We start from the raw sequence: 144179 nt of genomic DNA, 5'->3' as shown, positions 1-144179 counted from the left end.
TATCCTTTATCACTCAGTCCTACTCCAACCAATATTCAACTTAAATCAGAGTTTCTGACCATATTCTTGATGATTCACTGGGTGAATGTGCAAGTCAGCAGATATGCATTTGATTAAACAAAAGACTTTTATAGGCATTACACTAGAGAAATATTGGCTTATGAGGCAACGCATCTGTGAAATCCACAAGTTAATGATGACATTTCTCTAGATCACATAAACGCAGAACTAATCTGAAATAGCTTAGAAACAGCAGGACGGTATTACTGGCGTTTGACTGAGGAGACATTACAGATTAAACTAAATGAAAATTACACTTTTATGGTTTTCTCCGAATAATACTTTTCGTTATGGCAGCTGATCAACTCTTCGGGGGATAGTTAGGGACATAGAAACATGCTTTATTAATATTATTGCAAGAAAGGAAAAAAGAAAACAATTTGGTATAAATGCAATGTAGAATAATATGTAACAAACCAGGTGCTTTTCTTTTATAAATAAAAACTATTAAAATAATACCTCCCGAACCTTTGCTAATGAACTATTAATTGTTTATGTACATCTATCTCTTGTATGAACGAATTTATAATGCTCTTTTTAATATGGCAATGATAAGATTTACCACTGTTAAAATACATTTTTAAATGCTATGTGATTTATATTATTCTTTTCTTTTTATGTGTGTAATTTACATTATTCTTCCCTCCCTTCTTTTCTGTGCCCTCTTATTATTTCTGTTTTGAAATATGAAAAATAAAAGAAACATTGATTTGAGAAAAAAAAATAATACCTCCGGACATTTGAAACTGAAAAACAGCCCAGTTGGTGTCCTTTCCTGCATTTGAATGACTTGTTTGCCCTATTTATTTAGAGTAAAGGTGGCCATACACGGATAGATCCGCTCGTTTGGCGATGTCGCCAAACGAGCGGATCTCCCTCCGATATGCCCACCTTGAGGTGGGCAATATCGGGCTGATCCGATCGTGGGCCCTAGGGCCCAACGATCGGATCCTAGCGTTCGCCAAACGGGCGGTCGGATCGCGGGACCGCATCAACGAACAGATGTGGCCGCGATCCGACGGGATTTTTAATCCCATCCGATCGAGATCTGGCCGACTTTCGGCCAGATCTCGATCGGGGAAGCCCGTCGGGGGCCCCCATACACGGGCCAATAAGCTGCCGACACGGTCTGTCGGCAGCTTTTATCGGCCCGTGTATGGCCACCTTTAGTGTACTGGGGAGACCTACACAGGCTAGAGTCCTGCACAGAACCAATTTTTGAAATCCAACCTGGACTCATGACCCACAACCCACACTGGGATCTACAACCCACATTTTTACCCACTTGTACCCTTTACCCGACCAGACCTGCAACTGCCTTATCTGCAATCCAATCCGCTATCTGCAGATCACCATTAAACAGGAAGTTCTGTTGCTGCGGGCCAGAAGTGACATCATCAGAAGTGGGTGGGCAGAAAACATTTTAAAAATGTATAAAGCAGTAAAACTTACTATAGATAACACCTGTGACCTACAAACCTTTTAGACACGCTAACCCACATCTATACCCGCATCTCAAACTCCTACTCACAACCTACACGTTACCTTCTTTTTTACCCACGCAGTGTCGGACTGGCCCATCGGGATACATTTGTCCTATTTCATGGCCATTCCCTATTTTTATGAGAACAAATAGGCTAAATATAGAAAAATAGAGTATAGTATGTAAGGAAAAGAGACTAGGAGAATAGAAGTTGAGTGAAGAGAGGAAGAAAAATAGAGGGCCCCTGGTCTAAGATTAATTGGTGGGCCCCTGGTCAAAGGTTTTTTGGTGGGCCCCTGGTGTCCCAGTCCGACACTGTACCCATGGGTACTCGACCCACTGCAGGACTCTAACACGGCCATTGTGGGAACGCTGGAGATACCTCCCAGTTTGAAGGTGGCTGTAGCTCCAGGCTTCTCCTGGGTCAACAGGCACAAGCTGTGATCAATTCGGAACAAGAGCCAGAAAGGACTGAGAAAGGGATTTTTTGCACAGCAGACTGCGGGGAAATTTTTACCACTGCAACTGCACTAGTGGTTATAATTTAGACCTTTATTTTTACCTTTAAAGATACACATACGAAGGGCTGCCAAAACCTCCTGCCCAGTTTTCCAAATAAGGAAAATTGGGCAGGATTCCCCATGACTGACATGGTGATTGGCCAATCGCAGATCGCTGCATCATAACCCCACCCCCTGATGACATGCTCCACCCCTCCATGTCATGGCCCCACCCCCTGCCCAGTCTACACCGGTTAGAAAGGTGGCAACCCTAGATACACACCAGGGCCAGGATTATTATAAATAAGCCCTTGTTTAGCACTGGAGGTACTCAACCAACATTTTTTTCCCCTATTATTTGGCCATCATGGAGGTGAGCTGATTAAATTGCTGGTTTGCATTACTGGCGTCCTGGGTTTGATTCTAACCACTGTTTGTACAAACTTCTGGCATCTATGTGGGTTCTCACTAGGGATGCACCGAAACCACTATTTTGGATTCGGCCGAACCCCCGAAAAGATTAGACCGAATCTGAAATCCTAATTTGCATATGAAAATATTCTTGCCCGGCGATTGGGTTGGGAAGGGGAAAACATTTTTTACTTCCTTATTTTGTGACAAAAAGTCACGAGATTTCCCTTCCCACTCCTAATTTGCATATGCAAATTAGAATTTGGATTCAGTTCGGCCGGGCAGAAGGATTCTGTTGAATCTGAATCCTGCTGAAAAAGGTCGAATCCTGGCCAAATCCTGAATTCGGTGCATCCCTAGTTCTCACTGGGTCTGCTGGTTTTACCCCAAATGCTAAAAACTTACAGGCAGGTTATTTGGCTCCCGATGAATAGTCTGGGAGGGATATGAACAATAAACCAATTACTGTGTACTGTACTATATAAAACATGTGTCTGAGTCACAGAGTCACTGCTGGGCTAGGGGTGGATCATGGCATGTTTTGGTGTAAGTGGGCATCAAATCCAAATGGGAATTTGTAATTTATAGTGAATTGGTTACAGGGATCCTGTCATCGGAAAACATGTTTTTTTCAAAACACATCAGTTAATAGTGCTACTCCAGCAGAATTCTGCACTGAAATCCATTTCTCAAAAGAGCAAACAGATTTTTTTACATTCAATTTTGAAATCTAACATGGGGCTAGACATTTTGTCAATTTCCCAGCTGCCCCTGGTCATTTGACTTGTGCCTGCAAGTGGCTGCTGTTTTTCCTTCTCAATGTAACTGAAGGAGTCTCAGTGGGACATGGGTTTTTACTATTGAGTGTTGTTGTTAGATCAACCGGGCAGCTGTTATCTTGTGTTAGGGAGCTGTTATCTGGTTACCTTCCCATTGTTCTTTTGTTTGGCTGCTGGGGGGGGGGAAGGGAGGGGGCTGATATCACTCTAACTTGCAGTACAGCAGTAAAGAGTGATTGAAGTTTATCAGAGCACAAGTCACATGACTTGGGGCAGCTGGGACAATATGGCTAGCCCCATGTCAGATTTCAAAATAAAATATAAAAAAATCTGTTTGCTCTTTTGAGAAATGAAATCAGTGCAGAATTCTGCAGGAGCAGCACTATTAACTGATTCATTTTGAATTTTTTTTTTTTCCATGACAGTATCCCTTTAAAATAGCAATAACTCACCAAAAGTATAACGTGGTCCAGGTGCTCCAGCCCATTATATATGTGTGTATATATTTATCTGAAGTACCTTATGGCTACTAAAAATATCTAATGATGAGATAATTTGACTGTTAGATAATGCTGACTATACTTTGTGCAGATCATTGTTTTGCTATGTTTAGCTGGCTATCTTTGCATAATAGATTCCACTATACAATTCACTTTCCGCACATCAATAGTTCATTGTGCCTGGGAGCTGTGACCACAGTAAGTTAGAATATGAGCGCACATCCCTTTAAGATATTTTCAAAGCTACATAAATGCCTGCACTAGATGAATCAAATACGATTTGTACTCATACCATGAGACCATAGAGTATTTCATATTACCAATCCTGGCAATTCTTTTCGGAAAGTCATAAGCACTTGTTTGGTATCACATGGAATTATGCAACTCTCTTCATCCTTATCTGAGGACAAAACAATCCTGTTTATTTAATGTTTACAAGATGTTTTAGGAAACTTGAAAGATGGTGATACAAATTATAGAAAGCACCACTCCATATAATTGTGCATTTAAATATCTGTGTGCAGCATCTGAATGGGACACCAGGGGCCCACCAAAAAACCTTAGACCAGGGGCCAACCAAAATTTTTTAGACTAGGGGCCCACCCTCAGTACGATTTTCTTCCTCTCCTCACTCAACCTCTATTCTCCTAGTCTCTTTTCTTTACATACTAAAATCCATTATTCCACTTATTTAGCCTCTTTGTTCTCATAGAAATAGGGAATGGCCATGAAATTGGCCAAAAGTTTAGCAGCATGAGGGTCCAATGACACCTGAGCCCACCGGGAGTTTTCCTGGTATCCCTGTGGGCCAGTCCAACACTGTCTGTGCGAGTTTGCTTGGGTGTGCTGGTCACTTTTGGGGATAGACTGTGAGTGGCACCCGTGAGGTGTGTTGAGTTTTTCCAGATGGAGCCGTTTAGGGCTAGATATACTAAACCATGCACAAATTTGGTTGTGAAATCAGCAGGATGACTCAGTAGTGTATTTTTGTGTAATGGAACGTGCAGTGGTATAATTGTATATGGCAGACCCTACAACTGAGGGGTGCTGGGGAAAGGCAACCTGAACCCACATTCCAACCCAGCTGCACCTGCCCACCTACCTGCACAGTTCATTCTGACTGCATTCTCCCTTCATGCCCAAGGATGGTCAAATGCATGGGCACAGGTGGGGCAGTTCAGGGATGGGTGGCAGGATAAAGTAATGGCATCATGTATACATAGATACAAGCACCTTTGTGAATAGGATTTAACCTTGAGCAAAATAATTCACAAATTTTTTATTTTTTTTTATTTTTATCCTTGTGTTTGTAAATATGCCCTCCATATCTTTTAATAATTGTATTATACACAAGAGCCATGAATATCCTGTAATTGATATCATAATCGTGCTCATCAAGTTATAATAGTGATGTCATTTCTGTCACATGACTTACTTAAAGGAAAACTATACCCCCCAAACAATGTAGGTCTCTATTAAAAGATACTGAGTAAAACAGCTCATGTGTAAAACCCTGCTTCATGTAAATGAACCATTATCATAATAATATACTTTTTTAGTAGTATGTGCCATTGGGTAATCATAAATAGAAAATTGCCATTTTAAAAAATAAGGGCCGCCCCCTGAGATCGTAGGATTCACTGTGTACACATACAAACCACATGTAAGGTCACATGAGCCAATTAACAGACAGAGTTCTGCCTTTTGCTTCCTCACTTCTTCCTGTTACAGTTAGTGTTGTAGTATTTCTGGTCAGGTGATCTCTGAGGCAGCACAGATAGAGTCACAAAATGGTGGTTCAAGGCAAGAGATATAAAAGGGCAATATTTATGTAAATATATATTCCAGTTTGGTAAGATTCTTTAATATGTCATTCAATTTGATATAAACTATCTGTTGCTTAAGTATTCATTTTGGGGGTATAGTTTTCCTTTAAACTTGTGTATTAAAATAAATAAAGTACCCCCTATTGTGAAATATAAGGATATTAGAAGTCACTGTGGAGTTCCATGACCTTCATTAAAGCACTCGGCCTTCAGCCTTGTGCTTTTATATAGTCATGGAACTCCTCTGTGACTTCTAATATCCTTATATTTTACAGTAGGGGGTTCACCATACCATCTAACTGGATGCCAGAGTCGTCTTGGATTTACATTTTTGCAAAACATTAAAGTCTCGTGCAATAAAATACCACCATAAAGCAGGGCATTACATACCTCACAACATTTTGGAAATAGAAATAGGGCTAAAAAGATTTTTTGACCATGCCTGTTTTTGTGTGGCCACACCCCCTAATTACCATGTTCGTGTTACAAAATTTGTCAGGTTATGAAATTTTGAACACATTTCTGTGCTTTTTATGTGTTATTACAGTTTTGCTAATGAAGGTGAATTGCCCTTTAAGCTGTGAGTCACAGTTTCCCCAAGAGACCTGCTTATCTTAAATTGTTACAATTGTTTCTTTGCTTATCTTAAATTGTTTTAAAAAAGTATCTAAGTGCACCTGCCACATATTCTGGACTCTCTGCCAAAAGCCAGTAAACTTTGTATCTTTTTCTGGCTGTTCAAGGCAAGAGATCAAAGAGAAAGTTGGGACATTTCAGTAACAAACCCAGGACGGCGGGTTGAGCTGTCAAAAACAGGACAGTTGGGAGTTATGGCATTACATGTCTCCAAGGTATGGCACATAGATGCAGAGCTTCATATGTATTGCTGGACTGTCACTCACGAATGAACAACATGGAACCCTGATGCACAGCTACTATGTACAATACATTAGTGTTTAATGTATAACACATTAGCGTTAACAACCTAATGCAAAATTAACATTTACCAGTTTAACCTACACTCTTTTATATGGTTCTATATCCCAATTGTTAACCGTCTGCCATCCCCTTTCCCTTTTATTTGCCATTGTATAAAGTGTCATCTTAATGTTGATCATTAAGAAATGGAATTAGACAAATCATATAAGGGCAAAGACACACGCTCAGATCCGGGGAGATTAGTAGCCCAGCGACAAATCTCCTCTTCTTCAGGCGGGACTAATTGCTGGCGAGACGGCAATCAGTGCACATCGTTTTCCGAAGTCTCACGAGGAAACTTCGGGTGACTTCGTAAAACCAAGTGCCATCCTGCCGGCGACTTATATTCTAGCGGGCGGGAGGCAGCTCAGGGAGATTAGTTGCCCCGAAGAAAAGGCGATTTATCGCCAGGTGACTAAATCTCCCCAAATCTGAACGTGTGTCTTTGCCCTAAAGGGCAATAAGGATATGAAGTCAAGCTGGAAAAAGCAGAGTGGATGTTAAAAAGTGCAATGTAAATATAATAGCAATGAAGATTTTCATTCATCCAGGTCATAGTATATCTAGTATAGGTCAATCTAAAAACAACTGGACTTGCTGAGTAATCAATGAAGACGTTTCACTCCTCATCAGTCAGTTGAACTGAAGAAGCTGCTCGGATGAGTAGTGAAACGTCTTCATTGATTACTCAGCAAGTCCAGTTGTTTTTTTTTTTTGTTTTTTTTTAGATTGACCTACACTAGATATAAATATAATAGCGTTGCCTTTCTTTTAGCTAGAGCTTACAAATATATTACACAACAAAATATACTTATTTAAAGGGCACCAATCATGACCAAAATCATTTACTAAGTAAATACACTATGTGAAAGTTCAAGAAATCCGATTTTTAAAACAGTTAGAATTGTTTGTATAATGTAAATGATCAGCTCACTATACCTTCTGCAAGATCTCCCCTATCTCCCCTGCAGTTCTAGCTGAGGCAGGCATCTTGGATTTCACTGGCTCCTCCTACCTATATCTTCCCAGCCAACTGTAGCTCTGAAATCTCGCACATGCTCAGTTCAAATTCCTTGCTTGCTTATCAACCCTTCTAAGCTATTTTCAAATCAGCCAAACCTGTGTGTTAGCTGCTGTTCAGTAGTGCTGCCACCTGCTGGAAGTTAGCAGGTGGCAGCACTTCTAGTGGATACTTCTATTGGAGGAGTTTACTAAAACAAGGCATTCTGGGTAGAATACTCAAAGCAGTGTTACAATCTGAGCATGCTCCTGAAATTTGCATATTAGAGTCTCTGTTAGAGTCTCAATATGGCCTCCCTCAGTGAAAGAACCCATTTGACAAAGTAAGGGATTTTTTTAAAACCTGCAGTTTTTTCAAAAAACTATATATGTAGTTTGATTAAACGTGTTTAGCTTGTACTGGTCAGATTGTCAATTTGTGTTTGATTTTGGCTGTGATAGGTGCCCTTTAAGAAACTCAATTTGGAAAACCTAAATATTAACTTATTCTTGTATCCCCTCTGGTCTCAGTGCCCTTTGTGGGTTAGTTCAGAGCATCGATTTTTTTAGCAATGCTTATGGCCAGCCACAATGGCAGTTTAATCAGATTATTGATTCCTGCCAAGTTGCAGCATGAATGTACAGTACATAGTGTTTGTCCGGTTACACGTGGGGAAGAAGTGATCACAAATAAATCTAGTTACACCACTATACAACAAGGGGCCTATTTATCAAGCCTCGATTATTTCTGTTCAAGTTTTTAAAGAGGAAAACTTGAATTTTTAGAGAAAAAAACCCTAAAATTTTTAAATATATATGATACCCCGATGCTGCTAAAATTCCGAATCTGAAAATACTCCAGCTAAAACCTGCGAGGTCATAGAGAGAAAAAAAAATTGAGGATTTTCGTCCGATAATCCACAAAAGCGGAGTTTTCACAATGAAAAAATGTCAAAATCGAGTTTTCGGAGCGTCAATACAAATTGGCGCTTGATTTTGTTGTTATTGTTAAATGAGTTAAAATCGCGGAAGGGAGTTTGGTCAAATTTGTTTTCTTAAAAAAAATTGATTAATTGGAGTTTTAGTAAATAAGCCCGTTAAAGTGTGGTGATCCAAATGACCAAAAAAGCCCAGGTTCCGGGTATTCTGGATAACAGGTCCCACACCTGTACCAGATATTTCTAGAGAGGCCAATCTTGGCCACCATAGGAGCAGCTTCAGTCTGTATTGAGTAGCATTTAGAAAGATCTAGCTGTGCCATAATGACAATGCAAGTAGTAGCAGACACCAGGGATGATGGATCCCCTAAAGCTTCATTTTGCTCCCAGAAGTCAAGAGATATTAGATGTATTTATATGATAACAAGAGAAAAACCAATAAAGTGAGACAAGTATCAGTATACCTTAGGAGAACTCATTCCAACACAGATTTCTCAGCTATGACTCTGGAGAGATCTAAAGCCCCTACAAAAGCACTGACAAAGCTGAAAATCAAATACAGAGGGAAGTTTTGCATTGAAATTGGTATTCTCCCACAATGGACACACATTTGGTTAAACACCTACAGCTTTGCATAGTACATCCAATAAATTCTAAAGGAATCAGCCATCACAACATCAGTCGGCAGGACATTCCACAACCTCACTCCCTCATGATGGAATCTTTCTATTTAAAATCTAGGCATCCAAGTGCCACCAGGAAAGCATCTTATAAACACTCCACCACTACACATGATGGGATGTACAGTAAGACCCCACTAGCAATAGGTCTTTCATGGAGGTAAAGGTAATGTGGTCTTCAGTGTGGGATGTGTAAACAACAGTAAGTGACCAATAAATCCCAGTATTGTGGGATATATTTTCATTGTTCCCTTCCACAATGATTTATTCTCAAAAGTCCATACAAGGCTAAAGATTCCTTCAGCATCTGCTATTGTAAAAACTTCACTGTATGACACCCCCGATGCCTTTAAAGTGACCCACTTCCAATCCAATAGCTATTGAAACTCACAAAAAAAGAACAAGTAGTGTCACCTATGCTCCTATCCCCATCACTATTTGTTAATGGAGCTGGTGACTCAGATAATAAAATGGAAAATTGATATTTTTTTTGAGTTTTTGAGGTTTTTGAGGTTATTTTTGAGACAAAAATAGATTTTTTTGTTTCAGGTAAAAAAAAAAAATTCTAAATTTATTACACCCCAACTCTGGAAATAGCTTGAATCCAAAAATACATCAGCTAAAACCTGTCGAAGTCAAGTAGAAGTCAATGGCATCAGTCCCTTGAACATTTGAAGATTTTAATAGCCTTCGACCTTTGATAAATAGCCCCCATACAGTCTGTCTATTTATCTTATTCTATCCTTGACCAGACAACTAATTGCCTTGCCCAGTCTGTTTTGGAGGTTGTCCGAAGAAGAGACATTTGTCCAGAAGTCCCTCTTTGCTTTTTAAGTTGTGGCTCAAAAAGGTTTCTGTTGTCTCATATAGTGGCCATTCCATGGGGTTTTGGGAGGTTCTGGGTAAAAAACTTTAAAACTATATTATACCTAGAAACTTTAGATGTACACCCTATATCTGCAGATATCACTTTTAGGATGCTAGCATCAATTCGACAATTTACTAATGGGCACAGGCGCCAATTCGCTAGCGAAAAAGACAGGCGCATCTTCGCTTTGAAATGCTCGCATTACCAAAGAACCGCTACCGAAAAGTCACAAGCATTCAGTGCCCAGGGTGAAACTCTGCATATTCATGAATTAGCGTTGTCTGATCGCATTTTCGTCTGATGAAGTGTTGCGCTGGGTGCGAAGTGGACGCTGGCGAATTTTCGCCAGTTAGTAAATCTGCTCCTTAGGGAGTAAGAGAGAGATTTTACTAAAAGAAGCAGATTTAGACATATTATTTCCCAGATACCTACCACATCTACGAGACATTGAAATAACTAAATGAACTATGTCTGAATAGGGATCACATAAGATTAAAGCTTGACAAACATTTTGCATAAAACTCATGAAACCAGGTTTAAGGAATGCAAGAAAACAAACTAAAAACACTGCTCAGTAAAATAATATTCTCCACATCTGTCTCCAATATGAAGGTCAAATGGCTAACTTCAAGTAGTTGTCCATGGATTATTATCCCATTCATGATTCCTTATGACATCAATATTCTAACCCCATATTTGTCAAAAAAGCAATATATATATGACACATTTTGAAAGGAATGTCAATGAAAATTACAGCCATTTGAACTGGATTTAAAAAAATCCCATTTGTTGCCAATACAGTATGCTAAGAGCAAGAATAAATTGGGTTAGAGTTCTGCAGCAGGTTGCGAACCCACGGGTTACCCGCAAAAAAAGCGGACACCCTGCGGAATGAGGGGAGGATTTTCAGGTACAGGTCTAGATGCGGGTCGTGAGTCGGGTTGCGGGTCTCATCTAAATTTCTTATGTTATGTACTATTGTCTATATTTTACTCCTTTTAAAGTTTTATAAAACTGTTTGATGTTGGTCGGCGGGTTGCGGGTCGGGTTGCGGATAAGGCAGTTGCAGGTCTGTGTCAAAAGTGGGTAAATATGTGAGTTGCGGGTTCGGGTCAGGTCTAGGTCTTAGAAATTGGTTCTGTGTAGGAATCTAACTTGCAGGTATAGATGCGGGTTGCGGGTCTGCTGGTTGCGGGTCGGGTTGAGGGTTTCATCTAAATTTCTTATATTATGTGTAGGGATGTGTAAAATAGCCACCCCTAGTTAAAATTGGCAGGCAATTCCCCAGTATTCTAGATGCCTAAATGGGTCCTAATGGGGACTTGTGTTAATGCTCTGCCTTAAAGGGGAAGGAAACCTAGTTGGCGTAAAAACCCTCCCCCCTCCCGTGTGTTGCCCACCCTCCCTCCTCCCCCCTGGCCTACCCGTCCCGCTGGGCAAATGCCCCTAACTTGTTACTTACCCTTCTGCGCAGGTCCAGTCCAGGGAGTTCACAGACGACATCTTCTTCCACGCGATCTTCTTCCTGCTTTGAACGGCGCATGCGCAGTAGGAGCATTTTGCCGGTACGATCTACTGCGCATGCGCCAAAAGTACTTTGTAACTTTTGGCGCATGCGCAATAGATGCGTATCGGCGAAATGCTCCTACTGCGCATGCGCCAAAACGCAGTTCAAAGCAGGAAGAAGATCGCGTGGAAGTAGATGTCGTCTGTGAACTCCCTGGACTGGACCTGCGCAGAAGGGTAAGTAGCAAGTTAGGGGCATTTGCCCAGCGGGACGGGTAGGCCAGGGGGGAGGAGGGAGGGTGGGCAACTAGGTTTCCTTCCCCTTTAAGCTATGTCCTGGTATTCACAATAGTGACCAGTAGATGGCTAAAGTATAAAACCCTTTGAAGTAGGGATGCACCGAATCCAGGATTCGGTTTGAGATTCGGCCAGGATTCTGCCTTTTTCAGCAGTTTTTGGATTAGCCAGAACCCTTCTGCCCGGCCTAACCGAATCCGAATCCTAATTTGCATATGCAAATTATGGTCATGGAGGGAAATCTTGTGACTTTTTGTCATAAAACAAGGAAGTAAAACATGTTTTCCCCTTCCCACCCCTAATTTGCATATGCAAATTTCGAGAAGGATTCGGGAGTTCGGCCTAATCCAAATAATGGATTCTGTGCATCCCTACTTTGAAGCCATGCTCTCAGGGTCCATCTTGTGCTGGCTCTAGCCTGAGCAGGCAGGCAGAGCTCGAATGGAACCTAGACAGGTCAGGTCTAGAAAAGGATAGGCTACTCATCTTAAGAGGTAACTCTAGGAGTGACAGATAGACAGGCTATTTAGCCGAGCAGCTCAAGTCTCCGCCGAGGAAAGTAAGAGTGATTATGATCCCGGGTACTAATTGCCCAGAAGTAGGGACTAAAGGTGGCCATACACGGGCCGATAAAAGCTGCCGACAGACCAAGTCGGCAGCTTATTGGCCCGTGTATGGGGGCCCCCGACGGGCTTCCCCGATCGAGATCTGGCCGAAAGTCGGCCAGATCTCGATCGGATGGGGTTAAAAATCCCATCGGATCGCGGCCGCATCTGTTCGTTGATGCGGTCCCGCGATCCGACCGCCCGTTTGGCGAACGCTAGGATCCGATCGTTGGGCCCTAGGGCCCACGATCGGATCAGCCCGATATTGCCCACCTCAAGGTGGGCATATCGGAGGGAGATCCGCTCGTTTGGCGACATCGCCAAACGAGCGGATCTATCCGTGTATGGCCACCCTAAGTGTGTAGACTTAGGGATGTAGAATTCCCCTGGTTCCTCTCAGGGAAAAGGCTGAAAGCTGGGTGTACCTTCATTGCTGCTGTGTATGTTCTCTTCCCTGTGGGGACTAATACTGACCAAAGGTGTTGTGAGTATATGCCTTTTAACTGTTCTGTATGATTCTACTTTGCTTTTATGTACACTCCACTGAGGATTGTAATTGTTCAATAAATATGTTCATTGGTTAAGTTATAAGAACCACTGGTGCTCAATTCTTGCACCCTGCATAAAGGTACAGTTACACTACACCCTGCCTCCACACCGTTTGCGAGGGCTTACTCCCTATGATTTAAGGTCTCATCCAGAGCACAGTATTGGGAGTGGAGCCTGTAGAAATAGAATGGTGCACTTATTTTACTACAGCACTACATATGTACTATTGTCTATATTTTACTCCTTTTAAAGTTTAACAAAACATGTTTCTGTCCCCGCCCACTTTTGATGATGTCACTTCTGGTTTGCAGCAACATCACTTCCTGTTTGATGTTGGTCGGCGGGTTGCAGGTCGGGTTGTGGATAAGGCAGTTGCGGGTCTGGGTCGGGTAGTGGATCAAAGTGGCTAAATATGTGGGTTCAGGACGGGTCCAGGTCTTAGAAATTAGTTTCGCGCAGGACACTAACTTGTGTATTGTGTCTTCGGATACGTTTCTATTGTCTTCTATATAAGAAGTATTTTTACAATTTTATATATAAGGTAACTACTAATTATTTTGGTGTGTGTCTTTATACTGTTGAGAAAAATAAATCAAATTAAGTTGTAATATTGAACTAAACATGCACCAGATTTAAGGCACATATGGGGGAAATGTAATATTGGTCTCTGACGCAAAAATCGCAATTGCAATTAGTTCGCAAAGCAAATTAATGTTCTTAAAGTGAACAATTCTGCCTTTCCGACTATTTTACCCCTCATGTGACAGTAGGATAGTGATTGCGAATGTTATCGTTTGCAAAAGTGTGCAGTGTATGTAATAAACTTCTTAATGAATAAATTGTTACGTTCGCTCAAAAAGTTTATACCACCTTCAAGCACTTCTTAAAGGTTCACAATGCGAAATTATTATTTGCTATGCAATAAAAGCCTAGTGAAGAATATTACATTGCGACATGCAATTTTTTCATTCCCAAATCTGTTCTCTTTGCAAATGTTATTATATTTCCCCCAGACAATCTTACAATTGGCTCCTAAGGGCCTGATTTGTCAAGGTTCGAATTTGGGTTTTTACTGTGATTCAGGTTCTTTTGCATTAAAACTCACGGGGCCGATTTACTAAAGGGCAAAGTGGCTAACGCTAGCGTTACCGCCCGCAGGGACATCGCCAATTACTAACGGGCGACAATTCGATAGCGAAAGAGACTGGCTTCATATGGCTATTTATCTCCCAAACACAGCAGTAGGCAAACAATGGACAGTGAGTTGGATTAAACAGAAAAACTAAGCAATGAGCAAAACACAAGAAAGCTCAGTAGCAGCAAATGTCTAATCACTGAAGCAAACTATGTTGGCCAACAAATCCAGACCCCAGGCCAGATACTGAGCTGTTCCTATTAAATATTTTTCTTTGCGTTACTGTACAGCAGAAGTATAATTAAATAATAAATCCTAACCCTGAGGTCCAATGACCCATGGTTTGATTCATTCGTAGTGTAAATAATATTTGAAACCATTTTTGCCAAATAAAACAAAATTGATGGAAGACCATATGGAAGTAATCTGAGGAAAGGCAGTGTGCTGCAAGTAAAGAAGGCCAGAGGGGTATTTTCCTTTGCAATGTGCTAATGAGTCCACAGTTACGCATGTTTACAAAGAAGCTTATTAACAAGGTCTTCAAGGATCAACAATACTCTGTAAAAATACCATCGATCAGAATGGGTAGTGCCCCTCGATCTTTCACCAAAAACATAATTCCAGGACATTAAGTCTTAAATCTGTTAATGTGACCTGTAATCTTATTTTCTCAAGTCTGATTATAGTTTTCAGATTTACTTTGGCACATCAGTGTGATACACCCCTGGCACTATGGAGTATCAAGTTTCTGTATGGGTTAGAATTACCAAAAAAAAACCAACGCTTCACAAATCAGTGAAGAACATCTTGTACTACTGGGACATTAAAAGGGGAATTTACTAAGACTCAAAATTTTCTATTTTGAAAACAAAGTTGACCTACTTCAATCCACAAATTTAACCAATTTATCAAAAAATCAGCTCGAAAAAGTAAGTGCGGGAAAAGTCTCGGAAAAAATTGTGTGACAGTTTGAATCGTAAAACTTTTTCGAATTAGACGATTGAATCGAGTCTTTGCCCGAAAACCTAGACTTTTTCCGATATTATATGAAAACTAGCGCAGATCACAATTTCAAGAAACATTTTCAAATTGTAAAAGGGACATCCATCTGCCATTGACTTCTACATGACTTTGACAGGTTTAAGACTGAGTATTTTTGGATTCTAATTGTTAGCAGCTTCAGGGTATAATATATCTAGAAAATTTCAAGGTTTTTTCCCTCTAAAAATTTGAGTTTGCTCCTTTAAAATTAAAAAAATTGAGGTTTAATAAATAGTCCCCTAAATATAGTATTAATATTATTTATTGTATTCCCTCACTTTTGGGATGTTACTATTAAAACTCTTTTTTTTAGTGGGATTCGAGCAGGGAATAGTAAGTAATGCAAGTTTTTTTAAAAAATTCAAATTTGATTTTTTGAAATTTATTATGTACTGGCCCGTTAAGAATTCAAATATGACTGTTCACCACCTTAAACCAGCCAAATTGATGTTTCAGCCGATGGGAACGTCCTGGGATCAATTTGGAGTTGCTTGCAGCCTTCCTGAAAATCGAGTTTGTTTTAAAGAGAAAAAACTCAAATCAAATTCCCATTCAACCGAGTTTGAAAAATTTGAATTTTTTGATGAATTTTTTAATAAGTTGGGTTTTTTTTTTAGACTTTTGAGTTCATGGGAGTTTTTACAACTCCCATAAACTCTAAATTCGATACTTCGATAAATCTGCTCCTTAAACTCAAATTTATCTGGTCAGGTTTTTTTTGTTGCAAAAAACAAATTTTTCCTGGAAAAAAAAAATCCACCGTCTCAGACCTGTCAAGGTCATGTATAGGTCAAGGGGAGATGTTCCTATCCCAATCAGTAGTTATCGTGGTTTGCACCGGGTTTAGCCCTGATAATCCAGTAAATTTGGGGTTTTTCCAATTCAGATTTATTCAAGTTATTTTATTAATAAATAAGGCAAAGTTGGGCATGGGATTTTGGTCAAACTTTTTTATAGCAATTATGAGATAAATTAGAATTTTAGTAAATAATTCCCTTAGTCTGGAATATATTAAACAGGTAACTGGCACTGACTTCCAATCTCACACTAATTGGTGGGTTCCACCTTCAACTGCTTTTCGCCTGGGGAGCGGTCGTTACTCCGCAAATTCACCAAGATGCGAATTTTGCTGAATGTTACCTTAAAGATTTTAGCGAATGTTTTTAGGGTAGGATCATGTCTAGGGAATTAGGGGATTTCTTTTGTTTTTATTATGGTTCCTTGGGCATTTGTAATAATGTGTCCAGTGATGGGCGAATTTCTCCCGTTTCACTTTGCCGGAAAATTTGCAGAAAACTGCAAAAAATTTGTGAAACGCGAATTTTGATGCGAATTAAAGTCAATGGGCGCCTATTAATTGTCGCCGGCAAAAATTCTCTGGTGAATTTTCGCAGCAATTTTGCCAATTTATTCGCCGGTGGTGAAATGTGGAAATTCGGCACAAATTCGCACCTGGCGAATAAATTCGCCCAACACTATAAGTGGCCACTTTAAGCATTTGCACCAACATAGGTCCATATGACCTATATGTACCCTCCCTATTCAAATTCACCCAAGTGTTAGAATACTAACGAAGTTTTGCTAGGCAGACATGAACGCCAGCGAAAATTCGCTATGAAATGCTCACACTGCCGAAGTAACGCTAGCAAAAATTTGCCAGCGTTACGCTGCTGAGAAGCAACCTCACATTTAATGAATTAGCGTAGCGGTAACGAATTTGCGCCTGGCAAAGTGTGGCGAATTGGTCGATGGTGAATTTGCACCAAATGTATTGTTCCCAAAAACATTTGGACATATATTTACAGCAGTTCAAGGGATACTTATTGTGTGATTCTGTTGGTTATGTGTGTGCCCCCACTATTTTTTTAAAGGGAAATTTTTATTAATTTTTTAACAAAACATAACACACATTGGGCCATATTCAATTCAGTGAGAAAAAGGTTTATCACATGAAAAGTCATGGACAAGACTCAATTTGAGATGCAATTCAATTCAGTATCTCTCTTTCATGTATCACATGAAAACTCCATTGAAGTCTATGAAAAAAAACTAGAACTGTATTTTGAGAAAAGTCTTTTCTCCTCGAATTGAATCATGAGTTTTCATGTGATAAACCAGGAGAGAACTTTTTCTCTCTGAGTTGAATCTGGCCCATTGTATACATACCTTTTGTTTGATTTGTGTGTTGTGAAACCAATATTATTTGTGTGTGGCACTTTTACTGTACTTGCTGTTTTTTTTAGTGGCATATTTCCTTCAAGTGTGCATAAGCAATACCTTCCCCATGGCAATATGCAGCTTCTGATTCAAGAACTTTACATCCGTGTATTAATGTTCCCTTTAGCTGTACCTTTAAAAGTCACTACAAAGGTCACATATGTCACAGTATTAGAAGTGTTGGTTGTAGGATGTGACATTTTCCATTTGGAAAGAAACACCTCTGCAGCTGTAATAGAACCCATTACAAAAACACTGCATAATCAGTTTTCACATCCACAACCACTTGGAATTAGTTACTAAGGGGCAGATTTATCAAGGGTCAAATTTCAGATAAAAAATACTTTGAATTCCCCACCTGGCCTAGATCCACAACCTTTCCACCACTGGCCACTTCAGGTACACCAAGGGATATACCCTTTCCTATCAAGCTCTGCTGTTACTACATGGAATCTCACTTTTCCCCATTTGCAACTCACTCCTATGGATACTTTTAGATTCAATCGTATTAAGCATTTTATCACTTCACAGCACTTACAATACACCACGAAATCCCCTCCTACCGAGATTGGATTGTTATGGACATCAAAAGACCCGCCAACTCGACCGATTTCCTATATTTATAAAAGCATACTGAATACTAAACTTACTCCATCAAATACTTTCAAACTTAGTTGGGAAGGTGAATTGGGCCTTACAATAGAAGATGAGGAATGGCAGAAAATGGTTAAGCTTATACATTCAACGTCAATATGTTGTAAAATACAGGAACTGAACTACAAAATTTTGAGCAAATGGTACAGGACGCCAGTGAGATTAGCAAAAATTTATAACACAGTGTCACCCGCTTGCTGGAGATGTAACACAGCACAGGGCACCTTATCGCACATCTTCTGGGGATGCCCGATACTTTCTGGTTTTTGGAATAAAGTCAGGGAAATTATTAAAGTGGTCACTGATGTGGAGATACCCAATACGCCCCTACATTTACTCTTACACTATACTCCAAGCCTATAAATGTATATCGAAAATCATTAATTCCTATTATGTTGGACATGGCGAAGGCGTTAATACCTCAGAAATGGAAACTGACTACTGCTCCCTTGATCACTGACTTAAAATTTCTGAAATTGAACGCTTTGAACGTTATAAAACATCAACCACACAAGATGCACAACGATATTCTCAAAAATGGATTTATTTGCTTAGTTTTCAAGAGACGGATCAATATAAAGAGCTATTACTCACATAATCCGATTCAGTTTCTATATATGATCCCCCCTTACTCATTCAAATAATACCACAAGCAACTAATGGCGACAGGGTGTTGGAGACCTTTCTGGTTGAGGTATTGGGTCATGCAAGGAGACTTCACAAATACCTAGCTTTGATTGCTAGAATCACCTTTTTGGACATTTGAGGCTGCTTCACCTCTCACCCGCACCCCCTCCTTATTTTTTCTTTTGTTTTTTTTTTCTTGATACCATGGAGTACAGGAGGTATCCTTCACCGAAACTTACTTCACTCTGGCCATAACCTCCCCTACAGAACCGCTATTGATGTGTCTCGTATACCTTTTGCACATTTATTGACTAGATGGACCTTTGCTTCTTTCTCTTTACTCTCTCTCTCTTCTCGGTTTTACTATCCACTCTTTCTTTTCTCCCTCTGAATACCTGGAGGAATTGCAAGTGATATTGCTGGACCTCCACTCTCCACAGTAAATTTCACACTATTTTACTCAAAGGTACGGAGGACTGTTTTGTCTTCAAACCCTCTCACTTTTCCCCTTCCCTTTCTCTCTTTTCCTCACTTTGATCTTTCTTTTCCCTTCTTTTATTACACGATGTTTTTGTGTAATTTCTGACTTGTTATTTGCAAAATACTTTCAATAAACTTGAATTTAAAAAAAAAAATACTTCGAATTTGAATAAAAAAAAAAACAACCAAAATTTATTAAAAAGTTTTTCTTTTCGGGTGAATAGGCCGTTTTCATTCAAAAACAAATTTCATCCATGACTTTTCATGTGATTAACCTTTTTCTCACTAAATTGATTCTGGCCCAGTCTCTCCCTCCTGTAAATACACCCTCTTGCTCTCTAGTTCAACATTCCTTGTCACTCGCTCCTTCTATAGTTTTCTTCTCTCTCTTGTACTTTTCCCCTACCCTATACTTTTATAATTGCTGCAAGATGTTGCTTTGTGATGGTGCTTCTATTGGATAATCTTGATGACTCAGCATGTTATTTTTTTCCTAAATTGAATGCGTAAAGAGTCAATTGAGGCAAATGGATATCATTTTAGGAGGTTCATTCTGCAACTAAATACAGCTGACAATTTCATTTTCCATGCAAGATTTTAGAATCTAATCTTTCTGCAACACCAGCAATAACAAGGTACACGGGAGAGGATGGTCTCTGTGTTTCTGTGTTTATTGTGCATTGAACATATTTTCAGAAGTTTGACCTTGGTACTATTAAAAAATTAACATTTTATATAAACTTCATCTCATAGAAATAAAGACCTTTCTAAATTTGGATCTTCATATCTTAAGTCTACTAGAAAATTATGGAAACTTTAAATAAACCCAATAAGTTGGTTTTGCTTCCAATAAGGATTAATTATATCTTAGTTGAGATCAAATGCAAGCTACTGTTTTATTATTACAGAGAAAAAGGTAATCATTTTTTAAAATTTGGATTTTTTCTGAAATAGTAAAGTAACTATTTATTATATCTCTAGCAACCTGTGTCTCTCTCTATATGCAGGAGAAGAAGTTGGATTTTGATTGACAGTTAGGTCAGGTACATAAGCCTCTGTGACCCTATTTGACACCTCTTGTATGATAGGATGTACACTTTAATAAAAAATAATGTTTCTTACCAATATAGGGCCGAAATCCACTTTGCTATATGAAAGATACTGGGAGATTCTCTGACACAGTCTCTAACCAGGACACAGTCCCACACTCTACTCATGCTGGACTAACACAGTCCCAGTCCTAAGACCTCTTTACCCCAATTAGCGCCACCTGCCTTAAATACTTCTCCTTTGGATAGAGGCAGACTATCGAGACAAACCTGTCCTCACACAGGGGAGACACTCTGGAGCCTTCCAATACCTTCCCTCAGGCAAGGCCTCCATGGACTCATTAAGAGGGGCCTATTCTCATTACAAGATACAGTGTGCTATAAACAAATGATAATATATATATATAACAAACAAGGGAAAGTTGTGCTCACCACTAATTTTTAAAACCATTAGGCAGGGATGCAATGAGGCTGTGACCACAAAATACATATGGACAAATACAAGAGTCCTCTGCACTCAACCCATTATCAATATATTTAAGACAGAGACATTTTGTGCATACTGCTACTGAAAAATGCCTTACCCTTTAAACAAAATAGGGATTGTTTGTCCAAATATTGCAATATATTTAAGCTGGCCAACTACGTCAAAGTCATCCCATATCTGGCCAGTCCTACGCTCAATTTTCATCTGATTCATTAAGAATTCTATTGCTTCATTATACATTTTACAAAGGGACTAAGTTTTACCTGCAACTTACTAGCTGCTTTCAAAGTAAAACTCCCACACTTGGCTACCCTTGAGCTTCCCCCACCCCCCTTCTAGGTAAGGTGAAGTTCTCATCTTGCCTCATGGCAAAAATACCTTTGATTAGGTGCCTGGCCTTGGTGCTGCACCCCAGCTCTTATTTCCCTGCAGGGGGGTTAATGATAGCAACACATTTAAGGTTAATACTACCAAAGTGGGTGGCAGCTTTTGATATGGGAGGAATTATGTTGCCATTAATCCTGCCATGGTGGGTGGCAGCTTTTGATATGGGGGGGTATCTTGCCACCTGTTAGAGATGGGTATAAGTGGTATTGCTAGATGTTATCAGGGAAAGCAGTCTTCATTACAGGCAATAGCCCAGTCACTTTTGCTAAAGCTCTTATATTAGAACTTTTACACCATATTCATTTTCCCTGTTAATCTCCATTTAATCTTGGATCTCATGGTGCTTCTATATAAGCCTTGCAGTTGACATCTGTTCTTTTGATTCTCTTCCAGAGCATTTTATTCCCCTTGCGGCTCTCAGGGCATAAATAAACATCCCACATTCTCGCTGCTCAAGCCATGTTTTTATTTAAGACACGAAAAATTAAAGAAGACTTCATTTTCAAGAAATGTTTAACAGTTTGAACTTAGCCTTTAAAACTTCACACGTCAACTTGCTGACATGTATATTTCGTATTTATTTATGGGGGTCTTGATACCATTACAATATTTCTGTATCTCAAGGCAATAGTTCCACTGTGTGTTATTGTTGGCTTAGAATGATCTGGGATTCCTATGCATTTGTTGCTTTTCACTGTATAGTAGCTTTGTTACAATGGGAGCAGTTCATGAAGAAAATCCAGGCTATTGAAATCATGCACCTTCTCTATATAAGACAGGTCATGGGGGATCACCCAAACATCTCCATTGTATATCCCATGGGGCATTATTTGTCCTTTGCACATTATGCAGGACCTCTAGTTTGACAATGATGTTATAGGTTAATTGAGAATTGACTTTTGAAGCCATCAAATTGAAGATTCAAGGAAAGATCTAAGAAAGAGGAAGTCCAGTGTACGGGAACAGGAGAGGAACCTGTTAGTACCCTGAAGTTCCATGTGTTTTTCATCTTGGGATACTTTAACTCTTCTGCACTGGATTTGTTGTAAAAGGTTTGGATGGTGATATGAGCTTTCTGGGGATACTGCACAGTAGGTGCAGGAGGATAGATGATGGCCTCAGGAGATATGGAGCCATTGGCTTCTTGAGGAAGTGACTAGTTTGAGTCACGAAACGCGTCAAGCCATGCTCTCACCCTGCCTGCAACGTATTTGTGTTTGCACTATGTTTTTATTGCAACATTTTTGAATAAAATTTGAACTTTTAACCATTTTGGCCTATGGATCCCATGTCTACGGCAGCCTGTCTATGTGCCTTTTCGCTTTGTTTTCTGGAATATCACGTGACCAGAGTGGAATGGCTGCCCAATAGACGCAAATAGGATTGCCACTCTCCTCTCCCAGGATTCTCCTTTCGGCGCATTTTGTTTACATCACCTCTTCACCAGGTGAAATTTGTCCAGTGAATATTATCCAAATTTAGAGCAAATTGTTAGAGAAATTTTTTTAAGTTCAGGTTAGTGAACTCCAATTTTAAAGATAGAGCAGCAATGTTTGAATCTCTTTATCTACATTGCCCCCTCTAAGCTAATTCTCCATAATTCATTTTTCTTTGAGAAAATTTTCCCCACTACAATTGCATGAGGAAGATATACTGGAATTTACCCTGGGAGAAAATTCACCACATTTCTCTTGAAAAAGTGTACTTACTATTTTTAGTAAATATGAGAAGTGTTGTGAAAATACACCTGGCTGAATTATGGTCAACTGTGATGAAGTAAAATTCGCACTTTAGTAAATGTGCCCCCCCCCTCTGTTCTCTTTGAACTAGAATTTCCAAATCCAAATGTTTCTTCAGTGCCTGCTTGATTTGGTTATTATTGTAGATAAAAAGTGTCAAATAAAAGGAGAGTCAGAAATAGTCATTTACACCCGAAAGTGTTTGCAATAGATAAGTCTTTCCCCAGATTTATTATGAAAGAAAAGCCAAAATAGCAGATTTAGAGAATTAATGGAAGGGTTAATTTATTATAGATGCATCAAATCCATCATTCTTAAATTTGGAATCCCTGGGGGGGATGACTTTAAAGGAGAACTAAACCCCACTTATTGCACCAGCCTAAAGTTTCAGCGTGTCAATAGCAGCAATGATCCAGGACTTCAAACTTGTCACAGGGGGTCACCATCTTGGAAAGTGTCTGTGACACTCACATGCTCAGTGGGCTTTGAGCTAAACTTAGGGGTCGTCACTAATTATCAAGCAGAAAATGAGGTTGGTCTGTAATATAAGCTGATGCTACAAGGCTGATTATTAAATTCTGATGGTAGTTACACTGGTTTCTGTGCTGCCATATAGTAATTATCTGTATTAATTACTAATCAGCCTTATATTGTAACATTTCTGTTCTATGTGTACTGTATATTGTGAGTGGGTCCCTAAGCTCAGTAAGTGACAGCAGCACAGAGCATGTGCAGTGAATCAGCAGAAAAGAAGATGGGGAGCTACTGGGGCATCTTTGGAGACACAGATCTTTACTGCTAAAGGGCTGTGGTTGCCTTGGGCTGGTACAAAAGCACAAAACAAAATAGCTACTTCTTTAGCTAAGCTCTAGTTCTCCTTTAAGCAGTATTCTATTTTGGAAATGAATAATCCAACAATGTTTTCCTATATCTTTTAACCTTGTTTTCATCATTATCAGGGGAGCTCTGACCAAAGATTGGATTTCCAAGGAGGGTTTGAACTCAAAAACTCCAACAGCCACTACATTATGGGTTTAAATCTAGTTTAGCTGAGCACTGTTGAATCTAAATTTTGAAATCCTGGAATCAATGCATCCCTACAGTTTATTAGTGATCAAGATAATTTCCTTTTTAACGACTAAATTATCAGAATCCCTTCTCCTTGGATAGGATTCACAACAAGGGTGTGGATTACAGTGAAAAAATGCAAATTGTGTGCTCATTAGTGATGTGCCGATCAACCTGCCCATGACCCTAACCCATTCTCTCCCGACCTGACCTGGGGGGCCTTCATTACTTAAATACCCACACTGTACCCACCTATCTGATATAAGTAAAGGGGGCGAGGTAAATCCCATATGAGTATATATAAATAGGGACGGCTAGAGGAGAAACTGGGTCATGCTGATGTCAGGGCTGGGGTGCACTAAGGGTTGCACTTTATCATGATATTTCCCGTCATTAAAATTTATCAGAGCAGCATAAGGAACAGATGGGTCTTGCAGTGGGCACGGTGACAGCCAGTGATTAGTGAAATGACTGCTCTAGACTTCACGGCTGAGCAGAACTAAATCAGCTCTGCCATCAAAGAGCCAGGATAATATATGACAAGTTCTTCCCACTAGAGCGAATATAGCTGTGAGATTCATTATGTATCAATAAGAGCTAAGGCATGTGTGTACTTCTGACCATCACTCCGTTCTCAGGGGAGCTCATGGGCGCCATCTTCCACATCTTCGGTCTTATTCTGTAACAAACTACCGACACTGAGCTACAGTATCTGGCACATGTGCAGTTGGAGCTAGACTGCTATTTGCACAAACTGCACATGAAAAAGTTCCGAAAATTGCAGAAGGGAAAGAAGAGGATCCGAAAAAATACAAAGATGTGGAATATAGCGCCCATGAGCTCCGCTGCGCTACTCTACATGGATACGTGAGCATGATATTCAAGGACACTTTTTGGAATAATGTGCTCTGCATGGGGAGGAACAGGGAGGGGGGACTTAGTGGATGGGTTTTTTTTATTAGGGGGGGTTTAGTTCTCCTTTAGAGTGCATTCTACCTACCATATTTAGACACTCTTATTTCAGTTCTCAAATGTAAATAATTTAGGGGCAATATTTATATATATGTTCCAGGTCTTTCAGTTGGTGCTTTGCTGGTGATATATCCCCTTATAAGCAGTCACAAAGGTCCCATTCCCTGAATAGTTGGATTGATAAGTTCCAAACAAACCTTTGGGCATTAAGAAGTAGGAGAGCTAGGCTGGACATCTTATATATTCCTTTCACATCTATCCAAAATGTATCCAAAAAGGGCCATTTTTTAAACAATGGTTCTACCGTGTAGTTCAGGGATCCACAAGCAGTGGCTCGCAAGCAACATGTTGCTCACCAATCCCTTGAATGTTGCTCCCAGTGACCTTAAAGCAGATGCTTATTTTAGAATTCCAGGCTTGAAGTCAAGTTTTGGCTGCATAAAAAACAGGTGTACTGCCAAACAGAGTCTCCTGTAGGCTGCCAGTCCATATAGGGGCTACTAAATAGCCAATCACAGTCCTTGTTTGCCTCCCTGGGAACTTTTTCACGTTTGTGTTTCTCCCCCACTCATTCTACATTTGAATGTGGCTCATGGGTAAAAAAAAGGTTGGGGACCATTCTAGTCCCCAAAGTAGGTTATCCTAGTGAAAGTTGATACATCTAGAACAAACTCATCTAATGTAAACTAACTTATACATTGTGCCCAGAGGTATAGACCCCAAATAAGTTTACAATCACAGATTTTTTTTATAAGGTGCAAGGGAATCTTTAATGGTAAGAAAAGGTAAAACAACTAGGGTGCCCCAGGCTGGTGCGCCTCATCTTCAAAAATTGCACCAGACTGTATTATCGTTCACAAAGTGCCATGCCCCAGCCTATGTTGGGTGAATACATGCGTAGTACAGATGATATTTCTGACTGCGTTTGTGGCCTACTAGATGTCACACAGAAGGACACCTGGTAAGAAACAAATATCATTGGGGTATAATAATAACTTGGCACCCCTACAGTGATTTTTCCTTTCCTTCTCCTTCATTTTAAAGCATACGGTAAAAGTATGGGTCCCTAACGTCTAAAAGCAACAGGACTTGCTGGGTAAAAATATTTATCACTGATCCAAGTGGCCTCTTGAAAAATACAACCCGGTGCTTATGGCTCCAATACATTGTTTACAAGCATCAGCACTCCAGTAACATTACTATGGATTGCTACGATTAATACACCCACATATTATTTTTATGGATATTTTAAAGGCTGAGTTTCAAGGAACATGAATTTTTTTTGGCATGTATTTTCCCTGCTTAGTTCATTATGTTCCAATCTGAAATAAATTATTTCTGATTGTAACAGTTTTATTTTTCCATCTGGATCCAAATCTGTGAGTATTATGGCAAGAATGGGAAGATATATTTTTTTTCGGAATGTGTTGCCTTTAGTACAGCTATAGAAATAAAAGAAGAAAATAATTTTGCATTAGCTCAAGTGATAAATTATGTTCTCTGTTACTTAGAAGCGACAACCGCAAATCCTGATGTCTGAAGTCATTTATTCACATTTCAACATAATTATGTTTTCCCAGATTCTAGTTTGGTCATTGATAATTTATGTTACATTTAATTCTGGCAAATAAAAAAAACATTATTTGGATAACAGTTTTTGCTTAAAATTATAGCATAAGCATCAGATATTTTTTTTTTTGATCATGAGAAACTTTGAGTTTCTCTTAAAAACATAATTCCTCATCGACAGGATTTTCTGTTTGCTGCTTGAATAAGCTTATTTTGTGGTTGACCAAATTTTACTTCTTTCGGCTCCCATGCCAACTTTACCTTGTCCACTGCTGAAAAGCTTTCTGTATTTTTCCAACAAATGCCTCAAAATAATTCCCCTTTCTCAGAAAGACTAAGGGGCCAATTCATTAACTTCGAGTGAAGGAATAGAATACAAAAAACTTCAAATTCGAAGTGTTTTTTTGGCTACTTCGACCATCGAATGGGCTACTTCGACCATCGAATAAGCTACTTCGACCTTCGACTACGACTTCGAAACGAAGGATTCGAACTAAAAATCGTTCGACTATTCGACCATTCGATAGTCCAAGTACTGTCTCTTTAAGAAAAAACTTCGACCCCCTAGTTCGCCACCTAAAAGCTACCGAAGTCAATGTTAATCGTTGGATTAAAATCCTTAGAATCTTTCGATTCGAAGGATTTAATCGTTCGATCGAACGATTATTCCTTCGATCGTTCGATCAAAGTATTTGGCAAAATCCTTCGACTTCGATATTCGAAGTCGAAGGATTTTCATTCTCAGTCAAATATCGAGGTTTAATTAACCCTCAATAGGCGACCCTTGATGAATTTGCCCCCAAGCTCTCTTCCTCTAAACATGATAGCAAACATAATTAGGGATGCACTGAATCCAGGATTCGGTTCGGGATTTGGCCAGGATTTGGATTCGGTCGAATCCTTCTGTCTGGCCAAATTGAATCCTAATTTGCATATAGAAATTAGGGACGGGGAGGGAAATTGCGTTACTTTTTGTCACAAAACAAGGAAGTAAAAAATGTTTTCCCCTTCCCACCTTTAATTTGCAGATTCGTTCGGCTGTTTAATTTAGTCACCGTTCATAAGGATATAATTTACAAGATATTCATGGCTTTTGTGTATTATAAGTCTTTAATACACAAGAGTTATGAATATCCCGTAAATGAAATCCTTATAAATGGTGCTTAGTGATGTCATCATTTATAATCGGAGCTTAGTGATGTCATCTCTGTCACAGGACTCGCTGAAACTTGTGTATTATAATAAATAAAGTACCCCCTGTTGTTAAATATGAAGATATTAGAAGTCACCTCGGAGTTCCATGACCTGTATTTTATATGGGATTGGGATTGGATAGGCTGAAGGGGAAGTTCCTACTTCCCCTATCCAATCCCTGTACAGCTTTACCGGGATTTATCCTTAAAGAACCAGTGAGGGTACAGAAAATCTGAATTGAAGAAAATCTTGCATGCAGGAGCTGCTGTCCTATTTCCTAAAGCTGGCAGCACTGTGAAAGCAGGGGGGCCCGGCTAATCAAGTAAGTGAAGCATGGCCGGGCCCCATTAGATACAAAACCATGCGGGCCCAGGACAACTGTCCCCCCTGTGCCCCCCTGATGGTGGCCCTGCCCATGTGTACTGAGCCTTACATAGCTTTCTATTCAGCCCCTCTCCTATTTAAAGGGGAACTATCACGAAAATGAAAATGTAATATAAGCTTCATCATACTGAAATAAGAAACTTTCTAAATACATAAACTCATGCAGCAGTTGGGTGTCAGATATTCATTGACAGTTAGATCCAATATATCTTATATGGGGGCTCCCTTTCCTAGCAGATGAATTAGAGCTCACTCAAATAACTGATTCCAGTACAAACAAAATCTAACAAAATAACTGCCTTTTGCACAAATTCTGATTGAGAGACATGATGTCTGGTGATTTTAATAGAGTGAGATCTAATACATCTTCTTGGCAAAATAAGCCCTCCCTATAAGATATAGTGGATCTAACTGTCAATGATTATCTGACACCCAACTGCTGCATGAAGACAGAATGAAGAGAAACAGTTGCTGAGAGTGGAATAGTGAATATAAACTTGATTATTTCAGAAACAATGCTGTCACGGTCGGCACCCGATACCAGAACAAATGCCAAGCACCCTGGTCTCGGCTCGGCTTCACCAGTAGTGTGACCACCGTTGGGCTTCGGGAGGAGCCCTCAGCTTACTTGGGTGCCACCTGGACTTAACGAGGGGAACAAGGCGAGATGTTCTGGCTGGCGTAGGGGCACGGGTGTTTAGCAGAGTCTTTAGGCCGAAGGTCACGGTACAAATGGAGCAAGCGAGAGAATCATCAGACAGGCTGGGTCGAGGCAGGCAGATAACAAGAATCGTCAGGCAGGCAAGGGTCAAAACCGGGTATTCAAACAGAAGGGATCAGGCAGCAGAGTAATCGAAATGCAGGCAAAGGTCAGAGTTCGGATATCAGAATAGTCAGGAACAGGCAGGGATCAAAAACCAGGAATCACAGATATAAAGTACACAGGAACAGACAGCACAACGCTTCAGGAACCACAGAATAAAGATTCTATCACGGGCAAGGTGCTGTGGACATGATGGGCTATATAATAAAGTTTGAATTTCGCGCCTTTGCGCGCTGACGTATGACGTCAGCACGCCTGCGCCTTTAACTGGAAGGAGGCGCACCGCGCGCCCTATGGAGGAGCCCGCGCCAGCGAAAACACGCTGGCGCGGCTAAGAGGAAGGAAGGTGCGGCGGGCGTCGACCCCGCCGCACAGGTACTCTTACAAATGCAGAATGTTTAATTAATTATATTTAGAACGTTTCTTATTTCAATATGATGGAGCTTATATGAAATGTTCATTTTCGTGATAGTTCCCCTTTAAATTATCATTAAAATCTGTATTAGGTTGCTAGGGTAGTTGGACATGAGCGGTTTTAATTTTCATCTGTAGCGCTGCAGGAGAAAACCAGCTGCAGACTTCCTAAGCATAACGTTGTCTATATCCGAGGCCAGAACCCGGGGAAGGCAACAGAGGCACATTCCTTGGGCACAACAGGAGGAAGGCACAATTGGAAGGCAGTGAGTAGCAAGGACTAAGTATTAGGTGGGGGGGTTACCAAGTGGCAGGTGGATGGAGGGGAAGGATGTGAACCATGATAAAATTTCTACCGACTGGTGGGGGGGGGGAGTGGGAACAAAAGGGGGTGGTCAATGACATAAAAGGGGCACATTGTTTTGTAAAAGGGGCATGACTCAAGTCGCACAACAGCCAGAAGGCGGGAATATGAGCCATCCTGGCAGAGAAAAGGTACGTTTTGGGTGGATTGGGGTGGGCCAAGGGCTTTTGTTAAGGGTATTACAAAATAACCGGCAACCACATGGGCCAGGTGGCAACCTACCAAAAAGCAATCTACTGCAGAGGGAGAGTGTGGGGGTTCAGGGGAGAAGCAGGGCAATGGTCCTCGTAGAAATGCATTGGCACCAATACTACTTGGTCCAGCTCTGCCTACAGTACAACATGGGTTCTTTTAAAGTTAACAACCCAGTTAAAGGAGAAGTAAAGGTCCAATCTCCTGTAAGCAGAAAACTGCCCAGGGTATTTGCAAGCAAGCAATGCTCTTCCTTCCTTATTCGTCCTGGAGTGTATGCACAGTTTTTTTGGATTTCGAAGAAAGAAGAAGGGAGAAAGAGAATTGCTTGCTCGCAAATATCCCGGGGTATCAGTCTTAGAATCCTTGGGGATACCCTAATATTTGGCACAGTTCTATGGCGGGTCTGAAGTTTAATAGCCTCCGCTATGCCTTTCACTGGAACTCAGAGCCCGCGTTAGGAATGAGAATGAGCCGGGAATGAAGAGTAACAGAGGTGACAAATAACACAGTTTCTAGGCACTTAACTGAAATTGCAGTCAGAGATCAGAAGTGAGTGAGTCAACTTGAAGTCAAGCCAGAATCAGCAATATCTGTACCAAGAATAGTCACAAGCAATCTGAATATCAGAACCAGGAATCAAGTCACAGAAGCAGGTCCGGATTTGGGGCGAGGCTACAAAGGTCTGGGTGTAACCTTAATACACAAGGTATGGAAGACTTTCTCTTAAAGGATAAGTAAACCTTTAAAATAATTAAATGTAAAATTGACAAGAGTGCTATTCTAAGAATGATTGCAATGTACATTCATTATTTATTTATAGTTTTTATTGCTGTGACTCCTTCAGAACAGGTAGGCAACACAACAACCTTTTCTCCTCAACTCTAGAATATGCCATACAGTTTTGGTTCTCAGTGCTCAAACAGGACATGATTGTATTAGAGAGGGTACAGATAAGGGCAACTAAGCTGGTAAAAGGTATTGGGAAATCTTAGCTGTGAGGAAAGACTGGCCAAATTTGGGATGTTCACTCTGGAGAAGAGGCGTTTAAGGGGTGATTTGATAACTATGTATAAATATATAAGGGGATCATATAATAATCTCTCGAATGCTTTATTTACCAGTAGGTCTTTCCAGTTGACACGAGTTCACCCATTCTGATTAGAAGAAAAGAGGTTCCGCCCAAATATTCAGAAACATTTTTTTTTTACAATGAGAGCTGTGAAGATGTAGAATTCTCTCCCTGAACCAGTTGTAGAGGCTGATACATTAGATAACTTTAAAAAGGGGTTGGATGGCTTTTTAGTAATGGAAGATAGCTCATAGTACAAGTTGATCCGGGGACTGGTCCGATTGTCAGGAAGGAATTTTTTCCCCTCTGAAGAAATTGGAGAGGCTTCAGATGGGTTTTTTTTGCCTTCCTCTGGATCAACTAGCAGTTAGGCAGGTTAAAAAAGAGTTCAAAGGTTGAACTTGATGGACTTGTGTCTTTTTTCAACCAAACTTACTATGTTACCAAAAACTGCTGTACCTTCCTCTATCACTGCAAGAATGGCCACCGTATTTCCTGTTCCTGTATGCTTTATTCACTCTTCAGTACCAACAACTTTCGCAGTTCAACTTATGACTCATTGCCACCTAGTGGCCAAACTAATTATACATTTACCATTACTTAATAATTCACATTTCACCCCCTTACACGGGCCTCGGTGGCAGCATTTAAGCATGCCGCCCAGCTGCATCTGAATTAAATATGAGCACTGGAGACACGTGGGAGATTCTCCAGTGCTGTGCCAGACCGGTTAGATGCGTGCAAAGGTAGGGGACAAGGAAGGGGATGAGAGGGGGACAAGGAAGGGACGGGGAAGGGGGACAAGAAAAGTTAGAGGGGCAAGGATGTGGTGGAGGAGTGGAAAGGGGGGGGTGATGAGCAGAGCCAACCTAGGGGTGCCTGGTTAGTAAATTTGGGCCTACACAGACGAACGCTCAGTGTCAATTAGGAGACCATCACCTCATACTGGAATTTATGCTCTGTGCGCATGTGTCAAAATGTGCATGAGAATGCACCAAAGTGCGAGCACAGCAATGTGAGTAAGTACACCCGGACGCAAAGAGAGAGGTGCAAGCTGATGCGCATGTGCAAACAAGCCTCATTAACAAGACCAGTTCGGCATGACTGACACTGGGATATTTCCTTCACCTTTAAATATATATTTTTGGAATCCCCAGAGATCAAATGGGTCTCCAGTCAGCAGTGGCAATTTTCAGCCCCCTTTTATAACTTTTAATGTTGTCTCTGATACACATAGGTCTTGTCTGGTCAGCAAGTCTAAATACATGTCCCCATGCTATAATTTATATGGCTGTTACTGGGGTATTCTAGCTCTTATGGGGCCACTCACATGGGATTTTAATGAATGCTTGGGAATCTAAGCTTCCCCAATTCAACACCAACAAACTTCCTAACCACAAACAGGATTTAGATGTTATAAATAAAGTTGCCGATGCATTTATCTTGCCATGGATTCTGGGGTATTATACTTGCATTTGGCCCTGGGATACCATGAAAGAATTAGTGTAAATATGTCTTTAATTAGACTCCCCAAACATCAAAACCACCACTTCCTAGGCAGGAACCTATTGCATAATCTCTTTCTGAGATGTGTCACATTTGTCCAGTTATTTTTGATAGAAACTTTGAAAACCATGATTTGCAGATCCCTTTGACAAATCGTGACTGTTTTAATTGACAATATATTTTGCTGTATTTGTAGATCCCAAATGTAAAATTCTAGGAGGCAATAGTAGCCTTTTCTGTTCCTTTTTAATGCCTTTGTGGTGAGGAAGCAGATCTAATAGCAGAGACAGATGACTGTTTATTGTTATTCTAGTATTAGGTAATGCAGAAACAGAAAGGCCTATTATTGGCCAGCAAAACATTTAAAGAGACGGGTTGTCCACAGTTTTCAAATGATTTGTCATTTGATTTAGCGGTGGAAATGCTCCTATTCACCACAGTATGACTTTCTCATTGTCCCCTAACTAATACAAACACAAATTCTGTCAAATTCTCATTACACAATCGCACAGAAATCTTTAATTTAATGATCATCCCTGTAGCATCAGATTCTATGACAGGAGATCCCCATTTGCTACTTGTTCGATTTGTGAAGACTCCTAAGCTTAAATTGGTTTTTGAGTTATTTAGCTTTTTATTCAAAGGCTCTCCAGCTTGCAAATTCAGCAATCTGGTTGCTGGGTTCCAAATTACTCTTGCAACCTTGTATTGATTTGAATACAAGACTGGAATATGAACAGGAGAGGCCTGAATAGAATGATGAGTAACAATAAATGTGTAGCCTTACAGAGCATTTTATTTTTTAGATGGGGTCAGTGACCCACATTTGCAAGCTGGAAAGAGTTGGAAAAAGGAAAACTATAAAAAAAATAATGAAGACCAATTGAACCACCTCTTTAAGCAATCTGGTACAAATCCAGACACTGTACTGGGCATAAAACTACTGTAATTTTATTGTAGGGCAAATGGTGTCCAATAACCTTCATTCTGAATGCACATTTGGCCACTAGGGACTGAGAGCGAAATGAGCAGAAAATTGTTATAAATTAAACCAAGCCATTCTCACATTGTGTAAGAATGAAACAGTAGAGTCCCTGTAAAATCTGGTGGCACTGATGACACTAAATGATATTTATAATTGTTAAAGACACTGTAAACTTTCCTCCATTTCCACTAATATCTGTGTAATGGAAATAGGAAGCCACGTATAAATGTATAATACACAAAAGCCATGAATATCTTGTAAATTATATCCTTATAAACGGTGAGTTCTGATGTCATTTCTGTCACATGACTCACTAAAACGTGTGTATTATAATAAATAAAGTACCCCCAGTTGCAAAATATGAGGATATAAGATGTTACTGTACCTTGGAGTATAAAAACACTCGGCCTTATGCCTCATGTTTTTATATGGTCATGAAACTCCTCGGTCACTTATAATATCCTTATATTTTACAAGAGGGGGTACTTTATTCACTATATTATTGGGGAGGTGAAACTAAGCACAATACAAGGCCAGCATCCAGAAGCAAAGCTAAACACTGTTCAGCAGACAAATCTTTCCAAATATAAGATTATTATTGGAGTCTGAATAACAGACAGTTAATGGAAAAGGGTTTAATATTTATATTAAGGGGCTCAACCCCTAGAATTGCTTTGGCCCCAGGGCCCCTACACCTGCTGCACTAATAATAGTTCTACCCCTGCATCATTGCATTCCCATGAGATTCCCTTGCTCTTCTAACAGTGTTTCTCTCATTCAGAGCCATTACTTTCCTCATCATCCTCTGTATCTTCTCCCAAAACCTTCTTTGGGTGCATTTTGTGGTTACATTTCTCATTTCTTCTACAGAGATAATCCTGTAAACGTTGCCATTTAATCACACAATTTAGCCGATTTTGGCAATACTGTACATTCATCAAGGGGAGTGAAGGGCTGGTCGGTCACCATTTTGACTGATAATTCTCATTGATTCTCCTTGATTAAAGGGGTAGGTCACCTTTGAGTTAACTTTTAGTATGATATAGAGAGTGATATTCTGAGACAATTTGCAATTGGTCTTTTTTTTTTTTTATTATTGAGTTATTTAAGTTTTTATTCAGCAGCCCTCCAGTTTGCATTTCAGCCAATTGGTTGCTAGGGTCCAAATTACAATGCATTGATTTGAATAAGAGACTGGAATATGAACATGAGAGGGACTGAATAGAAAGAGGAGTAATAAAAAGTGGCAATAACAATACATTTGTAGCCTTACAGAGCATTTGAATGCTGGAAAGAGTAAGAAGAAGAAGGTAAATAATTAGAAAACTATAAAAAAAAAAGTAAATTATGAAGGACAATTGAAAAGTCGCTGAGAATTAGCCATTCTTTAACATACTAAAAGTTAACTTAAAGGTGAACTGCCCCTTAAAGGACAAGGACGTCTAAAATAGAATAAGGTTAGAAATGCTGTATTTTGTATACTAAACATAAACATGAACTTACTGCACCACAAGCCTAATCAAACAAATGATTTATGCTTTCAAAGTTGGCCACAGGGTGCTGTCATCTTGTAACTTCGTTAAACATTTTTGTAAGACTAAGACTAAGAGCACATGCTCAGTGTGGTCTGGGCTGCTTAGGGATCGTCATAAACAAAGCTGCTTGAGTTCTGCATGGCTGGGAAGTAAGGCGGGGGCTCCCCTTGCTGTTCATAAGTATGATTGTTTCCCTGCTCAGCAGTTGACAATTCCTATTCACAGCAGTAAATGAAGGGAGAATTTTACTGCATACAGTCAGGTTTCTTATAAAAACGGGACACATTTTATATTAAAGTATATTGGAGATAGGTTTCTTTTTCATTAAAGAAAGTAAAAATGGGATTGTAATTTTTTGCCTTTCCTTTTCCTTTAAAGGTAACCTGTTTGGTAAAAATGTTATCCCCAAACAAAGGTGCAGGCTAATAGAGCCGCATTCCAGCTGGGGATAACAGTAGTTTTTTTTTTTTAAAAAATGCCCCCCGCCAGCATTATGCTACCCGCACCAGGAGGGAGCTCCTGGTGCGAGCAGCCATGTCCGGTCACCCGCATAATGAAAATGTGCCACAAATTGCATGTAATGTGCATGCACATGACGTTACATGCGCATTATGTGCATGCGATTGACACAACATGGCTGCGTGTAGCGTAGTGCTACCCGTGAAGGGTGCATTTAAAAAAAACAAAAAACAACTGTTATCTCTAACTGGAATGCAGGCTCTATTAGCCCGCACCTTTGGTTGGGGATAACATTTTTACCCAACAGGTGCACTTTAAGGATTATCAGTTCATCAGGCTCCTTTATTGACCTAGCAAGCACCACTGAGCAATCCTCTTCTTGCTTCTTCGGTTTTTAAATTTCCCGTGGCAGACATATGCGCAGTAGAGTGAAATAGTTGGCTTTTTCGTTAAAGTTCAGCTTTTCGCTCTACTGCATATGTGCAGCCCCAAGAAGACCCAAAGAAGCAGGAAGAGGATTGCTCCATGGTGCTCGCTAGAAGGAGGCAATCTCTCAATCTTATAGGTTTCATGGATCTTTACATTAAAAACAAGACAAACGAGACTGAATTATGATTTTGAGGTGTCCTGTTATCATGAATCATCAGAATGTTTACAGATGCCTTTGTGTTTTTATACATGTATTTTTTCTTAATGTCTCCTCCCCATTGTCCCTATCGGTTGATAACTGTATTTTGCAGACTGGTGGGTTGGGGTATATATACCGTATGTTACACCAGAGTCCCTTTGTTTAAGCTTACAATTAAGTGCCTGTGAGCAGAAAATGCGTAAGGCTGTGTTTGTTCACTCCTTGCCTGAAATCAAAATTTCCTTTACTTTGCCTGTCATTGGATCTGTGAGTGCCTGCCATTCCCTCTGTGGTTGAATATGAATACCATTATATTTTGACCCATGCGACTGCATCTGTCTGCATTTGACACCATCCTGCAAAATGTCCCGTGGAGTTTAGCCCTAAATGTGGCCATACACTATGAGATACGCTCATTTGGTGAGGTTGCCAAATGAGCGGATCTTTCCCTGATATTCCCACGAAAGGCAGGATGATATTGGGCTCAATGTCGGACTGGCCCACCGGATACCAGGAAAAATCCCGGTGGGCCCAGATGTCTGTAGGCCTCTTGCTTCTAATCATTTAGCCTATTTCATGGTCATTCAATATTTCTTTATGGTTAATAATGTTTAATAATGTAAGAATATAGTAAATAGATATAAAAGACTAGGAGAATAAAGAGGTTGAGTGAGGAGAGGAAGAATAAAAGTTTGGAAAGTTGGCCCACGGTGTAAGATTTTCTTAGGCATCCCAGTCTGACACTGATTGGGTTAATCCAATTGTTCGGCCCTAGGGCCAAACAATCGGATTACAATGATATCAATGGGTGCCGACGAGACGAGGACTGCATCAACTAGCCAATGTGATCCTCAATCGAAAGGGAAAATCAAACCTGCCCAATCGACATCTGGTTTGATATCAGTCGGGGAGGCCAGTCAGAAAGCCCCCTACATGGGAAGATATGCTGCCGAATCAGTCTAAAGGATGATAACAGAATCTTAAATCTGCCCGTGTATGGCTACCTTAAAGAAGAAACAAACCCCTTATTAAAAAAAAAAAAAAACCCTACCCCCCACCCCACATAAACCCCCTCCCTCCTCCCCCCAGCCTAGCTGCTACCCCAGGCAAATGCCCCTAACTTTTTACTTACCCCTCGGTGCAGATTCAGGGATCAGAGTTCACGGCTGAGAATGAGACCGGCGGATCGGCGAATCCTCAGTCTGCGACAACTGCGCATAAGCCGAAATGGACGGAAATTGCCGAAGCCCCGGAGGAAGACATGGAAGATGGCTGCCGTGAACTCCGATCCCTGAATCTGCACCGAAGGGTAAGTAAAAAGTTATGGGCATTTGCCCGGGGTAGCAGCTAGGCTGGGGGAGGAGGGAGGGGGTTTATGTGGGGTAGGGGTTTATTATGAAGGGGTTTGTTTCTCCTTTAAGAGCAGTGCAGCTCTAAGCATTCAGTTGGTCTGAACAAACCAATACCATACCATGTGTATGGCCCCCTCATATGCAGAGTTGCTACCTGGCCGGTAAAAATGATGGTTGATCCCAATGTTATTAATAGGGAAAACAGATAAATATATAGGAAGGCTGGTATTTTTTTCCAGAAAAGGTGGCAAACTCATACAGTATCAGTTGGTTCAGGCAGTGGGCTAATAAAGGGCTGTCATTGGGAGGGGGTGGTCTGGGGATCCAATTTAGACCCAAAGGGGGGCCGGCTAGAAAACACAGTTACTGCATCAGACAAATAACTTGTATGAGGCCCCACAATTTCTGATAGTGGCCCTGGGCTAGACTCTATAGGTCACCCTCAGGAGCCCCTTGTTGTTTTCAGATTATCAGGTCGTTCTCTATGTGGAGGATATTAAAAGAGGGTGAGGTGGAAACCCAAACCCCTTCCCAAGCAGACAGAGGGGAAATGGCACTTGTCATGTGCAGAGAAAAAGCTCATTTGCCCAGAACACAGGGCCCCTGACAGAGCAACTGGCTTTGGGCTCCCTGAAGAGGGGGAATGATATTTTAGCTACACACATGGCGACCGCCAATCCAGATTCCGGGCTACGAACTTTTACCTCACAGCTCACCTGTCAGACAGATGAGCTGTGAGGTAAAAGTTCGTGAGGAGGGTTGTCTGTAGTAGGTCACTGCATTTATTATAAAACCAGGGGCCGTGGTGTCCCCTGTCATCCATGTGTGTGAAGGACTGGAGCAGCAGCGAGAGTGTGTGAGAGAGTCTGTGGTGCTGGTGTGTGAGGAGACTGTGAGGGGAGGGGGAGGGGGAGGGGCGGGCTGAGAGCGGCGCACAGCGCTGCGGGCACTACTAGAACGTGATTAGAGCCAGAGCTGAGCTCACATGAGCAGGACATGTCTCTGCGCTCGCTGCTCTCTCCCTCGCCAATGCAGCGCTGCGCCTTAGCGCCCGGCCCGCTCTCCTCGCTACTGCTGTGCACTTAAACTGGATCTGTGTGTGTGTGTTTGTGGGAGCTGTGTTCTTCATGGAAGCCATGTCACCTAAACAGGACAATGTGGGACAGACCCGCTCTTCTTCCCTGACTGGGGAGCCGCACATCTCCGCAGAGGCTGACAATAAAAAGGTGAGTTGTTCCCTTTATATAAGTGTGTGTGTTGGTTTCGGGCGCTGCCATTGGCTGCTCTGGTTACACTGTGGCCCCGTGTCATGCCCAGGGACTGGCAGCCTATACTGTCATTGAATTGATCATTGTTCTGCCTTATTTCCACTCCTAGTATTCGGTAATTGCAGCAGCTGTGCGCCCATTGTGATGTCACTCTTCCAGCCAAACCACTGCTGATGAGGAGGGGGGTATTGTTGTGGTGGGCTTATGTATTTGGGGGGGTTGCATGGGATGATGCTCAATACTCTTCATGCTACTAAATCCTGCAGCCAATTCAGTAGTAGTCTTGCACATCACGTTTGTAAATGTCATGTTAATGAAGTAACCAGCGCATTCATGTTCTATCCAGCAGGCATTTAATACAGGGCTCCCTGTTCTATACTCTGCCCACTTATACCTTAGGGCAGAGACACACAAGCTCAGATTCGGGGGCCCATCGACAAATCTCCTTTTCTTCGGGGCGACTAATCTCCCCGAACTGCCTCCGGCTGTCTAGAATGAAAATCGCCGGCGGGATGGCAGTCGGTGCGCTTCGTTTTACAAAGTTGCCTCACCTGCCAGAGGCGGGCCAGACGCCCTAGGCAGCCCAGCCAGCTCGCCCCCTTCATTTCCCCGTCACGCGCGCGAATGCGCAGTAAAGTAGTTCCCATGCACATTACAGCCTATCCAGCTTCCCGCGTGCATGCGCAGTAAAGCCGCTCCAGTGCAAAGGCACAGTAACTCCGCTCGCCACAATCACATACATCGTAACAACACTCAAGCGCGTTTGTGCGTGGCGAATGGAATAGTGCAAGCAGAGATCCAGGTGGGTCCTGTCTAGGGGTAGGCAGAAGAGGTAGCTGTCCAGCACCCCCCCAATTGTTGCGCCCTAGGCAGCTGCCTACCCATAATTCCGGCACTGTCACCTGGTTCAGGACATGGGCACCCCCAAATTATAATTCATTTCTTTCAATTGTGCATAGGTGCACGTGTTTTCCTTTTTTTTTTTTTTTTTTTAAATGTTGCAGGGATCCAAAAACGTGAATTTTATGGGCTAAATGCCATGGCAGATTGTCTGCATCTCTACTACCGTTGTTCCACTAAAGCACAGACCAACAGCTGATGCCGGGAGTTGTAGTTCAAGAAAAACTGGAGTAGGGATTCTGAGTCTGGGTTTTGTGCTTCTAAATGGGCATCAAGGTCCTTTTTAATGCAAGTAATTATTTCCTTAGTAGATCCTCCAAAGTCATATGTTCAGGCTCTTCAACAGTTTAATAGAGTAGCCATCTCCACTTCATGCAATATGAAAAAGGACTGGAGAGCCTTCCAATATGAATAAATGTATAAAAAAACTAAATTTATTAATACTGGAAGGCTCTCCAGTCCTTTTTCATATTGTCCTTATTAATGCTGCTTTTCTCCTTCACCGATACAACTCACTAATCGATAGTAATAACAAAACTACCAACCCAATGCCACGAGAGATTGTGTGCATTGTCTGCATCTCTGCTACTGTTGTTCCACTAAATCAGAGACCCAACAGCTGATGCTGGGAGTTGTAGTTCAAGAAAAACTGGAGTAGGGATTCTGAGTCTGGGTTTCATCCTTCTAAATGGGCCACCGTCCTGGCGTCAAGGTCCTTTTTAATGCTGCTTTTCTCCTTTATCCGATACATAGCACCAATCGATAGTAATAACAAAATTACCAACCCAATGCAGAGTCTTGAGCATGACCCTCCAAACTGAAACTGGGTCCCCACTTAAAACTGATCTAGATGGTTGTGAATCCACAGGGAATGTGCAGTGTCTTAAGTGTTGTGCCATCTTCTGAAATTCAGGGTAAAGTTCCTCGTTTTCTTTGTGCAAAATCATTTCCCCTTTGTTTGGTTTCCGAGTGAATCGTCAAAAGGGGAATTGATGCCTCGGCCTTGGAAGGGTCACGCTTGTTTGTGCTGGATATTGATTACACAGCCAATGCAATTTCAGTTTTTCTTCTTGAACTGAATGGAAAAATAATATAGATAGGTCTGTTATCCAGAATGCTTGGGACCTTGTGTTTTCCAGACAAGGGGTCTTTCCATAATTGGGATCTTCATACCTTAAGTCTACTAATATTATATTTAAAAATTAAATAAGCCCAATAGGCTGGATTTGCTTCCATAAAGGCTTGATTATATCTTAGTTGGGATTAAGTACAAGATACTGTTTTATTATTACAGAGAAAAAGCTAATACTTTTTAAAATTAGATCTATTTGCTTATAATGTAATTATGAGTGATGGCCTTCCCGTAATTCAGAGCTTTCTGGATAACCGAGCCAATACCTGTATCTATAGATCAGAGGGAATACATGGTAGGATGAAACTGAAAGAGAATACTCGTTCCTAATTGTACAGATGGACCAGAGGGTGAGACTTCATGACATCTCACGGGGTGCTTTCATTTCAATGGAAAAGCCACTGATATAGAGCTATGTGAAGTGACATTGTGATCCATTAGATCCAGAGGTCATAAGGTTTGCTCCATCTACATTCAGTAAGTGCATAACAGCAGATAAATGAAATCCTGATAGATAGGGGGTAGATCATTGTCACCTACACTGTGATGCCCGTGGGCACATACCCTTTAGGGGATAAGACTTCTTCCATGTAGTGGTGTTTAATTTTACTAATAATTTGCTAGGAATGATGCAGAAGCTGTTCCATTTATTGTCTAGCGCTCACCAGTGATAACACAATTAAATGCATGTGTTCACCTTCTGTAAACTGTATTCACATGAGGGTATGTGCTACAGGTTTTAGGAATCCCCCAGCTCCGCACTGGGGCTGTTAGAGGAGACAGAAAATGGAGATCCGGTAGTGACGGCACACCGAGGGAGAGATCCGGTAGTGACGGCACACCGAGGGAGAGAGAGAGAGATCCGGTAGTGACGGCACACCGAGGGAAATAAACAAAGAAGTAAAAAAATAAAATAAACTAAAGCTGGTTTAATACTTCCAACGTTTCGGTTCTATACTTGAACCAAGGTTCATGTATAGAACCGAAACGTTGGAGGTATTAAACCAGCTTTAGTTTTTTTTTTTGATTCTCTACTATCTATCTACACTGCTGACTTGCCATATCCAGTACGTGTGTGTAGATGATTTGTCACATTTGTTGCCCTTATGCATTTTGCATTGTCCATATTAGGAGGACTTTAGGTGTGCACTAGACCAGGGGTCCCCAACTGCTGGGCAGCGTAAGTCTTCAACTGGGAGCCAAATTTGACGCTGGCACTCCAGAATTGGACGACGACCCCTCCCCAGGGTCCACTAGACCCTGGGCTGAAAAAGGTTGGGGACCCCTGCCCTTGACTATAGTGGAACACTTTTGAGCATTAGTTCAAGAATGGGACCAGAATGCTGGTGTTTTCTGGATATAGGATATTTCCGTAACTTGGATCTTTATACCTTAAGGGGGAATGTCCTATGCTTCGTTATCGCAAAAAACGTTTGCAAAGACGCTTGCGCCCATTAATGACCATGTTTGTGCCAATCTTCACTGATTAAAGACCTCAACAACTTCCTCTCAAAGTTTGCAACCATATTGCTTTTGCGAATGTTTGCAGTGTATGTGATAAAATTTCACAATCGCAAACCGTTTTTTTGTGACAAAATATTTAATGAAACTCCAGAGCAGCTGTTAAAGGTTCGCAATGCGCAATTAAGATTTTCAATGCAATAAGAGTCTAACGATGAATATTACATAACAACTTATTACATTCCCCCCCAAGTCTAATAAAAAATCATGTAAATAGTAAATTAATCCAATAGTCAGTCTGGTTTTGCTTCCAATAAGAATTAATTATATCTTAGTTGGGATCAAGTACAAGCTACTGTTTTATTATTACAGAGAAAAAGGTAATTATTTAAAAAATATCTGGATTATTTGGATAAAATGGAGTCTACGGGAGACAGCCTTTTCTGTAATTCTGAGCTTTCTGGATGATGGGTTTCTGTATAACAGATCCCATACCTGTAGTGCTGCTGTTACTGAGAATACTCCAGCACAGGATAGTGGGAAGCTCCCTCTCCCTGGAATGTCAACTCCTCTCGGCAGTGTTTAGGATTTTCTATCTATGCATACGTTGTTAACATAATAAATAGATTTACAGATGTGTTTACTTGATGCAGATTTCTTGATGAGCACTGCCAATGGCATTATTTTTATTTCAACATTTGTTTTTGGAAGTTTATTGTTGTTTTTGGTGAAAGTGTCCAAGCATAGCTCTATGACCAGTAAACAACAAGTAAATGTTAACTTAAAGGGCATGTAAAGTCTGAAATAGAATAAGGCTAGAAATGCTGTATTTTGCATACTAAATATAAACATGAACTTACTGCACCACAAGCCTAATCAAACAAATAATTTATGCTTTCAAAGTTGGCCACAGGGTGTCACCATCTTGTAACTTTGTTAAACATCTTTGCAAGACTAAGACTGTGCACATGCTCAGTGTGGTCTGGGCTGCTTAGGGATCATCATAAACAAAGCTGCTTGAGTTCTGCATGGCTGGGAAGTAAGGCGGGGGCTCCCCCTGCTGTTCATAAGTATGATTGTTTCCCTGCAGAGCAGTTAGGGACCGTCTAACAATTCCTATCCACAGCAGTAAATGGGGGGAGAATTTCACTGCATACAGTCAGGTTTCTTATTAAAACGGTACACGGTAAAAGAAACCTATCTCCAATATACTTTTTTAAAAAATGTTAATTAAAAAAAGTATATTGGAGATAGGTTTCTTTTTCATTAAAGGAAGTAAAAATTGGATTTTATTTTTTTGCCTTTTCATGCCCTTTAATAACTGGTGCTTTACCCCTTATGCATCATGGTTCTCCCCATCAGGAGCCTGTATGCACGGCTTGAAAGAAGCTCCTACCTGGCACTGATTAAGATTCCATTGATCTCAAGCCCAAGCCATAAGCTGTAATTCTCTGACATTCTTTTCTAGGGTTTTCACTCTTCAAGGTGCTGAACGTTGCATTTTCTTACCCCTCCGTGCCTCTCATAGTGTCAGTCTAATTCACATTACAGATCTGGTTGCATAGTTGTGGTTAATATAAAAAAAAAAGGTCCTTTTAATTTACAGTGCAAAAACTGGTGCAGGGGAGGGAGTGTTGGTGAAGGGGGTGGGCGGGATGGGGCAGGGGTGGGAGGGTTGGGGGAGGAATGGATGGTGCAGTGGTAGGAGGGATGGTGCAGGGGTGGGAGGGATGATGCAGGGGTGGGAGGAATGATGCAGGGGTGGGAGGAATGGATGTTGCAGGGGAGGAAGGGGTGGGCCCAGATGCTTGATAAGTGTGAATGAAATTACCTTGGATCGCGTTGGATCTGTGTTGGTATCTCTGAAATCTCCCTGGGTGCCAGTGCCAACTTATGCTTATTATTCTATACATAACTGTATTATTCTATAGAGTTTACACCCCCCCCATTATATTATAAGCAGCTGTGCAACTTCAACATACAAAGGGGTATGGCATATATTTAATGGCAAATTACTTGTGCTACAATCCCACAAAAGTTAATTGGCTAAAACAGTAATCTGGACCAGGTGATGAACTGTTTTGGTGCACTTGAGGAGTACATACTAGTGTCCCCCTAATTACCTATTTCCCATTGTCCAGAAGAAGCAGCAGTTGTGGTTTCTCCCAATTCAGAGCATAATTCAATCCAAGAAAAGAATTTCAGATCCCACTGGCAAGGCTTCAAATGAATTTAATCGAAAAGATCACTCAACAGTAGGGAGAGTATTTCTTCTGTCTGAAGAGCAAGAAAAGCCTGTCGGTGCATTAGGATAAAAGTGATGTTACGGGCCCAGAGGTGAAGCACATGGAACAACCCGGACACATGGGCACATCTGCACACTTTGATCTAAATAAATAATTTCCTGGTGAGGAGAGAAAATCTTTGATAAAAAGCCAGTAGGATCTGGAATATTTCCTTGTTGTCCTGTAGGCATTTGGCTCTCCAGGAAATGGCCCGTTACATAAAGAGTATCATGTTGGGTTGGGAGGAAATAGACCAAATGTATAAGATGGGCTCTGTTTGGGTCTTTGGAAATAGAAAATATGTTTGAAAATATGTTTGACTTGTATCTGTAAACCATTTGTGGTAATGAATAAATTGGAATACTCCTATAAAGGTATAAAATCCCTTTTCTGGAAACCCATTATCGAGAAAGCTCCGAATGACGTAAAAACCATCTTCCCATAGACTCCATTTTATCCAAATAATCCAAATTTCTAAAAATAATTTCCTTTTTCTCTGTGATAAAACAGATTATTTCTCCAATTTTACTCACCTCTGAATCAACTATTCCTTCTACTCTACACAGCCCCAAACTAACACTATTCCTTCTATTTTACTCACGTCTGAATCAACTATTCCGTTTACTGCACTCAGCCCTGAACCAACACTATTTTTCCTATTTTACTCACCTGTGAACCAACTATTCCTTCTACTGTACTCGGCCGTTAACCAACTATTCCTTCTACTGTACTCGGCCGTTAACCAACTATTCCTTCTACTGTACTCGGCCGTTAACCAGCTATTCCTTCTACTGTACTCGGCCGTTAACCAGCTATTCCTTCTACTGTACTCGGCCGTTAACCAGCTATTCCTTCTACTGTACTCGGCCGTTAACCAGCTATTCCTTCTACTGTACTCGCCCGTTAACCAGCTATTCCTTCTACTGTACTCGTCACTTAACAACTATTCTTTCTACTGTACTCGGCCGTTTACCAACTATTCCTTCTACTGTATTCGGCCGTTAACCAACTATGCCTTCTACTGTACTCGGCCGTTAACCAGCTATTCCTTCTACTGTCCCCCTATTCCTTCTACTGTACTCGGCCGTTAACCAGCTATTCCTTCTACTGTACTCGGCCGTTAACCAGCTATTCCTTCTACTGTACTCGGCCGTTAACCAGCTATTCCTTCTACTGTACTCGGCCGTTAACCAGCTATTCCTTCTACTGTACTCGGCCGTTAACCAGCTATTCCTTCTACTGTACTCGGCCGTTAACCAGCTATTCCTTCTACTGTACTCGGCCGTTAACCAGCTATTCCTTCTACTGTACTCGGCCGTTAACCAGCTATTCCTTCTACTGTACTCGGCCGTTAACCAGCTATTCCTTCTACTGTACTCGGCCGTTAACCAGCTATTCCTTCTACTGTACTCGGCCGTTAACCAGCTATTCCTTCTACTGTACTCGGCCGTTAACCAGCTATTCCTTCTACTGTACTCGGCCGTTAACCAGCTATTCCTTCTACTGTACTCGGCCGTTAACCAGCTATTCCTTCTACTGTACTCGGCCGTTAACCAGCTATTCCTTCTACTGTACTCGGCCGTTAACCAGCTATTCCTTCTACTGTACTCGGCCGTTAACCAGCTATTCTTTCTACTGTACTTGGCCATTAATCCACTCTCAAGTCTATTGTACTCGGCTGTTAACCAACTAATCCTTCTACTGTACTCAGCCCTTAACAACTATTCTTTCTACTGTACTCGGCCATTAACCAACTATTCCTTCTACTGTACTCAGCCCTTAACAACTATTCTTTCTACTGTACTCAGCCGTTTATCAACTCTTCCATCTACTGTACTCAGCCGTTAACCAACATTATTTCTCCTACTGTACTCAACCCTGAACCGACGATTTTTCTCCTACTGTACTTGGCCATTAACCAACTATTCCTTCTACTGTACTCAGCCGTCAACAACTCTTCCATCTACTGTACTCGGCTGTTAATCAACTCTTCCGTCTGCTGTACTCCGCCATTAACCAACAATATTTCTCCTACTGTACTAAACCCTGAACCAACAATATTTCTCTTACTGTTCTCAACCCTGAACCACCGATATTTCTCCTACTGTACTCAACTCTGAACCAATGATATTTCTCCTATTGTACTCAACCCTGTACATGACAGAAATATCAGCATTTGCTGCTGAACCCTCACTTACTGCTGTTATAAGGAAGTTTGACCATCTGTTTCTTCTGTTATACAGAATTCTGAAACCACTACCCAATTTTTCCTTCCATAATTCTTCCTTTTATGTTTAACTATCCTTGGTTCTAGTTATACATACCTCAGAAACAACTACTGATCATATAGAATTGGTGACCTCTGAACTTACTATCCCTCGCATTCTGTAGAGCTCGGAAGCAACCCTCCCTCCAATTATAGGTAATGAAATCTAATTTGTATCATCATGTTTAGTGTCTGACATATTTCTTTCTAATTAATGTCGAACATTTTATCCTTGGGTGACTCTTCTGCATAGTTTAGCATTAATTCTATCTGATGGTAATATTAAACACTGAATAGCCAAATCATGAGCGGAAAATGTATGACAAATAATTGCTGTAGGAAATATATCTAATTGGTTTCATCTGTTCGGTTTCATTTACACTTAAAATGAAAAAAAAAATGTAAAATGGCCGACTCTGGCATAGACGTCACAGTGTAAATTGACTTGTGTTTAGGTTTATCTTTCATCTCCTACCCATAATAATAATAAAAAATGAAATTGATAAATGTTAATATTTTTTTATCTGCAAGAACGGGAAGCATAAGATTATATTCCCCCTTACTATCTTTATTTTCACATATGGAAGACATTTTTGCATAGTCTTGGTTACCTTCGGACGTTTTAGTGGATTTTCCAAAGTACAAGAACACTGACGGTTTTTAGGAGAAATGAACATATACAGAATCTCTGCCAGATTTTTCTTTTGACCTGTCAAAGATTTTATTCTACGGGAAATTTCCATTATAGATCTTTTTTCTACCTAAAACGCACCATTTTAAAGGAACAGAGTGTTGATTAAAAAAAACATCCATTGACTTAACGAACTGCAAACTATTAGTTGCTGAAAGCCGAGATACAAGTACAACTCATCACCTCAGAATTAGCATGCTTACTATGTATCGGACGAGCCAATGTGGTGCAACAGGTTGCTCTAAGCCTTTCCTTTTGGCAGACGCTTGTCCTAAAATAACGTACGCAGATATCCCAGTTATTTTGGCACTTTAAATCTTAGTTATCCAGCCAGAGCCTTACTGGAATGATAGGATTTGTGTTATTCACACAAGGATTTCATGTAAATATCTTGTTTCGGCTCCTGGCTTTACAGTGACTTTATTCATCTATAAAATAAATCAGCCTTTCTGGATCATGAAATGAGATGGTAATGAGATAATTTATCTTTAGATAGAAATGAATGAATATATATTTCCTGTTTTAAAAATAAATTATTTCCCATTTTTATTTAATAGGACGATTGTCTTGTCAACGGCTTTTCTCTTTGGAATCGCTCACCAGTGGTGGGGGGACCTTAGGTCAATGTTCGTCTGGGAAGATATCTAGTAGATATCTAGTGGACCAAGGTGTCAGTGGGCCCTCCTGCTAAACATTTGGCCTGTTTCATGGTCATTGCCCATTTCTATGAGAATAAAGAGGCTAAATAGATGGAATAATAGGTTATAGTATGTAAAGAAAATAGAATAGGAGAATAGAGGTTGAGTGAGGAGAGGAAGAAAATAATACTTAAGAGTGGGCCCCTGGTCTAACGGTTTTTGGTGAGCCCCTGGTGTCCCATTCCGACACTGTTTATAGGTGTGTTCATGCCCCGCTCCTTTTCATGATTTTGGAGATGGGAGGGCTGGGCGTGGGCCTATAAATGGATGTACTGGGCGAGTTCGGGTTGGATGCAGATTGGGAGTCAGCGGGTTACTGTTTGTCGACCCAAACATCTGAATGGCGCACGCATTAGGGTACAGGTAGGGGGCCACAAGGCAGGGTGTTTACATGCCGCTCCACATGAATACAGTGCTGCTGAATGCAGGCATAACTGTATTCATGGGGTAGCTGCAGGTCTCTATGCTCGAAAAAGAAGCAAAGAGACCTGCAGCAATTCTTCAAGGTAGGACAGAAGTGTGGTAAATGCAAAGAAAATGACAGATTTGACACTTAGCACAATGTTTTCATAGTTCTAAACGACCCCTCCTGTCTCCCAAAACAATGTAGCCAGCTGATTAACAGACCTGACGTGTGCCTCATCATCTAAACTTAGAACGAGAAAGGAATAAACAAAACAGTTTCATGTGCAACTAAATTTACTAATAATAAAGGTACAGGTTTAACCATTGTTTAAAGTGGACCTGTCACCCAGACACAAAAATCTGTATAATAAAAGTCCTTTTCAAATTAAACATGAAATACAATTTAAATTTTTTATTAAAGCATTCATAGCTGTTGTAAGCTCATTTAAAAATCTCGACTGTCAATCAAATATTGTCTGCCCCTCCTCTATGCCAATGGCATAGAGGCGGGGCAGACAGTTACTTTCACTTTCCATTCAGCACTTCCTACATGTCACTGCTCTCCCCACATTCCCCTGTTCTCTTTCCCATTTAATTGTGTAGCCAGGGCATGGGGATGGACATCGGGTCCCCCATTCTGGTGCTCAAACAAGATTCTGAGAAGATACAAGGCTTGTCTTAATAACAGTGTCCACAAAATGGCTCCTGCCTGCTTGCTATAATTATGAATTCCCAGACTGAAGGAAACAAGATTCAAATAATTTATATAGTGTAATTAAAGTTCATTTTGCTTGACTAATGTGACAAAATAGGATTTTGAATAATTTTTTTGGGTGACGGGTCCCCTTTAAAAGGAAAATCACATTTTACAGCTGATACATTTCTGCCCTTATGTCTGCTCTGATGTATATTTTGGATGTTCTGCCGAATGCCCTTTTTCTGCCAAATAGAATAAAAATAGCTCAGTATTCTGATCCTAGGCAGCTATTTTAGAGAAAAAATATATAGTATTATGGTTTAGTAAAATGTCAGCCTTATTCGTTAATGGCATGCCAGGTGCTAAGCAAAGCCAACTTACCCTTTCAGGGCAATAGGGGTGAGATCCCTAATGTTCATGTGAGAGTTAAGGAGTGACTCTGCCCTGTTCTACAGAATATTTTGCAGAAACAAACGAGTCATTTTCATGATTTCACAAAGCCGTCTGGGTGTGACCAAAAATGAGCACGCTCTTTGCCCAGATCCTGCTAGATGAGATGCATGTGTTTGGGGAAAGATGATGCAAAGTACTTTATTACAGAGCTTGAATGGCAAACACCCAGCTGGCATTTTTTACTGTACTACCTAACCAGGAATATTTCATCTTTCGATACAAAATTGTCTTTCTTTATCCTCACTTTATTATTGAGCAGCCGTGACCTGGAGCTACATCCTGGGGTTTGAAGAGGTACTCTTACATCTTACTAATGAGCCAATCTCGTATTGTACAGCCTGATTGTATTTTAAAGGAGACATATAGGATAAATGAAAAAAACCCTTAATTTGTAGGCAATTATGAGTAATATATGGCGTTGCTTTTACATGGTGCTAAAAATGAATATTATCTTTAAAAATAGCCCCTTTATTGGAGCTCCCTATAGATGTTCACTCGTCACTGTTTAAGATGAGAGGTGGGTGTGTCCTAACGGTCCCTGCCAGAAGCACAGTAGGAGGCGAACAGCCAATCACAGCCCTGCAGTCACACAAGCAACAACAAGCTTCAGTTCCCTATCAGGTCCTGCTAGCTGCTGATTGGTTCCTGTCCTACTTTGCAGAGTGCCCCTCTGTACAACCTGGGAATTCAGGAAGTGGAAGGGAGGGATTATTAGTGTTTTTGCAGAAATATTCAATTACCTGAAAACACTACTTTTTTTAAAGGAGAAGGAAAGCTAGGAAGGCATTTTATTGCCAATCGATTAGCTGCAATAGTGCAAGCTAGAATGCTATATTTATTCTGTAGAATATTTTACTATACCTGTGTAAAAAGCTCTAGAAACTCTCTGTTTGTTTAGGATAGGAGCTGCAGTATTAATGTGGTGTGACATCACTTCCTGCCTGAGTCTTTCCCTGCTCTGGGCTCAGATTACAGTAGAGAAGAGAGGGGTGGGGGGAAGAGGAGCAAACTGAGCATGCTTTTGCCCAGGGCAATGAGGTTTAAGCTGAAGGCAGGAAGTCTGATACAGAAGCCCATGTGTACACAATAGAAGGAACGAAATGCAGTGTTTCTTTTGACAGGGGACTCAGAGCAACATTACTTTGGGGGGTTACTGGTATATTTAGATGGACCTTTCTGATAAGGCTTACTTAGTTTTAACCTTTCCTTCTCCTTTAAGCACAATTCTGTTATATTTAAATGAGTATAACGCACTGGTATGTTCTTATTTTTTACACAAAGTAGTAGGTTTTTTTCGCTTTGCACACTGCCTTCAAAGTTCTAAATAACCCCTTAAATCTCCCGCAAGTGATGTGTTGACCCCCATCCAACCCTAACCAACTGCTCTGAACTCACACTTGACCCGGCCCACCAGTCTGCTTCTCTTTATATATCCGTGCCCGATCCTCCCCATCTCTGATGTCATGGAGGGGTAGGAGCGTGTCTATAAATAGACGCCAGTGGAAGTGGCGCATACTTGGGTCTCGAACAGGAAAGGTGGCAGGAACAGCTCATCACAATCCCGCCCACAGCCCGAATTCTTTGTGTGTGTGTATGTCGGCCCAAACACGTCCGACCCCCAGGTAAACCCATGGGTATGGGCCCTTCCCGCACATCGTGATCTCCCACAACAGTGTAGGAAACAGAAATCAGCTGATTAACAGACTGGAGAAGAACTAACTTTTGCCTCGACGTTTCAAGAGTCAGAACCAGAGAACAGTAAGGGATTAAGCAATGCTGCTGAGCTCAATGATGTTATGTCATGTCCATGGACTGTAAGACCTTTTGACCATCCAATGGGGCTGTAAAACAGTAAGGAGAATATTAGCAATGATAAGGAACCGCATTTCCTACCTGCTAGAGAGACAATGGCTTCTTACGCAAGACTAAGAGAATGCACACAAAGCAATTTTGAATGGTTTTGTGCTTTTAGTTGTGGTGGCTCATATTACCTAGTGTCCCCTCTCTCATTGTCAGCTACAAAAACACAGGAGTTTTGGCATTTGTCAGATACAAAAACACAGGAGTTTTGGCATTAATGAAACCAATAGGAAAAAAATGGATTTACCATTTCTACTTCTTATAAAACTGGAGTTTATTGGAATTGAACCGGCATTGCTTACCAAAACATCAACGCATTTTGCATAAAATCTCTATACAGTTGGGTCAGGTTGATCATCTTTTTGATTTTCAACAACAATGGCACAGCTATTGCACCATTTTTGAGTCCACTAAATGATGGTTTTTAATGCTTCCATCATACATGTGTAGGACCAAACAGTCTCCGGCACCTGCATAATATATTGTATATTAAGAAGCCCAAAAGTGGTGTTGGACCAAAGTTATTTTGCCAAAGGGTCTTCACCACTTGCATAAATACAATGGTTGTTAATTTTGTATATTATAGATTGGTCAATTCTAATCAACTTTGCAATTGGTCTTCATTATTTATTTTTATAGTTTTTTTTATTAATTGCTTTTTTCTTCCGACTCTTTCCAGCTTTTAAATGGGGGTCACTGACCCCATCTTAAAGACGAATGCTCTTTAAGGCTACAAATGTATTTGTTGTTCCTTTTTATTACTCATCTTTCTTTTCAGGCCTCTCCTACTCATATTCCAGTCTCTTATTCAAGTCAATGCATGGTTGTTAGGGTAATTTGGACCATAGCAACATACAATTGCGGAAATTGCAAACTGGAGAGCTGCTGAATAAAAAGCAAAATAACTCAAAAGCCGAAAATAATAAAAAAAATGAAAACCAATTGCAAATTGTTTGAGAATATCACTCTCTATCTTATCTAAAAGTTAACTCAAAGGTGAACAACCCCTTTAAGAAGATATATTGGACTTGCCTTTCCACTGCCACTGTCACAGTGTTCTCAAATGTGGTTTTTTTTAATTGATAGGGTAAAACTTGATTTTACAGGTATGGGGTCTGTTATACAGAATGCTTGGGACTTGGGGTTTTCTAGATAAGGGATCTTTCAATAATTTGGATCTCCTTACCTTAAGTTCATTAAAAAAACATATAAGCATTGATTAAATCCAATATTGTTTTGCTTCCAATAAGGATTAATCATATCTTAATTGGGATCAAGTACAAGCTACTGTTTTATTATTACAGACAAAAAGGAAATCCTTTTTAAAAATTTAAATTATTTGATTAAAATGGAGTCTACGGGAGATGGCCTTAACAAAATTTGCAGCTTTCTGGATGAAGGGGTTTTCCGGATAATAGATACCATAGGAAATTATGAAAAATACGGTATGACTTAATGGGGCCATTCAGTGAACAGTGAGTGGAGATGAAGGCTCCGAGATTGAGGAACTTCTTGTGCAACTATAATTATTGCTTCTGTTCTAGGCCAAACTATCTAGGACTAGGGCAGTTATTCCTCTTTGCACCCACCCATAGCCAGCTCTGTATTGTATTAGTGATATCATTTACAGGCATTTATTCCTTTAGTAGTCTGATGGGTGTTCTGCACAAGTGGAAAACAAAGATCTTGTATATAAAGGCACTGAATAGTCTATATGATATAGTGAACTTCATAAATATTAGTGGTGGAAGTTCCTGAATACTGACAGACCGTGTTATTATATCACAATCCTTTCATAGAAACCTACATAGGTAAGTGGGATTGAGCTCCATATGGACTAAATCAGCGACGTTCATGCTTCGAGGAAATTTAATTTTGCTTATTCATCCAATTTCTGTCCGCCAGAAAAAAAGACATACCGAAATTCCTGCCGCTGTGTTGCATTTCCATTCCTCTTCTAAAATGAAACCTGTGGGATTTTGCAGAGACCTACGGACAAACGTGAACAATAATAGCTCGACGCGGTTAACCCGATCAGGATATGGCAACCGTTACATTCCTCTTCACTCGGTCTGTTGAACTGATTGTTCAGAAATTCTGCCTGTGATACATTATAAAATGTCTGTTAGGTAATATGTTCCTCTGATTTGAGGTTTGCCTTTATAAGCGTACATGCAGGGATTGGAATTTCCACTATGACACTATATTGTGCCTAGAAAAGTCTGCGGGGATGCTGACTCGGCCTATTCCTTATGGTACTGCTCCACCGCTAATCAGAACATACATTTACACCGGGAAACAATGGCTGGGGTGCAGTAAATTCAATTAGTGTAGAAAAATCATTTATACAGGTATGGGACCTGTTATCTAGAATGCTCAGGACATGGGGTTTTCCAGAAAACGGATCTTTCCGTAATTTGGATTTTCATGCCTTAAGTCTACTAGAAATTCATGTAAACATTAAGGGGCAGATTTACCTAGGGTCGAATATCGAGGGTTAATTAACCCTCGATATTCAACTGTCGAAGTAAAATCCTTCGACTTCGAAGTCGAAGGATTTTGCGCTATTCCTACGATCGAATAATCGTTCGATCGAACGATTAAATCCTTCGAATCGAACGATTCGAAGGATTTTAATCCATCGATCGAAGGATATTCCTTCGATCAGAAAATTGTTAGGAAGCCTATGGGGACCTTCCCCATAGACTAACATTGGCCTCGGTAGGTTTTAGATGGCGAACTAGGGGGTCGAAGAATTATATAAAGAGACAGTACTTCGACTATCGAATAGTCAAACAATTTTTAGTTCGAATCGTTCGATTCGTGGTCAAAGTAGCCCATTCGATGGTCGAAGTAACCAAAAAAAACATTCGAAATTTGAACTATTTTTCCTCTATTCCTTCACTCGAACTAAGTAAATGGGCTCCATAATAAACCCAATAGGCTGGTTATGCTTCCAATAAGGATTAATTATATCTTCCAAAGTCAGGCCCGCTGGCCAATTGCGGTCCGTTTTCAAATTTAAACCTGCCCTCAGCCTCCATGAAATTACTAATAATGTGGCCCCCCAGCACAGTGCAATCAGGAATAGTGTACCCGTAATATTTGGGCACATGATTAGTGAAATGATCCGCCAATTGGTCTATACTGCTGCCTGTGTGCTTAGTAATAACACGTACTGGCACGTAGTGACGCCCCACTCTTTTTTTAGGGCTGAAGGTGCAATAGACGTACTGATGTGCCAGCACAGTAAACTAAAGATGTATGCGAGAGCGGATGCCAATAGGTGTCTTTTACTAACGCCTTCAGCACACAGGCAGCAGTATAGACCAAGTGGCAGATCGTTTCTCTAATCATGTGCCCAAATATTACTGCTACGGCTACGCCATTTCTTGTTTAAATGAGGCACGGAGAATAAGTCCAAACAGACTCCACTTCCTAAACGCTGTGTACGTGTCCATCTCCAGGAGTGATCCTGATCACAAGCTAGCTACCTCGGAATGGATGTCAGGCTGAATGGTCGGCCCTCGCTAAATCAAATTTTCACCTCACTAAATCTGGCCCTCGCTTCAAAAAGTTTGGACACCCCTGACCTATACAGTCTCTTATTCAAATCAGTGGATGGTTGCTAGGTTAACTTGCACCCTAGCAAACAGCTGAAATTGGAAACTGGAGAGCTGCTGAATAAAAAGCTAAATAGCTCAAAAACCACAAACAATAAAAAATTAAAACCAATTACAAATTGTCTCGGAATATCTCTGTCTACATCACACTGAAAGTTAATTTAAAGGTGAACAATCCCTTTAATTCAGCAATTTTTTCATGCAATTCTATAGGAAACAATGGCATGCAGATTCAGCCTCTGCTCTACATCATGTCATGTAGAAAGTAAATTTTATGGTAAAATGAGTATCCTTTATTGAATGTATGAACATCTCAGTCCCCTGGAAGTGAAAGGGCGTCCATGATTGCTGCCTGTACTGTGAGTTAACTAAGGGTTGGGTAGAAGATGACATATTCTTATGTACAGTTTAGGAAGGGAGTTCGGAGAGATGCCTATTTAAGAAGGGATTTAGAAGAGTGGAACACAGTCAGCCTATGATTGAATGGTGCGGTCGTTCCACCATCTGCAAACAATAAAGATAATGTGTACCTTGTACGTTGGAATAATTACTTATTGTGCGTCCCGGCGTACTCCGGCTCAACTGAGAATTCTGATTTTTTTTTTCTTTCCACAGAAGATGAAGAGCTTGGCACAAAGACGTCAGTCCGCACCATCTCTTGTCCTGAGCAAAGCACTTAAATCGAGAACCATAAACAAGTAAGTCTTGTCTTCCAGCCTGGGATATGAATCAACGACTTCTCCCAATCACGGGGGTTTTCAAGAAAATCCGCTGCTCCATAAATTAAAAAAAAAAAAAAAATGTGTAGAGGAAAAATGTATGGTTTATGCGCCATAATGGGTATTGTTCAGATTTCCTTGAATTCAGTCCATTAGAATTCTGCAATTCCCCAGGTCCCAAGGATTCCAGATGAGGGATCTAATGTTATGATCTTTGCTAAATTTTTAGTTTTTAGATATTTCTGCTCTTTAAAGGAGAACTAAAGTTTAAGTAAAGAAGTAGGTAGAAATGCTGTACATTATGTTTTGTGCTTCTGTACCAGCCCAAGGCGACCACAGCCCTTTAGCAGTAAAGATCTGTGTCTCCAAAGATGCCCCAGTAGCTCCCCATCTTCTTTTTTGCTGATTCACTGCACATGCTTTGTGCTGCTGTCACTTACTGAGCTTAGGGACCCACTCACAATATACAGTACACATAGAATAGAAATGTCACAATATAAGGCTGATTAGTAATTAATACAGATAATTACTACATGACAGTACAGAAACCAGTGCAATTAGCGTCAGAATTTAATAATCAGCCCTGTAGCATCAGCTTTTATTACAGACCAACCTCATTTTCTGCTGGATAATTAGTGACGAGCCCTAAGCTTAGCTTCTCAACAGCTGCTCAGAGCCCACTGAGCATGTGAGTGTCACAGACACTTTCCAAGATGGTGACCCCCCTGTGACAAGTTTGAAGTCCTGGATCATTGCTGCTATTGACAAACGGACACTTCAGGCTGGTGCAATAAGTTCAGTATATACAATATGGCATTTTTAGCCACATTAATTTTAAGGGTTTAGTTCTCCTTTAAAGGAGAACTACATTTTAAATCACTGGGTTTCAAGGGTGTCAGGGCCACATCTTGTGCATCTTGTTTTTTTTCTGGAAGGGAACGCTGACACTAGGGTTGCCACCTTTTTGCCTGATGCAATCCCGGCAATGGGCGGGGCTGTGACTCTGCATGGGGGAAGGCAAGACGTGATGGGGCTATGACGCTTCGACCGGCGATTTGCCAGTTGCCGCATCAATCATAAGAAATCCTGCCCGGTTTTGCTAATTTGGTATTTTTTTGAATTTTCAAAACCGGCAGGTGTCAACCTTAGCCGACACGGAGATATTTGGTGCATGCTCAGTCTGGTGCCAGGCCGGTGTTCGCGTCAACTGCGCGTGACCCAGAAACTCCGTAAATGGCCAAAGGGAAGAGGATCTGAAGATGCGGAAGATGGTGCCCTTGAGATATTATTTGGGGCAACTGCCGGTCTCTGTGCATAAAAGCAGAGGGCAGGGACGTGTGCCAGTTCTGAAATACCCTCAAAATGAATACTTAAGCAACAGTTCAGTTTAGTTTTTAGTATCAAATTAAGGAATCTTACCAAACTGGAATATATATTCAAGTAAATATTGCCCTTTTACATCTCTTGCCTTGAACCACCATCTTGTGATGGTCTGTTTGCTGCCTCAGAGATCACCTGACCAGAAATACTGCAACTCTAACGAGCATATTCATCAAGGGTCGAATTTCGAATTTGAAAAACTTCGAAATTCAAAAAGACAAACCGAAATTAAGTCATAGTTTTTTTTTAGCCGAATAGGTCAGTTTTTGATCTAATAGGTCTGTATCCGGTCGAATTCGAATCGTACGAAACGAAGTAATAGTGCATTCGATCGAATTCGAATCAAAGTTTTTCCCAAAAAAAATTAGATTTTTCAAAGTCCACCCAAATAAGTTCTAGGAGGTCCCCCATAGGCTAAAAAAGTAATTCGGCAGGTTTTAGATGGCGAATGGTCGAAGTCGAATTTTTAAAGAGACAGTACATGATAAATATCGATAATTCGAATTTTAAAATTCGAATCGAATTTGGACTATTCCCTAGTCGAGGTACACAAAAATAGCTTGAAATTCGTATTTTTTTAATTCGAAAATTCACCTCGACCTTTGTTAAATCTGCCCCTAGGAAGAAGTGTGGAAGCGAAAGACAGAACCTTGTCCATTAATTGGCTCGTGGCCTATCATGTATGGTGTGTTTGTGTGCACCGTGAATCCTACGATCCCAGGGGGCAGCCCTTATTTTTTAAAATGGCAATTTTCTATTTACTGTATGATAACCCAATGGCACGTAATACTAAACAAGTATATTACTATGAAAATGTTTGAAGCAGGGTTATACATATGAGCTGTTTTATGCAATATCTTTTTATAGAGACCTACATTGTTTGGGGGGGTATAGTTTTCCTTTACGTCTTTTAGTTTAGTTGGGCAAGGATATTTGTCACTGTACCATTGAAAATCCCATGTTTTGCATTAAAATTAGAGGCATGTAAGAGTAATCAAAAAATGTAGTGAGAAACAGTATGTACTTGGATATTAGTATTTGTCCTCAAGGACGGGCAGGGCTTGAGTTGCTCAGTGTTACACGGATGATGTATCGGTTTTGCAATGATAAATAACTGCAGAAAAGCTACATTGTCATGAAGGTCAGCAATGGATTCAAAGTGGCTTTGTTTTTAGTGACAGTGACCACAGCCTGTCCCTCACCCTCCTGACGGCAGTACTAGCTTCTGTATGCTCCCCATAAACACCCATTATTATTTGTCTCTCGCAGCAAAGGATACTGAATCACCATGTAATATAAATATATATATTTATATATACACAGTATACAAACAAAATTTCACTGCCATAGTTACATTTACACATTGTTAGGATACCATAGGAAGAGGGCTTTGCTCGTGAGAGCTTACAATCTAATACTCAGCAGTTTGATGTGCACATTAAGCACAACCCGTGTGACTCGGTCTGCATGATTCAGCTTCCCCTTTTGTTGATCAGAGAGACACAACAACATGTATTATTCCTTTCTGGGTGGGTGCTCAGATTTCTTAAAAAAAAAAAAAAAAGTCGACAGTTTGGGCAGGATCAAGGATTTGTTAGACCGACTACTGCACCTAAGTCATAGCAAGGCATCATTTCTACTGTGTCAGTCATATTTTAGGGTAACCGTTATACAAAGTGCTTTGCTACCTGCATATTAGAAATCAGGCTATACAGGTATGTGACCTCTTATCCAGAATACTCGGGACCTGGGGTTTTCCAGATAACTGATCTTTCTGTAATTTGGATCTTCATACCTGAAGTCTACTAGAAAATCATGTAAATATTAAATAAACCCAATAAGCTGGTGAAATTGACATATTGGGGGAAAATATGCATAATACTGTGATATTGCCATGTTACCCCATTATTATACAAAGTGCTGTGTCACTGCCATAGAGTCCTGCGCGGGTCCATTTTTTGGAACCTGTACCCGACCCAAAACCTGCAATCCGCAACCCGCATTTTTACCCGCTTGGACCTGCTACCCGACCCAACCCGCAAGTACCTTATCAACAACCCGGACGCGCGACCTGCTGACCATCAAGAATCAGGAAGTGCTATCATTGTAAACCGGAAGTGACATCATCTGAAGTAGGCGTGATCAGAAAAAAGGAGTAAAAATCGCTATTGAGAAGACCCGCGTCTATACCTGCACCCGGAACTTCTACCGGCAACCCACAGGGTACCGCAGGTTTTTTGGGTAACCGGCGGGTACGCGACCCGCTGCAGAACTTTACATTGCCATTTTGTGGGAATATTATACATAGTGTTGTGCTATTGACATAAAATAGGGATATTATACATAGTGCTGTGGGGATTATTGGATACATACTTTGTTGGTTTCAAACTAGTGAAATATTATAAAGTACTATGCTAATTCAACATCAGGGATTATTATACATAGTACTGTGCCGCTGCCATATTGGGGATCATTGTGCAAAGCACTGTGCCCTAGTCATATTAAACTTCAGTGCTTTTAGATTTGTGCACGGTCATTTATTTGTGGCCAGCCGTGGGTCTGGCAATATTGCAGCCGGATATTTTTCCAGACTGATTTTTGAAGGAAATTATAACACAATAGGAGCATAATGGCCATCGGTAAGGAAATTGATGGACTTGCCTACCAAAATAAGAAGAAAAAAAGAAACTTCTTTTTTGTAATTCCCTGGAAGCCATCACATGATTCCCAGCATTAATTAGTAGAATACTTAAAGGAACAGTAACATCAAAAAATGAAAGTGTTTTAAAGTAATAAAAATATAATGCAGTGTTGCCCTGCACTGGTATTATATAAATAAGCTGCTGTGTAGCAATGGTAGCAGTCATTCAAAGGAGAAAAGGCTCAGGTTGCACAGCAGATAAGCTCTGTAGAACATAATGGTTTTATTTGTTATCTACTATTTAACCTGTGCCATATAGTTTTTTTTTTCAATTTCCTCCATTGCTACACAGCAGCTTGTTTATATGAACTATAGTAGTGTTTTTGAAGCAAACACATCAGTTTTACCAGTGCAGGGCAACACTGTATGATATTTTCATTACTTTAAAACACATTTTTATTTTTTGGTGATACTGTTCTTTAATTAACAGTCTGATTGTATGTTGGCGACTGTCTATAAAGCGAATAGATGTGGCTAGTAGAAAAGATAAGGTGGCACATGGATCAGTGTGAGAAGCGCAGCGTGAGTCACCAACTTGTAGCACATTCCCTAATAGGATTATACAGGCCAAGCGGCTCTCATGTACCATCTGTTGCCATGTTTTCACTTACATGCAAGCTACAGGGTGGCCAGTGGGTGGGTATAATGGTTCTTTAATTTGTTCTGTTCTTTTCAGTGCCAGAGATTCCCTTCTTCCTTTTATACTAAATTTATTGAATTTTTCTTTTCTGCAAAAAAAAAAAAGCTGTTTGTGGTTTTTGTGTAGCAATCGGCTTTGGCTTTGCTGATGCCTGCAAACTGTTACTAAATTGTTCAGTATAAAAAAAAAAAAAAACTGGGTAAATAGACAGGCGGTGCAAAATAAAAAATGTTTGTAATATAGTTAGTTAGCCAAAAATATAATATATAAAGGCTGGAGTGACTGGATGTCTAACATAATAGCCAGAACACTACTTCCTGCTTTTCAGCTCTATAACTCTGAGTTAGTCAGTGACTATAAATCAGTGTAAACCAAGAGAGCTGAAAAGCAGGAAGTAGTGTTCTGGCTATTATATTAGACATCCAGTCACGCCAGCCTTTATACATTACATTTTTGCCTAACTGACTATATTAGAAACATTGTTTATTTTGCACAGACTATATATTTACCCAGTTTTTATTTTTACACTGAACAATTCCTTGAACTTGTTGTCATGATGGAAAGGTGGGTAGCACCTACTCAAACAATAACACATTATTAATACAAATGGTTCTACGCACATTGGATTATCCAGATTCCCTATAGATTTCGCTACACAACTCCTTGAAAGCTAAATTGTTTATATAGACAAGTCATTTCATTTTCTGTGAGAGAGATTTTTTAATTGGTCTTCATTATTTCACTTTTATTGTCTTTGAACGATTTGCCTTCTTTTTCTGTCTTTCCAGCTTTCAAATGGGGTTTACTGACCCCATCTACAAAAAATGCTCTGGAAGGCTACAAAAGTATTGTTATTGCTACTTTTTACTACTGATCTTACTATTCGGGCCCTCTCCTATTCCAGTCTCTTATTCAAATCAATGCATGGTTGCTAGGGTAATTTGGACCCTAGCAACTAGAATCCTGAAACTGCTAACTGGAGAGCTACTGAATAAAAAGCTAAATAGCTCAAAAACCACTAATAATAAAAAATTAAGACCAATTGCAAATTGTCTCAGAATATCACTCTCTGTGTCATACTAAAAGTTAATTTAAAGGTGAACAACACCTTTAAACCCCTTTAAAGCTGCAGGCTAATCCAGCCTACTATCTTTTCCCATAATTCCAGTTGAGAGGGGTTGCGTCTGATGTAGTTGTGTCTGATGTATAAAACCCTACTCCATTGTTACTTGCATTTTGCGAATGCTGTCATCACACACAATTGCATCCAGTATTATGGTTGTAAATTATCACTTTCATTATATTAATACTAAATAATGGTGGGACTGGATACTTACTATCTAGTCTGTTAGGAACAACTTCTAGTATTGACCTTATATTTGTTATAGTTATTTCTATGTTATTCTTATGCTGTTAATATTTAATCTCTTTTTGATGAATAAATGTGAAATATGTACCGAAATACAGCAGTCTGCCTCCTCCTGCTTATTAATTATCCTGCCTTCCTTATGTGCTCATTGTATTCTGCTTCAAATCGTTTGACATTTTCCAAACAGAATTTTTATATTTTTTTTTTACCCCTTGTAATTTATCAAATTCCAACTGTATTCCTTCTAATTTAAGTCATCTCCCTACGTCTGCACCAAGATTGCTTTAACTTTCTTTTCTTTGCTGTAATTGTTTCAACCACATCATCATTTCAGTAAAGTAAAGACTTTAAATATCAAACTCCCCTTTCCAGTTTTGGATGAGGCGTCATTGTCATTATATTCTTAACTTAGCTGATTCTCTTGATATATGGATGGGAAAGACTTTATTTAAGCATCCACTAAATACCATTCATTTAAATGGGAAAGTGACCTTAGTTATGTTCCAGTTTCCTAGAGTAGCCCATTCCACCTGCCGTTCACACAGAGTTGCCTTTGGGGTTTCCAACTGCCTTGGGCACCCTTCAGAACAAATGTAGACTCTTCAGATCAGCTGTTGGAGTTAGGCATTGTGTGGAAAAGTTAAATAATGCATTTTGAGGAGGTGCCACAAACCAGTTATAATACCAGTTGAAATGATGGCCACTAGAAAGAGATATGACTGTGAGAGATAGTAGGGAGAGTCTGTGAAGGGAGTGTGACTGTGGGATAGCAGGTATAGTAGGGAGAGATGGTTCCTATAGTAACAGTGGGATAATAGTCTCTGGGAAGGGAGTGTGACTGTGGGATAGCAGGTATAGTAGGGAGAGATGGTGCCTATAGTAACAGTGGATAATAGTCTCTGGGAAGGGAGTGTGACTGTGGGATAACAGGTATAGTAGGGAGAGATGGTGCCTATAGTAACAGTGGGATAATAGTCTCTGGGAAGGGAGTGTGGCTGTGAGATAACAGGTATAGTAGGGAGAGATGGTGCCTATAGTAACAGTGGATAATAGTCTCTGGGAAGGGAGTGTGGCTGTGGGATAGCAGGTATAGTAGGGAGAGATGGTGCCTATAGTAACAGTGGGATAATAGTCTCTGGGAAGGGAGTGTGGCTGTGGGATAGCAGGTATAGTAGGGAGAGATGGTGCCTATAGTAACAGTGGATAATAGTCTCTGGGAAGGGAGTGTGACTGTGGGATAGCAGGTATAGTAGGGAGAGATGGTGCCTATAGTAGCAGTGGGATAACAGTCTCTGGGAAGGGAGTGTGACTGTGGGATAGCAGGTATAGTAGGGAGAGATGGTGCCTATAGTAACAGTGGATAATAGTCTCTGGGAAGGGAGTGTGACTGTGAGATAGAAGGTATAGTAGGAGCATGATCAGGTATGTGGGGGATATGATTGCGCTGCGAGCAACTAAAAGGCTAATAAAAAATAATTATTTGCACTTTGAAAATTCCTTATATTCACTCCCCAAAGCCAAAGGGGATTATAATTTTTGACCATACATCCCCTTTAATAGAACACATTTTGTGCATTGTTTCCAGGGAAAGCAACTCCTCTCCTGTGAGTCCAGAAACTTGCCCTCTGGTTCAAGCCTTCCTCTGCTCCACCAGGCTCTTTGTAGCCCACAGCCGCGTGCAGCTCAAGACTGGTCTGCAGACCCAGGACCGCCATCTCTTCCTCTTCACTGACATTATGATTATCACAAAGTCAAAGTAAGTAATAGATCTTCACCTTATTTGAACATGCATTATAATGTTTGATTTCATTGATGTCAAGAGCGAAACCTGTTTATCTATCTAGATGGTGACTGAGGGATTTGGAAGTAGGGGCCTACAGGTTGTACATCTCTGTCTAACATACCCACATATTTTTTGCCACAAATTATATTTTGTAAAATAAAATGGCTTTTTAAATGGAAATTTATTAAACAGTTCAGCATTAGTTCAGCTGACTGCGTACTATGTATCCATAGGCAAAGCAATAGGAACACAGCTGAAATAATACTTTGCTCAACAGGAGGTATTCTTTTAATGGTACTAAAACATGTGAATATTCCCTATTTTCTATGAAGTTGTTACTGGTTGAGTTCTTCATTATTTGCGCTGGCCACAGACATCCATTATCACCTGTCCCTGCTATCCGATTGCCTTATGATAGACTTTTAGAGTGGCAGAGGGGTAGCCTAGCAGGCCAGGGCACATTGCTTTACGGCAGTGGGGTGAGGCCAGCCTAACAGGACTGTATGTAGACCTCTCTAAAGCACAACTACCTTCTCTTGGTTACAGCCTTCCTGTACCATACAAAAAATAAGAAAATAAAAACTCTATTGATCAGCTCCTCCTGTATCTCCAGTATCGATTGTCAAAAAATTTAATTATATTGTTGTATGTAATCTGTATATTTGATGTATACACCCTTCTTGTGTACAGCTCTACTGAATATGTTTGCAATATAAATATATAATAATAATTAGGAAAAATCCTTGGGAAATAGTCATTCCCAATGTTCCTTACAGGGCATTTAAAGCCTACAGAGGAGGTTTGGAGAAAAAAATAGAATCAGACAGCTAGAGTTTCTATAGGAACCAGCAATGCTATCTCTTCATTGGCTGTTAGACTGGAGAGTGTGTTTAGTAATCAAAGCTGAGAAGAAATGAGCATGCTCATAAGTGAACAGCCAAAGCAAATTCCTCAGCGAGGGGCAGAGTGGGTTAGAGGAGGAGAATGAATTCTAAGTGATTAAGGGGATGCTGCAACCTTACTGTTAACCTTTTAACAACCAGAGTGGCAGGTATATAAAGATTTCAAAGAGGCTGTTCACTGATTACATTTTTGTGGAGGGGGTTTATATGTCCTTTAAGATGGAATCCCAAAATAATGACAGCAGTCTGTTATGATTTAAGATATCAGAAATGTGGATGTTATTGAGTAAAAGCTCTGGGCTATGGGGTGTTTACGACAATTCCATTGGTGTTTGTAAGTAGTATAGTGTTATACGAGAAAAGCAGAAAGCTGCCGTAGAAGGTTTAATTTTTGATAGACCTTTATAGAAGCGAGGGAAGCCTTGCAACTGGCATTCACCTCTTGATATTCCCAATTGTACACAAGTTGAGTAAAAAAAAAATGGTCAGACTTTAAATGGAAAATTGCATAACACATAATGAGCAAAGACTATTCACTTTGGCCATCATGAAAATGACCCAAAATAATCCACTTTGCTTTCCCCTCCACAGCGCTATTGAGATGTGCACCACCTGTCGTTGCCTATATCAGTACGTTAAATTCCCTTCCATTTATAGAGTGCTTACGGCTTACTTGGGGAAGGCCTCGGGTTGTGCAGCCAGCACATTATTTTGAAAACATTCTATTACTGGCCACATTTACTATAATTCTGTTCTGGAGTATTAAGTGTGTTTCAGCCAGACATTTTCTTCATCCAGTTTGTGGGATTTATTCATATAGGCAGGTGAACCCACCGTCTGTCCTCAAACACGCCATGTTTTCTGCCTATCCTCACGTGAACTCTACAATCGATCATTCCCACAGGGAGAGAAACCTGTGCTTATAGGATTGTAGATCTTAAACCTAAATAACTGTGGTGTTGGAGGGTCTTTGGGGACTCAGCTGGGAAGAGGCCCAGGCAACAACTAATAGTTTATTCAGCAGTTCCCTAAATCAGCAGTCCATTTGGAAATACAGAGATACATAAGGAAACTTCTTTCTGGGACTGTAGCTTATCAGTTTAGATGGGAAATGTCCATACACATCCCTGTAATATAAAGCAGAGAAATTCAGTATTGGAGATGGTTTTTGTGGAATCTACATAAGCTTCCCCCTAGTTGAACAAGAAAAGGAATGCTGGGAGTATACTCACTGGTGACGTGATGGGACCCGCGGGTTTGGCCGACCCCACACTCTTCTTCGCCACCGGCAAATGCAGGCTTCCGACTTATGGGTTTGTCTTTTATAGACGCTGCGTCTGTTCACCCAACCCCTTTTATGACAGGGGTTATAAAAGCAACCCGGAAGTCGGATACGGGGCGGGCGCAATCCCGACCCGCACATCACTAATCCTCAGTACAACAGCCATAGTACATAAGGTTGCCTATCCATTTTTGTATACAGGTATGGGATCTGTTATCCAGAATGCTAAGGACCTGGGAGTTTCTGGATATCAGATATTTCCATAATTTGGATCTTCATACCTCATGTTTACTAGAAAATCATGTAAACATTAAATAAACCCAAAAAGCTGGGTTTGCTTACAATAAGGAATAATTACTGTATATCTTAGTTGGGATCAAATACAAGCAATTTTTATTATTACAGAGAAAAAGGAAATCATTAATTTAAATTTTGATTATTTGGATAAAATGGAGTCTATGGGAGATGGCCTTTCTGTAATTCGGAGCTGGATAACGGGTTTCTGGATAATGGATCCCAAGCCTGTATTGGAAAAACCGCAGGATACTGATTAAAACACCATTACAGTGGCATTGTAAATCTATAATTCATGCTCTGATTCTGGGTGACAACTGCTAACCTGCAGCCTTTAGTCTGGGAGAGAATGTATGGCTCATAAAGCAGCATAGCTTGTAGTCTAGTACATGTATGGGACTTGTTATCCAGAATGCTGGGGACCTGGGGTTTTCCAAATAAAGGATCTTTCTACTAAATAAATTATTTAAACATTAAATAAACCCAATAGGCTGGTTTTGCTTCAAATAAGGATTAATTATATTTTAGTTGGGATCAAGTACAAGTTACTGTTTTATTAATGCAGAGAAAAGGGATTTTTTTTAAATGTGTAATTATTTGATTAAAATGGAGTCTATGGAAGATGGCCTTTCTATAATTTGGAGCTTTCTGGATAACTGGTTCTAACAGATTCTTTACCCGTATCATTGATTTGTTATATTGTTGAAATACAGGTTTAGGATTCATTATCCGGAAAGCCATTATCCAGAAAGCTCCGAATTACGGAATGGCCATCTCCCATAGACTCCATTTTATCTAAATAATCCAAATTTTTAAAAACAAATCCCTTTTTCTCTTTTATAATACAACAGTAGCTTGTACTTGATCCAAACTAAGATATAATTATTCCTTATTGGAAGCAAAACCAGCCTATTGGGTTTATTTAATGTTAAGATGATTTTCTAGCAGACTTATGGTATGAGGATTCAAATTACAGAAAGATCGGTTATACAAAAACGCCCAGGTCCCAAGCATTCTGGATAACAGGTCCCGTACCTGTACTAAATCTGTGGACCTCAATTATCAACAACAGGAGTAAAGTTCCATGTTCTTTATTCTTTTTGCCCCGTTGATCTTGATGGGTTCAACTATTTAATAGGATAGAGAGTAAAGAGCGTGAATAAATATTCCCCCTGAAATGGTTTGCTTCAGTGGACTTGAAAGCCACATAATTTTGCTTGTACCAGAAATCAGCACATAATACATTTACCACCAGCCCAATCTTAAAACTGGTTTCCTACAGGGAACACTGTTGTGAGGTCATCAGGAACATAAACATGGAAGAGGAACTGAAATAAAAATACATTTTACCTATACCCAACAGGCATATGCCGCCTGTCTGAGATTACTTTGAGATGAAGAAAATAGCAATATGGTTCCCAATATCTGGATGATCCTGCCAAATCTAAGGACCTCATGCTAGAGTCCTGCGCAGAACCAATTTGTTAAACCCGACCCGGATCCGCAACCCGCATACTTACCCGCTTGGACCCGCTACCCAACCCGCAACCCAATCCGCGACCTGCTGACCATAAAGAAACAGGAAGTGCTGTCATTGTAAACCGGAAGTGACATCATTAGAAGTTGACGTGATCAGGAAAAAAGGAGTAAAACAGGAAGTCACATAATTGGAAATAGGCGTGATCAGAAAAAAGGAGTAAATCTCGCTATTGAGAAGACCTGTGACTCGAACTGTGACCCCGGAAAACAGTCGACCCGTGTCTGTACCTGCTCCCGAAACTTCGTTTTTGTGTGTAACCCGCGGGTTCCCGACCCGCTGCAGAACTCTGCCTCATGCCAAATGGGTGGAAACTCAATGAGCAGCCATACTTGATATGGTCACATATCTATTGCTTATCTCATTTGCAGACACACTTTATGGTACATTACCAGATTATATTTCCAACATGTCCCGTATCATTGGCATATAGGTTTTTCCTGGTTATACAGGGTAGGAAACCTGTGAAAGGAAGAGAAAAAATAAATCCAATACCCAACGTATTTAACATCCGCATGTTTGCCCCCATGCTCGACTATCAACGGTCACATATTCATGGAATGAATTGTGTGGTATTGACTGGGCAGTTGATGCATGCTTCTATATTGACTGCTTTTTATCAGTACTCACCTTTCCCTTCTCCTGTAGGTCTCCATCTAACTTCAAGCTGAAACATCACATGCGAGTGAGTGAAATGTGGATGGCATCCTGCATGGAAGAAGTGTGCGAAGGCAGTACCTGCCCCGAGAGATCATTTGTTATTGGCTGGCCTGTCACAAACTGTGTGGCAACATTCAGGTACATACTAATTCTTTTAATTATTTTTTCAGAATGTAGGCCGCATTTATGGGCAGAGTTCTCAAGGGTTGAAATTAAAATTTCGAATTCGAAATTCTACATTTTTTTTATGACCAAAACTGTCAAATTCAACTAGGGAATTGTTTAAATTCGATTAGAGTTTTTAAAAAAATTAAAATGAGATTTTCGCGATTTATCATACTCTGGCTCTTTAAAGGAGAATTCAACCCTATTGTTAAAATAAATCCTACCCCCCTACCCTACATAGACCCCTCCCTCCTCCCCCCCAGCCCAATTGTTACCCTGGGCAAATGCCCCTAACGTTTTACTTACCCCTTGGTGCAGATTCAGGCATCGAAGTTCATAGGCACCATCTTCAGCCACTTCGAAATCTAAGAAATGAGACCCGCTCTTTGCCAATTTGTATGGTAGGGAAGTAGGGTTTTTTAAGTTAGGGTTGAATTCTCCTTTAAGAACTTGAATTCGACTACTCGCCACCTAATACCTGCCGAATTGCTGTTTAAGTCAATGGGAGACGTCCTGGGATCAATTTGGAGTTGTTTTATGCCTTCCTGACGTTCAAGTTTTTTTTTGGAGAAAAAAACTCAAATCAAGTTTTCGGGTCGATCCTATTCACCCGAGTTGAGGAATTTCTATTTTTTAAAATAAATTTCCATTGGTCAAAAACTCCCATGAATTTGAAATTCGACCTTAGAGTAGGGCAGAATGGCATTTGGCCTTGACCTGTGGTATCAGAGGAACCTTCTTGTGGAGAGGGAACATGAAATTACCTTGGGGGAATTATTTTCTTGCACAGGGAAGTTTCTCCCAACTAAAATAAGGGGAGGCACATTTATCAAAGGTCGAATTTCGAATTCATGTGAGTTTTTAAAAACTCACATAAATTCGAAATGTATTAATAAAATTTTTTTTTTTTTAACTCTGATGAATTAAATCGACCGAAAAAACCTTGAGTGTCAGGAAGCCTGCAAACATCTCCAAGTTGATCCCTGGACCACTCCCATTGACTTTAAATAGTAATTCGGCAATAGTCTAATTCAGAGTAGGATAAATCTTGAAAATCGAATTCTAATTTTTTTTTTTTAAAACCCAAATTGAGTTTGGATAATTCCCTCGTCGAATTTGTCACTTTTGACCATAAAAAATTAGAAAATTCTAATTTTCAATTCGAACCTTAATAAATCTGCCCCTTAGAGTAGGGCAGAATGGGCATTTGCCCTTGCCCTTGGCCAGAGGAACCTTCTTGTGGCGAGGGAACATGAAAGTACCTTGGGGGAAGTATTTTCTTGCACAGGGAAGTTTCTCCCATCCAAAATATTTAATGTTAGTTCTGACCTGTTGCAATAACTGGGTTAAGTATGTGTTTTGCATATCTGTGCTGACCCATATTCTAATTATCCTGGGTCTTGATGCCGGCCCGAGCACCTTAGGGAATTAAACAATGAACTACAGATTAATACCTGCAAGTGTTGGGAGGAATATGCTTATCCTCACTGCAGCACAAAAAAGAATCTGATTTAGACAACGGAACAGCAATCTTTCTGTAATTTGGATCATTAAACCATAAGTCTACTAGAAAAAAAATCATGTAAACATTAAATAAACTCAACAGGCTGGTTTTGCTTCCAATAAGGATTAATTATATCTTAGTTGGGATCAAGTGCAAGCTACTGTTTTATTATTACAGGTATAGGATCCCTTATCCGGAAACCCGATATCCAGAAAGCTCCAAATTACAGAATGGTTGTCTCCCATAGACTCCATTTTATCCAAATAATCCAAATTTTTAAAAATAATAAAACAGTAGCTTGTACTTGATCCCAACTAAGATATAATTAATCCTTATTGGAAACAAAACCAGCCTATTGGGTTTATTTAATGTTTAAATAAATTTCTAGTACACATAAGGCATGAAGACCCAAATTACGGAAAGATCCGTTATCCGGAAAACCCCAGGTCCCGAGCCTTCTGGATAACAGGTCCCATACCTGTACAGAGAAAAAGGGAATCACTTTTTAAAATTTGGATTATTTTGTAGAATGGAGTCTATGGGAGACGGCCACTCTGTAATTTGAAGCTTTCTGGATAATGTGTTTCCACATAACGGATCCTATACCTGTACAGGTATGGGGCCTGTTATCCAGAATGCTCAGTACCCAGGGCTTTCTGGATAACGGATAGTTCCGTAATTCTACTAGAATATCATGTAAATATTAAATAAACCCAATAGTCTGGTTTTGGCTCCAATAAGAATAAATTATATCTTAGTTGGGATCAAGTACAAGCTACTGTTTTATTATTACAGAGAAAAAGGAAATCATTTTGAAAAATCTGGATTATTTGGAAAAAAAATGGAGTCTATGGGAGATAGCCTTTCCATAATTCGGAGCTTTCGGATAACGGATCCCATGCCTGTACAACGTGATATTTACTTTTAGGTTTCAGAGACCCCAGGAGCTGCTGTGTTGTAGCTGCAGCCGGAATTCATTGCTAAGAAACACCTGCTAAAGACCATATGTGTCAGACCCCAAATGTTTACCAAGTGAACGTTCCTGCAACTGGAAAATTGGCAGCCGTGCCTTGTTTCTCTTAAATACCACACTGATCCGCATCCAGTTATGCTGTGGTTTTAAAAAAAAATCTGTTTTTTTTTTTGCTTCCTTCTACACCTCTTCTGTCCTAATAAAAAAGATTGGGAAAAGAAGAAAGCAGCTAAAAGCCCCAGTTATTTTTAAAATGTGAAAGTAGTTATTTCTATTTTACTTCAGAATCGGAGAGAGGTCCAATAAATAAAAATCGCCCTATTGTTGTATTTCTGTTCATCGTTAAATATCTAAATTAAATTAATTAAATTTAATTTTCTAGTCGTTTCAATATCTTTTATTTCCAGCTGCTCAAATACAGGAATTTCACATTTTGTGCCATATGAAAATGCATGACAAAATTGTATTTCATGTTTTATCACTTGAAAATATATAAACCAGGTTCAGTTTGCGGAATGATGACTTTTCTCCTAATTCAGTTCCAGTTTTTTCCCCTACATAGAGTTTTCATGTGACAAACAATGAGAAGTTTTTCTCATTGAAATGCGTCTGGGTCTATGGGAAAATCTGGAATTGAATTAGGAGATAAGTTTTTCCTCTTCATATTGAATCAGGCCCCTTGTGCAGTAATGGTTTATCTAAACTGGATACTGTTCTAGTTTCTAGCTCAGATTTAGAATTATAAAGTCTTTGACGGTATATTTTGTTTTTTTTATTACAGTACTCCGGAGGAGAAGGAAAAGTGGTTTGCTCTTTTGCAAAGGTAGGTTGACGTCATATTTTTCATATCTGTGAAAAACCATAGAGATATATTAAGATATTGAAATACAGTTATGGGTCCTGTTATCCAGATTGCTCGGGACCTGGGGTTTTCTGGATACCATAAGTCTACTATAAACATTTAATAAACCCAGTAGGCTGATTTGCCTCCAATATTGATTAATTATATTTTAGTTGGGATCCGTTACTGTTTTATTATTACAGAGAAAAATGTGAACTATTTGGTTAAAATGAAGGACACACCGAATCCAGGATGTGCTTCAGGATTCTGCCTTTTTCAGCAGGATTCAGCCGAATCCTTCTGCCCAGCCGAACAGAATCCTAATTTGCAAATGCAAATTAGGGGTGGGGAGGGAAATTGTGTGACTTTTTGTCACAAAACAAGGAAGTAAAAAATGTTTTCCCCTTCCAACCAGGATTCGGTTCGGTATCCGGCCGAATCTTTTGAGAAGGATTCAGGGTTTGGCCGAAATCATGAAATAATGAGTCCTCTAACTAAACTAACTTTACCTACCTTTTTGACTCCTGGGTCAAATGTATTCAAATCCAAGATTTATTAATCTTCTTATTCTGCATACTATTTATCCTATTGATTTTTATGGTTTATTGTGAAAACCAAAATATTTCAAACACAAATCCAAGATCACTCTTTTGCCAAAATTTGAGAAAATCTCTGAAAAAAATTCAATCTTAAGTATTAAAACAAAAAAACGGTTTTCTGAACTAAAATGTTTAAAATGTATCAATTGAAAAAAAATCTCAAATTCAAAGGAAAATATTCTGGCGGAAAATTATGGAAATTGATAAGAGATGTGTCATTCAAGCTGTAAGTTTCATTTTTTTTTCATTATTGTTTTAATTTATTATTTTTTATGTAAAGGACAAATTAGTGAAAATGAATGGAGCCATTACAATTTTGTTGTTTTCAATTTTTATTCTGCAGCTTTAAGGCTTTTTTTGTAAATGTGCTAGTGATAAAGGAAAAATAATGTGATTGCAAAAAAATAAATAAATAAAACCTGACTGGTGTGTGGTGATATCACATTGTTACTCATTGGTTTGATAAGAAATATTATTGGACGCCATACCATAGTTCCTCGACCATATCACAAATCCGCTGGCCGAGTGCTTTCATACAGCTCACAGGACTCCAACATGACTTCTGATATCCTAATATTTTACAGCAGGGGGAACATGATCTCATATCATGTGACACAAATGAAAGCACTAAGCACTGCATGGGACTGATAAAATTATAAAGTTGACCAATCTACCAGAATATTTGGGTTTGGTCTACTCTTTGCAGGTGTATCATAGAGTACCTCTGTTTTATATCTATTTGCCACCACGGGGTTATTTAAATTTAGCTGTTTTTCCAGTCCCCTCTATAGCTGCTCTATTTATTTCTTTCTAGCTTTTTTCTTATGTGTAGCATATTTTAGCTGTTCCCCTGGTATATATTTATTTTGTGAGTGATCTATCTTCATGATAACCGAGTCTCAGGTGCTTTCCTTAAAATAGTTCCGCAAGCTGTTATTCATTAATTTCTCACGGCCCAGATCTGCCATTAGCAGCTTTTACTGCCTCCAATTCATTTTGCTTTGTTCTTCCTGCAAATGGCTCCTGTAATATTATATAATGGCCCACTGGATCCACCTTTGAGAATTTGGTATCTGTGGGCTCATTTTGGGTATATTTCCTGCCCATAGAATATATCGATTTTTTTGTTTGCCGCATATTAATAGATTATTAGATTATTATACTTTAAAGGTGTGGTTCACCTTTAAGGTAAGTTTTTAGTATGTTATAGAATGACCAATTCTAAGCAACTTTCCAATTAGCTTTCATTATTTATAGTTTTATACTGATTTACCTTTTTCTTCTGACTCTTTGCAGCTTTCAGGTTGGCGTCGATGACCCCTTCTATAAAGCAAATGCACTGTTAGGCTATTAAAATGTATTTTTATTGCTACTTTTTTTAATCGTCTTTCTATTCAGGCCCACTCGTATTCATGTTTCAGTCCCTTATTCAAATCGATGCATGGTTGCTATGTTAATTTTGACCCTAGCTACCGGATTGCTTAAAACGCTAATTAAAGAGCTGCTGAATAAAAAGCTAAATAACTCAAAAATCCTAAATAATAGAAAATAAAAAACAATTGCAAATTAGCTCAGAAGCTCTATACATCATACTAAAAGTTATCTCAAAGGTGAACAGCCCCTTTAAGGAGAAGGAAAGCTCTGAGGCAGTTTATTGCCAATAGATTAGCCACAATATTGCAAGCTAGAATGCTATGTTTAATTTGAAGAAGGCTTTACCATACCTGAGTAAACAACTCTAGAAGCTCTCTGTTTGTTTAAAATAGCAACTGCCATATTAACTTGGTTTGACATCACTTCCTGCCTGAGTCTCTCCCTGATCACTTATAACTCTGGGCTCAGATTACAGCAGGGAGGGGAGGAGGTAGAGGGAAAAGCGAGAGAGGAGCAAACTGAGCATGCTCAAGCCCATGCCCTGGAGGTTTATTCTGAAAACAGGAAGTCTGATACAGAAGCCCATGAGTACACAATAGAAGGAAAGAAATACTGTGTTTCTTTTGACCGAAGAGCAGCATTACTTTGAGAGTTAACTGGTGTTTTTATGTCGACCTTTCTGTTAAAACATACTTAATTTTAACCTTTTCTCCCCTTTAATAAATTGAGCCTGATAAGTTGCCCCTCTGCCTACCATAACATGTTTTAAACCATTTAAACTTAGATTTCCAGGCAGCCATGTAAATGAGATCTTGAAAGGGTATCCTTTGTCTGTATATTACTGGGGAAAAAAGGTTCGAAATACAAAGAAAGTTGCCATTCAAGCAATGCCCGGGAACAAAATGTTTTTTGAGGACTGAGTTGAGTCCTTGCATTTGTGTTATTCAGTCCAGGACAGAAAGGCAGATAATATAAAATGTAACAAGTTTGTGACTGAACATATCATAATCCAGAACAAGATGTGCTGGAAGCCAGAACTAAAGGAGCTGTGGTCTCTGGTATTGTGGCATTAGGGGATAACCACACTGTACAGGATATAAATATAAAGAAAATATTTTGTTTGAAAAACCTTGTTTTGAAGCTACTTTTAGACTATGTAAAACCCAGGTATGATATTGGGTTAGCTCAGGATATCTAGGAGTAGCAGTGAAGGAACATGAAGAATGTTATTTCCCAAAGAAGATCTATGGATGTTTCCTGTATTGATGTAGGCCTGAAACCCTGAAACCCTCAGGCCAGTTGGTTCGCTAGAGTGATAAATTGTCATTCTGTGGATAGTAATGATCCGTGTCACCTGGAAAGCAGTTGAAAGGCGGTTTAGATTGTAAGGTCCTACGAGCAGTGTCTTCCACCCTACCATTGCTTTATATGTTGTACCTGTATCTAACTTGATGTTGGGTAACTCTTCTATTACCGGTATATAGTGAATAACGTACCCCCTATTGTAAAATATAAGGCTATTATAAGTCACAGAGGAGTTCCATGGCCATATTATACAGGTCAAGGAACTCCGAGGTTACTTCTAATATCCTCATATTTTTCAACAAGGGGTACTTTATTGTAATACACAAATTTTTGTGAGTCATGTGACAAAAATGACATCACTACTCACCGTTTATAACTGATAACATCACTAGTCACCGTTTATAAGGATACAATTTACAAGATATTCATGGTGTTTGTGTATTATATTGATATATTGGGAGTTCTATATTTTGTATTTGAACCCCATGTGCTTTGCTATGGGAGCATGTGACCAACCTGTCCACAGCTTGGATGAAAAAAGGGAACGACCTATACTAAACAAATTGGCTTTGAGTATGTCGTGGTCTACAGTATTCGCTCCTCTCTCCCTTCCTTTTCTACCCTTCCTGCTGTAATCTGAGCCTAGAGCTACAAGTGAGCAGGGAGAGATTTAGGCAGGAAGTAATGTCGTAGCAAACTAATATGTCAGCTGCTATCCTAAACAAACAGAGAGCTTTTAGAGCCATTTAACTCAGGTATGGTAAAGAATTCTACAGAATAAATATAGTGTTATAGCTTGCACTATTGTGGCTAATCTATTGGCAATAAACTGCTTTGGTAGCTTTCCTTCTCCTTTAAAAGGCAAACATTCCCTTTAAGGCTGCAGTTATACAAATGAAAAGGTTCCAATTAAATAAGGGTATGGGATCCGTTATCCAGAAAGCTCCGAATTATGGAAAGGTCGTCTCCCATACACTCCTTTTTATCCAAATATTTAAAAACAATTTCCTTTTTCACTGTAATATTAAAACAGTAGCTTGTACTTGATCCCAACTAAGATATCGTTAATCCTTATTGGAAGCAAAACCAGCCTATTGGGTTTATTTAATGATTTTTCATGATTTTCTAGTAGACGAGTTATGAAGATCCAAATTATTGAAAGATTTCTTATCTGGAAAACCCCAAGTTCCGAGCATTCTGGATAAAGGGTCCCATTCCTGTACTAAACTTGTCCTGTAGCAAATGGAATGGATATCTTCAGTGGAAACTAGACAAATGGAATCTTCATTGGTATAATGTAGTACTGCTCTGTCATCATGTGGAAATGGATGTTAGGACGGATGCCGGAGTCTTGCAGCTTTCTTGGCTGGTTTATATGTTTTGGGAATAAATGGCATGTGTGCTGAGGAACACCAGGCCGCAATTTTCTTCTTTTGTCAAAATGTGAAGTCATTTTCTACCTCTTCTACATAATTAAAACTGAAGGCCCTCTGCACCATAAATAATGTATGCTGCCAAATGTACTGGTATGTGTGTATGGAGGGAGACTGTAGGGAGGCATGCACATTTTAATAACTAGTTAACTCTTACCAGGCAAGACTCCCTCCTATACCAGCATCCTTTACCAAACCACCATTTATTTTATATTTCTGTTTGTGTTTTCTTATTTCTGATAGGGAGACGTTTTGTCCCACCCCCAACTTTTCAATTGGTCTTCGATCTGTCTTTTTTTATTGTTTTTGAATTATTTGCCTTGTTCTTCTGACTCTGTCCAGCTTTCAAATAGGGGTCACCGACCCCATCTAAAAAACAAATGCTCTGTAAAACTACAAATGAATTGTTATTACTACTTTTTATTACTCGTCTTTCTATTCAGGTTGTCTCCTATTCATATTAGTCTCGTATTCAAATGAGTGCATGATTGTTAGGTTAATATGGACAATACCAACCAGATTGCTGAAATTGCAAACTGGAGAACTGCTGAATAAAAAGCTAAATAACTCAAAAACCACAAATAATAAAAAATGAAAACCAATTGCAAATGGTCTAAGAATATCCCTCTCTTTATCATACTAAAAGTTAACTCAAAGGTGAAAAACCCATTTATTTTGTCGAGAGCTTTAAAGCCACAGGAACTTTTTGTTCACTTGAAGGGTCAAGGCACACGGGCAGATTCAGGGAGATTAGTCGCCCGGCAACAAATCTCCTCTTCTTCCGGGCGACTAATCTCCCCAAACTGCCTCTCCCCTGCCTCACAAAGAAACTTCGGGCAACTTCGGAAAACTAATTGCTCCGAGTGCCATCCCGCCGGCGATTTACATTTTAGCCGGTGGGAGGCAGTTCGCCCTGAAGAAGAGATTTGTTGCCCGGGCGACTAATCTCCCCGAATCTGCCTGTGTACTCTGATCCGAAGAGTTAGGATTTGGACATATCTGAATGTTTAACAAAGCAGATTGTCCATGGCTTCTCCTTGTATGAGTGGCAGATATAGCAATTGCCCATTTTTTCAGAAAATCTTGGTCTTTTCTGGAGTCATCCTGTATTGTTGCACCACTACATGTGTCTAAATTGCCAGACGTGACCTGAACTTTCAAGGTGCTCAAATTTAAACATTGATAGAAAGAATCTATCAACTAGGCAATAGTGTGTATCGGTCTCTTCTTCTAGACTAAGCATTGAACTTCCAAAGTGACTTTTGACTTTGATGTTTTGTGTTCCCTGGCTTTGGTGGCTTGCATGAAGATGCAGCATCTCATCTTTGCTTCTTTGACCACCTACTCTAAGGGATTAAGTTGTATCATGTCGGTGTTGTCTGAACAATGTACAGAGGTGATTCAAACCTGGCCTAATCGGGACTTTATTGAGAATCAGTGCTGTGTGTCCAGTAGCAGTCCTTCCAGCCCCAGAGGTCCACCACCACCTTGTGCCATGCTTGTAGTAATTTCCTTTAAAGGAACAGAAACGCCAACAAAGAAAACAGTTGTAAAGTAATTAAAGTATAATGTACTGTTGCCCTGCATTGATAAGAGTTATGTGTTTGCTTTAGAAGCCTACAATAGTTTATATAAACAAGCTGCTGTGTAGCCATGGGGGCAGCCATTTAAGCTGAAAAGGAGAAAAGGCACAGGCTACTTAGCAGATAACAGATATGCACTTGTGTTATCTGCTATGTATCCTGAACCATGAATGGCTGCCACCATGGCTACACAGCAGCTTGATTATATAAACTATAGTATAGTTTCTGAAGCAAATACACCAGTTGTACCAGTGTAGGACAACAGTACTGTTAGACTAGTGTGTGTACACTATCAGTTAGCAACAAAAACCTTCACATATACTGTGTTATACTGTTGTTTGTTTCTGCCAGTAGGTGTCAGTGTTCATATTGTTGTGTGTTCATAAAGTTTTATTAACATGTGCATTCTGGGAATAATCTCCATGAGGTGATGTTATATCCTGTCTTCTTCTGCATGTTGTGAGGAGAATAAAGTCTCAACCATGCTTGCAGCATCATACTGGTAAGAGTCCTGACTGTCACTGCAACTCCAGATTACCCAGTTACTCTGCTAACAGGTTATGGGCCCAGATACAGCCTGCAGATAAAAGCTGCTAGATAAAGCCTGCAGATAGAGCTCACAGATACAGCCCACAGATACAGCTAGCAGATACAGCTCCAGCTATACATCTGAATATTGCTGCAGTTACAAGCACAGCACAGGCACCCAGCAATCAGTCAGCAAAAAAAAAAAAAAAAAAAAAAAAAAAAATAAGTCACAAGCATAAGTGATGGCTGCTAACAGCGCAAAGTTTTCAGTAGCTAATCTGACTAACCAGAACTACCAGTCTTGGAAGTTTAAAATAAAGATGCTGCTTATCAGAGAAGGGACATGGAAGTGTATACAGGAGGCCAGACCAAATCCACCCACAGATGAATGGCTAGAGAAAGATCAGAAGGCACAAAGCACTATTTCTCTCAGCATAGATGATGATCAGATTGTGCATATATGCAAATGTGAAACTGCAAAAGAAATGTGGGAGGAGCTACAGAAAGTGCATGAGAGGGCAAATCTCAGCAATAAACTGTACCTGATTAGAAAGCTGTACCAGACTAAGCTGATGAAAGGCCAGCATATGCAGGATTATATAAGATGCACCTTAGAAATGGTAGAACGCCTGCGAGGAATAGGAGAAGAAATTAAAGACTTTCATGTTGCAGCATTGCTGCTTAGTGGTCTCCCAGAAAGTTATGAGACACTTGTCACAGCACTAGATGCACGCCCAGATGATGAGCTAACACTGGAGTATGTTAAAGGCAAACTTGTGGATGAATATAAGCGGAAAACAGAAAGTGCAAATGACAAATCTGTGACAGAAACTGTACTAAAAACTAAGGATCAAACTAAAAATCCTAATATTCAGTGTGAAACTCGTGAATGTTTTGTTTGCAAAAAGCCAGGTCATTTAAAGGCAAACTGCAGAGTCTGGAAAGCTAGAATGAAACAGCAAAAGAGTAAAGTTAACCAACAGCAAGCCAAAAGTGTTAAAGGAGAAATGGAAAACACAGATGCAGAGTGTGCTTTTCACTCCAAAGAGGATGGATCATCAAGCCACAGCTGGTGTATCGACTCAGGAGCTACAAGTCATATGACCAATGATAAGGAATTCTTCACTCAGCTTGATCAAAGCAAAGCCGAAAGAATTGCTACAGCTAATGGGCAGTTCATGGTCTCAGAGGGAGTGGGGGAAGGTTTTCTTCACTGCCCTGTCTCCAAAACAGTCACCAGGAAGATACCTGTCAAAAATGTCCTATATGTCCCAGCTCTTGAAAGTAACTTGTTGTCTGTGAAAAAGCTAACTAAGCAAGGAAATACAGTTACATTTAAAGGTGATGACTGTGTTATCACTAAAGGGAATCGCATACTCGCAAGAGGAAATATCAGAAATGAACTCTATCAGCTGAACTCTAAGGAAATGGTTAAGGCTGCCAAAGAGGAAAGACATGGTAACTGTATTCACACATGGCACCGTCGCCTTGGGCACAGAAATCCTGAAGCAATTAAAAGGCTAGTTCAGGACCAGCATGCCAGTGGTATAAAAATTGATGCATGTAGTAAGCTATTGAAATGTACTAGCTGCATAAAAGGAAAAATGACAAAGAAACCTTTTCCAAAATCCAGCAACAGCCGAGCTCAACAGCCCTTGGACCTAATTCACACAGATCTATGTGGTCCAATGAAAACTCAGACCCCAGGAAAGAAGAAATATTTTCTTACATTTATTGATGATTTCTCAAGGTACACAGTACTCCACCTGCTGCATAGCAAGGATGAAGTTCCAGAGAAGCTTGAAGAGTATCTTGCTCAAGTAAACAATAAATTTAGCAAAATGCCAAAAGCACTCCGTGCAGATAATGGGACTGAGTATACAAGTGGCAAAACACAAGCCATTCTGAGGAAACATGGAATTATGTTTCAGACTACTGTACCATACAACCCAGAGCAAAATGGTGTTGCAGAGAGAATGAACCGCACTTTGTGTGAAAGTGGAAGAAGCATGATTTTCGATGCAGACATACCAACCACATATTGGGGAGAAGCAGTTATGACAGCCTGCTATCTCCAAAACCGCTTACCCGGCAAAGCAACAGAGAAAACTCCATATGAACTATGGAATGGGAAGAAACCAGACCTGAAACACATAAAAATCTTTGGAAGCAAAGCCTATGTACATGTTCCCAAAGAAAAAACGTACAAAGTGGGAAGCGTGTGCTGAGGAAGGTATACTTGTTGGTTACAGTGAATCTCAAAAAGGGTACAGAATCCTGCACCAAAGCACCAACAAAGTAACAGTCAGCAGGAGTGTGGTTATTGACGAAAACTCTGTATGTCTAAAGTTTCATGACGTGACATCAACTGCAAAATCTACAGAAGAGCCCCAATCAGTACTAGAGAGCACTGAGACTGTGGTCAGTGTAAGTGATTCAGAAACTGAAAAGGGAGAAAGTGAAACCTCCACAACTTCAGTCAGAAAGTCTACAAGAAGCAATAAGGGCATCCCAGCTAAACGTTTGTCCTATATGGTTCGTCCAGCACCACAGCCTGAACCAGCATCATGGGAGGAAATGCAAAAGTTGCCTATCCCTGAGAAGCAAAAGTGGATTCAAGCAGCTGATGAAGAGATGTCTTCACTCAACCAGCTTCAAACTTGGAAACTTACTGAGTTACCTCAAGGTAAACATGCAATTGGATGTAAATGGGTTTTTAAAGCTAAATGTGATTCTGAAGGTAAAGTCCATAGATACAAGGCAAGATTGGTTGCAAAGGGATTTTCACAAAAGTATGGAGAAGATTATGATGCTACTTTTGCTCCTGTTGCCAAGCAAAGTACTTTTAGAACTTTAATGGCTATTGCAGCTGTAAAGAATATGATTGTGAGACATCATGACATCAAAACAGCCTTTCTCAATGGTGACATATTAGAGGAACTGTACATGACACAACCAAAAGGTTATGTGAAAGAAGGAGAGGAACATCTTGTGTGTAAGTTAAGCAAATCACTATATGGGCTGAAGCAATCAGCTAGGGCATGGAACTCAAAGATGAATAAAGTCTTGTTAGATGAAGGCTTCACAAGAAGTAAAGCTGATCCATGTTTATACTGCAAACACACAGGTGAGGAGTGGATGTATTTACTACTCTATGTTGATGATTTGATAATTGCTCACAAAGAGTATGAGGAAATTTCAAAGCTCAACAGAACTCTCAACAAGCATTTTGAAACCAAGGACCTAGGAGATGTGACCTACTACCTAGGAATCCATATACAAAGAGAGCATGATGGAAGTTTTCTGTTAAATCAAAGTAACAAAGTTTGTGTTATTCTCAATCAGTTTGGCATGACAGAATGTAAAGGTGTGAGCACACCAATGGACACAGCATACTTAAAATTGGAAGGAGAAGAAGATCTTCTGCCAAACAATGAAAAATACAGACAAGCAGTGGGGGCACTCTTGTACATTGCCACCACTACACGTCCAGATATATGTGCTGCCATGTCAATTCTTTGCAGATGTGTAAGTAAACCTCGTCAAAGAGACTGGAATGCAATAAAAAGAGTAATGCAATACCTCAGTCAGACCAAAGACTTAAGTTTAAAAATATCTTCAAGTGGTGACCTAGATCTCACAGGATATGTGGACTCAGACTGGGCAGGTGACCCCAGTACTCGCAAATCTACAAGTGGCTACTTGTTCAAGTTAGGTAACAACCCAATATCCTGGTCTAGCAAAAAGCAAATCTCTGTGGCATTATCTTCTACAGAAGCAGAATACATCTCAGCAGCTCATGCTAGTCAAGAAGTAATTTGGTTACGCCAACTTCTAGAAGACCTTGGTGAGCCCATGCATCAGCCAACAGTTCTATATGAGGACAACCAAGGGTGTATAAAGCTTGCAAACAGTGAAAAGATCAATGCCAGAACCAAGCACATTGATGTTAGACATCACTACCTGCGGGATCTACTGGAACAAAATGTAATTGAGCTTGTCTACTGTGAGACTGATAATATGATAGCAGATGCTATGACAAAGCCACTACCAAGACCCAAATTTGAGAAGCTCAGAACAAGAATGGGACTATTGTGAGAAGTATTTGTTGAGTGGGGGTGTTAGACTAGTGTGTGTACACTATCAGTTAGCAACAAAAACCTTCACATATACTGTGTTATACTGTTGTTTGTTTCTGCCAGTAGGTGTCAGTGTTCATATTGTTGTGTGTTCATAAAGTTTTATTAACATGTGCATTCTGGGAATAATCTCCATGAGGTGATGTTATATCCTGTCTTCTTCTGCATGTTGTGAGGAGAATAAAGTCTCAACCATGCTTGCAGCATCATACTGGTAAGAGTCCTGACTGTCACTGCAACTCCAGATTACCCAGTTACTCTGCTAACAAGTACAATATATTTTAATTACTTTAAAGCACTTTAAATTTTTGGTGTTACTGTTCCTTTAGCTTTTATGTGTTGCAGTCAAACTGTCAAAAAATGCATGAGCTAACCATACTAAGGGAATAGTTGTTTTGCCCATCTTTATGGAAAAATTTTGGGGGTCATTTACTAATGAAATCCCATTCATTAAAGGAGAACTAACTTAACTAAAGAAGTAGCTAGGAATGTTGTACATTATGTTTTGTGCTTCTGTACCAGCCCCAGGCAACCACAGCCCTTTAGCAGTAAAGATCTGTGTCTCCAAAGATGCCCCAGTAGCTCCCATCTTCTTTTCTGCTGATTCACTGCACATGCTCTGTGCTGCTGTCACTTACTGAGCTTAGGGACCCACTCACAATATACAGTACACATAGAATAGAAATGTCACAATATAAGGCTGATTAGTAATTAATACAGATAATTACTACATGGCAGCACAGAAACCAGTGCAATTAGCATCAGAATTTAATAATCAGCAAACCTGTAGCATCAGTTTATATTACAGGGGAAGCTCATTTTCTGCTGGATAATTAGTGACGAGCCCTAAGCTTAGCTTCTCAACAGCCAATCAGAGCCCACTGAGCATGTGAGTGTCACAGACACTTTCCAAGATGGTGACCCCCTGTGACAAGTTTGAAGTCCTGGATCATTGCTGCTATTGACAAGCTGAAACTTTAGCCTCGTGCAATAAGTTCACTATATAAAATATGCCATTTTTAGCCATATTCATTTTTAAGGTTTAGTTCTCCTTTACGGGTACTTGTTTCCCTCCTCTTCCAAATCAAGTGCAGTTGCGCCTCTGATACAGGGAAATTCTAGAGCTACCACCATCTATGAACCTAGACGGTAGCTCAAGGGTTTCCACAGCACCAAATGTCCATAGCCCCATGTGCAGTTGCACAGAAAGAATGCCAGAAATGATGCCGAACTTGCTTGGTGAACACAACGCTGGAATTCTGGGAAAACAAAATCACTGCATTGTGGGAAAAAACATGACGATCGTGCTGGAGATTGCTCACTGCACTTGAAGTCATAAATTATGTGTTATCTCTAGGCACATATAAAATTGGTTTATTGTTGGATTATTGTCTTGTTATTTAACTGGCCTCATTGCTGCACACTATGGGAAAATCACCTGGCTTGTCCATTCCTGAGTAATCTGTTTTTTTTTCTTTCACTAATCTGTATGATTGCACAATGGCTTGGTGTATAAATACAGAATGGACTGTGACAGCTCTGATTTCGTAACTTGCCAGGAGCAGAAGACTATATGCCTGTATCTCTGTGTAACATAATTAATTTCCTCTTCACAATCCCACCCACTATGTATAGCTACTTAACTAGAGAAAAAGCACATTATTTTCCTGTAAAATGGTGTGGAACATTTGAACATGTTATTGGTTGGCCAGAAAAACTGCAAACATTAAAGGGATGCTATGTTATAGAATGCCCAATTCTAAGCATCTTTGCAATTGGTCTTCATTGTTTATTTTTTATGGTTTGTAATTATTTGCTGCCTTCTTCTTCTTTCCAGCTTTCAAATGGGGGTCACTGACCCCATCTAAAAAACATAGGTATTATTTCTGCTGACATAGTTGGCTGCCATTTTACAGTATCATGGAGACCACTATACACAAGGAATTGGTCATACTTGCATTCCAAACGACTCCAAGGAATCAAGAAGAGACTCTAGCAATCTTTTGCTTCCATGGATGAATTAAATGGTTCTACAGTTGTTTCTATGAACGTATAACCACTGCTGTTTCTTTATAAACCCCAGGTATCTGTATGTGGCCAAATGTAAACGGAAAACTGTTTCTTTCCCCCTGTTAGACATATTAAAGAAGAGAAAGAAGGTGATCGAATGAAGACCATCCCTTTGAAGATCATCACAAAAGATCTTGGGAATTGTGCCTATGTAAGTTTTATGGGTTTGAAAGAGAGTTTATATTATTATGCCACATTTAGTTGTGGGGAAATAATAGAAAATTTGGACGTTTTGAGTGTGTTCGTTTTATGTTTTTGCTTTTATTGGGATGAGTGTTCATTAACACAGATCAAATCTACGCAAATCTACTACATCCCACCAGTGTGTCATTGATATGTCTGTATATTGGGGTCCTACATTACTTAGTAACATAGTAGGTTGAAAAAAGACACATGTCCATCAAGTTCAAACTTTGAACTCTATTTTAACCTGCCTAACTGCTAGTTGATCCAGAAGTTATCTAATGTATCAGCCTGTACCACTGATTCAGGGAGAGAATTCCACATCTTCACAGCTCTCACTGTAACAAACCCCTTCCCAATATTTAGGCGGAACCTCTTTTCTTCTAATCGGAATTGGTGACCTTGTGTCAGCTGGAAAGACCTACTGGTAAATAAAGCATTAGAGAGATTATTATATGATCCCCTTATATATTTATACATATTACCCCTTAGGCACCTCTTCTCCAGCGTGAAAATCCCCAACTTGGCCAGTCTTTCCTCATAGCTAAGATTTTCAATACCTTTTACCAGCTTAGTTGCCCTTCTCTGTACCCTCTCTAATACAATAATGTCCTGTTTGAGTGATGGAGACCAAAACTGTGGCATATTTTAGATGGGGCCTTACCAGTGCTCTATACAGTGGAAGAATGACCCCTCCTCCCGTGACTTTATGCCCCTTTTAATAAAGCTCAAGACCCTATTTGCCCTTGATGCTGCTGACTGGCATTGCTTCCTACAGCCAAGTTTATTATATACAAGGACTCCAAGGTCATTTTCCATAATGGATTTGCCTAGTGCAGTTCCATTAAGGGTATAAGTGGATATTTTTACATCCCAGGTGCATGACTTTACATTTATCAACATTGAATCTCATTTGCCACTTAGCTGCCCAGATTGCCAGTTTGTCAAGATTATGTTGCAAGTGCCACATCCTGGATGGAATTAATTGGGCTGGATAGTTTTGTTTCATCTGCAAACACTGATACATTACTTACAACACCCTCCCCTAAGTCATTAATGAACAAGTTGAACAAAAGTGGACCTAATACCGAGCCCTGAGGGACCCCACTAAGAACCTTACTCCAAGTAGAGAATGTCCCATTAACAACCACCCTCTGTACCCGATCCTGTAGCCAGTTTCCTATCCATGTGCAAACGACTTCATTAAGCCCAACAGACCTTAGTTTAGAAAGCAGTCGTTTGTGGGGCACGGTACAAAATGCGGATTATTGGGTGCATCGGTCAAGCCTTAATAAGAACAGACCACGTTTCCCCAGTCTGTGTCCAACATATGTTGTTCTTAAAAAACCCTCTTACCATTCTTGCCATTCTAATTTGAAATACAAACAAATTGTCCGAAAAGTTTTCCATTGTCAGAATTATACAGTAATGTCTATTAAAAGTCACTAGGAGGGTGTGAGTTTTTGTTGCAGGAATGTAATGTAGCTGCTTAAAGCAAGCTATGTCTTTGACTTTTAAGAACAAACCCTGCAGTAAATAAACACAGGAGATCATCAAACCCCTTCTGTTTTACTTGCCCTTTAATGCTGGTATTGTTGCACCAAGTACACGTAGAATGTTTCCCTTTAGCACCTCAGATTTTTTCCCACCACATGGAATGGGAATTATTGGTTTCTGCTTCACAGTTACTTATCTATATTTAGCTGTTGGCTGAGGTTATTAGCAGCTCATTTTCCTGGATAACTTAACAGGCCACAATCAGACAGTTTATATTACCGTTAATGTTCTTTATTTTAGGAACGACTTGTTTCTTTAAAATTCCATATCAAACTACCCTCTGCTAATTTGCTCTTTTTATAGCCAAACTGGTCATACAGCTGTCTCTGCCCATAAGAATATTATTCAACATAGATATATCTATTCTTTTCTACCCCTACCTGTGGTAACCAACCTTGTAACCCCCCATTGGGGTCATTGCACTTAACATTCATGTAAATCTGTCTGCCCACATGCATAACGTATCAGTTGTCATTATTTAAAGGGATTCTGTCATGATTTTTATGATGTAGTTTTTATTTCTAAATTACACTGTTTACACTGCAAATAATTCACTCTACAATATAAAATTTTATTCCTGAACCAGCAAGTGTATTTTCTTTAGTGGTAATATTGGTGTGTAGGTGCATCTCAGGTCATTTTGTGTGCTCATGTGCTTTCAGAAAGAGCCAGCACTTTAGGATGGAATTGCTTTCTGACAGGCTGTTGTTTTTCCTACTCAATGTAACTGAAGGTATCCCAATGGGACCTGGATTTTTACTATTGAGTGTTGTTCTTAGATCTACCAGGCAGCTGTTATCTTGTGTTAGGGAGCTGCTATCTGGTTACCTTCCCATTGTTCTGTTATTAGGCTGCTGAGGGGGAAGTGAGGGGGTGATATCACTCCAACTTGCAGTACATCATCAAGGAGTGACTGAAGTTTATCAGAGCACAAGTCACGTGACTGGGGGCAGCTGGGAAACTGACAATATGTCTAGTCCCAGATTTCAAAATCAAATCTAAAAAAATCTGTTTTCTCTTTTGAAAAACAGATTTCAGTGCAGAAGTCTGCTGGAGCAGCACTATTAACTGATGTGTTTTGAAAACAACATGTTTTCTCATGACAGTATCCCTTTTATAGCAGCTGCCCCTAAAGAGACATGGAACCTCAAACACGACAAAACGTCCCATAATAGCAATAATGACCCAAGAGCATTGAACTGGTGTTAAGTCACTGAATCCTTGTGGGGGGAATCATGCACATGTCATGCCCCAGATTTTTTCTTTGCTAAAAACCGTCTTGGATTTTCTGTGCTTATCTGTCTGAGGCTTTGTACCCCATTGCTGCATTCACCTTAATATATTTTCCATATATGTCCATACATGTAAAGATCCAGTCGTTTGGCAAGCTCACCAAACAAGCAGATCTTTCACAGATATGCTCACCTTGAGGAGTACTGATCCAATGTCTGGGCTTCAGGTCGGATCATAATTACCGCTATGCATGTCATTGGGATAAGGACCACATCAATGCAAACAAAGGGACAGTCATGCTATTAAAGCCATACATTTTCCTGTAGGATTATGGAGAAACTCTATAGTATTGTTCCAATATTGTTTCATATCTGTTTAGTTTCAACTTCGTTGAACCCATTACTTTTACCCTGTAGGCAACACTTACTTACTTCTAAGATAGGATGGGTTATAGGAGGGGATAGTCTGTGCCAAGCAGCCTTATCAGACGTACCATATTAGTGATGCTTTACCAGATTTATTCACCTAGGTGGTGCCCAGATTGCGCTGATCATTTTGCCCTTGGGTCAACAATCCTATGGTAATAGGTACCTGTGCAGACCCATTAAGAAAGGACTGCGTTTATGGCATGAAAAGTATGAACCATTGCCGACCAGATACCGATTGGGTAAACGTTTTACCAGTGATTGAGTATATACCGTGAAAAGATTTTCTCATCGAATTGGTAGCTTCGTCACCTATAGTTACGTCTTAGCAAATCTGCTTCATAGACTGCAACAGAACAATGCATGCTGTCTGATTTATTTACTCTTAGGTTTAAAACTTCCCTCTTATAAAGAACGGTACCTTGCGTTTTATACACAAATACGGACACTGTTGCCTGTAATAGGTGGTTTGGTGAGGGGGCAAAAATGTTTGTATTTTTTAATGATATTACATTTCCCCTAATGGTGGAGCATTCACTCTTGATATTGATCTGATAGAACTTTTTTTTTTTTTCAAATTTCTGTTTAGTTTGGAGTTATGATTTCTTTTCTTTTATTTTGTTTTTTATTCGTTGATTTCATAAATCTCAGACTTATCTTATTTGATGTCATTTCCTTCTGAAAAAGCACAAGACTATGTTAAAATCCATAATGTTTAACCAGTTAATAATTATTGTAAATTGTTGAACTTTTTGTATACATCATACAATGTTTACTGAAAAACAAAATGCAAAACCAAACAAAAACAAAAAAAATGTAATGTTTTCATAATCTTGTGCAAAAGAAGTTAATTAAGCAGTACTATTTGACAGGAGCATTTCTGGCCTTTAAGCGTTGCTTTGTATAAACCAGTTGTATGCCAGGTATGTGTATGTAATCCCTTGAATACCACAGAGGTCTGTGATGGATTCCAGCGTTGTTCAAGGCTCTCCTCTGTACTTCAGTAAATATACATAAATCACCAGCGAATTTGTAACTGATCAGATTTCTATTCTCTCCACAGTCCAAGGTTCTAACCATCACCAATGAGGACACAGTAAATGATATTATCAGAATGGCTCTTCTACAGTTTGGAGTTGAGGTGTGTGCTTTAATTCCCATGACTTGAAAAAACTGGTTTGTGTTCTACAATATCGGATGGAATTGTGGTCTTTGTGTGTATTCTGAGTTACAAGGCAGCTGGCTTTAGGGCCCGTTGCTATTTATACTGCATGCCTGGTGTCATGGGAGATATGTTTAGGGCTGGAAATGTGTCACTAAGATTTATCTTGTCCTAGAGGAACACTCACCATACAGGACGAAGGAAGTCAGTTGGCGCTAATGTTATATAGTTACATTGGCAGCTCAGCTTTTTTTAAAAATACTGTATACTAGGGTCCAATCGAAAGCTGTACACTTATAGCTCAGTGGTTTAAGAATGACGATTTATGTCTGTAGGTTTGAGAAATATTCAGCTTACCCCAAATTCCTTTTTATTGAGCCTTAGTGACCCAGTGTGTGTATCTTGGGGGTCCATGTTCAGTGAAGAGCAAGGCCGTGGCTTAATGAGATACAGTATATGGTGCAACAATTTGGCAGAGTTTCTTGCCAGAGCTTGCATTGCATTTGTGTTTGGGCCATACTGTGTGCTGTGTCTAGGGCTGCCATAAATATTCGTAGGAATGCACGATATTGGAGAGCTCAGCCCAATTCCAAAATCCTGCAGAGTGTTTAACCAGAAGACACTTCCTTTATACCAGGGTCAATGGAGCAATACAAGAAAAATCCGGATGCACACCTTTTTGTTTGAAATGTGTCAAAAGTGATTTATTAAGCCCATATACAACAAAAAAACATATTGCGTCACCTCTTGATATGGACATTTTCTGAAGAGGCGATATACTGTATATAATGGACACTTGAATTGGGTGTACGCTAGACTTCATCGGACTTTACCACGGTATTGGACTTTTATGTATATGAACTGGGAGGTGGTACCACTTTGATAAGGGGAGGGATTCACAAGCCCCACCCCTCACTACCCCTTTATAAAGTGGTTCTTTTGTTTGACACAACAGGCTTGATAAAGGGCCTGGAGGGGCCCGAAATGTCACCCCTTTTTTGATGTATATGGGTGTCTTGACACATAAATATTCATAGGTCTCCATACTATTAAGTTAACTGGACCCACACTCAGAGGGACCCCAGATTATTAGCCTATTGGGCACTGGGCCCTGCCAATAAGTAGGATGGGGCCCCAGTCACAAAAATCTTGCATGGTCATACCGCTGATCGACACAGACCACAATTCAGTATGCCAAAACTCCTCCCATGATCTACTAAATCCCAATTAATGCATCCTCTTCAGTGATGTGTGGGGCAGTTTGAAACCCATGGGTTAGGGACAGCGACTGCAAAAAATCTTTATGATCACTGACTTCTGGCCACTGAATTGATAAACTTGGTCTTGGCATGGGAGTGGTCTATAAATAAGGGGGCGGGCAGGGTAGGTGGGCGGATTAGGGTCGACCCGCACATCACTTAAAACTTCGTACATATAAACAAGGGTCCTTCGTCTCTTTAACCTTGGTCATAGTTAATTCCATGGATCTCTTGTTGGGCTGATGATGAAGACATTACTGGTCCCTTTTTCTTTCTGTTCATTCTTTTATATTATATGTCAAATATCGGTTTCCTCATGCATTGCAGTTTGTCGGATTAAGCGCCAAACTCCGATGTCTATCAGAATACTCAGGAAGAACTGATTGACTTTCCCTTGCTATGATAAGGCCATTATGTAATAAGAAGCAGGCATCACTGTGTATAACTGTGCTAGGAATAATAAATACTTAGCTTGGAAGCTTACACTAGATTGTTTGCTTTAATAACCCCAGAGAGGTTCTTGTGCAATTCATGGCACTGATTAATGATGGGATTGTTACAGAACATTATTCCTCATGTTACATGACTGTTTTTCCCTTGATTCACTGAGAGACATTAACGTTGCTCTACTGTTGGTCTTTTTTCTCCAGGGCTCAGACGCAGATTATCGCTTGTGGGTCACCTCTGGCAAGGATGATGCACCTTATCCTCTTATTGGTATGTTCCCAGAATGTCAACTGCAGCTTGGTGTCAGTCTTTAAATAGACACAGTGTCAAAATCATTGTTACAGGCCACAGAAAAAATACCATGAAAACCAGGGCCCCTATTTGCTGCTAATATGTTAGAAAAAGACGTGGCATTGAATGCTATTGGCTTAAAATGCATAGAAACGACCTTGTAACTGAAATTATTTGTTAGTGAAAAATATTCAACCCAACCCTAACCCAAGAGACCCCAACCAGCACCCAGTCTGTCATACCAATTTATGTATCCACACCTGCTCCTCTAGACTATAAACAAGACACGCTATATCACTTGTGGGGCATTGAACAGCAAGTAAAGGTCAGGAGTGTACAGGCTAGTGGTAAATTCGGTCCATTCCCTGTCTCTGGGGGCAATTAATCACCCTTAACCCACCTGTCCTGTGGATTTTAGGCTGATCTACACGTCACTAATCCACATTTAAGGGGATCTTCCATTTGTATAATATATCCTTTGTAAGGGCTGGCTCACCATCCAATTAAGTTTTATGCTCTTGCTTTGCAGGTACGGATTTACAAAATCCATATTTTTTACAAAATATTTGGCCTAATATCAAACCTAATTATAGTCGATTACGTTGGCACAGTGGGTAGCATTGCTGATTTGATGAAATGAACAGGACACAGTGTAAAGTTTGTACAAAGTTGTTAATTTGTTAGTTAATTAGCTGCTGATAAAATTGACCCATGTGTTGTTCATACACCTGAGGATCTTGAGCTGTGCGATTTCAGGGCATTTGGCCCTTGGACTCAAAAAATATTTCTCTATACTCATGCTATTTAAAAAATATATTCATTAAATCATATTAAAATATACATCAATAATGCTGCATGGAGCCTAATGCGTTTCATGCTTACCCAGCACTTAATCATAGGCAACAATTGGATCATAATAAAGATCAATGCAAGCCATTTGGTGAAGACCACATCAACGAGCCAATGTGGTTGTTGCCCAATGGGAAAATCAAAGCAATTTTCAGTCAGATATTAATCAGACAGATCCGTTGGCAGGCCCCATACATGGGTCATTACACTGCTGACTCAGTCTGCAAGGATTGCGTTATCAGCCTGTGAAAGCTCACCTAGTGTGTGTTTGGAAAACTAGATTTTAAGCTCCATCGGGGTGGGAATAATGTGAATGGCTAACCCAGTTTTCGCCAACCTGTTGAACCTGTGAGCAACATTCAGAAGTAAAAGGAGTTGGGGAGCAACACTAGCATGAAAAATGTTCTTGGGGTGCCAAAAAAGTGATGTGATTGGCCTTTTGGTAGCTCCTATGTGGATTGTCAACCTACATTAAGGCTCTGTTTGGCAGTACACCTGTTTTTTATTCAACCAAAACTTGCCTGGCATTCAAAAATAAGCACCTGCTTTGAGGCTACTGGGAGCAACATCCAATGGTTTGCTGAGCAACATGTTGCTCACGAGCCACTGGTTGAGGATCACTGGGTTAACCGATATCTGTCTTCGCTGTTGGATATGTCAGTCATTGGTCTAGATCCTATCTACCAACAATACCCTGATTGGCACACCAGAAACAATTTATTATACTGAAAGACTTTGCCAGGCTACAATGCAGTTAGTTGACAATAGGTCAACTGGGGCTTTGGCATTCAACCTTCAACCTCATAGGCCAACATCCAACCAACTGGACCAAAGCTGAGAGTAACTGGCTGATAGTAATATAATCAATAGATCTTCCCCCTCTTGTGATAAACGGATGAAAAAATGGGCATGTACAATAACATTGGACTTGTAATCGCTTCTAGAATCCACAAGTTTCCTTTTATCGAGTACACCAGATAACCCCTATAGATGAACCCTCCTTTGCATTTCCATATGACAGCCTGAAAGGCAGATCCTAAGGACATGCAATGATACATAACAGTTCAGACACAGAGATTGTTGGTTTCACTTTGTTGACTTAAATATCCAACCACCAAATAAATCATTTGAAACCATCTCCTCTCATACTAGCGAAACCTAAATATTTCTGGCACATAAAAAGCTCCCCAGCAGATGTGCAATATTTTCAGTGCCGTGTAGGCAAAAACAGTTTACGCAATGCTAACTATGCCTCATAAATATTTAAGTGTCCTGAAGCCAGAAATAAAATCCTATGTGTGGATAAAACAGACAAATGGCACTGAAAGCATAAACAATTTATGTACATAGAGAATTCTGAACCAGCCCACTATAAATGTCACTGTAATTAAATAATGAGGATCCTAATTGAGTTGGATGGCTGAAAAGTTATTTATGTATGTCCCATTTTAAACTAGTTACACGTGAAATTATGTAATGTAAAACCTTACAAGCTCAAGCACAAGCTTTCAGCCATATTTGCATAAACACATAGTAAATATACACGGAAAGGATATTCAAGTATTTTTATTCTATGATTCTAAGGTTTATAGAGAAAAAAAAGAGACTTTTGTCAAAAATCTAAAAAAAAAAATTGAAATACCTTTTTCTGCCATTGAAGAACAATTACTGTCTGACGTTTCTCATGGAGGTCCAACCTTGGGTTTATGGCAGCCACAGCTAATAACATGATTACAGATATAGGAAACATTTTAGCATATTAGTCATTTAGTTCCTGTTGCAAGAATATCACCTTAACTGACCATCAAGTTGAGCTTTCACGTGCATCAAGGAGCTCATTTAGACATTCTCTGAAATTCTCATTTATTCTAAGCCCCCTATATCTCAGTTCCCACCCCTCATAGTTGGGGAAATTTGGGATGTTGAAATGCATTGCTCCCTTTTATACATTACTATTTTATATGTGTAATTTTTGTATCAATACGTTTTCTTCAGTGTGCCATGGGTTTCTACCATTTATTGTACCTATTTTGGAGACTTCTTTTGGGTCAGCCCTGTTTGGGTAATGGTACAGATTTTGGGACTGTTTGTGGTCTTACCAGGCAACTGTTCCCTGACAAGTACTTGGACAGACAATTTTAATGTAAATGTGTGGGGGGTTCAGTTTCAGGTGCTTAGGCGCTGCATTTTTGGATTGAATGATTCCACTTAAAGAAGTTATTTGTTTGTCCCATTAAAAAAGGCTTACTTATCAATATATTATCCAAGAGTCAGCTTATGAGTGTCTTCTCTAGAAGACTGAGAATATACCTAGATGTGACCTAGAGTATTTGGTCTATGCCTGTCCAACATCTTATCTCAAAATCAAGGATATTAATATGGAGCTGGTCCTTTCTTTGCGGCTACAACAGCCTTTACATTTTACTCTTCTGGGAAGATTTTCCACTATATCAGGGGCCCACCCCCCTTTGTTTAACCCCTGAGCCACATTCAATTGTAAAAAGAGTTGGGGAGCAACACAAGCATGACAATTTTTTTGGGGGGGTGCCAAATAAGGGCTGTGGCTATTTTGTAACCCCTATGTGGACTGGCAGCCTTGAGAAGACTATTTGGCAGTACATCTAGTTTTTATGCAACCAAAAGTTTCATCCAAGCCTGGAATTCAAAAATAAGCACATGCTTTGAGGCCACTGGAAGCAACATCCAAGCGGTTGCTCAGCAAAATGTTGCTCACAAGCCACTGGTCGGGGAGCACTGCAGTAGATGTTGGAACATTGTTGGGAGTTGCTTGCATTTATTTATAATAAGTTGTGTACTGAAGTTTGGTGATCTGGCTTGGCTTGCATGGGAATTCCAATTCATCTACACACAAGTGTAGAGTTGGGTTGAGGCCAGAGCTCTGTGCAGGCCACTCAAGTTCTTCCATCTCTGAAAACCCTGTACTTTGCTGTTTTATAATAATATAATATATAATAATAATATATAATAATAATATATAATAACCACATGCACAAACCCCCAAACGGTTGCAGCAAAAAAGGAAGCATGTTAATAAAAATGTCACTGTGTGATGTAGTGGCCCCTGTGTCAGAAATGTGACTTCAATGGCAGTAATTAGAAAGGGTGTCCTCATGCTGTTGGTCAAATGGTGTATATTCAATACACTAGTAAACACAAGACACATAGTTGTAAAATAATATCTGAAATTTGACCTATGATGTAATTATACTTTTCATACATATAATTTTTAGGGTATTTTATCCCTGGTCATGAATGCAGCTCCATTGTTTTTAGCTTTGTGTTTTTATTATGCAGTTGACCTTTAATTATAACTATGGGCAATTAGCCGGGTTAGTACTTATTTATTTTGTTTTCTTGTGTTGTAATAGACTCGGTGGTACCAGAACACAATAAGACTTGAGCTTCTACTTAGTTATTTAGACTATGTGGCATTAGGAGCAGATGTGGCCAGATGTACCCAGACATAAACATTCTCTCAAACAGGCCCGGCTCATGTTGTTATTGTAGTCCTGCCGCCTCGCTGGCACTCTGCATGTCACATAAACAGCAATCGTGCAGCTCGGCTTGGTTGATAATATTTTGTCAGCAGTGGGGTAGGAGTTTTAGAATAGGTAACTGCCCAGCGGGTATTAATGTAAGACATTTCTTTATGTTTTCATTTCATTCAGCAGCCTGTATGTGTGGGCTCAGAGCTCGCCTCCTGTGAGAGCTGTTCGGCGGTCTTAATTATTTTCTTTTTCAATAGATAACGGATATTCCTCATGAAAATCCATCTACACCATACATAGTTCTTGAACCGAGCGTATGTTTTCTGGTTGTGGAGTCACCAGCTGACTCTTGATAGGTTAGCTTAGGGGTCGCCAAAACGATCAAAACATTCACAGAAAGTGAGGTTTATCATAAGATCTGATGGTATAGGGCTGGTAATGACTCATGATGGGGATCATCTAATAATCTCTCTAATGCTTTATTTACCAGTAGGTCTTTCCAGCTGACACAAGGTCACCCATTCTGATTAGAAAAAAAGAGGTTCCACCTAAATATTCGGAAGGGGTTTTTTACAGTGAGAGCTGTGAAGATGTGGGATTCTCTCCCTGAATCAGTGGTACAGGCTGATACATTAGATAGCTTTAAGAAGGGGTTGGATGGCTTTTTAGCAAGTGAAAGAATACAGGGTTATGGAAGATAGCTCATAGTATAAGTTGATCCATGGACTGCCATTTTGGAGTCAGGAAGCATTTTTCCACCCTCTGAGGCAAATTGGAGAGTCTTCAAATGGGGTTTTTGGATCAACTGGCAGTTAGGCAGGTTAAAATAGAGTTAAAAGGTTGAACTTGATGGACGTGTGTCTTTTTTTCAACCTAACTTACTATTTAATTCTGATGCACAGCCATGTAAACTCGCATGTATTTTTGGGTGTCTCTTGATTTAGGACCTAGTCACCCACAGTAACAGGTCAATCTTTTTCAATAGATAACTGATATTCTGCATGAAAATCCTTCAACACCATAGTTCTTGAACCGAACGTATGTTTTCTGGCTGTTGAGTCACCAGCTGACTAGGAGCTGACTCTTGATAGGTTAGCTTAGGGGTCGTCAAAATAATCAAAACATTCACTGAAAGTGAGGTTTATCATAGGATTTAATGCTATAGGGCTGATAATGACTCAATTCTGATGCACAGACATGTAAACTCGCAAGTATTTTTGGCCGTCACTCTTGATTTAGGACCATCCACAGTAACAGGTCAATGTTACCCCAGAACCTAACTTAGTCGCTGTATAAAGAGTAGTTTTTTTTCCTTTGTGTGAACAGTTTTCCATTTGCACATACAGTCATATGAAAAAGTTTGGGAACCCCTCTTAATTTTTTTTGAGTTTTGTTTATCATTGGCTGAGCTTTCAAAGTAGCAACTTCCTTTTAATATATAACATGCCTTATGGAAACAGTAGTATTTCAGCAGTGATGTAAAGTTTATTGGATTAACAGAAAATATGTAATATGCATCATAACAAAATATAAACAGGTGCATAAATTTGGGCACCCCAACAGAGATATTACATCAATACTTAGTTGAGCCTCTAGACGCCTCCTATAGCCTTTGATGAGTGTCTGGATTCTGGGTGGAGGTATTTTTGACCAGTCGTCCATAAAAAATCTCTCCAGTTCAGTTAAATTTGAGGGCTGCCAAGCATAGACAGCCTGCTTCAAATCATCCCATGGATTTTCGATGCTATTCAAGTCGGGGGATTGTCACGGCCATTCCAGAATATTGTTCCTGAAAACCTTGACTTTATCAAATTATTATATGAAAACCAGCACAGATCACAATGTCAAGAAAGAAACATCTTCACATTGTAAAAGGGACATCTTCCATTGACTTCTTCATGACTTTGACAGGTTTTCGGATTTGGATTGTTAGCAGCTTCGAGGTATAATAATTCTATAATAATGCTTATTTTTCCTCAAAAGATTAGAGTTTTCCCCTTTAGAAACTCAAACCAGAATTTTTTTTTATAGCACTCCCTGCAGCTGCAGGGGGGGGAGTAGGAGGTACAGGAGCCCCATGAGGCTTTAATTCATATACAATTTCAATAAATATTGGTAAAACAGGTCAACCTATAGACATTTTAGGGGCCTGAAAAGTAATTTGCTGTGGGGCCCGGTAATATCTAGTTACTCCACTGCTCCCATTGACTTCTATATAAACTCCTCAACTTTTAAGACGCTGAATTTTTACATTCAAGATTTTAGAGATTTTTTACGCTAAATAAATCTTGAAAATTCAAGTTTCGGAAACCCTCATTTGAATTCCTGAGTTTTAGCACAGAAAAAAGTGCATCTAAGGAAAACTCAAATTTCATTGTTAATAAATCAACCCCTTAAATTTCAATTATGCTCAGCAGTGTGAAGTCCCTTAATTTTCTGATACTGCATAAAACTGAATCTGATAGGAGAACTGACCGAAGGAACAACCCTAGTGATTTTATTCAGTGTGGGGGTGCCTAATATTTTGGTTCAGAAATTCTATATTTTAAAAAAGTTCTATATTTTATAGCTAAGCTAATACTGTTCACACATAGGAACAACATTATTCCTATACATTTTTATTACAGATAGAGCACTCGTATGATCACGTTGCATCCATCTTCCTTTTCATTTAAAGTTCTCATGCATTCTCAAGTATTCATGTGTGCTCCTGTCAATGAGTTCTTGAACACCATTTACCTAAAATGTTTAAATGATTATACAAATTATTATGTTTATTTTAGAGACATGGGCTTGTAGTGATTTGTTCCTTCCTTCCACCGTGAATGTGATACAAGGAGTGTCTCTAATTCAAATGATGCTTTGATATCTGAATAATATTCTGCAGAAGTTTTGGGGTGAGTGAGGGGGATTATGTCCTTCCTCACTAGGAATTAATTTGTACACTAACTTACACACACAGCAGGGTCTGTGTCATGCAGAGCAAGTAGTGAGCCTACCAATATGTTTTGGGCTGTGGTAGGAACCAGAGGAAACCAACGCAAACATGAGTGAGCCCACAAATTCCTCACTGGTCACAAATGAGACCAAACTCCAGCTCTGTCAGGCGGTAATGCTAACCACTGTGCACAACTCTTCTTCCAAGTATATTTCAGGATTCTTAGAACTTTGCACCCTACAAAACCCAAATCTATTGTGCATTTCTCAATAGGACACGAGTACCCATTTGGAATTAAAATGAGCCACGTCCGTGACACCTTACCGCAAATACAAGGCTTGAAGGATACGGACTGTCCCTTGGATCTACAAGGCCCCTTACTCATGGAGCATCTCCCCAGAGAAATGCAGTGTCAGTTCATACTGAAGCCCTGCCGCCTGGCTCCTTGCCACCCACTCGCTGGTAAGTTCTGCCCTTTTACAGAGGATCCATTCAGGCTGAAATATTCAGCACAAGCATGTTATTACTGCAAACTAACATAATGAAAGGGTAGAGAAGCACATTCCAGCCTCCTGAGGTATTTTCCTAGAATTTACGGCATGTTTACATATAATAAGCAAAGTCAAAATTTCAGGAAAACTGTCCTGCTAAGTCAGTGCCCTCTTTCCTCTACGTGTGTGTGTGTATGTATGTATGTATGTATGTGTGTATATATATATATATATATATATATATATATATATATATATATATATATATATATATATATATATATATATATATATATACATACAGTAGAACCCCCATTTTACATTTTTCAGGGGACCAGGATAAAATGGACTTGGACTTGTAAAATCCAGGAAAATGTAAAATTATTGAAATGCTGAGTACTGAAAGGATATAAGCGCAGGAGTCCGTTTTACTTTGTAAATTTTGATGTAAAATCCGGGAAAACAATACTTAAATTCAGGGAAATGCACCCATTGAAATGCATTCAGAATCATCATTTTTTGGAAGAACATACTCGCCAAATAATGTCTTGACTCTGTAATTTGAGTGTTCTCATTTTTTTTGCATCTGAGTGCAAATTTCTCAGGGCAAAAATAAAAAAGCATGAATCTCTCAGCCGTCATAAGTCCAAGGTCTATGATTAAGGACTATTTGAGTCTGAAACGCGTCAGGTATTGATGCGTCTACATGCTTTTATGTAATCTTTTCTAATAGCCAGATAATAAAGGAGAAACATTTTTTATCGGAAGTGCTGTCTATATCCTTTTGATTATAAAGCCAAAATGTATACAAAGCAGTCAACTCTAAGGGTAAAAATTACACAGGAGGTTTTGTGGGTCAGATTTTATCTGATCTTGCCTTCCAACACCACGCAACAGCACGAGATTTGAACTCCTGTGACATCGCCTAATTCAGTTTAATAGAGTAATATTGGGGGAAGATTACTAGAATGGATAAGAGGTGTATAAGATCATAGGACTGGCCATATATATACTGCAATATATGGACAAACGAGCCTTGTTTGGGGCAGAATTAAAATATTTTCCCACACCAAAGGTGCAGGCTAATAGAGTCCCAACATGGCCGCTCTAACCAGGAGCTCCATCCTGTTTTTTTTTGTGAAAACCTTCATATGTCTCAATTTATTAGTGAAACCGTTCGAAATTCACGTTTTTTTGTGAAAACATTCGAATTTCAGTTTTTTTTGTGAATTTTCCGATTTCACAATTTTTCACAGTTTTTTCGCCGTTTTGAGAATTTTGCAGGGGTGAATTTTTTGGTAAAGCGAAACGGGAGAAATTCGCCCATTACTACTGTTGAAGAGTCGGTATATGGCATGACCTTTGCCAGTCCATTGACTTTAGGGGTCATTTTCGGTCGCAAGTGCAATTTTGGATGCAAATTGTGCATAATTGTGGCCTTTCTCCGAGTTGCATCTCTTGCAGTTGCACTTGTGCTTGGGGGTAAATCAGGTGCAAATTATGTCTTTTAATTTCAGAGTATGGATTACATCCAGGTCTGGATTTATGGGAAGGCCACAATGGCACGGGACTAGAGCGGCACAATTTAAGAGGTGGCATGCTACACAGCTGGGTTTTTTTTTTTGGAGCACTGGGAGTGGGCAAGCGGGAGGTTTGACAGTTCTTCAAAGGAGAACTAAACCCCCCCCCCTCGTATCAAAAAAGCCCCCAGGCATTGCCCCTACCTCTCTCTCCCTGCACTGTGCACTAGTAAAAAAAAAAATCTGACGCTAAAATGCTCCAGGGCGCCATCTTTCGCCACTTCATATTCTTTCAGGACTCAACACTAACACGGAGCGTGCGCAGTTGGGCCACGTCAGAAATCGTCTTCGCCTTCACCACCGTTCATCAGAAGAGGCAAGATGGATACATAACCATGTGAAAGTGCAAGTTTTTTTTCGGGCACCTCAATGTATTGCCTCAATATGCATTTTCTATTGAGTCCTTTTCTGGAGCTCCAACACGTATGGGTGTGTTTGTAAAGGACCCCTTTTATATTGTTTCTCAGTTTCCAGTTTCATATATGTGACACTAGAGGGGGAATCTGTAGTTTTGGGTATGTAAAAGCAATTGTGTTATACTGATACATATTGGCTTATAAGGGGCTTTGCCACTAATTGTTCCTGTTCTGGAGACATTTTCCATCTTCCCCATCCCCCTCCCATGTACCTGGATTCCTTCATCCACAACAACATGAAATTGGCCGATGGCTTGGGAAGAATTATATAGAAAAATATTTTTATAAGCCTTTAACAAGTCTTCCCACCCAGTCCCAGTGGGGAATCCAAGAGTGAAAACGAAAAGTGAAATATATCAAATAACAAAACGTTAAGAGAAGCAGCAACAATGGTAATAATTCATATTTTAGCTGTCTTAGCAGCCCCCTCCCCCCACCAAATTCTTTATCAATTACATATGGGCCAAGTGCAGCCATTAATGAAATGCCGTTTTACATTGTGGATCCTTTTGCAGCATATCGCAGGGAAATTATCACGAAAACTATAATTTTCATCATAGTGAAATAAAAAGCATTACAAATATTATCTATTACATTTTTTTTCTTCTTTTTGTTTCTGAAAAAAACATCTAATTTATCTTCACTACCCCCCCACATCTATTTTCACTATATACCCCTCTATACCTCTTCATCCTTTTCTTTTCATTCTCTCTTCATGCAGATTTGGGTGTCCGATTTACATTAGCAGCTAAATCAAATAGATATTTTAGGAGGGGTATCTTTTCTAACAGGATGCATAGAGCTCACTTAAATGACTGATTCCAGCACAAACCTGGACAGATATCCTGCATGTAGAGAGACAGCATTTCTGGTGATTTTAAAAGTGTCAGCTTTAATACATCATCTTGGCAAAAGAAGCACCCCAAAGGTTATATTAGACCTAACTGTCATTCAAAATCAGGCTCCCAACTCCTGCATGAATAAAGAATGACGAGGACAGATGCTAAGAGGGAGATAGTGAAGATAAACTTGATTATTTAAAAAACAGTACATTGTCACAATAGTTCCCCTTTAAATATATTACAATAGTTCCCCTTTAAATATATTACAGGGTTAGAGACAGCTACAAAAATGTTAGGCTCAGGGATGTTTCTAGGGTAAATGCAGCGGGGGGCGGGGCTGTGATGTGGGGGTGGGGCTATGACATGATGATTAGCCGATCGCTGCATCAATCTTAGGAAATTCTGCCTGGTTTTCCTAATTTGGAAAACTGGGCAGCCAGTTTTGACCCAAACAGCCCTTCAAAAACCCAGACTCTCCAGGTCTTTATTTTTTTTTTTTTTACGATAGGGTACATGTGTGCAGGTGTGTGCAACTTTAAATTAGGATTTCTCAAGGAACTTGTATTTATTTGCTGAAGGGTGGATACGTATATTACAATCACCTTTACCTCATCTGAAAAAGAAACCCTGCACATAAAATCGCTGCGCTCCGACACAAATTTTACTGTTGACATCTGTTTAGTGAATTAGATTTTGGCATAAACTCCCTCCTCTCAGCGGTGAGTTAAAGTGTTGTTAAAAGAAGACATTTGGCACCTATTGCTCTCTGTTTTTATTGAAAAGCTCCCAGAAATGACAGAGAGAGATAATGACATAAATACATGTACACAATGGAGCTGTATCACTAGTAACGGATCACTAAGTCACTCTCTTCGCACAATGAAAGAGGGAATGCAGTTGGGAGGCACTTCCAGGAAAGCTGTTATAGCAACCACCAGAAAAAAACACCAAAAAAAAGAGACATCGGTGAACTCTTCCATTCACTCGCTCACTTTTTCCCCAGATCCGAGCCAGAAGCCGTTTAAAAGAAAGCGATCGATCATAAACTGGAGCTTTTGGCGCGGGTCGAATTCTCAGTTGGACAATATACCAACGTCTCCAACATCTTTAGCTCCTGGAATGCTGTTTGGCCTTTCACTGGCTACTATCTGTCCAAATGACAACTTTCCCAAGCCCATCATGGTAAGTACTAAATACTGGACTGGACTTCCTTTAAAGAGAAACAGAAGTTGGTAAATAATCATGGACATAGATAGATAGATGGACGGATGATAGATAGATCAATAGATAGATGGATGGATAGATGATTTGATAAACAGACAGACTGATGGATATATAGACAGATGGATGGATATATAGATAGATGGATAGACAGATCGATAGATGGGCATAGAGATAGAGAGATGATAGAGAGACAAGATAGGTAGGTAGGTGGGTGGATAAACAGAAAGACAGATGGATTTTTAGATGGATAGAAAGATAGACATGATAGACAGAATGGATGGATAGATACCGTATATACTCGAGTATAAGCCGACCCGAGTATAAGCCGAGGTACCTAATTTTACCTAAGAAAACTGGGAAAACTTATTGACTTGAGAATAAGCCTAGACACAACTACAGCCCTGTCTCCCAGCAACGCACATTCTGCCAAAGCGACCCCCCCCAGCAATCAACCGGACTTCTTTGCAAAGTTGATGGTGATAGAGAATTGCCAAACGGATTACTGTGTGCATTGTCCCACTGTCCCACTACCATGTGCAGAGGGTGCTGTTTGATATTGCCATCACTGTTAATCTTTCGTATAACCAACAGAGGGCGCTGTGTGATATTGCCATCACTGTTAATCCTTCATATAACCAACAGAGGGCGCTGTGTGATATTGCAGTCACTGTTATTCTTTCATATAACCAACAGAGGGCGCTGTGTGATATTGCAGTCACTGTTCTTTCATATAACCAACAGAGGGCGCTGTGTGATATTACAGTCACTGTTATTCTTTCATATAACCAACAGAGGGCGCTGTGTGATATTACAGTCACTGTTAATCTTTCATATAACCAACAGAGGGCGCACTGTTAATCTTTCATATAACCAACAGAGGGCGCACTGTTATTCTTTCATATAACCAACAGATGGCGCTGTGTGATATTGCAGTCTCTCCCCAAGCGAACTGTTGGTATAGGAATGATTAAAAGTGACTGCAATCTCAGCTACTGCCCGCTGACTCAAGTATAAGTTGAGGTAGACTTTTTCAGCACATTTTGGATGCTGAAAAACTCAGCTTATACTCGAGTATATACGGTAGATAGATGATAGACAGACAGACATAATAGATAACTTTTAGTTTGATGTAGAGAGTGATATTCTGAGACAATTTGCTGATGGCTTTCATTTTTTATTATCTGTGAATTTTTAGTTATTTAGCTTTTTATTCAGCAGCTCTCCAGTTTGCAATTTCAGCCATCTGGTTGCTAGGGTCCAAATTACCCTAGCAACTATTTGAATTGCTAATATAATCATAGCAAGCTTTAGAAACATCTCGGCTTGAAAAAGGAACTGAAATGTTCTAAAAGCATGTTATGATTATCTTCGTTAACCCATAAAGATAGCAACCTGGTCCACTCCTTTGAAATGTACTTGCCATTATTATCTCCCATTTCTTATGTCGCCTATAGACAAGACCTTGCTGAAAGTCTCCTCTTTGATGTTTTACTTGCAGGATATGCTCTCTGTTCTTTGTCGAAATGGACCTTTCACAAGAGGCATCTTCAGGAGGTCGGCTAATGCCAAGTCCTGCAGGGAAATGAAGGAGCGACTCGATTTGGGGTGCGAAGTTAACTTTGATCGCGAATCTATACTCGTCACCGCTTGTGTTTTTAAGGTATGCCGAATTATAGAAAATGCTTCCATGGTCATGGAGGAACTCGTATGTAAAAAACATGCAACGACATGTGCTAAACTAGACATTTTTACATGATGGAGACGTAGAATCCATCTCCCCAATGACTGCACCTCCAACAACATGGATGTGGTATATGCAGATGCAAAACCACTATTAGAAGAGCAGCAGGGACAGTGTTGGGCTTGTAGACATTCCTGAACTCTAGTTGCCTACTGTCTATACATTAGTTACTGCTTTTGCTATGAAATTTGAAATGTAAAATGTCCATTGCCTTTATCTTGCAATAGTTCTGTGTATTATCACTTTCTCTGTATCCTGAGGTCACTTACTGCTCCGATTGGCCTGTGTTCTGGTGGCCAACTTAACATGAGAGGACACAACTGTGACTGGCATAGTCTTTCAATGGGATTATCAAATGTTCATCACTGATTTAAAGGGGAAGTAAAGTCCAAAATAGAATAAGGCTAGAAATGCTGTATTTTGTATACTAAACATAAACATGAACTTACTGCACTACAAGCCTAATCAAACACATGATTTATGCTTTCAAAGTTGGCCACAGGGGGTCACCATCTTGTAACTTTGTTAAACATCTTTACAAGACCAAGACTGTGCACATGCTCAGTGCGGTCTGGGCTGCTTAGGGATCATCATAAATTATCAAAACAGCACAAGTCAAATAATATCTGCTGGAAGCTGATACAGGAAGACTGATTAATAATCAGACTATGCAGACTGCACTGGGTCCTGTGTTGTCATGTAATCTAATTTGGATTTTATAGGTTTTGTATTGTTTAATACAAACTTTTTCCAACTTTTTCCAAACATCCTCCAAATTGAATTCCATTTTAGCTGTTTAGATCTGGCTCCATGATCTTTGTCCCTGCAGCTGGAGTTGGAAACAGTAAAAGGGATGTAAAGGCAAAAATAAAATCCAATTCAAATCTCTACACAGTCGCCGACTGCTCTACAGGGAAACAAACAAAGCTGCTTGAGTTCTGCATGGCTGGGAAGTAAGGCGGGGGCTCCCCCTGCTGTTCATAAGTCTGATTGTTTCCCTGCTCAGCAGTTAGGGACCGTCTGACAATTCCTATCCACAGCAGTAAATGAAGGGAGAATTTCACTGCATACAATCAGGTTTCTTATAAAAACGGTACACATTTTTCAATTAAATTATATTGGAGATAGGTTTCTTTTTCATTAAAGAAAAGGTTATTTAGTTAATTATTACATTTCCTCTTCTTTCCATAAGGATTTTCTGCGTAACATACCAGGGAGTATTTTCTCATCCAAGCTCTATGAGAAGTGGGTCTCCAGCCTGGATTACGAAAGTCAAGAAGACAAAATCAAAGCCATTAAAATGTAAGTGTTCTGAACTCATTATCCTGGAGACAAGAGGGGTCGTAGCTGGAAAACTAAGAGGCATACACTTTTCCCCTCTCGGATCACGGACTGACTAATGCAGACAGTGCTCAATTCAAGGGGCATGCGGCCATTCTTCAAATCCCCCACGCAGAGTGCAGAGTCATGGCCTTTTGTGACCCTTAATTACTTGATTTGGAATATTGTGAATAAAGTACAGGGTAGAATATGACAATTTATATTTCATTTTTAGTTGCTAAATTAAAAGGTATGTAGGCACTATATTTTATAGCATTAAAACGCTGTTTGAAGAGCATTTTTGCATTTTTATTTATCTTTCACTACATGTAGATACATTTGAACAGCACATTAATAGACAAAAAACAGGAACAATATAATAAATATCAGACACCACTGAGGATGCACAGAACAAGCACTGGTGGCTTATTCTTCTCTTCTTTGTCTGCAGGTTAATTGAGACTCTTCCACCAATCAATGTCCATTTACTGCGATATCTGTTTGGAGTCTTATGCTGCATCGAGCAGCGTTCTGAGAGTAACCAAATGTCCGCCTTCAATTTGGCAGTTTGCATTGCCCCCAGTCTGCTTTGGCCGCCCACCCCTTCAAGTCCAGAGATCGAGAATGAATTCACCAGAAAGGTAACACCGTTAAGCTCAGCCGTTACTATTGATTTGTATTCTTGCTGGCGGGAAGGAATTTGATGAGATTAGTCGCCCTCAGTGGAGATTTGTCTCTGGGTGACGAATCTCCATGCCTGCCACCACCCTATTAATAAAGATGATGGGATATTTTAATCTAACAAGTCTTATAACTTCTGTGTTATGGTATTGTTCCACCAATCCAACCTGAAGTGAAACCCCAAATGTTTGGTATCCCCAGAAACACATAAGACACTTAAAAAAAATTCAAAATGAATCAGTTAATAGTGCTGCTCCAGCAGAATTCTCAAAAGAGCAAACAGATTTTTTTATATTCAATTTTGAAATCTGATATGGGGCTAGACATATTGTCAATTTCCCAACTGCCCAAGTCATGTGACTTGTGCTCTGATAAACTTCAATCACTCTTTACTGCTGTACTGCAAGTTGGAGTGATATCACCCCCCTCCCTTCCCCCCCCCCAGGAGCCAAACGAAAGTACAATGGGAAGGTAACCAGATAGCAGCTCCCTAACACAAGATAACAGCTGCCTGGTAGATCTATGAACAACACTCAATAGTAAAAACCCATGTCCCACTGAGACACATTCAGTTACATTGAGAAGGAAAAACGGCAGCCTGCCAGAAAGCATTTCTCTCCTAAAGTGCAGGCACAAGTCACATGACTTGGGGCAGCTGGGAAATTGACAAAATGTCTAGCCCCATGTCAGATTTCAAAATTGAATATAAAAAAATCTGTTTGCTCTTTTGAGAAATGGATTTCAGTGCAGAATTCTGCTGGATCAGCACTATTAACTGATTCATTTTTTTAAAAAAAAAAATTTTCCCATGACAGTATCCCTTTAAAGGAACAGTTCCCGTGTAAAAATAAAAATTGGGTAAATATATAGTCTGTGTAAAATAAAAAATGTTTCTAATATAGTAAGTTAGACAAAAATATAATATATAAAGGCTGGAGTGACTGGATGTCTAACATAATAGCCAGAACACTACTTCCTGCTTTTCAGCTCTCTAACTCTGAGTTATTCAGTGACTATAAGGGGGGCCACATGGGACATAACTGTTCAGTGAGTTTGCAATTGATCCTCGGCATTCAGCTCAGATTCAAAAGCAACAGTTATGACCCATGTGCCCCCCCCTCAAGTCACTGATTGGTTACTGCCTGGTAACCAATCGGTGGAAATCAAGAGAGCTGAAGATCAAGGAGCAACAAAATCATGAAAAAGCCACTGGGGTGCCAAATAAGGGCTGTGATTGGCTATTTGGTAGCCCCTATTTGGACTGGCAGCCTACAGGAAGCTTTACTTGGCACAATACTTAGTTTTTATACAACCAAAACTTGCCTCCAAGCCTGGAATTCAAAAATAAGCACCTGCTTTGAGGCCATTGAGAACATCCAAGGGGTCTGAGAGCAACATGTTACTCACAAGCTACTGGTTTGTGATCACTGCTCTATATCATATTAAAAGTTAATTTAAAGGTGAACAACCCCTTTAATTCAACAGAGCAGGTTGAAGTATACTTGGACAAGTAGTGGGAATGTTTAATAATCTTGGTTATCTGCAGATTATCTGCTGAGGCTGTCGGTTCATCTCCATTATAACCAGGACTGCAACTGTTTTTTTTTTTTGGTTTTTTTTAACTTTCTTTCCCAGGTGGCTCTGTTTGTTCAGTTCCTGATTGAGAATTGCTGCATGATTTTTGAAGAGGACATTTCCCTGTTATACGCCAGCTTGTCCACAAAGGATGAGAGCAGAGACGAAAATTCAGGTAATAAATCATTATAGGAATTATGATAAAGGACAATTACTTCCTCCTCAACAGACGGTCACAGTGATAACAGGCTTCATAGTGTAGATAACAGGCTTCATAGAAGGAGAACCTGCGCTGATTAGAGAAGTGACGCACGGAATTAGGATTTAATTTCCATTAGAGGTGTTTGAGTTGATGTCATCATATATGACAGACATTTGTTTCATCTCCAGTTGTGAGCTATATATAAATATAAATATACAATATCAAAACAGGGGGGTTGTGGGAGCACTCTAAAGGCTTTAAAGTATATATATATATATATATAAGTATAATAAATGCTATTGCATATGTACCCAAATAGGGATTATTTTGTTACAAAGTTATGATCATAAAATTGAAAAAACAGCGTTCAATGGACATTGATTACAGGTAATGCTAAAATGCACATAAAAAATAAATAAAACAAGTTAGGGACCGCCATTCGGGGTTTACCTTGACGTGGTATGGTGGCTTATCAATTTTATGATCATAACTTTGTAACAAAATAACCCCTATTTGGGTACATATGCAATAGCATTTATTATACTTATATATATATACTTTGAAGCCTTTAGAGTTCTCCCACAACCCCCCTGTTTTGATATTAAATATAAATATATATATATATATATATATATATATATATATATATATATATATATATATATATATATATATATATATATATACATATATATATATATATAAACAGTGTGACATCAGTGTTATTTTGTGTCGCTCCATCATGTTGCTGATATCTCTACAGATTACATGGGTCATTCAGTTGATAACCAGAGAGGATGGTCATTGAGGTCACTGATGATAATAATAATTCACACAATTAATTATATCAAGTATAATGGTTTGTATGAGGCTGATAAATGACTCCCAGACTCTAGTAGAGACCAGAAGTTTATTTTAAAATTATCCGCACCCATCGTTATATAATTAAGACCTTAAAGGGAGTGGGGTTTCACCTTTAAATTTTAAGTATGTTATAGAATGGCCAATTCTAAGCAACTTTTCCATTGGTCTTCATTATTTATTTTCTATAGTATTTTTTAATTATTTGCCTTCTTCTTCTAACTCTTTCCCGTTTTCAAATGGAACTGAAAAACAAATGCTCTGTAAGGCTACAAATGTATTGTTATTGATACTTTTTATTACTCCTCTTTCTATTCAGGCCTCTCCTATTCATATTCCAGTCTCTTATTCAAATCAGTGCATGGTTGTTAGGGTCATTTTCGGGCCCTAGCAACCAGACTGCAAAAATTGCAAACTGGAGAGCTGCTGAATAAAAAGCTAAATAACTCAAAAACCACAAATTATAAAAAATGAAAACCAATTGCAGATTGTCTCAGAATATCACTCTCTACATCATACTAAAAGTTGAATACAAGGTGAGCAATCCCTTTAAGGAGCACTAGATCATTTTTGTTTAGTGGTGTCTTACAGTGCATGTCTATGTACAAGAACCCTGGCCCCTGAAAGATCCTTCCATTTCTTGCTGACATGCAGATTGGCATCCAGTAGTTAAAGGAACAGTAACAAAAAATAAAAGTCTCTTAAAGAAGAAGGAAAGCTACTGAGGCAGTTTATTACCAATAGATTTGCCATAATAGTGCAAGCTATAACACTATATTTATTCTGCAGAATGATTTACCATACCTGAGTAAACGGCTGTAGAAGTTCTCTCTGTTTGTTTAGGATAGCAGCTGCCATATTAGCTTGGTGCAACATCACTTCCTGCCTGAGTCTCTCCCTGCTCACTCATAGCTCTGGGCTCAGATTAAAGTTGGGAGGGAAGAGGAAGAAATGAGGGGGAGGAGGAGAGGGAAGAGGAGCAAACTGAGCATGCTCACGCCCAGGGCAAAAATGTTTATGCTGAAAACAGTAAGTCTGATACAGAAGCCCATGAGTACACAATAGAAGGAAAGAAATGTGATGTTTCTTTTGACAGAAGACTCAGAGCAGCATTACTTTGAGGGTTTACTGGTGTATTTATATAGACCTTTCTGATAAAGCTTACTTAGTCTTAACCTTTCCTTCTCCTTTAAAGGAATGGCAATCATCATCATCATCATTTATTTATATAGCGCTATATAATGTACTATTGTGCTGCCACCATGGCTACACAGCAGCTTGTTTATCTAAACAATAGTAGTATTTATGAAGCAAACACACCAGTCTTGCCAGTACAGGGCAACCGTGCATTGTTTTATCATTCCTTTAAAACACTTTTTTATTTTTTGGGTGTTACTGTTCCTTTAAGTAAATTTTTGAACACACCTTGCAAAGACTGTGCATGTCTCAAGTGGGGTCGGAACGCTCGAGGACAAAGTAATAGATGGAAAGATGAGTTTATATAGCAAACATATGCATTCTCTGTATCCCTACACAAATCTGATAGTTGCCCTTTAATATACTATCAGAGGATGTAGCGCATTGTTAGTTATTCCCTGTTGACTGAATGCTTCTACAGTTGGAAATGATGCTGTGGGAATACTCTTGCTTATGGGTGCCAGACAGAAAGACAAAAAAATATATGTTCAGCTACCAGTCCTACAAATACAGGTTATACTGTTATATTTATCATTAAATGGGGCAAACGTCCCTGAAACATCAGGCATGCCGACTCGCTTTTAAAGGGGAACTATCTAGGCTAATTTTGCCTAGAAGATGTATTAGAGCTCACTCTATTAAAATCACCAGACATCATGTCTCTCTACATGCAGGATTTGTGCAAAAGGCAGTTATTTTGTTAGTTTTTGTTTGTACTGGAATCAGTTATTTGAATGAGCTCTAATACATCTTCTAGGCAAAAGGAGCCCCCCTATAAGATATATTGGATCTAACTGTCAGTGAATATCTGACAGAATGAAGAGAAACAGATGCTGAGAGAGGAATAGTGAATATAAACTAGGGATGCACCGAATCCAGGATTTGGTTCGGGATTCGGCCAGGATTAGGCCTTTTTCAGCAAGATTCGGATTCGACCGAATCCTTCTGTCCAGATGAACCAAATCCGTAACCTAATTTGCATATGCAAATTAGGGGCGGAGAGGGAAATCGTGTGACTTTTTGTCACAAAACAAGGAAGTAAAAAATCTTTTCCCCTTCCCACCCCTAATTTGCATATGCAAATTAGGGTTTGGATTCGGTTCGGTATTCGGCCAAATCCTTCGTGAAGGATTCGGGGGTTCGGCAGAATCCAAAATAGTGGATTCGGTGCATCCCTAATATAAACGTGATCATTTCAGAAACAATGCAGGGAGTATTTGAATGACTGATAGCAAAAATAGAAGCTGAGCCCAGAATAGGCGCAGAAATGAATTACTGTGAGTGACAGGATAATGTTTGGATGAGCCGCTCTTTGTTCGGAGGAGCTGGTTTCTTGCCTGACCTACTCCTGCCTTTGCCCCATATACAGAATGCGTTCCAGCTGCTTCCCTGCCGAAGAACCGCAGCATTGTTGTGTGTTTAAAGAGTTCTAGCAGCGCAGACCCGGCTTCTCACTGAGATTGGAATGAACACACAAATAAAGTTGTTTTACTAGGTCTACTGGACTTAAGAGACGTTTCACCCAGGGTGTCCGCTCCTCCTGCACTCGCCCTTTAGAGCTTTACTCTGTATATACACTCAAACTAATTGGGGCAGGGGTTGGAATTGTCATTCGGGAGAGAAGCAAATGTCCGTTTATATATGGAAAGCCTGTTGAGAAGGACAAACCGCAGCAAGGTCTAAAAATGTTTGATTTCAGTGGACACAAAATTCCTGATTTGGGCTTAGAACAAAGAAATACTGTATAGGTATGGGACCTGGGGTTTTCCGGAAAAGGGATCTTTCCTTAATTTGGATCCCTATACTTGGTCTACTAAAAAAAATCATTAAAACATTGATTTGCCTCCAATACGAATTAATTATATCCTAGTTGGGCTCAAGTACAAGCTACTGTTTCATTATTACAGTGAAAAAGGAAATCATTTCTAAACATTATGAATAGTTGGGTTAAAATGGAGTCTATTGGAAATGGCCTTTCCATAATGTAGAGCTTTCTGGATAACGGGTTTCCGGATAACAGATCTCATACCTGTACTTACATTTGATACAGGTAATGGTATTTCAGTAATATGGGTAAAGTAAAAGGACCAGTAACATTATTTTTTTAAATTCGTTAGTATACAACGAAAAAAAACCACAAAGACAAATGAAACTATGAAATCGCTATGTCTTTATTAAGAAGTAACTTAACGAAACTCCACTTGCGCTCCTCTTCAGAAAAGGCAACAGGGTGACAATCCATCATGCGGTGCTCGATTTCTCCTCCCTGGCTATCTCCTATAAGGAAGGCAGGGAGGAGAAATTGAGCGCCGCACGATGCGCCTTTCCTAAAGAGGAGCGAGTTTCAGTAAGTTATTTCTCAATAAAGACTTAGAGATTTTTAAAGTTTAACTTTTACGTTTTTTTTCGTTGTATACTAACGATTTTTTTTTTGATTTTTTTTTAAATTGATGTTACTGCTCCTTTAAGCAACATTACATTGATCAAATCCATTGGGAAGCTCTCCTGTATCTTAGTTGAAGTTAGTTTAATGAAAAGGGATAGATGAAGACCTTGCACAAATCAGAATCCTCACGGCACTTATATTTATGATTTACTATAAGAGTGATGTCTCTTACACGTCAGGAATTGCGAGGAGTGTGACATAGGCAACAAGCTTCCTGTAAACTCTAATGGGAGATGTCTACCCACTGTTAAAGGAGGCTTTATAGTAAGAGTTTTCCCTAGGAATAGCAGCAGTTTCTTTTTTTTCCCTTAGATTGTTTATGGCAGAGACATCCAGATGCTCAGAACATGCGAGAGAGCTCACTAAAATGCTTACTGTTCCTCTTAGAACTGCTGTGTGGCTCATTTTACGCATTGACTTAAGTCTTAATGAGACCACCTTCCTTTCCTTGTTGACGTTCCCGTTATAAACCATTTGCCATCACCCTTTAGATATTTATTTTGCCTAAGCCGTCTTAATGAATGTCGAGGTGCAGTAAAGCTCTTAAAGCAGAAGGAAACCTACTAAAACAGTTTATTGTCAATAGATTAGCCACAATAATGCAAGCTATAAGACTATATTTATTCTGTAGAATGCTTTACCATATTTGAGTAAACAGCTCTAGAAGCTCTCTCTGTTTGTTTAGGATAGCAGCTGCCATATTGGCTTGGTGTGACATCACTTCCTGCCTGAGTCTCTCCCTGCTCCCTCATAGCTCTGGGCTCAGATTACAGCAGGGAGGGAAAGAGGAGCAAACTGAGCATGCTCAAGGCCGTGCCCTGGAGGTTTAAGCTGAAAACAGGAAGTCTGATACAGAAGCCCATGAGTACACAATAGAAGGAAAGAAATGCTGTGTTTCTTTTGACAGAGGACTCAGAGCAGCATTACTTTGAGGGTTTACTGGTGTATTTATATAGACCTTTCTGATAAAGATTACTTAGTTTTAGCCTTTCCTTCTCCTTTAAGGTGTGTCATAGTAATATAGTAAGTTAGGTTGAAAAAAGACACACGTCCATCAAGTTCAACCTTTTAATTCGCTTTTAACCTGCCTAACTGCCAGTTGTTCCAAAGGAAGGCAAAAAAAACATTTGAAGCCTCTCCAATTTGCCTTAGAGGGGTAAAAAAATACCTTCCTGACTCCAAAATGGGAATCGGACTAGTAGTCCCTGGATCAACTTGTAAACTGTTCACTGGAGTGCAAACACCTATGAAAGTAGTAGGCAAATAATATGATGTATTCCCTTTGTTTCTATAAAGGCAAACCTGCCTCATTTCTAGATAACTAATGTTTGGTTTCTCTCCCATAATAATCAACTATCCTCAAAGCCATCCTTATAGTCTTAAGGTGGCCATAAATGGGCAGATTCACTCGTTTAGAGAGGCTGCCAAAAAGTGGATCTTGCCCCAATATGCCCATCTTGACTGGGATCACAAGGCCAGGAATGCAGGTGGTGGGAGCAAGGATCTCATCAATGAATCAACTCTGTCCTCGATCCAATGGGATTTTTAAATCTGCCCAATCTTTGGGCAGATATCGGTCAGGGGAGCTCCTCAGAGGGCCCCATTTACTGGCCAATAAGCTGCGTATTTTGTCTGTCAGCAGCTTTCATCAGCCTGTGTGTGGCCACTTTGTCATGTGCTTTGTGGGCTTTGTAGCATCTGGTGGTGTGGTCTTCCATAATTGTGGCAAAACCTGGAGTACATGTTGTTCCACATAGAAGGCCTGAGAAAACAACCCCACTCCATTTGAATCCCCTTGTTCTTAGCGCAACTAAGCAAATCTATTTTTTCAGGTTTTTACTAGCTGTGTAAAACCACCACACTGTTGAATATAATATTTAATCATCTTTATTTCAGATATCTGCTCATTCAAGCTGACGGACTCCTCGTATGACAGTCTGGAGAATGAACTGAATGATGATGCAGATTCTCCTTTCAGTGGTCTGGCCAAAAAGTGCAGCCCTGACAACAGGAGCAGAGATTCTGTTTTGACATTAAGCGACTGTGATCTAGACCATCCAGATGCTGAGGATGCACCGACCAAGCACCCTCTGGAATCTCAACCTTTCAGGGTGCCCATCGCTTTACATCATAATTCTGTGTCACGTGAGCAGTCTGAAAATGAATCCCTCTGTTCCAGTACTTCCGGATATTCATCTACCACCGTATCCGATGCTCTAAAGGAGGCCAGAAGGCACAGGCGTTGTTCTGAGCCAGCCATAGGGATCCTTGTGTCTAGATTCAGCAAGCTCAATGAGTCTCCTCACGAGAGTGCTACATACAAGACAAGCTGCGATGCTCTTCTTTCCTACTCTGCAGATGATTATCTAAAGCAGCATAGGGATTTACAAGTAGAAGGACAAAAGCTTATAAACCGCAGTCTGATTCTGGGGATTGATGTAAGCAAAAGCCTAAAAAAGAAGCAAACACCGGAGAAGAAGAGCACTCCCAACAGACTCTTACCACCTCCTGCCCTGAGGTTAAACACATGTTCTCAGACTAGTTGTTCGAGCTTGTCTTCTCCTGGAACTTCCCCATCTGGTTCTTCTCTGAGTTCCTTAGACAGTGCTTTCTCTCAGTTTTCAGATTATTCTGCGTTGACTCCCAACGAAGTGCCTTCCCCGCTGGAATCCACCTTCAGGTCTTGTAAGAAACAAGGAAATATCACTCCAGACTTCTTAAGCTCCGGCTCTTTTTCAGGTTTTACATTGGATGAAGATGTCAAACAGCCTTACTGTGAAGGTGGAAAAGATACTGAATTGGCACAGCACAAAACCCCTGCTGGTATTCATCCCAGTACTTGGTTAAAAAATGGCACATCAACTGTCAAAAACTGGACGCTAAGGAGAAAGGAAAAGGTGACCAAGCTAGATGTAAAAAACAAAGCAGATGTAACTATAAACCATGAAAGGCTACAAGCAGGAACGTGTAAGATTTCAGAACATTCAGTACTTCAGGAGCAAATAACTGTGCCAATAGAAGACTTGGAAAACCAACATCTTTTGGCACTAAAAACAGCTGGAGACAATGTGAAAGATACTAATGTGAGTGTTTCTCTGTTTTGTGAAGGGTCTAGTGAAAGGAGAAGTGCCTCCAGGCATGTTCTAATAGACAATGTGATCATTGATAAAAATGGTAATGGGGGGCATGAAGTGGAATGCAGCTCTTTCCTTATGCCATCTCCTGTGTCTATCAACATGGAAATATCTGCACTTAGCCCCCACACATGTTATTTCGCACAGGAAAGTACTTTAGTTCCTCAATCCAACAGAAGAAAAACCACCAACAACTCTAACGAAGAACAAGCTCTTCTCTTGAATCTAAAAGGCCCCACCGAGCGCGTGACGCATATCTCTGCAGAAGAACTTTCTTCTGTAAAGGACGAGCCAACCAAATCCTCGATTGGCAGCTTTCGGGTGGCCAGCTTAAAAAGAAATAAGGTTTTGCCCTCCAATGTAGACACTGGATTTAAAATGGCCAATTGTGACTTGGAGAAAAACTTTTGCGTGTCTCCAAAATCTACGACCACTACAGCAAGCTTTGCCTTTCAGCCAGATAGTCATAAGCACCTTAGAAGCACCCACGAAAGTGACCAGAGCAGCAGAGAGTGGCAGGCAAAGCAGTGCAGTGATCCCAAGTTTGAAGACATTGACCAAAGATTTTTTACCGAGGAGTCATATGTGTAATCAACGGTATTCCATACATGCCTCGATTCTTTTAGAGGTCTTCAATGCAGTATCTTGGTGTCCAATCTGCACAACTTTTTTAAAAAAAAAAAAGCACTTGTCGGTGTTTATCAAGACAAAAATGTAAAAAAAAAAATATTTTAACCTGTTCTTATGTCCTTTGTGTGCAAAAAGGGTAACTGGTTTCTTGGGATTAACAGGAACCCTACAGTATTTCAATTTTTGAGAAGGAACTTTAAGCACCAAACTCAATAAGTCCAGTTAAGGTAAGGGATGGGTGCTCTGTTCATCCATTTTGGAAGCAAATGCCAGTTTGGGACACCGTTTAATTTGCGTCACTCTATGTAGGTATTGTTATATTAAATAAGAACAGAATAGAAATCTGGGAAAGGGACCTTCAGTTGGGTATTTTAATTCTTTAGCTCAAGGAGTACAAGCTCTGGTTCTCTGGCTGGTCCAGTTTTAGCTAGAATAACGATTTTTCTTTTTACTTAAGATGCTTAAAATTGGTTGTACATGGGTAGAACCACTTGTTAAGAAAGGCATACTTGGCTCTGATCATCCCATGGGCCAATGGACGGAGAACTTATGAGGGGTCACACATGTTTTGGCTAGGAAGTGAAGAGGAGCTGCGGTTTCTCTTCATTCCCTCTTCTTCTGAAGCACCGGGCACTAGTAGAGATAGTGTCTTAGAAGATGAACATTTCTACCCTGCCAGATTCCAGAACCGGCTGATATTCCTAGTGCAGTATCAATAATCGTATATGTACGGCCAATGGTAGGCACACTCACCGAGAGAGTATTGATTTGGTCCACCATCTGCAGATGCACCATGAACTGCCTGGTGGATCCGAAGATAACATTTTCTAGCCCACCCAGTTCCAGAACCAATAGTACTAATATTTATCCGATGGTCAGCTTTAGGTAAAGTCATTAATAAAATATTATCCGGCCCAATGCTCAAAACCAAATCCGACTGATCTAGTTATTTGACCAATGGGCCATGGATCACATCCTATAGGGTTCTTGTAGAGATTACATCCATGTTCCAGCCAAGTCGTTATCCAACAAAATCTTTTACTTCTCCTGATTAATATCTGATTAAACCACAATCAAATATTGATCATGGAGAATGCCTTGGTACCCCAACTTCAGCTGCAACCCGATCATTCTTATGCATGCTGGGAATTCTAAATCCATCACAACTGGAATCCCAACAACTGTTTATCCCTGAAGCAGAATTATTAAGACTAGGGTGCGTCTGATGGACTTGCAGCTCCCTTGTATAAATGTGTCTTGTGTTGCGTGTGCTCATATTTTCTGTTATATTATAATACCATGTGCTATGTACTGCCAAGTTACGTTACCGGCATTTCAGTGTATATTTAAAGCAAGCGAAAGTCTCAAATACTTATTGGGTTTGTTTACGATGTCCAGATGTTTTGCTATTATTATTATTATTATTACTACGTTATGCTCTTATTGAAACAAAATGTGTATTTTTGTACTTGCACAAACTGCTGCTAACTTTATACAATGTGTATGTTGTTATGACACTGATGATAATAGATGTATGTCTTATATTATAAAGTATTCAATCCCTTGTACCATAATGTAACATACTGGTTTCTGTAGCATCACGTTGTAGCTGTGACTGACGATTGGATCAATGGGACAGCTCCGTTGCCATGTGGTTTAACTGTTTAACATTAAAAGCTACAAATAAATGGTTTTGTTTGCAGAGAAGTCTGTCCGCTGTGCTGGTTTGGCTGCAGGACAACGAGGGGGCAATGACGTTGTTTGAAAAGTACTCCACGTTCAGCAGGTAGGACTTTCCTTTGATTAAACTGCATCATTGTCGGACTCTGTTCCACTAGAAGCTGCAAAGGATTGAGCCTACAGCTTGTGCTCTGTGTCTCTATGAATTATGGGCAGCATTCTTATCGAGCAACATTACATCACTCTCTGTCTTTGATGTCATGGAAATGTACCCCAATGGGTTCTGTATGGAAGGCATGATTTATTACGAAGAAGAAGATGGAAAAACAAATAAATAGGGATGCACCGAATCCACTGTTTTGGATTCGGCCGAAACCCTCAATCCTTCGCAAGAGATTTGGCTGAATACCGAATCCTAATTTGCAAATGAAAAATTAGGGGTGGGAAGGGGAAAACATTTTTTACTTCCTGGTTTTGTGACAAAAAGTCCTGTGATTTCCCATCCCGATCCTAATTTGCATATGCAAATTAGGATTTGATTCAGCCGGGCAGAAGGATTGGTCCTACTCCAGCTTAAAAGGCCGAATCCCGAACGGAATCCTGGATTCGGTGCATCCCTACAAATAAACATTTGCTTTATACTTCATAAAGAACTAAAATACAAAGGGTTTGTTCACCTTTAAGTTAACTTTTAGTATAATAAGAGTGGAAGTCTGAGACAATTTGCAATTGGTTTTCATTTTTTTTTATTATTGGTGGTTTTTGAGTTATTTAGCTTTTTATTTCAGCAGCTTTCTGGTTTGCAATTTCAGCAATCTGGTTGCTAGGGTCCAAATTACCCCAGGAAACATGCATAAGAATAAGGATGCACCGAATCCAGGATTCGTTTTGTGATTCGGCCAGGATTTGGCCTTTTCCAGCAGGATTTGGATTTGGGCGAATCCTTCTGCCCAGCTGAACCAAATCCTGATTTGCATATGCATAGTCTAATTTGCATATGCAAATTAGGGCGGGAGGGAAATCGCGTGACTGTCACAAGACAAGGAACTAAAACATTTTTCCTCTTCCCACCTTTAATTTGCATATGCAAATTAGGATTTGGTTCAGTATTCTGCCAAATCTTTCGTGAAGGATTTGTGGGTTCGGCCGATTCCAAAATAGTGGATTCTGTGCATCCCTAATATAGAAGAAACTGGAATATGAATAGGAGAGGACTGAATAGAAAGATGAGCAATAGAAAACCGCAATAACAAAAAATCTGTAGCCTTACAGAGCATATTTTTTATATGGGGTCAGCGACCCCCATTTGAAAGCTTGAAAGAGTCGGAAGAAGAAGGAAAATAATTCAAAAACTAAAAAAAAAAAAAATTAAATTTGATTTAAAGGTGAACAACCCCTTCAATGAAGATGTAAAATAATGTGAATCAGGCACCATACGGAGACATAATGATCGTGTTGTACGAGATCGTCTGACGCGGTTTATGCCTCTGAGGCATGAAACGTGTCATGTGATCTTGCACATGTTCATTATGTCTCTTTATGATGTCTGATCCGCATTTCTTTTAATGAAGGGGGTTTTTTTTCTACTTTTTAAATGCTGGAATTTTTTTTATTGTTTATATGTATAAAGGAAGGAGGCAGATAAAACTTGACCTCCTTCAGGAATAGGTTCATAATTAGCCTCAAAATTCAGTTTGAAAGCTTGTTAGTTCATTAACGTGTGAGACAGGCTAATAGCGTTCTCTTTCCAATCCATGTAACTTGCAGCTGTCCGGATGTTGTTGGGTTACAACTGCCAGAATCCTAGCGACAGAGCCAAGCTGCCCAAATATTGCACTGAGCAGATCTGCAGAGCCAACAGGAGAGATCTGGTGGTCATTATAGTCGCCCCTTTGACTTGTTGCTTTAATGGATTTACTGTAATCTGGCTGCATTTCCAACATGGAGGATGAAACAAGACTGTGCGTCACGTACATAATCGCATAAGTGGGTCGACTGTTTTTGCAGTGATGTAATGTAATCCATAATTAGTATTCATTGGTAACATGCCCAGCGAGCTGTGAGCTGCAGTCGTGTTGATGTGCCGCCCCACAAACCTCAGGCTGTTAAGGATCAACTGCAAAGCAATGAAAGAAGCTGCAATAGGAGTTAAGGGGATGTGGAAAAAAACACATCAGTTAATAGTGCTGCTCCAGCAGAATTCAGAATTTTATATTTAATTTTTAAATCTAACATGGGGCTAGACCTATTGACAGTTTCACAGCTGCCCCAGTCATGTGACTTGTGCTCTGATAAACTTCACTCTCTCTTTACTGCTGTACTGCAAGTTGGACTGATATCACCCCAACCCAAGTTGGTGCTCATTCCCTGCCGAGAATTCTGGCTTTCCGTACCACCGCAAATCCCACTGCCCTGAATTAATTAAGAGTAACATAGGTGCCCCATCTAAAGATGAAATCCCGGTTCCCCATGGGTGTGCGTCTTTAGGGTGCCCAAGCATAAATATTTAGCATTTAGGTACATGCTTCCAGTAGCTATAAAACACCCATTCCTCTTGACCTGTGATGGCAAGGAAAAGTTTGCTGAACCAGAAGTTATACAACGGAGTGTTCCTTATCTTTATTTTAATATCACCTCCATTGTAGTTCTTATGAGGCGTACTGCATGGACACTTCAAGGGTTTGTTCACCTTCAAATACATTTTTAGTCTGATGTAGAGAGGGATATTCTGAGACAATTTGCAATTGGTTTTCATATTTTATTATTTGAGGCTTTTGAGTAATTTAGCTTTTTATTCAGCAGCTCTCCAGCAATTTCAGCAATCTAGTTGCTAGGGTCCAAATGATCCTAGCAACCATGCATTGATATAAAGAAGAGACTGGAATATGAATAGGAGAGGCCTGAATAGTAAGAGAAGTAATAAAAAGTAGCAATAACAATACATTTGTAGCCTTAGGGTGGTGACACACACTAAGATTCCGGGGAGATTAGTCTCCCAGCGACAAATCTCCTCTTCTTCGGGCGACTAATCTCCCCGAAAAGAGTTCCCTGCCAGTTGGAATGTAAATCGCCGATGGGATTGCACTCAAAGTGCTTAATTTTTTCCGAAGTTGCCTGACGAGGAAACTTCAGTCGACTTTGGAACACGAAGCGTTCCGAGTGCCATCCCACTGGTGATTTACATTCCAGCTGACAGTGAAGGCTATTCAGGGAGATTATGCGTCTGAAGAATAGGGATGTAGCGAACCGCCGAGTATGTGTTCGCGAACGCCGTTTGCGAACACCGGCAAAAAATGCGAACAGTAAGCGAACTGTTCGCGAACTTCGAACATCCGAAAATCGTTCGATTCGAACGATCGTAGGATTTTTAATCGTTCGATCGAACGATTTTCGTTCGAATCGACCGAAAATCGTTCGATTTTAGCGATCGAATGGTCGAACGATTTTGACGCGAACGCCTATTGGCGAACGTCGCGCGACGTTCGCGAACTTGCGGCGGACGCGAACAGCCGATGTTCGCGCGAACAAGTTCGCCGCAGAACAGTTCGCTACATCCCTACTGAAGAAGAGGAGATTTGTTGATGGGCGACTAATCTCCCCGGAATCTTATCGTGTGTCACCACCCTTACTAGGGATGCACCGAATCCAGGATTAGGCCTTTTTCAGGAGGATTCGGCCGAATACTTGTGACTGGCAGAACCTAATCCTAATTTGCATATGTAAATTAGGGGCAGGTAAGGAAATCAGGTGACTTTTGTTGACAAAAGGATTTTTTCCACTTTTTCCTTTCCTGACCCTAATTTGCATATGCAAATTAGGATTCGGTTCGGTATTTGGCCGAATCCCAAATAGTGAATTCGGTGCATCCCTAACCCTTACAGAGTATTTTTGTTTAGATGGGATCAGTGACCTCCATTTGAAAGAGTCAGAAGAAGGCAAATAATTAAAAACTATAAAAGAAGAAAAAAATGAAGGCAAATTGAAAAGTTGCTCAGATTTAGCCATTTTATAACATATTAAAAGTTAACTTAAAGGGATACTGTCATGGAAAAACATGTTTTTTTTAAAACGCATCAGTTAATAGTGCTACTCCAGCAGAATTCTGCACTGAAATCCATTTCTCAAAAGAGCAAACAGATTTTTTTTAGTCAATTTTGAAATCTGACATGGGGCTAGACATACTGTCAATTTCCCAGCTGCCCCTGGTCATGTGACTTGTGCCAGCACTTTAGGAGAGAAATGCTTTCTGGCAGGCTGCTGTTTTTCCTTCTCAATGTAACTGAATGTGTTTCAGTGAGACATGGGTTTTTACTATGAGTGTTGTTCTTAGATCTACCAGGCAGCTGTTATCTTGTGTTAGGGAGCTGTTATCTGGTTACCTTCCCATTGTTCTTTTGTTTGGCTGCTGGGGGGAGGGGGAAAGGAGGGGGTGATATCACTCCAACTTGCAGTACAGCAGTAAAGAGTGATTGCAGTTTATCAGAGCACAAGTCACATGACTTGGGGCAGCTGGGAAATTGACAAAATGTCTAGTCCCATGTCAGATTTCAAAATTGCATATAAAAAAATCTGTTTGCTCTTTTGAGAAATGGATTTCAGTGCTGAATTCTGCTGGAGCAGCACTATTAACTGATTCATTTTGGGAAAAAAATTTTTCCCATGACAGTATCCCTTTAAAGGAGAACCACCTCCTCATAAATAACTGTTGGCAGTTACTATTACCAGGTAATGTGCATGCTAGAGGGTCCAAGTTCATCCTTCATACCCTAACTACTTTATCCCAGGAAACTTCACTTCCAAAATAGTATTTAGGACGATAGAGCGGACAAGAAGTACACAACTAGTTTTACTCCATTCTATATGGAAGGGAAGGTGGAGGCATCAGCTGGTGTTTGTAGACCAATGGCAGGACTTTGTGCCAATAGTTTCAACTCAGTAAACATTGAGCCTAATTGTAACTATAAATAGTCATTTGGCTGAATCCTCAGTAATAAATAAGCCCCTGTGACTGCTAATGAGGCCGCCATGGACCGGTTACTGTTGTGTCTTCCACACTATGAGCAGCCGAGCAAAACAAACTGATCGTTTGGAAGGAAAGAGAGAATTACTGTGCAGACTGGGAGGTTGGAAGGAGAAGCTCCGGGAAGTCTCACACAATCCATTGTCTGAAATACAAATAAACCCGGATCAGCGAAGGGAAAATAAACCCGTGCAGCAATGTTTTAGCTCAGATTCCTATTGCTGTGTGTTCTACTGTCATGAACTGGTTTGATTTCATTAAGCAATTGAATTCAGTGACTTTTAGAATGTTATAAAATGGCTAATTCTAAGCAACTTTTCAATTGGTCTTTGTTATTTATTTTTTTGAGTTTTTTAAAGTGCCTTCTTCTGACACTTTCCATCTTTCAAATGGGGGTCACTGACACTATTTCTTTTATTCATCTCCTCTTTCTATTTAGTCTCTCTCCTATTCATAATTAGATAGTGAAGTCACAGCACCATCCAAATTGTATAATTATAAAAAAAAAACCTTTATTGGAATCCTGGCTCAGCTTCTCAGACAAAATCACAACATTTCAGGCCTGCACGGCCTTTTTTCAAGTTACTGAACTACTCATAGTCACACACATTTATACTCACATATACAGCGCCATCTATGGGCAGAAATCAGTTGAAGCAAGAATAGAAACATAAAGGCAACATATACTGATACAATGTTATTCATCAACAAAGTGTCCACTTATTTCCTGCTGGTTATAATCATCCAGACTTCATCTCAAATATAATGACATAGTATCTGTAAAATTGACCAAATATTTAGAAAAAACATTGATCATAGTGCAGTTAAAAACACACCATGATTAAAAAGAATTAAATCGAAATGCTGTATTTTGTATACTAAATATAAACATGAACTTACTGCACCACAAGCCTAATCAAACAAATGATTTATGCTTTCAAAGTTGGCCACAGGGGGTCACCATCTTGTAACTTGTTAAACATCTTTGCAAGACTAAGACTGTGCACATGCTCAGTGTGGTCTGGGCTGCTTAGGGATCATCATAAATGATCGAAACAGCACAAGTCAAATAATATCTGCCAGAAGCCGATACAGCAAGACTGATTAACCCTTTCCCTGCCAGCCGTTTTGTCCTAGATGCGAACATCTACTGCCAAGCAGTTTTTAGATATTTTGCACTCTTTCACTTTTAGGCCCCTTCCTGGGGCGGTCTTTTAGTTTACCCAGGAAAACAATATATTGTTTTTTTCAGGACAACCTGAACTTTCAAAATATGCAAGAATTTTGGTGTAATTCTACTTCTGTAAAAAAATATAGGCTTCTAAGTGTCCAATAAAATGAAAAAAATCATGTTTCACAAAGAACAATCACATATATCAGAAACATTATTTACTTTATGTATGAGAAAACAGCTGATTTGGAAAGGTCTGTGTCTCCTGAACGCGGCAATACCAAATATATATAGTTTTATGGAGATTTCTCACTTGTATAGATCAAAATCTAAAAGCAGTACACTAGCAAATGTCCAAAGCACCGCTCCCCAAACGGCATACTTCTGATTTCAAGGCCAAACATTCCACTAACAGTAGGTTTACCCTAGAAAACTACCCATTATTAGAAAGAACAGATTCTGGTGAATCAAAAATGGGTAAACATATCGTTGTACTCCAAACTCCCAAGTTGCAATTGTTTCCTAAAGTTATAATGTTTTATAGAAATTGGTGAATTTTTTGAAAAATGACCTCAAAGCTTCCAATCTACAGAATCGTATCTCCCACACATCATTAGGTATCAATGTAAAACACCCCAAATATGAAAGCCTGGGATCCACTGAACAGTTTGATGCCCAATATGTATAGGTGTACCCAAGCACGTGACATATAGGGGCCCTAAACTGTAGACACCTCATTTGAGCTATCAGTTCTGTAATTCCAGATACTGCAAAATCAGCACATTTGCATCGTTTTGGGGTGGGGTAAAAGTAAAAAAAATAAGTTCATCCCAGAAAACCATATATTTTCGGAAAGTACACATTCCCACGAATCTAAATTGGGTATGCATGTCTTTGTACTACAAAGTACCAAGCCGCAAACGATTCCTAAATTTGGTGATTTTGGCGACATTTCCAAAAATCACCTCAAAATTTCTACCCTGCAGCATCGTATTACCCACATACTTTTAGGTATCAAGAGAAATCACCCCAAATATGAAAGCCTAGGGTCCTCTGAACAGTTTGATGCCCAATATGTATAGGTGTACCCAAGCACGTGGCAGACAGGGGCCCCAAAAGGAAGACCCCCATATGGTCTGTCATTTCAGGTACTGCAAAATCAACACATTTACATCGTTTTGGGGGGGTCAAAAGTAGAAAAAAGTGGGTTCACCCCAGAAAACCATATATTTTCGGAAAGTACACATTCCCATGAATCTAAATTGGGTATGCATGTGTTTGTACTCCAAAGTACCAAGCCGCAAATCATTCCTAAATTTGGTGATTTTGGTGATACTTCCAAAAATCACCTCAAAATTTCTACCCTGCAGCATCGTATTACCCACATAATTTTAGGTATCAAGCAAAATCACCCCAAATATGAAAGCCTAGGGTCCTCTGAACAGTTTGATGCCCAATATGTATAGGTGTACCCAAGCATGTGGCATACAGGGGCCCCAAAAGGAAGACCCCCATATGGTCTGTCATTTCAGGTACAGCAAAAGCAACACATTTACATCGTTTTGGGGGGGTCAAAAGTAGAAAAAAGCAAGTTCACCCCAGCAAACCATATATTTTTGGAAAGTACACATTCCCACGAATCTAAATTGGGTATGCATGTCTTTTTACGCCAAAGTACAAAGCTGCAAACCATTCCTAAATTTGGTGATTTTGGTGATATTTCCAAAAATCACCTCAAAATTTCTACCCTGCAGCATCGTATTACCCACATACTTTTAGGTATCAAGAGATATCACCCCAAATATGAAAGCCTAGGGTCCTCTGAACAGTTTGATGCCCAATATGTATAGGTGTACCCAAGCACGTGGCATACAGGGGCCCCAAAAGGAAGGCCCCCATATGGTCTGTCATTTCAGGTACTGCAAAATCAACACATTTACATCGTTTTGGGGGGGTCAAAAGTAGGAAAAAGTGGGTTCACCCCAGATAACCATATATTTTCGGAAAGTACACATTCCCATGAATCTAAATTGGGTATGCATGTGTTTGTACTCCAAAGTACCAAGCCACAAATCATTCCTAAATTTGGTGATTTTGGTGATACTTCCAAAAATCACCTCAAAATTTCTACCCTGCAGCATCGTATTACCCACATACTTTTAGGTATCAAGAGATATCACCCCAAATATGAAAGCCTAGGGTCCTCTGAACAGTTTGATGCCCAATATGTATAGGTGTACCCAAGCACGTGGCATACAGGGGCCCCAAAAGGAAGGCCCCCATATGGTCTGTCATTTCAGGTACTGCAAAATCAACACATTTACATCGTTTTGGGGGGGTCAAAAGTAGAAAAAAGCAAGTTCACCCCAGAAAACCATATATTTTTGGAAAGTACACATTCCCACGAATCTAAATTGGGTATGCATGTCTTTCTACGCCAAAGTACAAAGCTGCAAACCATTCCTAAATTTGGTGATTTTGGTGATATTTCCAAAAATCACCTCAAAATTTCTACCCTGCAGCATCGTATTACCCACATACTTTTAGGTATGAAGAGATATCACCCCAAATATGAAAGCCTAGGGTCCTCTGAACAGTTTGATGCCCAATATGTATAGGTGTACCCAAGCACGTGGCATACAGGGGCCCCAAAAGGAAGGCCCCCATATGGTCTGTCATTTCAGGTACTGCAAAATCAACACATTTACATCGTTTTGGGGGGGTCAAAAGTAGGAAAAAGTGGGTTCACCCCAGATAACCATATATTTTCGGAAAGTACACATTCCCATGAATCTAAATTGGGTATGCATGTGTTTGTACTCCAAAGTACCAAGCCACAAATCATTCCTAAATTTGGTGATTTTGGTGATACTTCCAAAAATCACCTCAAAATTTCTACCCTGCAGCATCGTATTACCCACATACTTTTAGGTATCAAGAGATATCACCCCAAATATGAAAGCCTAGGGTCCTCTGAACAGTTTGATGCCCAATATGTATAGGTGTACCCAAGCACGTGGCAGACAGGGGCCCCAAAAGGAAGACCCCCATTTGGTCTGTCATTTCAGATACTGCAAAATCAACACATTTACATTGTTTGGGGGGGGGGACAAAGGTAGAAAAAAGTAAGTTCACCCCAGAAAACCATATATTTTCGTAAAGTACACATTCCCCTGAATCCAATTTGGGTATGCATGTCTTTCTACTCCAAAGTACCAAGCCACAAACCATTCCTAAATGTGGTGATTTTGGTGACATTTCAAAAATCACCTCAAAATTTCCACCCTGCAGCATCGTATTACCCACATACTTTTAGGTATCAAGACAAATCACCCCAAATATGAAAGCCTAGGGTCCTCTGAACAGTTTTATGCCAAACATGTATAGGTGTACCCAAACACGTGACATATAGGGGCCCTAAAATGAAGACCCCCCCCCATATGGTCTGTCATTTCAGGTACTGCAAAATCAACACATTTACCTTGTTTTGGGGGGGGGCAAAAGTAGAAAAAAGTAAGTTCACCCAAGAAAACCATATATTTTCGGAAAGTACACATTCCCACGAATCTAAATTGGGTATGCATGTCTTTGTACTCCAAAGTACAATGCCGCAAATCATTCCTAAATTTGGGGATTTTGGTGACATTTCCAAAAATCACCTCAAAATTTCCAACCTGCAGCATCATATTTCCCACATACTTTTAGGTATCAAGATAAATCACCCCAAATATGAAAGCCTAGGGTCCTCTGAACAGTTTGATGCCCAATATGTATAGGTGTACCCAAGCACGTGGCATATAGGGGCCCCAAAAGGAAGACCCCCATATGGTCTGTCAATTCAGATACTGCAAAATCAACACATTTACATCGTTTTGGGGGGGGCAAAGGCAGAAAAAAGTAATTTCAACCCAGAAAACCATATATTTTCGGAAAGTACACATTCCGACGAATCTAAATTGGGTATGGATGTCTTTGTACTCCAAAGTACCAAGCCGCAAACCATTCCTAAATTTGATGATTTTGGCGACATTTCCAAAAATCACCTCAAAATTTCTACCCTGCAGCATCGTATAAGCCACATACTTTTAGGTATCAAGAGATATCACCCCAAATATGAAAGCCTAGGGTCCTCTGAACAGTTTGATGCCCAATATGTATAGGTGTACCCAAGCACGTGGCATATAGGGCCCCAAAAGGAAGACCCCCATATGGTCTGTCATTTCAGGTACTGCAAAATCAACACATTTACATAGTTTTGGGGGGGGGGCAAAGGTAGAAAAAAGTATGTTCGCCCCAGAAAACCATATATTTTTGGAAATTACACATTCCCGCGAATCCAAATTGGGTATGCATGTCTTTGTACTCCAAAGTACCAAGTCGCAAGCCTTTCCTAAATTTGGCGATAAAAGCAACGGTTTTTACATTTCTGAAAATCGCCTAAAAATATTGCAATTGGCCGCATTTATCTCACCCAACTTCTTACATACAATTGTAAAACACCATAAATACTGATGCCAAGGGTCTACTGAACAGTTTTATGCCCAATATGCATTGATATACCAAGGCAGCTGGCATGTGCGGACCCCAAATGTAAATAGTGAATATGAGTTTTCTCTGCTGCCGATTCGCCTTCTGTAAACATAGACCATTGACTTCATATTATGTGCCTCAAGACCCTCCTAACAGCAAAGACCCCCCAAAACCATATGTTTTTGGAAAGTACACATTCTGACGAAAACAACCAAGATAAAGACATCTTTCTACAGCAAAGTACCAAACTGCAAAACTTTTATAAACATAGAGATTTTTACATTTCTGAAAATCGCCTAAAAATGTTGAAGTATGCCACATTTATCTCACACAATGTTTTACGTACAAAGAAAAATCACCCCAAATATGGACATCAGAGGTCTACTGAATAGTTTGATGCCCAATATGTATAGATTTACCAAAGTATATGGTGTGTACGGCCGCAAATGAAAAATGTGCATATGAATTTTCACACTGGCCAACTAAGCTGCTGAAAAGAGAACCCCAACTGTGCGTTATGTGCCGTAAGACCCCCAAACTGTAAAAAGACCCCAGAAAACCATATATTTTTGGAAAGCATATATTCTGACGGATCAATCTAAGTAAAATAATATACCAAAGCACCAAACAGCAAAACTATACTAAAGATACATAAGGAACAATAATCCAGGGATAAAATTGCAATAAAACCACAAAAATTGTGCAAATCAATGAAATAACAAAATAACTGCACCGACAGCGTAATTAGTGGCCGAAATCGATTATCCAATAGTCACGCTGCTGAAATAAACAGTTTTTATGGGTAAAAAAAACACAAATTGGTGAAATGAAAAAGTAAAAAAAATAAAATGTGTATACATGTGTGTACACTTCCAAGAATTGTGTGACAGTGTATAAGTGTGTATAAGTGTGTATATAAGTCCATATAAGTGTATATAAATGCATATAAGTGCATATAAGTGGAAAATGAAAAATTAAAAAAAACGTTTTTTTTTTTTTTTTTTTACTACTAAAATATGTGTGTATGTGTGTATAAGGTAGGTAGGTGTATGCAAGTGTGTAAAATAAAGGGCACTTACCGTTTTTGGCTGATCTAAGAGCTGGAGAAGAGAGATCTGCAGAGTTACAGCAAGCAGGAAGTGTGTGGGCGTCGCTGGAACACGAGGTGAGCAGGAGGAAGCAGAGCAGCAAGGCAGACACGCGATTTGCTGTGTCTGCCTCTTTTAGGTCGGCCCTGCGACAATCCAGTCGCAGGACCGACATGACAGCCCCCCAGCCTCGTTGCCCAGGGGGCTGTCAATGCTGCTAAACCTCTGCAGAGGCGGCTAAAGCCGCTGATGCAGAGTACAGCATGTAAAACTGCAAGCACGTACAATGTACGTGCTTGGCAGTTAAAGCCCTTGCCTGCCAGAACGTACGGTGTACGTGCTTGGCAGGCAAAGGGTTAATAATCAGAATATACAGACTGTACTGGGTCCTGTGTTGTCATGTAATCTAATGTGGATTTTATAGTTTTTGTATTGTTTAATACAAACTTTCTCCAACTCTGCAGAACCAGTAGAGATGTCGCGAACTGTTCGCCGGCGAACTTGTTCGCGCGAACATCGGGTGTTCGCGCTCGCCGGAAGTTCGCGAACGTCGCGCGACGTTCGCCATTTTGGGTTCGCCATTGTTGGCGCTTTTTTTTGCCCTCTCACCCCAGACCAGCAGGTACATGGCAGCCAATCAGGAAGCTCTCCCCTGGACCACTCCCCTTCCCTATAAAAACCGAAGCCCTGCAGCGTTTTTTCACTCTGCCTGTGTGTGCTGAAGAGATAGTGTAGGGAGAGAGCTGCTGCCTGTTAGTGATTTCAGGGACAGTTGAAAGTTTGCTGGCTAGTAATCGTTTTGATACTGCTCTGTTATTGGAGGGACAGAAGTCTGCAGGGGTTTGAGGGACATTTAAGCTTAGGTAGCTTTGCTGGCTAGTAATCTACCTTCTACTGCAGTGCTCTGTATGTAGCTGCAGTGGGCAGCTGTCCTGCTTCTGATCTCATCTGCTGACTGCTGCAATAGCAATAGTCCTTGTAAGGACTGCTTTTATTTATTTTTTTGTTGTTTTACTACTACTACTACTACTACTACTACTACTACTACTATAAGAGCCCAGTGCTATTAGTCTAGCAGTGTTGGGGAGTGGGACTGGTGTGCTAATCTGCTGCTCCTAGTAGTTCAGCAGCACCAACTTTAATTTTTTTTTTTTAATATTCATTCTTTTTTATTTAACTTTTTTTATTTTACTATCGCTGTAGTAGTGTATAAGTTGACCTTTTAGGCATTATTTGCCCTGTAGGCATTTTTTGCCCAGTGTGTTATTCAACCAACTGCTATCTAGCTGTGTGCCCGTGTTCACATTCTGTCTAAATATCCATAATATTACCGTCTCCAGAAAAAACACCGGAGTGACTTTTTTCAAGCAGCCATAATAAATTTTACGTAATCCGTATCCATCGCTGTAGTAGTGTATAAGTTGACCTTTTAGGCATTATTTGCCCTGTAGGCATTTTTTGCCCAGTGTGTTATTCAACCAACTGCTATCTAGCTGTGTGCCCGTGTTCACATTCTGTCTAAATATCCATAATATTACCGTCTCCAGAAAAAACACCGGAGTGACTTTTTTTCAAGCAGCATTCTTATATTTTACGTAATCCGTATCCACCGCTGTGTATACGTTGACCTTGTAGGCATTATTTGCCCTGTAGGCATTTTTTGCCCAGTGTGTTATTCAACCAACTGCTATCTAGCTGTGTGCCCGTGTTCACATTCTGTCTAAATATCCATAATATTACCGTCTCCAGAAAAAACACCGGAGTGACTTTTTTTCAAGCAGCATTCTTATATTTTACGTAATCCGTATCCACCGCTGTGTATACGTTGACCTTGTAGGCATTATTTGCCCTGTAGGCATTTTTTGCCCAGTGTGTTATTCAACCAACTGCTATCTAGCTGTGTGCCCGTGTTCACATTCTGTCTAAATATCCATAATATTACCGTCTCCAGAAAAAACACCGGAGTGACTTTTTTTCAAGCAGCATTCTTATATTTTACGTAATCCGTATCCACCGCTGTGTATACGTTGACCTTGTAGGCATTATTTGCCCTGTAGGCATTTTTTGCCCAGTGTGTTATTCAACCAACTGCTATCTAGCTGTGTGCCCGTGTTCACATTCTGTCTAAATATCCATAATATTACCGTCTCCAGAAAAAACACCGGAGTGACTTTTTTTCAAGCAGCATTCTTATATTTTACGTAATCCGTATCCACCGCTGTGTATACGTTGACCTTGTAGGCATTATTTGCCCTGTAGGCATTTTTTGCCCAGTGTGTTATTCAACCAACTGCTATCTAGCTGTGTGCCCGTGTTCACATTCTGTCTAAATATCCATAATATTACCGTCTCCAGAAAAAACACCGGAGTGACTTTTTTTCAAGCAGCATTCTTATATTTTACGTAATCCGTATCCACCGCTGTGTATACGTTGACCTTTTAGGCATTATTTGCCCTGTAGGCATTTTTTGCCCAGTGTGTTATTCAACCAACTGCTATCTAGCTGTGTGACCGTGTTCACATTCTGTCTAAATATCCATAATATTACCGTCTCCAGAAAAAACACCGGAGTGACTTTTTTTCAAGCAGCATTCTTATATTTTACGTAATCCGTATCCACCGCTGTGTATACGTTGACCTTTTAGGCATTATTTGCCCTGTAGGCATTTTTTGCCCAGTGTGTTATTCAACCAACTGCTATCTAGCTGTGTGACCGTGTTCACATTCTGTCTAAATATCCATAATATTACCGTCTCCAGAAAAAACACCGGAGTGACTTTTTTTCAAGCAGCATTCTTATATTTTACGTAATCCGTATCCACCGCTGTGTATACGTTGACCTTTTAGGCATTATTTGCCCTGTAGGCATTTTTTGCCCAGTGTGTTATTCAACCAACTGCTATCTAGCTGTGTGACCGTGTTCACATTCTGTCTAAATATCCATAATATTACCGTCTCCAGAAAAAACACCGGAGTGACTTTTTTTCAAGCAGCATTCTTATATTTTACGTAATCCGTATCCACCGCTGTGTATACGTTGACCTTTTAGGCATTATTTGCCCTGTAGGCATTTTTTGCCCAGTGTGTTATTCAACCAACTGCTATCTAGCTGTGTGCCCGTGTTCACATTCTGTCTAAATATCCATAATATTACCGTCTCCAGAAAAAACACCGGAGTGACTTTTTTTCAAGCAGCATTCTTATATTTTACGTAATCCGTATCCACCGCTGTGTATACGTTGACCTTGTAGGCATTATTTGCACAGTGTTTTCTTCAAACCGCCATCTAGCTGTGTGAGCTTGTTCACATTTTGTCTAAATATTGATAATATTATCGTCTCTAGAAAAACCACTTGAGTTACTTTTTTTCAAGCAGCATTCATATATTTTACGTAATCCGTATCCACCGCTGTGTATACGTTGACCTTGTAGGCATTATTTGCACACTGTTTTCTTCAAACTGCCATCTAGCTGTGTGTATTATCGTTTCCAGAAAAACCAACTGAGTTTTTGTTGTTGTTGTTTTTTTAAAAATAATGCCAGGCAAAGGCAGGCCGCCACGCAGAGGCCGTGCTAGGGGCCGTGCTGCTATGCAATCCTGTGGCCCTAGCAAATTGCCCAGTTTTAAAAAGCCAATGACCCTGAACTCCCAAAATGCTGAAGAGGTAGTTGACTGGCTTACACAGCACACCCCATCCTCTACCGTTTCTAACTTTACCACAACATCCTCCTCATCCTCCACTGCTATGGCCACCCCACGTAACACTTCCTCCACCACCGGTGCCCCTTCTTCACTGGGGTCAGAGGAGTTATTTTCCCATGAGTTTCTTGAACTGAGTAATGCGCAACCATTATTGCCAGAAGAAGATGAAGGAGATGAGGACCTTACACCAGATTTAATTCTGGCAGAGAACACGATAGAGATGGACATAATGAGTGATGAGGAGGAGGTCCCCGCTGCTGCTTCCTTCTGTGATGTGTCAGAAGAAATTGATGCATCTGAGGAGAATGATGATGAGGAGATTGATGTTTTGTGGGTGCCTAGTAGAAGAGAGCAAGAGGAGGGTAGTTCAGATGGAGAGACGGAGAGTCAGAGAGGCAGTAGGAGAATAAGACCTAGAAGAAGCAGGGAGGACAGCCCGCAGGGATCAGTAGGGCAACAACATGTATCGGCACCTGTGTTCAGCCGGCCAACGCACCCGCCATTGCCGCCAATACCGCCAACTCCGCCAACTTCTACTGTTACCGCCAGATCGCACACTTCCAAAAAGTCAGCAGTGTGGGATTTTTTTAATGTGTGTGCCTCTGACAAAAGCATTGTAATTTGCAATGAGTGCAGTCAGAAACTGAGCCTTGGTAAGCCCAACAGCCACATAGGTACAACTTCTATGCGAAGGCACATGAGCGGCAAGCACAAAGCACTTTGGGAGCAACACCTCAAAGGCAACAGGCAAACTAAAAGCCACACTCCTTCTGGTCCAGCATCTTACTGCTCTACCTCTGCTCTCCTTGACCCGTCTGAACCACCCTCCACTCCGCCTTCCACCTTGACCACCTGTTCCCATTCCCAGTCATCTGCCACCAGCCAAGTTTCTGTGAAGGCCATGTTTGAGCGTAAGAAGCCAATGTCTGACTGTCACCCCCTTGCGCGGCGTCTGACAGCTGGCTTGTCTGCACTCTTAGCCCGCCAGCTTTTACCATACCAGCTGGTGGACTCTGAGGCCTTCCGCAAATTTGTAGCAATTGGGACACCGCAGTGGAAGGTACCCAGCCGCAATTTTTTTTCTAAAAAGGGAATACCACACCTGTACCAACATGTGCAGAGCCAAGTTACCGCATCTCTGTCACTTAGTGTTGGGCCAAAGGTCCATATGACTACTGACGCATGGTCCTCCAAGCATGGTCAGGGCAGGTATGTCACCTACACTGCCCACTGGGTGAACTTGGTAATGGCTGGGAAGCAGGGAATGGGTAGCTCAACAACAACAGTGGAGTTGGTGTCACCGCCACGGATTGCACGCGGTTCTGCCACCACCTCTACTCCTCCATCGCTCTCTACCTCGTCTTCTTCTTCTTCTTCTTACTCTGCTGCTGGGTCCTCCTTCTCCTCCTCCACACCTGTGCACCCCCAGCTCCCCCTAGGCTATTCGACGTGCCAGGTACGCCGTTGTCACGCTGTCTTGGGGATGACGTGCCTGGAAAGCAAAAACCATACCGGATCTGTACTCCTGTCATCTCTGCAGTCACAGGCCGATCGGTGGCTGACCCCACACCAACTGCAGATCGGAAAAGTGGTGTGTGACAATGGAAGCAATCTGTTGGCAGCGTTGAGACTAGGCAATTTAACACATGTGCCCTGCATGGCACATGTGTTAAATTTAATAGTCCAACGTTTTGTCTCCAAGTACCCAGGATTCCAGGACGTTCTCACCCAGTCCAGAAAGGTGTCGGCCCATTTCAGGCGTTCCTACACAGCCATGGCACGCCTTGCTGACATTCAGCAGCGCTACAACATGCCAGTCAGGCGTTTGATTTCTGACAGCCAGACTCGCTGGAATTCAACGCTCCTTATGTTGGAACGTCTGCTGCAACAACAAAGGGCCGTCAACGAGTACCTTTTTGAACTGGGTGGTAGGACTGGATCTGCACAGCTGGGGATTTTTTTCCCCCGTTACTGGGTGCTTATGCGCGATGCCTGCAGGCTCATGCGACCTTTTGAAGAGGTGACAAATATGGTCAGTCGCACCGAAGGCACCATCAGCGACCTAATACCCTTCGCTTTATTCCTGGAGCGTGCCGTGCGACGAGTGACAGATGAGGCTGTAGACCAGCGTGACGAGGAGCTGGAAGCGCACGATTTCTGGTCGGAATCACCAGAACGAACCCAGGCACCTGCTGCAACGCAGGGAGAGGTGCCAGAAGTGGAGTCAGAGGAGGAAGGTGGCTTTGTGGAGGAGGAGGAGGAGGACCAACAGGAGCAGGCTTCCCAGGGGGCTAGTGGTGACCTTTTGGGGACCCCTGGTCTTGTACGTGGCTGGGGGGAGGAGACCGTGGATGATGCAGTCCTTGATAATGAGGAAGCGGAGATGGATAGCTCTGCATCCAACCTTGTGAGAATGGGGTCTTTCATGCTGTCATGCCTGTTGAAGGACCCCCGTATCAAGAGGCTTAAGGAGAAGGACCTGTACTGGGTCGCAACGCTACTAGACCCTCGGTACAAGCATAAAGTGTCAGAAATGTTACCAACATACCACAAGTCCGAAAAGATGCGGCATTTACAAACCAGCCTGCAAAACATGTTGTACAATGCTTTTAAGGGTGATGTCACTTCAGGAACTCATCAACATTCCAGGGGCAGAGGTGCCAGTAATCCTGCCACGAGCACACCTGCAAGGACAAAGCCCTTTGGCCAGTCTGTAACGTCAGACATGCAAATGTTTTTCTGTCCAAGGCAGCGCCACAACCCTTCTGGATCCACCCTCAAAGAACGCCTCGACCGGCAGGTAGCGGACTACCTGGCATTAACTGCAGATATCGACACTCTGAGGAGCGATGAACCCCTGGACTACTGGGTGCGCAGGCTTGATCTGTGGCCAGAGCTGTCACAATTTGCCATGAACCTCTTGTCTTGCCCAGCCTCAAGTGTGCTCTCAGAAAGGACCTTCAGTGCAGCAGGAGGGATTGTAACTGAGAAGAGAACTCGCCTAGGTCACAAAAGTGTCGATTACCTGACCTTTATTAAAATGAATGAGGGGTGGATCTCGGAGGGTTACTGCACGCCGGAAGACTTGTTCTGACTTCTATGCAGCTGTCCTTCTCTTCAAGCCTCATGACTCCACACACAGCTGTCCTTTAGCGTCCTCCTCCCTCCGCCACCGTTACAAACTAGGGTGCAAACCCTACTGGTTTAATTTTTTCTGGCCTCTGTGCTTCAGTGGCTGCAACCAAAAAAACTGGGCAAACAATGTCTACAAGGTCAACGTATGGCGAAAAATGACTATTTTCAGCATTTATATGGCATATTTTTTCTGGCAACTGTGCTTCAGTGGCTGCGTCCAAAAAAATGCATATTTTCTGCATTTATATGGCATAATTTTTCTGGCCTCTGTGCTTCAGTGGCTGCAACCAAAAAAATGCATATTTTCTGCATTTATATGGCATAATTTTTCTGGCCTCTGTGCTTCAGTGGCTGCAACCAAAAAAATTTATATTTTCTGCATTTATATGGCATAATTTTTCTGTCAACTGTGCTTCAGTGGCTGCGACCAAAAAAATGCATATTTTCTGCATTTATATGACATAATTTTTCTGTCAACTGTGCTTCAGTGGCTGCAACCAAAAAAATTTATATTTTCTGCATTTATATGGCATATTTTTTCTGGCAACTGTGCTTCAGTGGCTGCAACCAAAAAAATTTATATTTTCTGCATTTATATGGCATAATTTTTCTGTCAACTGTGCTTCAGTGGCTGCGACCAAAAAAATGCATATTTTCTGCATTTATATGACATAATTTTTCTGGCCTCTGTGCTTCAGTGGCTGCAACCAAAAAAATTTATATTTTCTGCATTTATATGGCATAATTTTTCTGTCAACTGTGCTTCAGTGGCTGCGACCAAAAAAATGCATATTTTCTGCATTTATATGGCATATTTTTTATGGCCTCTGTGCTTCAGTGTCTGCGACAAAAAAAATGTATATTGTTAGCATTTATATGGCATATTTTTCCTGGCCTCTGTGCTGCAGTGGCTGCGACAAAAAAAAAATAATATTGTTTGCATTTATATGGCATATTTTTTCTGGCCTCTGTGCTGCAGTGGCTGCGACAAAAAAAAATTAATATTGTTTGCATTTATATGGCATATTTTTTCTGGCCTCTGTGCTGCAGTGGCTGCCACAAAAAAAAATTAATATTTTCAGCATTTATATGGCATATTGTTTCTGGACTTCTGGTTCAGTGGCTGCGACAAAAAAAACATAATTTTTCAGGAAAGTACACATGCCTAATTTTTCAGGGTTCTGCAACAGTGGCAAAATCGCATCTTTTATGGTCACCGCAGGTGATCAATAAAGTAGACCAAAACTGGGCCCACACTGCAGAATCTGTGTTTTTTGGTTCACTTCACTGTACATTGAATTACCTCTGCCTGACCGTGCACGTGCGCACAAGCACGGTGACTGCTAAACACACCACTACAGAAATATTGCCACCAACAGGACGAACATCCTGGAGGTGACAAGCAACTAGTAATTAAAAACTATTATTTGCTCACTTGACGGTATCATTCATTAAAGCTCTTTGCGTCTTTTTGCGTTGCAGTAAGCACCGCGTTTCGTCTTTGCGTGTGAACAGGCTGTAACTTTTACACGACTTGATTGGCATGTAGACGCCGGACGTTTTAAAGCATTTTATTACACAGGTTTAGAAATGTAGTGTGATTTCTGCCCTTTACAGCACAAAACGCAGCGCTGTGTCAACAATGGATTTTTTAGAAACATTTTTGCCCATGATCCCCCTCTGGCATGCCACTGTCCAGGTCGTTGCACCCTTTAAACAACTTTAAAATCATTTTTCTGGCCAGAAATGTCTTTTCTAGATGTTAAAGTTCGCCTTCCCATTGAAGTCTATGGGGTTCGCGAACCGTTCGCGAACCGCTCGCATTTTTGCGCAAGTTCGCGAATATGTTCGCGAACTTTTTTTCCGACGTTCGCTACATCCCTAAGAACCAGTGGCTGCAGCAAAATAATCCTCCAAATAGAATCCCAGTGTATCAGTTTAAATCTGGCTCCATGATCTTTGTCCCTGCAGCTGGAGTTGGAAACAGTAAAGGGGATGTAAAGGCAAAAATAAAATCCAATACAAATCTCTTCACAGTCGCTGACTGCTCTACAGGGAAACAAACAAAGCTGCTTGAGTTCTGCATGGCTGGGAAGTAAGGCGGGGGCTCCCCCTGCTGTTCATAAGTATGATTGTTTCCCTGCTCAGCAGTTAGGGACCGTCTGACAATTCCTATCCACAGCAGTAAATGAAGGGAGAATTTCACTGCATACAGTCGGGTTTCTTATAAAAACGGTACACATTTTTTATTAAAGTATATTGGAGATAGATTTCTTTTTCATTAAAGAACGTAAAAATTGCATTTTGTTTTTTTGCCTTTATATGCCCTTTAAAAAGGAAGCTATGTGGATTCTCTGCCTTGAGACTATGGAGCCCTATGGCCTTAATCGAGAATATGACCTGCATCCCATATTCCGATATATTCTTTTTAATCATGGTTTGTTTTTAACTGTACTGTGAACAGTGTTTTTTCTAAAATTTGGTCAATTTTACTTTTTTTTTAATCTGAGAGATCCAAAGGTCTGAGTGAGTGCTGATCAAGTTCTCTATACTGTTACCTCTCCTATACATATAGACAAATACAAGATTCCTCTGCACTCAACCCATTAACAATATATTTAAGACAGAGACATTTTGTGCATACTGCTACTGAAAAATGCCTTACCCTTTAAACAAAACAGGGATTGTTTGTCCATATATTACCTCTCCTATACATATTCCAGTCTCTTATTCAAATAAATACATGGTTGCTAGTGTACTTTGGACCCTAGCAACCAGATTGCTGAAATTGCAACCTGGAGAGCTGCTGAGTAAAAAGCTAAATAACTCAAAAACCACAAATAATGAAAAATAAAAACCAATTGCAAATTGTCTCAGAATATCCATCTCTACATCATACTACAAGTTAAAGGCGTTAAACCCCTTTAATTGGATGCAACACGTATCTGTGAGGAAAACAGGACCCTGTGTATCAACATTCTCAGCACCAAACAGAACATGATCATTGTCCAATGAAAGGAAGAGAAATCTGGTCATTGGGTTGAAGATTCTCCTGGCTAAGGAGCAGTGGGGGAGCCATACAGTGAGTGCAATTCATTGGCTGGAGCTTCTATTAAAGAGACATATAGAATAAGTGAACTCATCCTAATATTGTAATAATATTGATTAAAATCAGGGATGCACCGAATCCTGGATTCGGTGCGGGATTTGGCCAGGATTCGGTCTTTTTCAGCAGGATTCGGCCGAGTCCTTCTGCCCAGCCAAACGGAATGCAAATCGAGGGGAGGGAAATCGCATGACTTTTTGTCACAAAACAAGGAAGTAAAAACAGTTTCCCCTTCCCATCCCTAATTTGCATATGCAAATTAGGATTCGGTTCAGTATTCAGCCGAATCTTTCTCGAAGAATTCGTGGGTTCGGCGAATCCAAAATAATTTATTCAGTGCATCCCTAATTAAAATATGGTGGTTGTGGTTTTACTCTGGGGCTAAAAATTAATATTAACTTTATTGGAGCCCCCTATAGATTTGCTAAAGCCGCTGTCCATGTTTCAGATGAGTGGGTGTGTCTTAACGGTCCCTGCCAGTAGCACAGTAGGAGGGGAACAGCCAATCACAGCCCTGCAGTCACATAAGCAAAGACAGGCTTCAGTTCCCTATCAGGTCAGCCTAGCTGCTGATTGGTTCCTGTCCTACAGTGCAGTGAGCTGAATGCCGCCAGCTCCTCTGCACAGCCTGGGAAAGGAGGCAGCAGCAAGTGGAACTGTTGGATTTATTAAGACATTTTCAATAAATCAACCCAAAACACGACTTTTTTCATCACTTTCCTTCTATATTTAAAAGACTATAATGCACTGGCACGTTCTTGTTTTTCCCACAATGTCTCCTTGAAAGAGAAATATAAATACACAAAAAATGGTTTCTTGCAAAAACACTTCCGATTGTGAAAAAAAATGATTTGAACATTGAACTTGGCAACTTAAATGTGAAATAACAATGAGCAGGTCAAAAAGTAACGCTCTATAACGAGTCTGGTGTATGGTATGGGGGGGGGGGGGGTTTAGTTTGGTGTCCCAAACCAGCGAATGTATATGAACATATTGGCACATCATTTATCAATCATTTATTGATTTGTTTAATGTGTCAATTCAACAGAATGGGTTAGAACTCAATAAAACAGTAATGGTATGGAGCACACGGTGGCTGGACAAATTAAAACTTGAAATGTTTTATTGGAAATCCATTAAAATCGAAACACGCAACATGGGTATAACATTACCCCCAACGCTTGACGCGTTTCGTGGCGTCTCGCCACTTCCGAACTGGCGAGACGGCACTAAACGCGTCAAGCGTTGGGGGTGATGTTATACCCATGTTACATGTTTAGATTTTAATGGATTTTTACCGGGGCTTATTTTTAAAGGACCAATGAAGTTACAGGAAATCTTCATAGGAGAAAAGCTTCAGTGCACAGAGCTGCTGTGCCGCACGCTGAAAGCAGGGGGGCCTGGCTAATCAAGTAAGTGAAGCATGGCCTGGCCCCCCCTTAGACACAAAATCCTGGCAAGCAATTTTTAAAAAAATTTGGGGGGGATCTGGCCAATTTTTTTTTTATACTTGCAGGGGGGCCCTGATCACTAATGGCTTTTTATAACTTGTGGGGCGGCCAGGCCATCAATATTTTTTACATGCAGGGGGGCCCCTGATCACCAATGTTTTTTTTAAAAAAAAACTTTTATGGGGGGCCCTGGTGCCAATGTTTTTTTTTTAACTTATAGGGGGCCCTGATCACCAATTATTTTTTTTAACTTGTAGGGGGGGCCCTGACCACCAATTTTTTTAATTTTTTTTTTTTTTTTTTTTTCACAGTTTTTTTTTTAACTTATAAGACCATCAATAGCTTTTTATAACTTGTGTGTGTGTGGGGGGTTACCTTTTTTAGCACTGACATCTATGTGGTCTTTTAACTGTTGTGCGGAGTGGGCGGGATCTGCGGTGGGGCTTGGGGCCCCATGATTTCTAATGGCGGCCCTGATTGGACTCAACCATCATTTTTACTGGCCAGATGGCAACCCTATGATGACCGTAGGTCCAGGTAGAGGAATATATTGACTGACGGGTTGGGTTGCTGGTTAGCGGGTCCTGGTTGGACACAGGTCTGTATGACGGACCCGCACAGGACTCCACTTACAAGCACAAGGCCCTGTAGTAGTCTGAAGCCTCTGTTACCAATAGAAGGATTTCCACTGGAGAAATGGCAAATGCCAACCTGGCTCCAAGTTGATCTAGAGGCATCTGCACCTTCCCTGCCCCTCCCTGTTAAGAGAACATGATGCTATTGGACAAGCTGAAGTGCAGTTTTTAGCATTTGCTGAAGTTCAAACAACTGTCCCCACCCTCCCTATACCCCTGGGTACAATCTGATAAGACGGCAAGATCCCTGGCTCACTTTTCTCAGGAATAGGATTTGTGTTTTTGCATTTCTTTGTATCCAGCCATATGCGTGCCACCTGTTCTGTAAGTCTTCTCCACATTAAATTCCATCTCAACTCATCCCAGACCTTTCTATTTCCTTTGGCACGTGGCATTGTCATGTGGAGGCTGCAGTGTAGATATAGAATTGATTTAAATACACAACACGCTGCTCTACTTATAGGAGAAGCACTCTTACATTTTTCTAGTTCTCAAATTTGGGGGTCAAGTGTATATGTTAATGATTGGACCTTCTTTATCAATTGAGTGGCAGGAATGAGAGGCAAGAAAATGCAGAATGGATTGGTGCGACGGAAAATCCATATAGAGCAAGTTCCTCACTCTGGTCAAGTCTCTGGGTATAATGACATTGTAATGAGCCTTAAAGGAGAACTAAACCCTAAAGTTGAATGTGGCTAAAAATGCCATATTTTATATACTGAACTTATTGCACCAGCCTAAAGTTTGAGCTTGTCAATAGCAGCAATGATCCAGGACTTCAAACTTGTCACAGGGGGTCACCATCTTGGAAAGTGTCTGTGACACTCACATGCTCAGTGGGCTCTGAGCAGCTGTTGAGAAGCTAAGCTTAGGGCTCGTCGCTAATTATCCAGCAGAAAATGAGCTTCCCCTGTAATATAAGCTGATGCTACAGGGCTGATTATTAAATTCTGATGCTAATTGCACTGGTTTCTGTGCTGCCATGTAGTAATTATCTGTATAATTATTAATAAGCCTTATATTGTGACATTTCTATTCTATGTGTACTGTATATTGTGAGTGGGTCCCTAAGCTCAGTAAGTGACAGCAGCACAGAGCATGTGCAGTGAATCAGCAGAAAAGAAGATGGGGAGCTACTGGGGCATCTTTGGAGACACAGATCTTTACTGCTAAAGGGCTGTGGTTGCCTTGGGCTGGTACAGAAGCACAAAACATAATGTACAACATTTCTAGCTACTTGTTTAGTTAGGCTTTAGTTCTCCTTTAATAAGGGCAAAACCACTGCCTCTGATGAATATTGATTACTTTAAGTGGGCACAACTATTAAAGGGGTTTCTCACCTTTAAAATTAAATGTTAGTATGATGTAGACATTGATATTCTAAAACAATTTGCAGTTTGACTTCATTGTTTATTTTTTATGGTTATTTAGATTTTTTTTTGTTTAGCAGCTCTCCAGTTTGCAGTTTCAGCAGTTTCTGGTTGTGAGGGTCCAAATGACCGTAGCAACCAGGTAGTGGTTTAAACGAGAGACCAGAATATGAATAGGAGAGGCCTGCACAGACCAGAAAAGTAATAAAAAGTAGCAATAACAATACAATTGTAGCCTTACAGAGCAACAGTCTTTGGCTGCCGA

The 144179-nt window shown here is 40.2% G+C and overlaps 1 protein-coding gene across 3 annotated transcripts; it reads left to right on the top strand.

The window, feature by feature from the left end:
• The first annotated feature begins 38233 nt into the window (after nt 1-38233).
• On the top strand, nt 38234-118724 carry arhgap20.L (Rho GTPase activating protein 20 L homeolog). 3 transcript variants are annotated; one of them, XM_041582690.1, is made up of 16 exons: nt 38234-38538; nt 53334-53498; nt 55667-55749; nt 63446-63616; nt 68307-68456; nt 71742-71783; nt 84899-84983; nt 89294-89371; nt 91302-91368; nt 98959-99147; nt 103018-103196; nt 104737-104898; nt 106172-106281; nt 106751-106940; nt 108616-108730; nt 115158-118724. In XM_041582690.1, exons 1-16 carry the CDS (start codon nt 38440-38442, stop codon nt 116984-116986), a joined length of 3714 nt encoding a protein of 1237 aa, XP_041438624.1. In that variant the 5' UTR covers nt 38234-38439; the 3' UTR covers nt 116987-118724. The 3 variants fall into 3 exon arrangements, with proteins under 3 accessions (XP_041438624.1, XP_018103252.1, XP_041438625.1); XM_018247763.2 differs by lacking the exon at nt 53334-53498; XM_041582691.1 differs by lacking the exons at nt 38234-38538; nt 53334-53498 and adding an exon at nt 53537-53557.
• The last annotated feature ends 25455 nt before the right edge of the window (nt 118725-144179 follow it).

This window comes from Xenopus laevis, chromosome 2L, assembly GCF_017654675.1.
Source record: "Xenopus laevis strain J_2021 chromosome 2L, Xenopus_laevis_v10.1, whole genome shotgun sequence".
NCBI classification, from domain to species: domain Eukaryota; kingdom Metazoa; phylum Chordata; class Amphibia; order Anura; family Pipidae; genus Xenopus; species Xenopus laevis.
Note: the sequence above shows the minus strand (reverse complement) of the source record. Positions and strands in the feature narration are given on the sequence as shown.

Coding starts and splice junctions, on each gene's coding strand:
- arhgap20.L (XM_041582690.1), top strand. CDS start 38,440: ATGGAAGCCATGTCACCTAAACAGGACAATGTGGGACAGACCCGCTCT. Junction 53,499..55,666: donor GTTACATTCCTCTTCACTCG/GTCTGTTGAACT, acceptor TTCTTTCCACAG/AAGATGAAGAGCTTGGCACA. Junction 99,148..103,017: donor TCCTTGCCACCCACTCGCTG/GTAAGTTCTGCC, acceptor CTTTTTCCCCAG/ATCCGAGCCAGAAGCCGTTT.